The sequence below is a fragment of the Leiobunum rupestre genome, chromosome 7 (genome assembly GCF_980474605.1).
Source record: "Leiobunum rupestre chromosome 7, qqLeiRupe1.1.hap1, whole genome shotgun sequence".
Taxonomy (NCBI): Eukaryota; Metazoa; Arthropoda; class Arachnida; order Opiliones; family Sclerosomatidae; genus Leiobunum; species Leiobunum rupestre.
This window is the reverse complement of record NC_143390.1, coordinates 61,455,153-61,599,331: the sequence shown is the minus strand read 5'-3', so window position 1 is coordinate 61,599,331 and position 144,179 is coordinate 61,455,153.

The window sequence follows — 144,179 nt, the reverse complement described above, 5'->3', positions numbered from 1 at the left end:
TATCTTTAATTGTCGTTACTTATGTTTATATGCTTACGCCAAAGACGCCAGATATGGAATGCGCGGTATTTTATTTGTTAAGTTTATGTTGACCAATTTTTATGTCAATATTATCAGGTTAATTTTATTTTAATCGTCGAGTTTTAAATTAAGCACTAGTTAGTTGGATATAGAACAAATTTATTTACAATTGTTTTCAACAACTTTAGAGAAATTAATAAGGGATAACGTCTCCCCTTACTCTCAAACAATCTCGTAACCTTCGTCACGGCAGTCACCCATTCTTTTCTATATAGATAAAAAAAATCGCGACTAAAATGGCGACCATGGCCAAAGCTACGGAGTGCAATTACTCTATATTAAAACAAAAAAGTGTGTGCGCGTTTATTTCAAGCAACTAGAAATCGTGCGCACGGACCCTGTCAATAACAGGCATTTTCCACGCTTCGCTTTGGAGCGACTCGAAATTCAACAGATCGAAAAATAAACAGCTTCAATGTCTGCTTACGAAAGACAGATCAGGTTTGGATCGTCATGCAAAGCTCTCTAGACCTCGCGTTCGGACGATAAATGATCGTTTATTTCTTTTCTCTGTTCAGTTCTGGATTTTATTCGCAGCCACTGTTCGATTTATTATGAAAAATGTAAAATTTTACTTTGATACATTTTACACAAGTGGAGGGAATAAAATAAATTGATATTTCTGGTACAAACGCTATAAATCACTGCGCAAATGGTTTACCAATATGCTGTCGCGCTGATCCACGAGAGGGAAAAAAACCCAAGTCTTTCTATTTTGGCTTTCCCATAATAGTTAAGTCATTTTCTTTCGCTTAACGTATCCCTCAATATATTATTTTTTCAGCGTTTTGAAATGCTGTGAAATTTAGGCGTGTGTGGTGAAAAGAACAATTTTGTCTTTGATACAAAACCGATTCCCTGCCTTAAGTTTGAAAGCCAATAACTCGTCTCCTATTGGTCTTAGAGACCTAGATTTAAAAATTCGTAAATATAAATTGACCTTCCCGAATCCATTATTATCATTTTCAGTGGCGTAACTCTTATTTTAAAAGTTGTCCAAAATGATATTCGAGAATTCCGGTTAAGTGTTATATTTCTCGACCGAACTGATGATCGTATCTGAAAGAGGATAGAAAAATATTAAGAATAAAATTGGTGTCATCTTTCTATCAGTAAAACGTTTTGAGAAATTAAAAATAAAGTGCCAAAATTCCAACAGGCAAAGACTTATTTAACAGGATGTACCCCCTGGACATAGATTGGTTTAGCAAAAAATTATGAAACGGCTCTAGGTTAGCATTGCGGAATATGAAACTTTAACTAAACTCCAGATACTTATCCTACGATGCCTAATATGTGTACTTTAACCTATATGCAAAGGTGATTGAGGAAACAAGGGTAAACGTTTTCTTGTCGGAATCTTTTTTAAATAAGGTATGAGTGACACAACATTTCGAAATTAACATTAACGGAAATATCGATATTTCAGACCAACTGAAACCTCGTTTTTTGCTGACAAACTTCTGTAATTATAAAAGGCAGAAAAGAATCATTAGCAATTTTTTCGAACTCTTAATGACAATTTTATTACAACTCTTCTCCTTTATAAACTTTTGTTTCCGAAACTTTTCATACATTATTTACAAGGCAACACTAACACTAATTATTGGATAAACAGAGATAAACGAACAATTTAGAGCTACTCTGACGGGTATGTAATATATAGCGGGTAAGGTAAGAATATTAAGGCTGGAACAAATGACTTTAAATCAAAAGATTGCATATGCTGATTTGAGAAAAGTTAAATGCAGCTTTCACATTCATTTCAATAAAAAATTATCTTCGGGTGAAAACAGAGCCCTTACGTTTCGGTCGGAATTTAACTATTTTAAAATTTTTCAGCAGAAGATGTTTGACAAATTATCAACGATAATTTGTTAAAAACCTCCTAAAAAATGTTATTAAAATGGGTTTCGTCAATACCATATTGATGTCCTTAGAATATGAGGCAATCAAAATGAACGAGTAATAAGAAATATTTGCGCTATAAAAGTTTTCCCCTGAAAAAATTGGTTTCTACCAAAGTAGTTATAATAAAATAAATTTAAATTATAACTTAAAAATAACATTAATGCACAAAGTGTTTTGGAACTGAAGCGGAGTTAAAATTACGTAAAGGAAAAACTGGTAGTTGAAACCCGAAACGGTTAATGCGGCGAACAAGTGACGCGGCCAAAATATTTTCTTTGGCAGTTAAAGCTCCTTTCAAAATGGTTTACGGTTCTTTTTCAGTTAGTTAGAAATTCGGATTTAAATGTTACTTTTGTTTCGGAGCATTTTTATCGAAGCGCTGTTCTTATAAAAGGGTTTTTAATCAATTTCCATAAACGCTATTTCAATGTACACTCTGTTTGAAAAGTCTTCGACAGCTGAAATTTTTGCCCTCTTTTAAATTCTGCTAGAAAACTATAATAGATAGTTCGATGAAACCAATTGCAACTTTTATTTATTTTCCAATATCTTTCGTTATTTATCGGTTTCGTCCGCCAAAAATTAATAGTTTGGCGGGAACCGTCAAAACTCATTTTTGACAACTGTTTAAATATTGGTTCTACGGCACTGACTCGCGCGTTTTTGAATTCACAATGGTTGATTCATATTTAGAAAGTGGAAAAATTATCCCTCTACAACCAACGGTTGAGAAGTTATAGCGTTTCAAAACTTACCTCGAAACTAGGAAACACCTAAAATGCATCAAGCGATTATAAATAACGCAACTTCGACGACAATTTGGAAACGCGGTAGCTTCTCAACCGTTGGTTGTAGAGGGATAATTTTTCCACTTTCTAAATATGAATCGACCATTGTGAATTCAAAAACGCGCGAGTCAGTGCCGTAGAACCAATATTTAAACAGTTGTCAAAAATGAGTTTTGACGGTTCCCGCCAAACTATTAATTTTTGGCGGACGAAACCGATAAATAACGAAAGATATTGGAAAATAAATAAAAGTTGCAATTGGTTTCATCGAACTATCTATTATAGTTTTCTAGCAGAATTAAAAAGAGGGCAAAAATTTCAGCTGTCGAAGACTTTTCAAACAGAGTGTACCAATTGAGGCGAAGAAATAAAGTCTGAATTTAATTGCGATCGCGATTTCAAATCTGTCTTTTAAAAATTGGTTGTTATGTTAAAGCGTATATTAAACGAGCTGGCACATAATTTACTTTTAAATTATTTAATAAATAATGGTAAAATTCGTTTTTTATGCATATTTAATTAAAATCAATGATATATACAATGATAAGTCTAATCGGTTTCGAAATGCTAATAATTTCATCATAAGAGATTAGCATATTGGACTTACCACAAACTCCTTAGTTTTTGAACTTTCAAATAATGCACCAATACTGGCTACTGCATTTCCGTTTGGATATATATTACTTCCCCGAATATCCACAAAGGAAAAGTCTTAAATTGGAAAGATGTAGGGTTTCCTTACAAATGACGGAACAAAACAAGCTGGGCTTATATATCCGCTCGAATATGCATTCCTCTTGTCCCACAAGAATATGGCAACAATCTTTCAACGGCAGCAAACAATCGAAACGATTAATTAACGATTTAATTAGAAAAACAGCTACGCGGTGCAATAAGGCTAACCTGTAAAGACGATTTGAATAAAAAATTTTCGAACCTCCACTTGGAAAAAGGCAGAATAGCAATGGCGGTCTGTCTTGCAAAGTCTGTATATTGGCAGATACTTTAGCGTTATATCATTCCGTATATTTATTTCTGATGTAAAAGAAAGAGCTTGAAATACTTTTAAATATCCTATATTGTAAACGTACTGGTTCGAAATCGAATGACAGTGGTTTTTTTTTCATGAAAAACCAATCGGCTCGAATTTCTTAAATGCATTATGCTGGTTTAAATTGAGTGACGCTGGAAATTAATGTTATCATTACACCTTTGTGCTATTTCAATATGAAATGGAAGGGATGATATTCTGTGGCTAAGGTTATGCTGTCGTAAAAAGGGGACGACATAATAAGTGACGCCGAGAAATATCAGTCATTACACTTTTTAACACGAAACTTCGGTCGATTTACAGAAGTGGGTGTGCAAAGTAAAAAAGTGGATAATGAGTATTTTAACGTTGCCATTGGAGAAGCTAGAGCGTCGCGTTTGGATAAGGGTCGAAAACAAATGTTGTCATTATACTTATCGAGACATGTGTCAGATATAGTTAATTAATATATTTGGACTTAAGGAAGATTAGAAATGGGTGTCGGCAAAGCGTTTTAATTAACATTAGAATCTGGACTTTCATCTTATATGTATTCTTTTGTTATATAAAAGATAATGCTTTGAGGTAATTATTTAATATATATAATTAAGACCATTAACTATCAACCCTACAGTACTGACTTACCGTTTTTTTTAAATAGGTCTGTATATGTTTATATTTATTTCCATACCTTCTTAGCCTAGTTTAAAGATTTATTTTATCATTATAATTCACGGTAGTTAACAAATTTGTTGTTTTAAATCAGATTTTGAGTATTTAAAAGGGCTTCGGATATCGGTTGACGGTTAAATATTAATATTTTGTCTTCTATTTTCAACACAATTGGTATTTATATCAAAACTGTTAACGATAAAACGTTTATGAAAATTGCGATGACCATTATAAAAAATTATTTCATCTCGGAATTTCAAGCAGTCACTCTTTACATAAACAAATATTTCCACAAAAGTTTAAGTGACATCATAGCGGAAATAGTTTGCACTTGTATGTTTCCTCTTGTGGATGTTAATAGGGTGCCACCCGCGGAAATACCTCTTTCTGCTGGAAAATTCCTGGTCATCTTGGCAACTGAAAGCTAATTAATTTCATTGCCCGGTAATAAATATTTTTACTGTACAACGTAACATTGCTTGTCACGCTTCGGAAAAATAATTTAATCTGAGTTAGTGAGAAAACTACGATAACTTCACCCAACTGAGACACTACGCGCGTGTCCGAAAGAACACGACGCTGGCTAAAGCTTTGGGGAGATAAACATGGTATTTCGTTCTGAAGCTTTGAAATGCAGTATCCTGTATATACCGTGGTCATGTGACCATGTGTGCCAGCCAATATTAGTAAAGCAAACTTCCGCATTAAGCCCCAACCCTATTTTCGAATAGTTTATTGTAGAAATATAAGGAAAGAGTGACAGCCAGACCTGTGGTAGTGAAAGAAGAACTTTTTTACGGTAGTTAAACAAAAAATTAAGTTGTTTAATTTGATGCTTAGAGTAATTAAGGAAGTTGACTGGTGAAAGATATAACACGTGTCAAATGGAACGAATAGTTTTTTTGTGTGTAAATATTTTCTAGATTGCTGCTTAAAAGGAATATAACCCTAAATAAATATTTTTGGAAACCCCTTTAATTTGTCAAATTCCCCCGTACAGTAACGCCAAACATTTCTAAAGGCAAAGGCAAGAGCAGCCAGATCTGCAAACGTAGGTGTTCCACACCAAATACCTGAGGTTATATTCCCTTTAATACGCTCAAAGAACTGAAAATGAAGCTAAGATGATATCTTCATACAAGTTTTGTATATATCAAAGTAAAACCTTTACTTGTAAAACGATGTACACATTCAAAAACACTTATTCTTTGGTTGGTGAAAACAACCATTAACGAACGCTCACCAATTTATCATATGATGCGGAGGGAGGTACAGAACTATAGGGAGCCTCGCTTATTATTATTATTATAATAGAGAGTATGTAGTTAATTTACCAATGCTCTTTACTATGGATAAACATTTCCACTCACAATGATGGCCATTGCACCAGATACGAAATCCCATTTACAAAAATTATATTATACATTCTACGATACGAGGGTATATAAATCTGAAGTGTGTATGTCCCACGTTAGACCGTTGCTTAAGTATTTACCAATATACACCTTCGAAATTCGTTAATTTTGAGTGGTCTACAGTCATCTTTTAAAAATTTGAGAAACTTGGAACCGTGGACTATTTGAGCCGGCCGGTTAGGGAAAAACATTAATACCCTAAGTGTTCTGACTGTTTCCAACGACGTAAGGTGGGGCATTTGAAGTTTGGACTGTCAAAAGCTAAACAGACCTGCTTTCGAAGAAAGTATTGATAACTTTCAAAATAACTGCCATTAAAAAGAAAGTCCATCTATAATGTAGGGCCCATGGCTGTAAAATATAAAAAAATATTTTATTGTTCGTTCGCCCCAACTACGTTCTTAGAGGGAAGATATCATTCTTAGAAAAGATCCCTTTCAGTTCAGTTAATCAAATTTCCCCGCGTCCAAGGGCGACAAACATGTCTTGACCCCGGAACAATGGTCCTGGTGCTTTAGTACCCGGATTTCTGTAGGCCAGGACAGATAATATAAAAATGTGCCGTGTACGGGGAATTTTAGATAAAAGCTGGATTTTTGAGTAAAAATAGAAGTTACCGTAATAAACAATATACTGAAAGACCCAAGCTGAAGGACGCTTGCGTTCCAAGATGGCGGCCATTGAAGATGGCCTACGCGCGATTTACTTTATTGCCTATAACTTCGGTTCTAATTTTAGGAATATTTCGTACTATATATTAATTGAAAGCTACTGTTATTTAATTTATTTCATACATAATGTTATTAGCTAACTGAAGCCGTTTTTGAAATCCCACGCATTTGAAATTGACCCACCCACTTTTCTTTTGACAATTACGATTATTTTTCCCAACCCACTTAAAAACTAAAATATTCGTGTCTATTAACAAATTTAACTTAAAGTATCTTTCATTCGATATATATATAATTAAGTTCTGTTTTAAAGGTGACGTGTAATGTGCAATATTTTCTCTCCACGGCTAAAGTGATTTTGATTCCAATTTAGGGATTTTTATTACCAGGAATTTATTAAACCAAGTTAAAAAACTGAGCTGACGTTGGGTTTAGCCTTCTGTGGCCATTATGCCGAACACAATAATATAAGGAAATTGTCAAATTGGCCCAGAAACATTTCATTTAACTTTAAGGAAATATTCTTGAAGTTTGAGATTAAATAAATATTTCACCCTGAGCCAAAAATCAATTTTTCTTGAAATATAATTCCAAGTCGTTAAATTAATAAGCTTTCATATAAAGAGACGGTCAAATTGGTCCAGAAATATTTCATTTATCTTGAAGCGGTAGGAAATATGCTTGAAGTAGTTTGTTGAGGGTATTATTATCAAATACCATTCTTGTATTGCCATATTGCACCACTAGGGTTAAGTCATCCTTTAAATAGCATTAACATAAGCATTGTTTAAATACTGGACAATACCTGTCAGCCAAAGATTGATGTCCCTGTGTTTAGTATCAAAACCACATACTATAATGATAACTAGCCATACTAAAAAGCCAATCCTAATAAATTTGAGAAATAATTGGTCGTCAAAACTCGGATTTTTGTTGAAATCATTTGCAGTTACACTTTCTGTTATAATATCCCGCGTATTGACTTAGTTATTGTCAATAATGGTTAAACGTTGAAGGTCGTATTTAATAGCGTCATGGGTGGGATTAATTAACAGGTGTTTTAAATTGGAAATAACATAGGAATCTGAAGGATTTTAAGAATTGATTGATAGGTTAAGAAAAAATGTACACAGTTAATTTATTTGACATATTTTAATCAATTTTATCAATATGAGCTAAAGTATATCATAGTGAGTTAAAATTTAAAAATATACGAGAGAATGAATAAAATGCCTGTTATAAACTAAATATTCTGAGATTTTTTTTACCTTACATTAAATATTGATCAATGCATTAAGAAAAGTTGTTCGAAATGGTCTTACTGGCGTGTTGGCGAGCTGGGACCCGTCTTCGGAAAGATTCGCTAACACGACGAAAGATTGCCGGCTTCTTTCGGATTGTGTTGCAGGCGTTAATTATGAATTGACGAAGGTCATAAAAGTCACGAATAGTTTCACAGCGATTAAAAATGCGTGGTCATAGGCCGTCAATGTTGCGAACTTCAGTCTTGTGTACTAATTTTTCAAGATGTCCCCAAAACTTAAAGTTGGGTAGAATAAGAAATTATTTTTCTTGGAGTAACAAGGAGTACAAACATCTTATGTGATAAGTGAATAAAATTTTTTAACAGCAAAGCTTATTAAATAATGAAAAGGTGATTTAAATTAACAAGAAACACAGTAAAAAATTAATATCTTGGTTTCGTGGTTTCTCAGAGGTTACGCGTACTGTTACCTTACATTAAATATTGATCAATGCATTAAGAAAAGTTGTTCGAAATGGCCTTAATGGCCTGTAGGCGAGCTGGGACGCGTCTTCGGAAAGATTCGCTAAAATGACGAACGATTGCCGGCTTGTTTCGGATTGTGTTGCAGGCGTCAATTATGAATTGACGAAGGTCATAAGAGTCACGAACATCAGTTTTGAATACCAAGGTCAAAGCATAGCAGGTTAATGATACGAAATGCGAATTCAATTACTAAACGTGTAGTTTAAAAACCATTTTGTAGGGTGACTGATTGATGAGATTATTAATTACACGAGCCAACATCATTCAGTGTACTAGCATACGGTTGAGCTAAATATGTTCGAAAACACCTCACAAAGTGTTGAGAGACTTAGTAAACGACCTGGAAAAGTCAGGGAAATTAAAATGTTTCCAATTGGTCAGGGAAAAGTCAGTGAATTTGAAAATGATTTAAAATGGTCAGGGAATAGTCAGGGAAACCGACCGTGTCTTTCGGTGTGTCTGTGGGTCTGTTCGGGCTGCGGTAGCTTTCACATTTACGTAGAAAAGTGTAATTGCTGCGTTCGCAGTTTCTTGGAATTAGGGAAAAGATTTTTCCAAAAGGGCCGTCTTTTCGTCTTTAGTGTAGTATCATTTTCTTTTGCGAGTTGCGAGTGTATATGTGAAGAATATTTGACTTATTGCTGAGGGTTAAGGTAAACGTCTCAACGTCCAAATGGCAGTGTTTCCACCAAATGTTCACGGTATACGTCTTATTATCTATTTGCGATAGTATCGGGCGGGATTTTTTAATACATTTTCTATTGGTGTGGATATTTGGATATTTACGATTCCTAATGCAGTCATTATATGATATTGGAAATTGGACGACATTAGTGTTTAATGCGGTATGTGTCACAACGTCAACAGGAAGCCTACGAGTCGTCCACTACCAGATGTCCAATATAACTATTCTACGGTATATTCATCAAGGGCGAGTGATGAAATAAAATGAGCGTCAAAGATGCGGCAAGAATTTTGTTAGCGAGAAAAATTTAAATATATATTTAACTTATTAATTACCATGGTATAGTGTACAAAAAAACAATGAAACTGGAGAAGATCACACGGTACAAATTATTTGGAGACGTTTCGAGCCATGGCCCTTTTTCAATCCACTTTTTTAAGCCTATTAATATAAATAAAAAAAAACCCGAGATTTTAAAGCATGTCGCATGTGTAGCAAAAAGAAAAAGAACGTGAAACAAAACAGATACCAAATGGAATAAATACTATAAAACAAATATAATTTTAAACATTAAGTAGACCTTAGTTTGTTATTTCTGGACAGCCTCTATCAATCCTGTGTCTTTAAAGAATTCGGAAGAATTCATAGAAAAATTGAAACTAATAAATTTTTCTCCTGATACTGACATTTTGGGCTGTTTCAATATTGTTGACATGTATAACAATATTCCAGAAGACGAAGCTCTTCTAATGATCCCACGTTACATTCTAGAACAACCCTGAGCATTAATACAATGATTAAACTTAGTGAACTATGTTAAATAACACCATGTTTTCTTTTAATAATCAATTCTATAAGCAAAAAGAAGGCCTAGCGATGGGAAATCCTTCATCCCCGATCATTGCCAATTTATTTGTTGAGAATTTGGAAGACATTATTTTTAAAATGTTGGTTACTTTTTATGAACGATATTTTCTTTGTGTGGTCAGGCAATAGACAAAATTAAAACGCTTTTCACCAATCTATTGGTAATATTAATTTGAAAATTAAATTTACTTTAGAATTAGAAAACTCTGGTCTATTATCGTTTTTAGATATACATATTGAGAAAAAACAAAATGGCTTATGTTTCACGATGTACCAAAAACCAACTCATTCAAAAACGTTTCTAAATTTAATTCCAATCATCCTCACCAGGTGAAATCATCAGGGATAAAGGGTCTAAAAAGCCACATTGAGAAAATATCTGATAATCCCATTTTAGATAAACAAATTATAACTAATCAATTAATAAGCTCGGACTATTCACAAAATTGGGTGATTTCTATTCTGAACCTAAAATATAGTTCAAAATTTAAAACCAGTTGATTCTGAAAAATCTTTAACATTGGTTCTCCCATACATGAATAACACGACGGAAAAAATTAAAACTATTTTTAAAACCATTTGGTATAAACCTAGTTCCGAAAACCACTCTCACATTAGGAACACAACTTTCAAAATTAAAACTAAAAATTTCTGAAGTAAATTTACGAGGTGTAATTTATGAAATTCTATGCTCGTGTTCTAATGTTTACATTGGGGAAACCAAACGTTCAATTACCGATAGAATCAAAGAACATAAAATTTGTGTAAATAACATAAAATTTGACAAATGGTATTGCTAAGCATATTTGGGAAAATGACTCTCAGTCAATAAAATGTGATGATTTCAAAATTCTAAAGAGAGAATCAAATTGGTGTAAGAGAAAATTCTCAGAAGGCATATTTATTCGAAAAATGGTTACTTTAAATTTAGATTGAGGCTGTTCAGAAATAACTAACTGGGGTCTACTTAATGTTTAAAATTATATTTTTATTTTAGTATTTATTCCATTTGGTATCTGTTTTGTTTCACGTTCTTTCTTTTTTGTCACACATGCGCCTCACGCGACATGCTATAAAATCTCGTGTTTTTTTATTTATATTAATAGGCTTACAAAAGTGGACTGAAAAAGGGCCACGGCTCGAAACGTCTCCAAATAATTTGTACCGTGTGATCTCCTCCAGTTTCATTGTTTTTTGTATACTATACCATGGTAATCGTATAAGTTAAAAATTTTATTTACCATGGTTTAAAATATTAATTTAATAGTTGTTTAAAGCATGAAGTATCAGTCATGCTTTAAACAACTATTAAATTAATACCATGGTAATTAATAAATTAAATATATATTTGACTTTTCAGCGCTTACGAAATTCTTGCCGCATCTTTGACGCTCATTTTATTTCAACACTCGCCCTTGATGAATATACCATAGAATAGTTATATTGGACATCTGGTAGTAGACGACTAGTAGGCTTCCTGTTGACGTTGTGACACATACCGCATTAAACACAAAAGCCGTCCAATTTCCAATATCATATAATGACTGCATTAGGAATCGTAAATATCCAAATATCCACACCAATAGAAAATGTATTAAAAAATCCCGCCCGATACTATCGCAAATTGATAATAAGACGTATACCGTGAACATTTGGTGGAAACACTGCCATTTGGACGTTGAGACGTTTACCTTAACCCTCAGCAATAAGTCAAATATTCTTCACATATACACTCGCAAAAGAAAATGATACTTCACCAAAGACGGCCCTTTTGGAAAAATCTTTTGGGGACATCTAGTACATAAGACTGAAGTCCGCAACATTGACGACCTATGACCACGCATTTTTAATCGCTGTGAAACTATTCGCGACCAAAACGGGTCTAGATGATGCAACGCTAACCCGCCGTATGAGGGGTCTAATTACGTCAAGCGTCTGCTTAAGTTTCTAGCTTCCGCAGTGCAGTAGATTTGACATCTGACGAGTTATTCCGCCCACCGCTTTTCGGGAGCGCAAGCATAGTTTTCGGTTGCGAATTCTAATACGTCTCGTATCTTTGAACGGGTTCAAGAATGATTTGCGTGTGCCCTAGGTGATCATTATGTATATTTTTGTAAGGCTGGGCATTTTTAGCCTTTCGAGACGAATATCGAATTACCAATAAATTTCTAATCGAATACCGATACGAATAGTAGTGTTTGAACCAAATACCGAATAGTTAGGCTTAATTCAAATAATAGGCTCGAATATTCGTGGAATAATATGCCGAATATTGACCCAAATATTTGTCGAATAACAAATCTAACAGTCTAAATATTTAAAAAATTATTATATCTAAATGGTAGAATTGTATCAGTTTAAAGTACCATTGAGCATCCCTAAATAAAATAAAATATATTTTATTTTAAAATATCACTAGATTGCACAATCTTTGGTACTACAATATTAAATATTAAAAACAAGTTGGCAAGCTAAAATACACCTCTCCTCGGAATAGTTTTTAATTTTGAGTGAAGCGTAACTGTATCCGAGGTTCTGCGGTAGAACGCTCACCTGTCGTTCAAGAGGGCTTGGGTTCGAATCCCGGCCGATTACAAAATTTTACTACACCCGATGACAAAAAAAAGGCGCTTTTGGAAAAACCTTTTCCCTGATTCTAAGAAACCGGGAACGCAGTGATAACGCTTTACCCCGAAAATGCGAACACCGGCCTGACAGAGAGACACGGTGGTTGTATAACCCCTCCTAGGGCACAAAGTCCCCACGGAATGGTAATAACATCACATTTTAAGGTACTTTTTGGAATTTTAAAAAATATCAGGTACATTTTACCTTCTGAAACGAACTTTTTACAAATTTTGATAATGTTATTGTAAGTTTTATCTTAAGTAGATTTTTATGAATGAAGAGGAGTTGTTCAAAATGACAAGATGACAAGCTTTTTCGCTTAGATGTTAAGATGTTTCCCCCAGCTGAAAAGAGTATTTCACTACTCGCCGAAGAACAAGGTGCAGCTGGGTAGTTATTAGCTAAACAAGCTAGTATTGGGAACCTGTTTTCATTGTGTCGCCACCAATCATAAACATTGGCATGTCTCTCTATAATAGGCTCCTCAAGATAAACAGCTATTTCATCAGCTGATCATACCTAGCTTCGTTTGGGGTAGCATTCCTTTCTTTCAATACATCACACTAACTACTTAGTTTTGGAACTTCAACTGAAGTACTTGGTTGAGACTCTGCCTCCAATGAGTTTTGTGGTTCATTTTGTTGGTCTTCATGTCTTCTTTGCACATGTATATACTTCTTTTTTAAGAATAGAAGCGGCCATAGTAGTCCGGTCTGGAATGTTAAAAAATAGCTTTCGTGTTTTTGGCGTGTGAAAAGCGAAAACTCAATGGGAATTTATTCTATACGGGTTGCTTTTATAGAGGTTTGCATTTTGTTTTGCCAGTGGTGTTTTTATGGGGGTCAAAATATAATTTTCACCCCTTCATACGTAATTATCAATATATCTCTGGAATGGAACTTCGTAGAATAATTTTAAAAATCCCTTTTTATAGGTAATTAACCATGGTAAAATTGTACACAAGCAGGGTTGGGAAAGGGGGGAAATAAAAATAAAACTTAGTTTAATATAAAAATATTAACAAAAATGTTCGTTTTTTAAGCTAAATAATGAGAGAGTTAGTAGAAAATATGGAGGCCCTGTTTGTCCGCCACGCCCTCTCTTTCTCTCTTCGAGAACTATTTTTGTATGAAGTTGTTTGTAGATTGGTAAATATTCCTTTATTATTATATATTCCTTTCTTCAAATCCGAACCTTTTTTGTTTAGAAGTTCAAAGTTTCCAAGGTTTTTCACCGCCCCTCGCAAATTGAAAAGTCCATTTTGGTTGCCATTCGCTAAGGTCGAAGATTAACAGAGAAATAAACCAGTGGGCCCGGCAGTCCCTAATAATAGTTTCACACGAGCAAAGCTTTACGAACACAATGAATAGTAGTATAATTTGATTAAAGTATGAAGAAAAACTATTCCGTTTACACACCACCTCCGTGAGGTTGGAATCTTGGCCCTTTTTTAATTAGCGAAGAAGGTGTCCCCCTTAGGCATAATCATACTTAACCGGTAACGGAAACATGAACCAATGAAAAAACTGGTCGAAAAAACCCGCTCGAAATATTTTTGTGGGAAATATGGGAACCACTCGAAAAATGTTTTTGGGATACAAAACAATCAGAAGCGATTCCGCCACGTTTAGAGATGTACTTATGAAATACGATGCCACCCCCTCCCTGCAAACCTGGGGCTCTGGGGAGGTGATTTTTCCCAAATTGCACAGAATGGCTGGGCTCCGAAGATTCGCCAACAATAGAAAGGAGCACTCGGTGGGAGAGCCATCATATCTAACCCTCCCCCACCCTAATGGAAGCGGGAGGGAAGCGCTATTACGGAAACCGTGTACGAACAAAAACGCCAGAGACGGAAACGCCAAAAGATAGCCGAATCCCGATTGCCCGGCTTGCTAGGTTGTTGGTGGTCAAACGCGCGTGAATTTTAAGGATGCAAATCTGGTATAACTATAGGAGAATATGGCTAGCTTTCTACGGCCTTTCCCTCTCTGGTTTAAAACGCGAGCCTAGGAGGATTCTACCGTGGCGTAAGAGAACGACGTTGTTGCGGACGGTGAGAATCCTACCGTGGCGTAAGAAAACGGTGTGTTTGCGAATGGTGGTTGCGGCGGGGACTGTAGCGGATACCGTAGTTTTACTCTAGCCTATACTAGGCTCGTGTTAAACTAACAAGTCCGCCCAGGCCGTAAGATTAGTTCCACATCAGTGACTTCGAGTGGGCAAACCCATACACCCTTAGTAGACACACGTTGGCAAACTAATACAAAAACTGTTGAGGCTTAGTGATTCCTTATCATTTGATATATAAATTGCCATCCGAAGGATACGCGGGTGAGGCCATGCGATTTCCTATTGTTAGATATATTAAAATACCATCCTTAGTTGAATGATTAAAACTTGACCGCCATCCACCCTCGGGATACGCGGGTGGGCAAAGCAATTCAGGCCATGTGATTTCCTATCGTTTGATATATAATTAACCATCCTATGTTAAAGAGTGGACACCGCCCACCTGGGCGGGCAAACCAATACAAAAGCTGTTGAGGCCATGTAATTTCCTATCGTTAGATAGACGGAAAGTATCAAAGGTGAAATAGGTAAGCAAAGCACGACGAACATAATTCTTTTAAATTATGGGAATTAATGGAAATATGATTGAAAGAAATTCTTAAACTGTGATTCAAATGCGTTTATTTTAGGAAATTTATATCAAACATTTGGGTAGTTTAGGCACCAAAAGTCATGTTAATTCGGAAATTCATAAAAAATACCCATTAATGTAATTTTGAGAACAGAAATTAATATAATATGTCATTCTCGAATTTTATATTATCTCGGTGACTCAATTGATATTATCTTAAAGCGGATATTTAACATGGATTATTAACAACTGCATGAAACTTATTATTGCAAGAATGTATTTATGTACAAAGAATATGGCAAGACGGAGATTCTGTCCCCATGGCCACATACTTAATTGTAGCTTAAGGGCCTGTTGCAAAAGCCCTAGCCAAAGTGCTAGACCATTGAATTTAACATGTGCGATTCTAGCAAAGCAGACTTTTGCAACAAGCCCTTAGTTTGACGGCTTTGGATTTTTGGTCTCACTCTTTCACGTAGACGCGAGCGTAGACGATTCCAATCTTTTACTTTTTTGTTTTATCAAATGATACCAACTTTTTAGGTCACTCTCCCTTTAAGGGGGTTGGTCGGAGGGGGCGGAAATTAACGGCATTGCGTGCGCGTCAAATAGTTCAATCGAATGAGACCAACTTTTTTTCGATCACTCTCCCTTTAATAAGAAAGTGCCACACTTATTTATTACTTCTGACCATACACGGGTTCGATAATAAAGTGCCACACTTATTTATTACTTCTGACCATACATGGTCTCGTTAAGAAAGTGCCACACTTATTTATTACTTCTGACCCTACACGGTTTCGATAAGAAAAGGCCACACTTATTTTTTACTTCTGACCATACACGGTTTCGATAAGGAAGTGCCACACTTATTTTTTACTTCTGACCATTGCGACCGCTACGAGGGGACTGATTTCCAGTTTTCTCCGCTACATCTCTTTCAGAGAGATTACCCGTAGAACTCTCTGCAATCAGAGAGCATATAATATTATATGCTTTCTGCTGCAATGTCGAACGGTTCTGTCCCGCCTTTACGGGCACTACTTGCTAACAATCTACTTTTGAGTAAACGCAAAATTTCGAAGCGCCCCATGGAAGAAATGCGCCCCCCTATATGGCTGGCACGAAATAAAAAGTGTTCAAGCATAACTTGGTTGGTAAAGGCGTCGGTTTTGAGATTACGCGGCCAGAAGCTATCTCGGTTCGAATCCCGGTGTCGCCAATAATATAAATTATTTTTCGCAGCTCCATCTACCGTGTCGTCGCTTTTCCACGACAAGCAAACAACAACAACAAACACTTAACGACAATCCGTCCATAGCAATAGTCCCACTTCGATATATATATATATATATATATATATATATATATATATATATATATATATATATATATATATCTATATCTCTCGATGTGGAAATAAAAACCGATTACGTACTAGAGGTCTGTTACTATAAAGCAAAATACAGACCTCCTCGTTTTTCGAATGCTATAGAGTTTAACAATGGCGAAGTATTTCAACGAATTATCGGCTACGAACGTAGTTGATTATAATTTGTGTTTTATTTGCCAAGATAAGAAAAACTTATGTGCGTTTTTCAATGGATCGCAGACTTCTGCCAAGGCTAGTAAATATAACGCGGAACTAGAATGGTCTTAGTTATAGCTTTGAGTGGGCACCCTCTCATCTTTAGCGGACAAAAGTGTTATCAAACTTTGACTAACAAGGCAATAATTCTAAGGGTCAAGAAAATATTTGAAAGTGTCAAACAAAAAGGCGACGTGACTACCGTAGTTAATCGCCCGAAAGCTGAGTTTAGTTATTTTTATTATCAACTTTTTAAGCTGTTTTTTAAACATAAGATCATGTTATTTTATAAATTAACAATAAGACTGGCGAGCAGTTCAGTCGGAGAAAAACTTTAAAAGTCTACGAAACAATCCAGCCGTCAGATAGGCTTCAACAGAAACTGGTGTGATTTGGGCCAGGTTAATCCAAATGAAACTACAGAAATCCTCCATAAAGTAACAAGCGCTAATATGGGTACGCAGCTTCGCCAAATTGCGGAACAGAACACTGTCGAGGAGGTTAAAGTTAGGCTACTTCCTTTAATAACTTCTGAAGATAGTTTGGCTGCAGTCGCTTACGACATGAAGTACCATCTTTCATGTGTAAAAAGGAGAAGCGTCGTACCAAAAAAAGGTGACGAAAAGCATCGAGATTTTAATGCTAAACAGTTTGACGCAGACTTGGAAAAACTTGATATAGTATGTGAAGAGATTGGCGAATTTATCGAAACACCATTAAATATGAACGACTTACAAACGAGAAATCTCAAAATTTTTAAAGATACCTATTAAAGACAGTAAAATGTATAAGACTTACCTTAAGAATCTCATTTTGGAAAACATCCCTGAGGTTCACTTCAACAAAGCAACTACAAAACGACTCCCGGAACAAATTGTGTCTAAAAAGTAAAGGATAAATTTGTCGAAAGCACTCTTCACCTAATAACTGAGGACAGCATTAAGGCTGTGATAAAGGTTATTAAACTGCTAAGAAAAGATATTGCAAAAAGCGCAGTTTTGAAGTACAAAGGAGATTTTTTCAGGCTTTCAACCACCAATGTTGGTCGAACTTATATGTAGAAACACTATAATCGGGACTCGTCGTACTGAGAACGAAAGGAAAGAGATTCGCTTCAATGTTAATTCTCTCATTCACTATTCGTGAGCTCTTATAGAACTGATTGACAATTGACCTACGAAGGTATAACCGTTGACTTCCAAATAGCTCGTGTAACACCTCTAACAGTAGGCTTATCATTAGACGTTTACCAGCACATTAGATCGATAACAGTGATATGCAAGCTGGATAAAGTTGGCTTAGGAATAAACTATAACAAGGTTCTGGAGCTAGAAAACGATATATATCACGCTGTCCAGAATAAAATGGGAGCTAGAAATGACGTCTACTATCCGTGTTGGCTTGTGGAAAATAATTTTGTTTGGTTCGCTATCGACAATATTGGCTTTTTAGAAAATATTCCTTCTGATAAAGACTCATTGCATGGTATGGCTGTTGCTTGTTTCCAAGCTAACTATCCGGAAAGTCAACCTATTCTTCATACTCTGGAAGTTGTTCGTGGCTCCAAACCTTTAACTACTATTTCAAACAACGAGCATCGGGAAAGGTACTTAATTTGTATAACCCCGTACCGTTATTTAATATATACTACGTAACACCAGCTACAGTACGGCCTAGAACAAAGTTCACTAAGCGAGCCCTCGCTTAGAGCGGTGCTTATGTAGGGGGACTAGTGAAAATGGGGGTCTGGCGGTAGCCGTCGCTTATAAGCCGCGCTAGTCGCTTAAGCGAATTCGTCTCTCCTCTCTGTCTCGCTTAGGCGGCTCTAACCCCCTTTATTCCTAAAGGGGGACTGGAAGAAAAATGAGATCACCTAGTTTCCTCTCTTAGTGAGAGATGGCAGTCGCGTCGATCCGTAAGTTTTATGCCGAACGGAATTCGCTGGACAAGTGCTTTTTAAATAAAATACATTTAAAATGTAAAATTTCATTTCGCGTTATTTATTTAAAAAAAAACACTATTATTGATAATTTCAATTCCAGTATACAAAAATAATTTTAAAGTCAATGGGTTATACGTTTGGTTCAGGACATTATAGATGGCGCCAAATACCAAAAGCAAAATTTCTTAAAAGCTAGAGAGTGGAAAAATTTAAAATTAAAGTAATAAAACTTTATTACTAAACAGATAATTTTAAATTTTCGAACACAGTTTTTGAAACAGTTGTCTAATATAGCGACTATAAATCTTGTCTGGTTTCAAGGAGCCCCTCGTGATTAGTGTGGTTGGCTTCACATAGAATTTTTAGAAAAATTTAATTCGAACCAAGTATTTCATATTATGATTGTCAGTTTAATTTTTGTTATATGTTAACTTATTTTACTTTAACACGGAACTGAAACCTCAGTTCACCCTTAAAATGTGTGGCCCCCTATACCTATATTTTAAGGCTTTTGATCGCGCTGCTTATGAACTGCGTTATATTAGTCTGTTAAGCTACTAAAACTTCAGGACGTGACGTAAAAATATAAAATTATTGAACAAATGTTTCGTTGTGGTTTGAAAACGTTAGATATTAATCATAAATAACTAATACAATGTTAGTTATGCAATTTTTTTATTAAATCAATCTAATTTTTAAAAATACTTTTGAAGCATGCAAAAGCTTCGATAGCGCCTGGCTTTGGTTTGGAACCGGCACATTTCGACATTCGGGAAAAAGGGTGAGGAAATTTTCTATGAAAAATAAAAGCAATATCATCGGCGCTCTTCCCAATCCCAAATCTTCTTAAATGAAAGCAAAAAGCAAAACATTTAAATTTTCATTTAGTTTTTTTTTAAAGAATCATATTCGTCTTGTAAAAAATAGTTAAGGTTTTATAAATGTGTCACATCACAGGACATCATTCATGCTTTATCCTATAAATAAATAATTATCGCCCAAAATGGCCACCATTGCCAAAGCTACGGAGTGTCTTTACTCTATTTAATAGCTTTGGGTGGGAAGGGGCAAACAAGGAAAGAGGAAAAAAAGTTCGGAAAAGAATGTCATTGTTTTTTTCAACAGCGGGAGCTGCAAAGGGGGTTCAATTGTTGGTTCGGCTTCCAATATTCGAAACGAGATTTTATCTCCAGCTTTTCTTTCTTCCATTCTCCGCAGGATGCCGGCCGTACAACTGACTACTATGAAGACACTTAACTTTAAATAATTATTAATAATTGTGTTTTCAAACATTTAATACATACTATTAGAATATCTTACAATTCATGGTTAATTTAATAAATTATCCCCCAAACTGTGCATATAAATCCCGCTGAGGCAATAATAGTGCATACCGATTGAGATATCAATCGCCTTTGTACCACTAACGTACCGCAAGCAATCGTGTGTACGGCAGATGGTAAAAAAAAACAATTTAGTGGCACACTTATTCTTAACTTCTGGGCATAACAAATATTTAGGGTCACACTTATTTTTTACGCGCCTGTTCATACGTTATTTTAGGCAGGCTTTCAATGGAATGCGAATATAGTTTCAGCGCGTAAAGAATTCAGGTATGACGCGAAATGGCTAATTAACTCACTTAAAATTAACTTTTTTCAACGCGACTGCAACCTAAGCTGGAATGTAACAAAACTTGTGGTATTTGATCAAATCTTACTTACCTTCTTCCTGTCGTACGACGTGCGTAAAAAGGGCGTTAAACGTGCGTAAAACGCTGAGTGTTACACTTATTGTTACTTCTGGGCATACGCTGAAAACTCGTAGCAAACGGCCTTGAAAAATGCGAGAGGGAAACTGGCGTTTAGAACTCAATAGACACGCGGATTTACAATGTCGGAAGTTGCGGGGTCCGTATACGCTGTCTAAAAAACCTTACTTAGAATTAAAATTAAGGAACGTAATTGCAAATCTAGGTTATATGGAAACCTTAGCTATTCAAAAATGTAACTCTCATGGAAATCGAACTTAAATTAAGGAACGTTATGTAGACTTTTAGGCGAAAATATAAAACCGCGAAAATTGAAGTCCCGTAAATTAACCCGGAAACTACACTTGAATTTAATATTTACTGATATAACCGAAGTTGTAGTTCAAATGAATCCTAACCTAACCAATAATATTTTTTTACCGTTATCGGACTTAATTTTAAATAAAATATCTACCACACAAAGTGAAACCACCAAAAATAGTAAATTGGGCATTTGCCCAACTTCTCGGGCTCCGATCCCAAACTTACGAAAATCCCGTCGAGGCTATAAAAGTGTCCATCGATTGAGACAGCCTTTGTACTACTAACGTAGCACGAGCAATCGTGTGTACGGCAGCGGCGGCTACACAGTAGGTGATCGTAATACGCACAAATCCCTAAGGATAGTGTGTAAAAACTAAAAAAAACATTAAAAATACACAAAACGAACTAGGTTAGAGGTAAAAAATATAATATTTGTTTATTGTTATTGAAACAAATGGTTAATCTTTACAATGTGAAGTGGATTTTTTTGAAAGTGAATTATTGTTGTTTAAAAAAATAAATCAAATGTTATAACAAGAATAGAAAATTCATATGTAGATCAATTCTTGTTATAACTGTAGATTTCTTACATTATACTTATAATAAAAATAAATATATAACTATTATTATTTGCATTCTTATTATAAAAATAATATTACAATAATTATAATTATTGGTATATTAATTATTATTATATTTATGTAATTACAATTATAATTATATATACACATGTAATTATAATTATATATACACATGCAATTGTATTTTGACAAAGACCTATAAAATATCATTTAAATGCGTATTATAAATTTATTAATGTGTTTGAATATAAAAATTCTTATAAAAATATGCATAGTGAATAAACATATTTTAAAAAGAATGAAAGTTTAGTCCAACAGATTCAAAAATAGAATATGCATTTATATATATTTATAGATCTTTATCGTATTTAAGATTATAATATTATGCAGAAAAGTAGTCACCAAGATTTTTAAACGTTATTATTTGACCCATCGGAAATAGTATTAGCCACATTATCATTTGTCAAGATATTAGCTCGTGAATTTTTGTTTTTCAAAGAGTCTTCGGCAGTTCTACAGCACCTATCTAATACAACAACACATTTTTGCCATTCTTTTTTAAAGATGTGACTTTCCACTTCGAACGCTGTTGGAAAATGAAGAAATGCAAGCTTTTTTACGATATCTAATTTTTCCGCGTTTAACTGCCTTTTACGGTGACCATCGTTTCTTGAAACGCCGGAGCAATTTCTTCCGATCATTTCTTCTTGATTAAAGAAATGTTTGAAAATTTCTCGACTGAACCCTTCCCGACTTTTATTATGCAAATGTGCAACACTTATTGCATTTTTATCCGTTTCGGAGAATGAATCTAAATACGTGTTTAATTCTGAATTTGTGTTTTGAGTTACATCATTCTCCGAAACGGAATTATTAAATAAGTTTCCAACAGCGTTCGAAGTTCTTTCGAAACCACTATCAATTCTCCTTATAGGAGTGCTGCACGAAACTCTGCTTCGACGAGGCGTTGCAGACCTAGCTGGGGAGGTCATTTGAGAGCGGCGCGGTGTTGCGAAGTCGTTTACCGTACACGTACACGTACACGTTCGAGCATTTGCTGTTTGGTTTTGAATTGTTTCTTTTATTTCTTTTAATTCACTTAAAACTAATTTAGAATTTTGGTTGTTTTCGTTTAACGCGGCCAGTATCTCTTTAAGAATACTTATTTTTTCCGTGTCCCGGCCCTCATTTCTATTTGTTTGTTTGTCCACTTTGTTCAGCACTTCAAAAAATTTTTTTTTCATTTCATCATTTTTCATACACATTGCCAGGTCTTCAGCCTTTGTGCTATGTAGAGGATTTTCAACGTTTAAATCAACGTTAACAGCGCTATTGTACGTTGACGGTTGGTAAACGATTCCTTCGGGCTGAGCATCTTCCGCTAGAGTTCTAGTTTTTTTTCGTTTTTTATTAGCCACTTGTAAATTTACTTCATTATTTGATGGGTATTTTCGACGCTCTAGCACTTTTTTATCTATTTTCGGAATGTAATTTTTAATTTTAAATGATTTTTTAGAAATGTTTTTAATTTTATCTTTTTCAGTTATAGTAGGCGCTTTTTTAGAGGTTTGAATTTCAGTGGGTTTTAAATTATTTTCTAAATTAATTTTTTTAATATCTTCGTAAAGCACATCAAAGTTTGGAGATCCTTCAACTCTCAGAAGACCCTTCGCAAAATCGTTGTAAACCACAACCGCTTCTCGGTTTTCAGCATTTGCTTCATATACAATATTATCGTTTTTTTTAACTTGTTTTATATCACTTCGTTTTAAAGATGTATTTCTCGGAATTACTCTTTCGTTTTCAATTAATCGGCAGTCATCTGGAAATTACATTTAAAATTTTAACCATAAATCCCATATCTAAAAATCACACTTTTAACTAGATACTAATATTTGAACAATTAATTTACATTTTATAATATATACAATGCGAACGTCTGACCTATTTCGTTTGGCTAAATCTAAGGAAACCGATTAGACGATCTCATTGTAAATGTCAATTGTAAATAAAATATTTAAATTAAACCAAATTTTCATTCAATCATTTTTATTTAAATAACACATTGACCTGTCGGAAATTTAAACCACTTTTAAATTAGCAACTAAGCCCTTACGGTTAAATTAATTATTATAATTATTATAATAATAAAACAATTAATCAAAAGCAATGAACTAGAATAATATTCAACAATTATTTTAATTGCGGAACGTAAATTAATTATTTCAAATGGTAACTTCAAAAATATTAAAACGTACTTTTGTGGTAATTTCCGTCCCAAGACTTCGAAAGGTTAATGAAATGCAATTTCAATTGATCGCCCAACAATTCCAAAATTTGGGCTTTAAAAAAGGTGCCCTCTTTTCTGTCTAAGTACTCTATATAAGCGTTTACTTTAAACATTTTTTTAACTATAACTAAAATATTAGATCTTTTCCGCACAACTGGTTACGGTTCTAAAATGTCGAAGTTGACCAAATAAAGAGTGACCGGTTCAACTCTCTGCAAAGACTAACAGAAGACCAGTTAACAATTTGGAAACAGACGAGAAGTTACGCCATTAGAGGCGACACGGCATCACGGCTGATGGCCGGGAAAATTTCGACCAGCGTCTCTTATCGTATGCAAGTTGACTAAAAATAGAAAATTGTGCTCTTACGCTAGCGACCTTGAGTTCTAAGAATTTTTCCGCTACTAGGCCAAACCTTCTTCTATTTATATACATGTTAAAGGCCGGTTTTTGGGCAAGGATTTCGTTACAGACAGAAAATGATTTTTACGAAGGACCTCGCTGGGGTGAGGTGGATACGAAGCGACTTTCTTTTTGCTTCCCAGCCATTTCAAACCCCGAAAACTTGGAGAGGGACCCGAGACGAGACCCAAAGCGATACGGAAAGGACAAAGGAGGGGTTCTTTATTGATATCTAAGTGGCCTAACAATGAGAAGAAGCTAGAGTTCGACAGAACCGTATTAGTCTCCGTCCCAAAATAGACGATTCCTTTTGCCCGACGCACTTTCTCTTTGAAACATATTTGCGAAATAGCCTAGAAAATAAAAAAAATGACGCGATTCTGTGAAACAGGGGTAGTCATTGAATCAATTAGACGTCATTCAAAACTAGTTCTAATTTTAATTGTAATACGGCAACTCAAACGTGTATCAAAATAGATACACGGTAAAATAATGGCGGAATTCAAATTATGACGAAATTAGATCCAAATAGAAATAGTCAGTTTTAGATTGAATACTCACTTTGATAATTAACCAAATATAGCTTTAATGAAATTAATTAAATATGGCTATAATGAAATTAACTAAATATAGTTAAAAATTATATTGGTAAAAAGTATTTCTAGAAACTAAAATAAATTATGTATTTGGTAAATTATACTAAAAGGAAAATTTTATGTACCGTAGTTCACATTTTATTTAATATCTCAATTAGTATTGGTTTTTTAATTTTATTGAATATCTCAATTGGTATTGGTTTTTTAATTTGATTTGAAATATATGTTTCATTCAATGTTTTGTTTTTTAACCTTAAAGGAAAAGTCCAGGTTGGGTAAAACTTGGGTCTATTTGCAAGATCATGTTTAAATAAGGGGTTTTCCTCCGAGCTCTTCGGTTTCCCGTTCCATAAAAACTTGTTGAGGTTAACGGTAATAGTGAGTGTACGGTGCTGTTCACTCGCGTGGTTTGCAGGGCTTGATATCACCCTCCTACGCATTGTAACCCGGCGACCTTTAAAAATCGCTCGATGATTTAGGCCTAAGGTGGTGCCCATGGGTATTAGCCTAGCTGATTATTATTTATTTATTATTTATAAACTCAAAAATATCAGTCGTAAAATTGTATATTTTTTAATGACGAGCCAAATTTGCCCGCCTAGCGATCTGCCATTTTGTTTCGCGGTGACGTTTTAGGACTGTAATCACGCGCTGTTCGCGCTATCACAGCGCTCTGTTCCCTGCGCGAGCTTGCTCGGCGTGCGGTTTGTCTGAGGGAAGACGAAAGAAAATGGCAGCTCGCTTGGCTGGTAAATTTGGCTCGTTTAAAAATTAATTTCTCGTCATTAAAAAAGATACAATTTTACGACTGATATTTTCTGAATATATTTAAACATGATCTTTCAAATAGACCCAAGTTTTACCCAACCTGGACTTTTCCTTTAAGTATTTATTTTGTGAAAAATATAAATATTTGATCAATTTTGGAGCACAACAAAATTGAATAAATCTTAAAAGTTAAAAAAATAGTTTCGGCCTTAATATTTGTGATACCATCAACTTTATTTTAAATATTTTTCTTGAATATAAATAGGCTTTTAGCTAAAATATTTAATGAATTTCCATTTGACCCTTTTCCTGAAGCAAATATCACGTAATGCCCCTCCCCCTCCCCCTTCCATTGAGCTCTTATAACAAAAACTATAACACCCTTGGTTGAAATCCGCCAAAATCCGCCACTATCGAGCAACAACCTTTGTCGATTTCAGAAATAATTACCATTTTTATTTGTTTTTATTTATACATTTATAATATTATTATTAATCCCACTTGTGTCCCAAGTATAGAATTTCTCCAAAACCATACAAACGGGCAAAATATATATTTTATTGTTACCCCGCCGTTTTCCTAGCGCGATAGCATGGATCTCTCCAGAGCCCAATATTGTCCCAAAATCCCCAACAAAATTTTGTACTTCGTTTTTCGTATTATTTTCGATCCAAATAAAAGTAAATGCTCTTTCGGATTATTTCAAGAGAATTTATAGAACTAGGCGAAATTGCAGACTTACTTTTGGTATCACGTACGCGGAAGGAAAAGGAAAGATGTGTATTTCGCTATACTTTTGAGGAATTTCAACCCTTTGGCGAGAAACACACTTGAGGGGGACGATTGCCCATTATTAGGTTCCGCGACCCTAGAAAGCGCTCCAGGGGTCCCCCTCGCTTGGATTCACACCACTGAGGAAAACGTTTACGGCCAGGTCTTCTCTCCCAACCCTACAGATTTTACCCCTCTTTGGATGGAACTTAACGGCCGAGAAAAAAACGAGGGCTCTGACACTCGTCTAAAAAACGTACGAAATTTGAAATATTTTCGTCCTGATTTGAAAATTTATCAAAAATATCAAATTTTTTCATGTGATTTTCAAATTTTAATGAGATTAAATCAAGATTTGAAAATTTTCATGAAATTTTATCGTGACGCGAAAATTCGAATCAATATTGATCCTGATCTCAAAAATGAAAAAAAAAAATTAATTTTGAGAAATTTCAAAACATTTCCAAAATTTGTCAGGAAATTCGAGATTAAAAAATTTTCGAATCTTACGCTTGTACGAAATTTTAAGGAAAGTCGGACCCCTCAGAAAAAACGCCGTTTATTTGCTTTAAAAGAAACTAGCCTAAGCCTAGTGGTTCCAACTAATTCTTAGATAGAAGTTTGCAATAAATATACTAGTTCATCTATCAGATTATAATCTGAATTTACGGTCAGATATTTTCAGAATTTCGAAATCGGATTGAAATGCGAACTAGATATTTTCTACCCATGCAGCGTGTTGTGTTAACTGATTCTGTCCCAATGACATTTAGTTGAGAAGAGCTGTAATTATTCTCTTATAGTGAGCTGTTTATCGAAAATAATTTTTCAACGGAGCTAACGAAAATTTTGTTTCGTTAACTCCCAATGAAAAGAATAAAATCTCGCCCCAGTTCAGATCGCTTAATTTGGATAATGATTTTCTTAAGTTTTTTAAGAAATATAACCTAAGCTGGTAGCCGTTGTAAGCTCTATACTAACCAATTTTATATTAAAAGTTCCATTTGCTGAGTGCTAAACTAATATTTATTGCATTTCGATTTTGACATATAGTTATGTATTATTTAATAACAATTTATAAAATACACCGACGATTAAATTTGGAAGGCTAAGTAGGTTTTTAACTTTTTAATTATAAACAATAGAAATTAGAGAATAAATAACGCGCGATGTATAAGAAAGTAAAATTATATAAATCCAGATAGGCATATGGACATTCCAAACCTTGACTATAATATAAAAACCGCTTTTTGCTATTTATTTCCTTATGAAGAAAATGTTTGCGGTGTTAAATGGGCCGGACTATAGTATATTGAAAGGAGACCCGACTGCTGGTAAAGATAGGAAATTAAGATCCTTGGTTAATCAAACAGTAAATCATTTGTTTTTAAAATTACATAAAGATAATAAACCGTTACAGATAATTGTGGGCTCTCAAAATAGCGTTTTGTACAATGTGGCCAAAATGATTCTTGAGGTGATTAATCCAATTGTTGGGAATAATGAATTCAGTACCAAGAATTCTTATGATTTAGTCGAAACATTATGAAGAATAAAAGTGGAAGATAATTATGAATTAGGTAGTTTAGATATTATAAATTTATATACCAGGATCCCGATTAATAAAGCGTTAAAAATATTAGAATGTAAATTAAAACATGAAAAAATTTTAAAGCACAGACGAATTTAAGTGTGGATACAATTATAGAACTCTGTCGCTTATGTTTAGAAAATTCTTTATTCAGGTTTGAAAATAAGTATTATAAACAATTGAATGGGTTAGCAATGGGCAGTCCCTTATCGCCGGTAATAGCCAATTTATTTTTAGAAAATTTAGAGGAAGATATTTTAACGGATCCGCAGCTTAAACTTAACGAAAAAATATGTTTTTGGAAAAGATTTATGGACGATATATTAATTGTGAAGGACCAAAATTATAATAATGACACGCTTTTGGGACTAATGAATAATTTGGACGATGACATTAAATTTACCTATGAGACAGAAAATGATAAGAAGTTACCGTTCTTAGATATTTTATTAATTAGGGAAGGTGACAAACTAAAAAGTAGAATGTACCAAAAACCAACTCATGCACAATCTTTTATAAATTTTAAATCGTCACATCCCAATAGTGTAAAGGTAGGAATAGTTAAATCGTTAAATATCGGATATTCGTATAGAAGATAAAGCGCTGTATAAAACACAATTATTGAATTGTAATTATCCTAAAAAACTGGTAGAAGACATTTTTGCGACAAATCTTGTAAAAAATTATAAAAACTACACGGTATCGAGAAATGATAAAATATTAGTGTTACCTTATGTAAAATCAATAACCGAAAAAACCAACCGCCAATTAAAACCATTAGGAATAAAACTCCTTAGCTCTAACCAAGGTTCATTGGGTTCGCTCTTAATTAAAAATAATCCGGATAAAAATTTGATGAAATGACTGGAATTGTATATGAGATCGGTTGCAAATGCGGAAAAAAATATATAGGTGAATCGAAGCGATATTTAAATGTAAGGATAAAAGAGCGTAAGAATTGTGTAAAAGAGGGCAATAGGGAGAACGGGATAGCCGAACACATGTGGAGTTCTGGCGGCGACGGACACGCCATCAAATGGGAAGAAGCGAAAGTGTTGGAAAAAGAAAATAATTGGTTCAGACGGACCTTCAAAGAAAGCATTTTTATTGCTGACAGAGGGGTATGAACCTAAACGGGGGAAAGGTGAAAGTGAGTAATTGGGGCAGTTTTAAAAGGTTTTTAGGCCATAAAAACGGAAGAGCGCGTTCAACAAAAATAACTGTACGCTGATTTTGCTATCTGTTTGTATTTGGAACTTTTCGCCATTTCTATCTGGGTTGAAAAGGAGCGAGTGGGCTCGAAAAGCTTCCCCAATATTCTTTTTACTTACTATTTACTAGTTTAAATTAACCACGGTTAAATTTTGCGTTTATGAGAACCCCTACTGTCCCTTACCTGTCTTGGCCTGTAGACGAATTTAATCAAGAGAGATTCATTGCGTTTGTTGGATCATTGAAGAGTGGTTGAATTTCCTTTTGTAAATGGTGCGTCACTCGGAGTTTGAGAAAAGAACTATAGCTAGTTCTTTTTTAAAGAAACAATCCCCGAGTTTTATAGTGACTTTACTCAGAAAAGGACGCGCATTACGAGGAGTTCAGAAATTTTTAAAAAAATATAAAAAATATCGAACCTTCGAGACTTTGCCGGGAGGAGGACGTAAGCCGTTAACTCCACGCAAAGTTGCTCTTATTGGAGATAGAATGAGAAACTACCCTACAACTACTGCTAAACAAATTTGCAAAGAAAAAGAACTAGATTGCAAAGTTGCACTTTCCACAGTGAAGCGGAAAAGAAATCAGATGGGATGGAAAGTGCAAAGAGGACACAAATATGCCCAAATGGTTCGTGAAGCCAATAAACCGAAAAGGCTTTTGTTTGCGTACAATTTATTGACCAGCGGAAAACAAGAAACTTTCGACAACGTTATATTTTCGGACGAAAGTACTTTACATCTGCATTCAACTACCAGGTTGCGTGTACCGTTCAAATTTAAAAACGAAGCTGTACGATATTTGATCAAGCCGAAGCACTCTTATCGGGTGAGTACCCAAAATTCTAGTATTTTAAATACGACCTTAAATCGGGCTGAAGTATAATAATAACAGTAAACGCATGTTCTTCAAATAGAGTAAATAATAATTTGGAACAGTTTCATCAGCTTTTTAAAGAAATAATTTTATCTTTTTTGACGTAAATATTTGATATTTATTTTTCATTCCTGTAGGTACACATTTGGGCAGCTATTTCTCGAAGAGGTCCTTCTATTATATCTATATTTTCTGGAATTATGAATAGCGAGAGATACCAGAAAATATTAGAAAAGACCCTCATTCCATTCATTCAGGAGGTTTTCCCAGGTGGCCATCGCTTTTGGCAAGATAATGACCCCAAACACATGTCCAAAAGCACCAAAGCGTTCATGCTGGAAAAAAGAATTGATCATTGGCCAACTCCACCCGAATCCCCAGTAAAAATATTTTTTTTCGTTATAAAGATAGCTAAAGGAGACAGTGGCGTAGGAAAGGGGCGGAATATTGGTTTGAAACGAGCGCCAAAAGACTGTCGATGAGGGGGTGCCAAATTCAACATTTAAGTTGTATCAACTTTAATCCAAAAAGTGTATACGTGTTTGAAAGAGGAGAATTAATGGTATACAGGGTGTTTCAAAAGGTTATGCAAAACGTTTAAGGAGTGTTGGGGGGTGACTTGAGAAGTATGCCCGCTTTTTTCCCATTTTCCTACGATGAGTTAAAAGAGCGCCAGAGAGCTTCGAAGTGTCGCCTACTACCCCTGGAAAAACGCTGCAAAAAGCGCAAAACCAAGGTGCACGTAACCTACATGTAACTTACCTGCCTAACAAATACCCTGGTGGTACACCAACGAGTATGGATACAGTCGAGATGAGAGACGTTATTTTCACGTATCTATCAACCTCGCGGGCGTGTATACGTGTGGTTATACGCGTGTGGCAGCCTACTTCCATATGCTAGAGCGCCAAACTTTGAAACTCTCTGGTGTTCTTTTAACTCATCGTATGAAAATGGAAGGAAAAAACAGGCATACTTTTCAACTCACCCCCTACAACTCCTTAAAATATTTGCATAACTATTTGAAACAACTTGTATATCAGGTGGCGTCAGAACAAATGGTTAGGCAGGTGGAATTGCACCTACCCAACAAATGCAATTGTCACCTTTTCCTTTTTGCGATTTCGAAACTGCGGACGGGCAAATTTTAGAAATAAAGTAAACTACTTAACTTGGAAAAAATTATAAACAAATTATACGTGTAGTTTGTATAGATGTACTCTATTTTGTTTTAAATTAGTATCTTAGATACACAAAAATTCCAGCATGACAAAATATGAAATTGGTAAAATATTAGACAATTTTTATCGGTTTTCAGAGCAATGGGGCTGACCACCTCTCCCTTTGACTTGGAGTGGAGTATGCCCCTCCAAAAATTGTAAAACGTTCCTACTCCTTTAATCATATTAAATAACGTGTCGGTTTATAATTTAAAACAAGTTTCTGTAATTTTAGGATTTAAACCCAATTGAAAATTTATGGGCTGAGTTGAAAAGCTATATCCAGAATGAGGTGCGGGCCAGAAATAAAGAAGAATTACTTCAAGGAATCAAAGACTTTTTCGATCAACTAACTCCCCAAAAGTGCAATAGATATATAAATCACATATATAAGGTGTTACCTCAGGTAATATTGTCTGAGGGTGGTCCTACTGGCTTTTGAAATAAGTAAAGGATCCGGCAAAAATATTCCTGTTTTATTAGCTTTAAATTATTTTTAAATCAAGTTTCACCGTAGAATAAATATTTTATGAAAGATAATTTCCGAATAAGTAATTTCATAAATCAAATTAGGTTTCCTTTTATAAGTAATCGTTACTATCTTGAATTAGGTCATCACTGATACTAAACTTTCGTAGTCTATAAAAATAAATTAGAAATTGTAAATATGAAGAAAAATAAATTATAATTTAGATGAAAATATTGGAAATCGACTATTAAACAATTACAACATTTTATTGTGTAATAATTGATTTAAAATATTTTAACCGTTATTTTACACACACGAAATCGCTTAAGTCCCTCCGGGCTAAGTTGTATTAGAAGAAAAACCACTCAATAAAAATAAATAAATAATACATTTTTCAATTAAAGTGTCTGTAATTTTATTAATAATAAAATAAGATACGTTTTGGTATATTGCTATAAGGTGGGTACAGAGTTGAGTAGGTTGATATTTCACTAGACCTTTTGGTATAGGTCAATAGTAATACAAAAAGATATCAAATGTTTGAAATCGCGAAAATGTAGGAAATTCTACCACTATTTGACAGTTGGATTTAAAAATTAACTTTCACTCTTTCTCATGGCCAATAAAAAAGATTAAAGAGTAACTTACACTTTTTAAACTATTATATAGAAAATGTAGACTAAGTTGTGTTCCCCCATCCCTCTTTTAACGTTTTTGCTAACAGCGGGGCGCACGCTTTCACGGGGAGTCTCGACCCATCCCTCCTATTTACTCAATGGAAATACGCCTCCCACAATGAGGAGATGAAGGCTGTAATATTATTATTTGAAAGCTGTATAAAAACGAATGTGCACTATTAACTTAGAAAAAGTGTTTCTAATAACATTACAGCTGCGATGAGACACGATTTGATTAAAGTCATAAGGTGTATTAAATAACTTTAATAACCTTTAAATTAAATTGTTAAATAAATTTATTCTATAATCTTAATCTGTTATTCTATCTATGGCTTAGTAGACGAGAAACGTTGATTAATTTGCAGATATTGATAAAATTCCCTTTATATGTAAATATTATTTTTTTTAATTGTAATTAAAAATTATAAAATAATTAAAAAATTGCTATCTATTAAAAATATTTATTTCTTATACAACAAAAAATTTTTAAAAGTAGTTGATAGGACTTTAAAGTTATTTTTAAAGGGTTAAAATTTCACGTAACATGTGCGTAATTTTATATACTAAGGGTAGTATAGTACCCACAATTCCTTAGTGGATGTTCTTGAAGAAGTAGGTTTGCAGCTACTCGTTACATAACCAATTCAAGTGGTTGGCACTCAAAAAACTGATTCGTATATGGCGACATCTAGTTAGTCTCAAACCAAACACAAATATTTATTTATTTTAAATAGTTATAAGCAGATTATATACAAATAAATAATTTTAAAAGTACTTTTTAACATAAATAACGCAAAAGGAAATTTAAAATTTTAAATGTATTTTAATTAAAAAAGCACTTGTCCAGCGAATTCCGTTCGGCATAAAACTTACGGATCGACGCGACTGCCATCTCTCACTAAGAGAGGAAACTAGGTGATCTCTTTTTTCTTCCAGTCCCCCTTTAGGAATAAAGGGGGTTAGAGCCGCCTAAGCGAGACAGAGAGGAGAGACGAATTCGCTTAAGCGACTAGCACGGCTTATAAGCGACGGCTACCGCCAGACCCCCATTTTCACTAGTCCCCCTACATAAGCGCCGCTCTAAGCGAGGGCTCGCTTAGTGAACTTTGTTCTAGGCCGTACTGTAGCTGTAAAAGCCCAAACACGAGACTACGTTTTGGAAAAGCCTTTATTGAAATCAGAGGTTTTAGGTCTTCGCCATCCGAATGATATCGCCTGGGTATTAGCTTCAACCCTTCAGAAAACCGAAGGCGTTAACGAAATTAAAATCGCTGGAACTTGCGCAGCGTTTAATTCACGCTTATCAAATCCTTTGCAGAAATGCTATATTTCCCTTTTGACGCCCTTAATCAGGTTTCCCCCGATCGATTACGAGACTTTGTATAAAGCCATGAGAATGGCACAGAAAATATGTATAGCGATTTTAGGCACTGGTCATAAAACTGTAATTACGTTTGACCTTCAGTTATACGACATGGCAATGAAGGTCTGGATGGAGCGAGCTGATATAAAGGAGGAATTTTTCTTTCGACCCAGGCAGCTTGCATCTGTGTTTTGTACACTCGTAGCTCTGAGAAAGTACATAGAGGGCAGCGGTATAGATAAAGCTTAGGTGGAAGCTGGCCATTACTCGGCGTCAACGATCACTAAAATTCTGGGCGTAAAGCAAATGTATAGATCCTTAGAAGCACTCACTGTAACTTTCTGGCCTTGCACAAGCTTCTTTTACATCGCTTCCGTCAAGTATTTCTATTGAAGAAAATCAATTCGATTTTTTTTAACTCCGCTATAAATGGAGTAGAATTAAAAACCATGGTTATAAAAGCGTCAAATCTCTTAACAGACTCAGATCTTGCGAAGAAAGTGCGCGAGTACGAGGGTACAACTGACAGAATAGGAAGTTCATTCTTAATTATTTGAATCAATTTTCCGCGAGCTTGAGTTATATCAGAGCAACTAGAAATGGAAACCTCGAATCGCAATTGCAGTGTACACAAAACCTCATAAAGTACTTTTTCGCGAACGATCATATGAATTACGCTCGACTGCTTCCATTGTACTTGCAAAATATGCAAGAAATTTAAAACGAAAGTGACCTTTGAAACGAACTAAAGAAAGGGTCTTTTTGTGTAACAAAAAACTCTATACCTTTCACTTCGATAGCACCCGACCACGGAATAGAGCACGAAAACAAAACATAAAAGGATTCTGGCGGAAAAATAGGCATTACTCAAAATACAGAGGCGCTAGACCGTTTTTTCACTATCGCATCCCAACTCTCTTCCATTGTAGAAGATTTTGAGAAATTGCTGGGACTTCATACGTTAGAGACGACAAACACCAACCACGAACTTATTGGAAAGAAAGCGTCTCGGCTAGCAACTAATGTTCAAAGTGTCCACGGCGTAATCGTTGACCATGGAAATCAATTGGAAAATTGTTATGACCGGTGCAATATTTTGACCAATGAAGTTATAGGCGACAAAAAATTTCAGATGATATTCTAAATCGAGATTACATTGGTCAAGAGTTGTATGAAAAATATGTCACAGGGCGTTTCATTGACCGGACAATTTCAATTTGGGCTCCAATGAAGAAAATAAAATTGGGAGTATTTAAGAATTGCAATTCAGTGAAGAACGTTAAGATTGGTGAAAAAGTAATGAAATTCTCCCAAGAAAGAAGCCTTCAAAGATTCACGGTTATTTCGAGAACAAGACCAGAATTAGGGATGTATCGGTAGTTATGAGTTTTCAAGTGATGGAAGTTTACTTTTAGCAGCCGACAAATCAAAGGTGATGCATTATTTAGAAAGTTTAGCCTTAAAGGATATAGTGAAAAATATGGAGACAACAGATAATGAGTCAAAAAATATATTATACGCGGGCTACGAAAATAACAATGAGAAAACAAAAAGCGTGGTTATTATTGATTGCTAGGCTATAGTTCAATCACCTAAAAAATCAAATTTGATCCCAACCTGTTCGGAACTAGCAATTTGCGTGCTACTTGATTCGTATTCGAGAACCTTACAACGTAATTAGACTGGTATTTGATCGATACTTAGAAAACTCGACGAAACAAAGTCTACGAAAAAAGCGATCTGGAATAAATTGCACATACTATCGTTTTCGAGATAACACGCTTATACGCAATATTTCTTTGAAGGAACTGAAAAAACCAAATCTCAGCTAACGGAGTATTTTAGCGAATTCTTACTGAAACAGTGTGTCGGAATCCAATAAACTTAAAAGTTTGGTCGTAACCTATGAATGGCAAACAAAAAGCAACCAGCCTGTTGATGCGTGTCTGAAGTCTCAATCTCAAGAGGAAGCAGACAATTATTCTTCTTCACGCCTTAAATATTCCCAAGACATCAACAGTGGTTGTTGAGTCACCAGATACCGACGTACTGTTGCGGTTGATTTATCTTTAACCATCTCTTCCTCCCCAAACATATTTCGCCAAGGGAGAAGTAGTTAGCAAAGGGATTGAATAGAGCAGCTGCACTGTAAGGCGTTCATTCTTTTACGGGCTGCGATGTTACAACAAAATTTCTGGGGAAAACTAAAGACCATTGTTTAAAAGTATTTTTATCGTGCGACAGTAAAATTTTGGACTCGTTCAAATCTCTCGGTGACATCCTGACTAATATAACGACGAAAGAAGATCAACTTCATCATTATGTGTGTAAATTATATGAAGCTAAAACTTTTAAATCTTTGGAGGAGCACAGATGGTTCCAATATTTATCTGAAGGCATGGAAGGCGAAAATCTAGCTCCAACTAGGGATGCCTTGAAACTCCACATTTTACGATCTCATTTTATTGTATTAGTGTGGAAAAGCTCTGGAGTTTACCATCCTAAACTTCCAAATATCGAAAATTTCGGATGGGAAAGAAGTGATATTAAGCACGTTCCTATTTTAAATATTTATCGACCAGCTCCAAGTGCTTTTATGGAAATAGTAAAATGTGGTTGTAAAAAAGGGTGCAAAATTAGACTATCGTGTTTAGAAGCATGTAAGTGTTCAAACAAAGAGTGTACCAATGCACCAAAGCTGAACTACTCCTATATCGACGACAACGATTCTTCGGGTATGGTGGTACACTACCTAATTTAACAAAATTATAAATAATGTAAAAAAATATTTTCAGACAATGAATGAAGGAGCTTTCTTGGTGGAAAATGTTTGTTTTCTATAATAAAAATTTTGAAATATAATTTTGTCTATTTTTTTTAAATTTTCGTTTAATATTAAGATTTGCATTTAAAAAATACCCCCTTTCCCCCAATTACCAACCTTGAATATGTATAATTTTCGTTGGTCAACTACCTATAAAATGGTATTTCTTAAATTAATCTACGATGTTCCTTTCGACAAATATGAAGGTATATACGTAGAAGGGGTTAAAAAACCACTTAAAAAATGCAAACCCTTGAAAACGTAAAAGGGACGCACATACAACAAATTCCCGTTGAGTTTTCACTTTTTACACTCCAAAAACACGAAAATACAAATCAGACTAGAACACTTTTGAACCTAGGGTTGACCATCAAAGATATTTTAAATATTGAGGAACTCTTATAGTTTGGAAAACGTGCCTTCAATTTCACAGCAAAACACTTGTCGTACTGGTGAGATGTATTCAATTTTTCCAATATCTTCTCCAGACAGTAAAAAGCAGGGAATACCATTGATAGTGTAGGGTACTTGTCACCTGAAAGCTCCCGAGTTGCTTCTTCAAAGGGTCAAGCACATATATAAGGGGGGGTTTAGGGGGTTCAACCCCCCCCCCTTAGGACTCGATTCCTTTCTTACGAAAGGAGCGCAACATTTAATGTATTAAAAAACTTCGTTTGATACACGTGCAGAAATGTCTAGCCAGTTCTTAAAATATGCATTATTGCTAACGAAAAGTTTCGCGCTCGCTGCGCTCGCCACTTATTCTGGTTGTGTTATAGCGCGTCCCCCCCTTAGACTTTCTATATCTACGTGCTTGCAAAGGGTGATCGAATCGAAACCGGCTTTTTTACAGCGCTTCACTCTGAAGAGGTTAAATTATCAATTATCATACAATCAAAAATAAAATAAAAACAGTTTGTTTAGTCGCATTATGATTATTTTGCACTAATCTGAGAAATCTAAATCATTTTTATAGGAAGCGTTCTACACTCAGTCTAAACATTTGCTGTTCAACATAGCGGTATATTGTTTTATGTACACTCTGTTAAATAAGTCTTCGGCCGTTGAAATTTTGGCACTTATTTGCGATTATCTAATAATAATAATAATAATAATAATAATCAGCTAGGCTAATACCCAAGGCACCACCTTAGGCCTAAGTCAAAAACTATGAAAGATAGCAAGTTGAAACCAATTTTATTTTTAATATTTTACTAATATCTTTCATTCGCGTGTAGCATTTCCCGCGTGTAGCATTTCCATATCCACCGGAAACGACAAATATCGTTTTTGACAACTTTTTTAATAATGATGTTACGCCCCTGAAAGCTGCATTTTTGGATTCACAAGGGTCGATTCATATTTAGAAAGTGTCATTGTTATCCGGCTACGTCGAACGGCTGCTAAGATATGGCCTATCGAACATTCGGGTCTCATTCGGAAAATTCTAAAATGATTAATTAATCAATATTATTAATCCGGCATATAACCACACCGTTCCAACAACTCGTTAAATCAATATAAATGCTTATTGTGTTACCCGCAATGAAACGACGAAAGTTGTTTTTTTCCTCAACAATAAGATGTTATTTCTCGGTCGCCTCGAGCATTTTCGAATTTTCCGAATGAGACCCGAATGTTCGATAGGCCATATCTTAGCAGCCGTTCGACGTAGCCGGATAACAATGACACTTTCTAAATATGACCTTTGTGAATCCAAAATTGCAGCTGTCAGGGGCGTAACATCATTATTAAAAAAGTTGTCAAAAACGATATTTGTCGTTTCCGGCGGATATGGAAATGCTACACGCGAATCAAGACATAGGTATGAAAGATATTAGTAAAATATTAAAAATAAAATGGGTTTCAACTTGCTATCTTTCATAGTTTTTGAGATAATCGCAAATAAGTGCCAAAATCCCAACGGCCGAAGACTTATTTAACAGAGTGTACGTCCACACCATACGGACGTCCAAACTTCCTATTCTACGCTGGTATACAAGATCTGTGTGCATCGCCTAGGACTAAAAAAATGAACATCTAAAGTGCATTTTCGTCAGCTAAAAAATAATAAAAAAAAACAATCGATAAAGTGTTACCGTGACCTGCCGCAAGCCAAAACGTAACTGAATTTTATCACATCGCTATTAGGGTTCGCAGAGGCAACGTCCATTTTATCAATCTTTGTATTTTTTATAGGTCAGTATATCTTGATTTATATAAATTTATTATCTCTGCGAACTCTGAAATTTCTATTATATGGGTAAAAATAAGAGAGAGCTATCTAGTGGTGACGAACGTTTTACCCCTCTAAAAAATAATCTTGTTCTTTCTCCGACTGGGTCACACTCGGAGGATCAGTCTGATATAATCATGGTCTAAGATTGACGGAACTAATAACTAAGTAGACGCTATTGAGACTTCACTAAATGCCATGAAAGACTTAGTAAAAGAACCCCTTAAAGAAAAAGTTACCGATGAGGTAGATAAAAGAGCCACAGCCGCGGCTGAAGCTAATAGAATGGAAATTGATAATTTACAAGTAGCATTTAGGAGAAATAACCTCATAATAAGAGGTCAAACAGACGTAGAAACCGTTCGCAATTGCTTGGAATTAGGGAACGAAGTCGAAAGATTGGCAAATCCACCGTGTGACGGTGAGCGTTAACGGATAAATTTGCGGTTGGGTTGGGTTTGGTTGTTGCTTTTCGTTAACGCTCACCGTCGCGACAGTTTTAACTCAGTTTGATTGGAAATTTTTTGTAACGGTCATGTGTTGGGTGTTTTGTATGTATGCGCGTTTTCTCTCCAACTTCTTCTTATTCTTGACTTTTGGGACGGATCGAGTGCTGAGTGTTATGGCAACCTCTCAACATCCAATGGCTGGGCTTCCACCAATTGTTAACGATATTCGTCTTGGTGTCAATTTGCGATCGTATCGAGCGGGATTTGAACCCAAAACCTCCTGTATGACAGGCGGACGTTCTACCACCGAACCACCGATACTTATTACGCTTCTTCGGAAATTCAATCGCAATAACGTAGTAAACGCAGACGGAGTTTTAATCGAAATAACGATGGAAAAGTCACACGATGGATAAACCGGAGCTATTTGTTAATTTTTTAAAACCGTTTTTATATTGGACGAAGAAATTGATTCAAATATTTTTGGAAAATGTGATTTAAATGTAAAAACCAATAAATGATGTATACAACCATAACGGGGCTTTTTCTTTTTTTCTTACGGAATACTCATGAGATATGTGTCATTAATAAAGATTAACCAAAATCATTAAAAACCATACATAATTTATTTACAACTTTTGTTGACGTCACATCATCTATATTCGTGTGAAAAAGGAATCAACTTCTAATGGAATTTATTCGAAATGTTAATTCACTGCACGATTTCTTATTTTACGTGAGATTTTTTACTTATTAATGGGGATAACTTTCGAGGACGGGTACGTTTGTGTCAGGGTGCTTTAAAGGTTGTGCTTAAAACCCTTCAGGTTCACTTTCCCCCCCTTACTTACTTTATTTTTTTCTGTTTTATTTACTTTTGTCATTACATTTTCCCCCGCACTCTTGACCCTCTATATTGACCGTTATTGTTAAGTATTCTTTAAGCCCCATATGTCAAATTTATTAGAATTCCGGCTCTATTTAATAAAACTAATCACAGTGTTAAATATAAATTAAAATGAATAATAAATTAAAAACTTAAATAACTTTTGAACCATACATACAAATTAAATATAGTTTATAAATCTGATAGACCTCAATGAACCCCCACTATAAAATATAAAATTAAGAGAATTAATTAAACAGGGTACGTAATATATATTATAAACTAAATCCCTGCCTTCAGAAATGGTAAAATTCAAAGCCCTTGGCATCTGGAGATAATTAGTGTCTTTTTCCTCGTTTATTACCGTGTTACAATACTCTCGGCGCCGACCCCACCCGCATTTTTCTCAAAACTTTGCCGAACTAAACCAGTAATACTCCCTCAACTCACAGCGATCCCATGGAACCTTTGTCATGTTAGCGGGCCTTTAGCCCACTATCAGGTAACCCGAATCTAACAAAAAGCGCTCGTTTTCCAAGGCCAGGTCGTAGGTCATAGGTCAAAAGTATGCCTGGTCATTTTCGCTTGACAACAAAATAAATATAACCTCGTGATTTCCTGGCATTTTCTCCCCCACAAACACTGAGACCCCCGCAATCAAGCAGAACCAACCCCAAGGGACCTTTCGCGGGTCAGACAACGTCATATATCCCATGACAGTACACGAGTCTTGGGTGCACTAATGACCCGAATAAAATGGGAGGTCACCAATTGCTTTTCATTTTCAACTCCGCCCTAAGATCCCTCGAACAAAACCAAGAGACAGAGCCCCAAAAGGACAGAACTAGACAGAACTTGACAGAACTGAGGAGAACTGGACAGAAGTCTTCTCAAGACTGAAGTTGGCCTCTCTGGCAAGAGAAGGACCATGTCGAAATACATATAGAATAATGCGCGATGAAGTCGCGCTTAGATATTAATTAACCCTCAATGCAGCCCTCATGACCGAAACATTAACCCTCACTGACTGCCTAGATGACTAACATCCAGGGCATGCCGACCGGAAGAGTATAAGCCGAGCAGTAATGCCCTCACCACCCTCGAATCACCTGTTGATCACCCAAAATCTAGACGTTCCGAGGGAAGAAAACCAGATGACCGAGACCGATTCCCTAGCCTAGCCGGACATTTCAGAACGAAAAACGAAGTACCTACGCCCCCGTCAGCTTGTGAAGTAAAAGAATATAGGAAGAAAACCGCAATCCGCCAAACCGAAGAAGAGTAAATAAAGAGAAATAAAGAGAAAGTGTGAACAAAGAAAACGTGTAAATAAGCAGCCCCTAAAGACGTCCCGTTCTGTGAAGTGCGTGTGTCGGGCATCTTACGTAAACCGAGGAACGAGAAAATTTATTTCGCTTCGTTTAATTATACAGTTCGGAATATATTTTTTAGTTCGCATTGTGCCCTCGTTGTCGCCATTTTTGTTTAGTTTTATTGTGAGTTAACATTGCTATTATGTAATTGTCGAATCTCTAATTGTAGTAGTTTAATTGTATTGTTTATTATTTTGTAAATGTATATTTGTTTCTGCTCCCGCCAACCTTTGAGTCCAAAATGCCTGAGAATAGGGATACTGGAACTGATCCCATAGAAAATAGTAAGCGATAGTTTCATTAAGTAATATATGGTCAAAGAGTGAATATTTTCCTGTTTTAATTGCCCCTCTCATGTTGGAAAAAGCTAAAAGAGCCATAGTAGAGATGGCCTAACCATCACTAGAAGCAAACTAAAATTATCCCCTCAATCCCCCCGCAATTTGTTCATGTCTGTATTTAGTGTTTTATAAAATTCAGTGCCAAATAAAGATTTGTTATTGGTTAATGACAAAGGGTTTCAATTCAGAATTCGAATCTCCCCCATTTTTCTTCTTTTCCCCGTATATAACCCCCTCTCTCGGATTTAATTCACGCCACGAAAGGCCATGACTCGCATTTTGTCTCCATCTTACCCCGCCTTGGTGAATTAATATCTTTTTAGAAAGGGTTAGGAATACTTCTGTCAGTCAACGATCACATGACGAAGTCCTTAAAATTCCTTAAAAACCTTATAAACTATTCCTTAAAGGTATCCCTCACTCACAACAGAGAAAGGCATAGGCTAGTGTTTTTTATTTTTACTTTTCATCGTTCTGTGGAGACGCTATCGCCATTTATCTACGATATAATACCAAGATTGTATTAATTTTTTTAAAATGTATTATTATTTATTATTTATTGCAATAATCTGCAACAAACATAAAATAATAATAAGAATAAATTTAAAAAAATTTATGTTAAATGTGTAGGGAAGAAAATAAATATTAATATGGATACCTTTATGTTAAAAATTGGAGGAGCAGTGGAGTGTGATTTGAAAGGCGGAATGACGTCATTCTGTTGTTCACAGGAATATTTTTTAATACTTTAAATGAATTTGACATATCAACAATAAAAATAATATATGTCCCTTTAAGGCTGCACATTTAACGAGCTCTAAACTGTTTTTTTTTTAGTTCGAAAAACCTGTTTTTGTTATAATTTATTTATATTTAGGGAGAACGTTTATGTTGCGACACTCGGCGGGAACGTTGAGGCCCTTTCCCCCGCGGTAGAATGAGGGAAACACAAAACGTCACCCGCTTTCGATTCTACCGCGTCGGGTGACGTAAAATTTACGGAACTAATGAAATAAAGGGATGAAAGGATTTATTATAGGGGAGGAGTGTTCCGGGGGCCACAACGGGTGGAATAAAAGAGTCGCGAAAAATGATCGACATAATCATTCTCCCTGACTATAAATAAATACATTCTTGATAATACCCTTAAAACATTTTATCATAACTTAAAATGTTTCGAAATACTTTAAAAACGGTTTTATGTGGGAATGCATTAATTTATGGGTAATTTAACTTACGTAAGGTCTTCTGATAATCTGGGTCTGTTGTTGCATTTGTCGATGCTTTTACTTCCGCTGGATTGTTTCCTTCGTGTTGATTTTTTTTAAGAAGAAGTTTCGTTCTATATGGCCAGGTTTCCGAAAGAAGTAGCATAACCTTCCACCTCTTCTTCCATGTTTTATTACGTTAACGGTTGATTTTTCTATATAAAAGTTGCCCATGCTTCTATGGCCGTCTTTTTGGACGTTATAACTTAAACTTACGTAAGCTTTAAACTAATATAGTTTTCGGCTAAATCGTAGAAATATGTTTGGGTGTTGAAAGGTGGAAAGTAATCAAAGGTCATATAGAAAATTAAATTTTTAGATTATCAAATATTTTGTTTAGCGTTTGTTTTCTCGAGGTCGTTTTTGTCATTAATAACATTTAGCGAACGGTCAAAAAGTTTTAAAGGCGTCGTTGAGTATAATTTTTCTTTTAGTTAGAAACAAAATTTTTCTGACGTTTGTTATCTGTCTTTGAGATTAAAAATTTTTGTTGTGGGTCTCATTTCGATGAGATTTTATAGTGAACTAAAGGTTTTTAACGCCCAGTGGCAAAACGTGTTTACCCCCCCCCCCCCCCTTGGCTTACCTTTGACTGTACTAAATTTCCGCTATTTCTGGACCATCCGTTTGATATTCATATACTCGATTTCTCTCCCCCTTGACGAATTTCTGGCTACGTTACACCTCGTTAAGGAATGAAATGGTAAAAGTTGGTGTCATTAGCAAACACATGTTACAATTTTTTCTGTTAAAAGAAAAAGATTAGCTGTACTCCATCTAGTAGCCCTTTTATTTTGTAGAACAGTAGTTCAAAGGTTGAGGTTTTTAAAGGAATTTTTGTTTCGTCTCTTTCAATTTCGGTTGATCATAGTAAGTAACCGTACTTCTAGAGTTTAGGTTTGTTCCGAGCTTTACCACCGTTGTAACATTTTTCTTGGCCAGTAAAACGTAAATAAATACTCGTTTTTTGGTTAAAGTTGTGTTTCAAATTAAAGTGGGAAATATTTTTACAGCACACAAAATGTGTTAGATCGTCGCAACTTTAATAAAATTTAGAACATAATATTGTAAGTGTAGTGTGTAATAGGTAGTTAGAATGTCATGGTTTAATTGTATTAAAATGTCGTCGTATACGATTATCTTGGATATATTAAAAGTATCGTGTATAGTTTTAAATTTATCGGTGCTTCGAAATCTATACCAATGACGTAACGTTCCTTTTTTTGGCTTGGAGGTTTATATCTACAATTTTTTGTGCGATTTTTTAACATATAGTTTTCTAGATAGGGCCACGGTTACAGCTATAAGTCGGTAGAAAACGATTTCTGATGTTAAAAGGCTACTTTTTAGGAAGAGTTTTAAATTGTAAAATATTTTAATTTCCTTGTGCAATTTTACAGCCATGTCTAGTAGCAAGTCCAAATTTGATGCAGTAAACAATCCCTGGGTTATTTACAGAAGATAGTCTTAATCAAATCGAGCAATTGGCCGTTTCCTATGGCATCTCTTTTGTTTAAAAAGGCTCCTTGCTTTTCCAATCAAATTAATGTTATAGCGGCTTTTGGCTTTTTAAATGAAGTTCCGACTAACATGATTTTCGACGCTCTAAAGTTCAACGGCGCTCGACAACCATATGCAAATCCATTACGGACATTGCTCCAGCTTTAACAACTGTGGGAGGAATGTCCTGACACTTGTACCTTAGTTGGTAGTTATTGTTTTAAAGAAAACGCGTATTGTTTCGTAAATGGCACCAGGTGAGCATTTGTTATTTACTTCGGCCTCAATTTTTTGTGAAAGTTATGACCGTCGTTATAGAGCCGTCATTACATAATTGGAGGTCCCTTGGCGAGACTCCTAATAACCCCAGTTAGCCCACCCAAGTTTTTACCTTCTGTGCGAAGTCCATTGTCGCTCTTAAAGGGGAATATAACTTCGGGTATTTAGTGTGGAAGACCAACGTTTGCAGTTTTTTTTGCTTCTGCCTTTGGCTCTATAAATGTGTGGCTCCATTGTGCAGGGAAATTTGAAAAATTGCAGTGGTTTTCCATAAAAAGTGCTTCGCAGATTATATCCCCTTTAATCTACAACTATTGGCTCAAATAGTTTTACTTGCCGTACTAAAGGACACTAAAGAAAAAGCTTAAATTATAAATTAAAAAAATACTAACAACCAAAAGTTTTATTCATTTTTTATTTACCCTGGGTGTGCACGCGACTAAATATGAAGTTTTGGATTATCATGTAATGCTAAGAACATTTGTTTTTAGTTTAAAATTTCTTTTATATTTCAAAAATGTAAAAATGGGGCTCTCCAGAATTTTGGGGGCGTGGACGTATATTTTTCAATAAGCGTAATTTCACGTATTGAGTGAACCTTCGTCGTTGTTCGTACATTTTCGGTCGCAAAAACATTTTCCGGTTGATGTCAAAAAAGGAGAAGTGTCATGTTTAACGTATTACGATAAGTAACATTACAAACGTAAATACGACACTTTTTATTGATAGTCTGTATCGGCAATGTCCATAAAAATCTTTACAGCTTAAGGACTGGCAGCTCTTCGTGAGTTGAAGAGGATCAAATTTTAAACTTTATTTTGGTTTCTGAAGGTAATTCTGTTCTAATGTTAGACCGAAACGCGTTTTAGTTCGTATATTATGCCGTAAAGATCTGTTTTCGACGAATATCTGGTTTGATTATGCAATCATCCCGCGACAGACTATCACTAATTGACATCGTTCATTGTCATACTTATGTCTATTATGTTAGTTTGGTATTATGTTAATTATGTTTATAGGGATATCGCTTATTTGTTCTTTCTATAAATTCGGAAATTAACAAAATTTGGAAAACTGCAACGTATTACTATGTCACCACGTAGGGTCAGGTAAGTTATTAGACAACTTAGACTAGTTGGGAAAATTTGTAGAAGGTTCACGCTTTCCGCGATAAAATAACCCTCCTACTTCTATAATTTTCTATCAATTGCTTCGTTTTTCTCATCTTATATCCATATTTTAGGATGACTCCCACTCAATTTGATTATATGAAATATTTTTTTGAAGTAAATGGCCTTCAATCGTCTAGCTCTTCGCAAAAAAGGTACTACCTTCTTGTAATTTTAAACATAGCTATATTGAGGTTTCATTCTTTTGTAAGGAATGGGAAAGGGTTTCACATGGACTGAGTGATTAGAGGGCTTAAGTACTAAGTTTTATTGGCCCGGAAACGCTCGACACTGTTCTGAATGTACCGACCTTCTTAAGGCGCCCATGGTACCAACAGTTATTGTAATGTGGTAGCCTACGCATTGTTATTTCATATCGTCTGGATAATGTGAAGTTAAATTGATGATACGTTGTTTTCGGTTTCCCAAAGTTATGAGATTGCAAAATATACACGAAAACCTATTTTTTAAATTTTCCAAACTTAGTTTTTTTAATTTGTTTTTCAGATGTTGTTGATATTTCAATAGACAACGAAGGAATGGATAGTGAAGATGACAATGTTTTAACGCGATCGTTGGTTGATTTTGAAGACAAAGATGTCATCGAAAGTATTTTATCAGAAATAGTGTAAGACATTGTTTATTAACGGTAACGCGACGAAATTTAGTTGACGATTAACCCACTGGGCGCGCAGAACTAAAATGCTCAAAAGTATGAACTACTGTGCAAGAGGAGATATTCTACCAATTAGTGTGTTTCCATCTCCAATGTCACTTTTATTGCCTTTATAATAATTTTCCTTAATATGGTGTTTTAAAACTAATAGACCAATAGAACTGCTAATAGGACAACTATTGGTACTGGAGCCATCTATTAATATCAGATGATCGTGTGCTAGAGCATTTGGAAGGGGTATTTGTTTTTTAATTTTAGGCCGTATTACCTTATGACGTCATTGCCGTTAACTCCCATTTCAGCAAGGTGGTATCTCCCTATTATCACGCGTTATTTACGGATGTTATAATTTTACATGTAACGTTTTATTAACGAATGTTAGTCTTCATATATTATATTTTCATTACATTATATTATTCTCTTTAGGGATAAAGTGCACAATGAAACAGAAGGTTTGTCCCAAGACATTTTCGAATAATAAAAATACTAATAAACGTTTTGATATTTTATCTGAATGGTTTTATTTCTTAATTTAACTTGAGTTGAATTAACTTGTTACCTGGTTATTTTGTTTAAAAAAAATTGTAGCCGTTGTATCAGGTTTGACTAAGCGTAGTTATAGTACTGTGAGACGACGCGTGGGGAATCAATTAAATTCCCTCCGAGGAGAGGTAATATTACGGTCTTGACCGACTTGTTTTATACTAAAATTGAAGTACCGATGACTATCCACCCATCACAGACCAAAAAATGGAAATTCTGAAAAACAATACTAAACTCAGAGGTACGAATATATACCTGGAACACGATTACACGAGATCTCAAAACCTTGCAAGATAAAGCTTTATCAACGGATAAATGTAAACGCAATCTCCATTGGAGGTGAAAATTTTAAATTCGATTTTAGTTTGGGCAAAGTCATTCCCAAGTAAAAATTATAAATTTGTTTTTCTGCTGAATCTTGTATAATAAAAATGTTTAACCTTATCTATAATAATATTCGCAGCACTCGCTGCAATTTTCCTACACTTTTCGCCACGTGTAAAATACTCTTTCCCCAAGATGTTGAAGTTTTTTCTATTGTCGAAACATGGTACGCTCCAAAATACTCGGATTACTATAATAACTATACATTTGTGTTAAATGGACGCTTTGATCGTACAGGCGGGGGGGGGGGGGGTGTTTGATTCTATATAAAAAACTCACTCAGTTTTCAAGTAATTGAAAGTGGTTGTGTAATGCGAGAAGGGTGCGAATCCTATTCTATAATAGATAATGCATATTTGTCAATGATATACAGAGCGGAGGGTTATATCACAAATTTTCTGACCAATATAGACTTAATAATGAGCTCACTAGGAGGACCTACAAATAGGAAACTAATATCGGGTGATTTTAATATTTATCGTTTAGAAGACAGTAACTTTACAAGGTAGTTGAAAGATTACTTCCTTACACTTGGTCTAACCCAATTTATTACTAGCCCAACACGAGTTACTACAGAGACGAGTACTAAAAACAGAAGAATGGGAACTTTGTTGAATCGCCTTCTAATCAATATGGTTTTAGGAGGCGGAATACAGTTTTCTACCCCTAGCTTGGCTCATTTTAAAATTATAGATTAGGAGGCTCCACAACGACCTAAAGCATGAGTACGTGTTTTTTTAGTATGTCTATGGGCTCTTGATAATATATTGGGTTTTAAAAATAAGCACTACATAATATCAAAATTTGTTTCTTTAAACACTACTAACTATCTTCCCAAATACCTGTCCCTTCTTGACCGCAGTGAATTTATACACGGTAAGCTATATCACCCTTTTTCTCCGCGCAGCGGAGCTTTTTCCCATAACATCTGGCCCTTTTTCAATACTATCAGCGTACACTATCGATCTATTAAGTTATTACTTCTATTTAATTTCTGTTTTTTTTTATAATCAATGGCATATTTGCATTTGATAACACGACTTTAACATTTAAAATGATATCTTCGGGGTCCGAGAATTAAAAATTGTATCATGGATGGGTTAAAAAAAAATCATTTTCCAAAAGGCAACGTGGCCGAAGATTTTATCAAAAAATAACATAAAACTTAATAAATAAATATCCGTTATACGTGATTAAAAAAATAATATTACGAGCAAAATAAAAGCAGGTCGTCATATGTTTAAAGTTAAAGCTGCTAACAACGAACGTCACTATTCGCCTTTTTCAATGGAAATCGAAGATACACATTACGAAGAGTAAGTTTTCTTCCTAGTAAAAATTCTCTATGGAATATTTAGAAGATTGAACTCAGTGTCTATCAAGTTCTAAGAAAATTTCAGTAAATCTATAGGTATTATCATAAGATAATGATCACTCTTAGTAGTCAAATGGCTATGATGCCTATGACAGATACGTTTGTCGATATTGACCTTTACTATCTCCACGCTATGTATCAATGTAGCGTTAACATACACTTGAGCTGCCAAATCACACGTTTCTTTAATCCCGCTAAATTGAACTGCCCCAAGTGAGATACATTTCGGTTACCCCCCCCCCCCTGACAGATACAAGAACCGTCTCCCCCTCCACCCCACTAAGACTCGCCTACTAATATTTGCCAATCTCAACCGCACAGCTGCGCTGGCTCCACGATTTTTTTAAAATTTTAAATTTTTACGGGAATTGACGAGACAGGATTGACGTCACGTTTTCTAGACAGAGATACCACCTTCAAAGTGTTTTTTTATCTACTAAGAAGTATCATTGACTTATGGTATTATTGAATTGTGTAGCAATTCTACACTTTTTCTATAGGAACCTTTCTATTGCCCATTGAAAAACCTAAGACCTAGAGACACCTAAGAATTCTGAAAATATGTATTTATTTATCTTTTTACTTATAGAATCCAATTTGTTATCAATAAAATAAGCCGAATAGAATCCAGCTTGTCTGAACATTAAAAAATTGAAATGATCTGACAGATAAAATATTTAGAAAAATCATTTACGTATGTTCAAATTAACCACTTCACTAACCCACAACAAAAAATTACTGCTTAATAGCCAAACTTTCGGTTTTCGACTGCTTAACTACAATGTTGGTTGCGAAGCCTAGCTTAGTTAACAGACGAAAATCCAGTACGCGGTTTTTTAGCAGACAATTTTTGTTTGGAGGATAAAAAACAATCCCAAAAAAGTGGTTAATACCGACGGGACTATAATAGATTTCATTGCGTTGTGTATTAGATTTGGCATTGAATAAGAAGTGGAATGGCAAGAAATCATTAAGGGAAATTTGGAGTATGACATAAAAGAGGCGGAAAAAAAGGAAGCAGAGGAGGCAGAGGATTAACTGTTCGAGGTATGGTAGGCGGAAAGAGCTGAAGAAACTGGTTATATTTACGCTAAAGAACGACACCAAGTTAAAGAGAAAGCGAAAAAAACGATACTGGAGCACATATAGAAACACAAGCCCTTTACGACCGGGAGGAATGATCTCTTAGTGGCATAAAACTTAAGTTGGGAAATAAAATAATAATATAGCTTAAGTTAATGGTATTAATTCTTACCACTTAAGAAACTGCTATATACGAAGAACTAAATAATCCGAAGTTATTAGATAGCGCTCAATAGCTTCTTCGCGTCGGTTTTCCCCGAATTTAGGTATTGGGCACATAAATTGCAGAAAAAACTTTCCCGAAACATAGAAGCCACCGCAATCTCATTTTCCAAATTTGAACAATCGAAATATTCGCTTTTATCTAACTGTAGAAAATCAAATTCTGGAAAATCATTTTTGAATTCCCAAGCAGCTATTAAGAGCATGAACCCTGTATTACCATCTACATTTTGTTTCTGAAAACCTTTCGCTACTGATCTCAACTTGCTTTTTTTGAACAGTTTTTCACAACTGTCACACTGTGTGTCATGGAATTCTAACAAACTGATAAAATTCAACCAACTGACTCCCAAATTTGATTAATAATTCACCTTCATTGGACACAAGCGTTTCAAATGCAGCTAAATTCCCATTATTGTCACTAATATACACTTTTGGTGCTTTATAGCCCACGGCACTTCTTTCGTACGCTTGCACAAATATCCTGTAGCATATTTATATCTCCATTCTCAATAACGTATCAAATTATTTCGTACATATCGCATTGAGATTTTGCCTTGAAAATTAATTTTAACATAGTGCATAAGCTAACAAAATGCGGAGCTAATTCCATCAGAATCCTCAGATTGCTAGGACACTTTGAGGAATTTATACAAGAAAGTGAATGCCCTTTTCTGATTTTGTAGAAAGCAGAACATTTATCAATAGTTCTAAACATTATTTACAAGTCAGTCTCTTTCCAATTTGCCATTGTTTTAAAAATTAAAACAGCTCGTTCAATAGACCTAGACCTAATATTGCAAAGAGCGCCACATTTCCAATAAATACCGTTTTTTTCTTTTTCTTTTTAGTTAAAATTTCAGTAAGGGGTAGTTAATTGTTAACTCTCCCTTTTATATCAACGACCAACGGTGATCAATCAGAAACATCAAGGTAAGGTTGATTTGCTTGAAATTGAAGCCTTCCTGGCCAATAATTGGCACAAAATTTGTATTTCAATGAACTCAGGGTGAAGTCAGAAAAAAATCCATCATCAAAATATACCTTAAGAATTCTAGCCACCAACAAAGTTTGTTGAATTTTCAATGAAAAATTTTGAGTTTTTTTACGTAATTTAGCATTAGAAATACTACATAATAAAAAAATTTTTTTACTTCTCCCTTTCTGTGCATTGTTTTTATAATATGTTTTTTGTTTTTATAGTACAATCTTTTTTTTTGCCTAATTAAATCAGCATTTTTTCGATAATAAACTGACTGTCCGCTTTTTAAGGAAATTTCTTTCACGACAAAGGTCGCCAGGTTTACTTAATTTTATACAGCTCTTAACCGATGATATATAGGCTCTTTCCATGAGCGCACCCAGAGCGACCTTTCGGTGTCGACGCATCTGAACGGTCATATCGCGGCCTGTTTCCATTGTCGAATCCAACCCCCACTGATGAGTAGATCGCTCCATTTGTAGTGCTACTAACTGGCACGTTGAAGCATTTATCCTAATATCTTCTTTCTAGCACATGCGGTGGATTAAGTCAAACTCGACTTTCACCCAAACTAATTTGACTTACGCTTACGCCACAATTTTATACGTTCATATAAATGTAAATTTGACGGTGAAATTAGTGAAGCAGTTTGGATATATAATTCAGATTGTACCTGATCATGTGAGAAAAAGATAACGGATTGATATGTTCAGATTAGAAGCACTAGATTTACCAGTTGTTTTTCAATTCGGAAATTGGCTAAGAGGCACACCGAGTATAGAAGGAATAAGGAGAGAAACACCCAAAATGTAGGGAGAACGATGCGATGACCGTTTCCAAGAAACAAAAAGGAGCGATATTTTCTCCCCGGAACACCTCTTTTGTCGTGCCAAGAAGGTCGACCACTTTTATCGCACTTACCCGTTTCCATGACCGTTCAGATGCGTCGACACCGAAAGGTCGCTCTGGGTGCGCTGATGGAAAGAGCCTCATACTATGAGAAAAATGTGCAAGTACAGAGTTTGGTTATTTTCTAACAGGGTTTTACGACATTTGAAGTCTTATCGACACTCAAAATTTCAGAATATTTCCTTTTTTACCAATATTCGAATTAAACAACCCAAGTCATTATTTATAGTATCAGCATAAAATTCTGAATATTGCGAAACACCAAATTTGGGATCATATAATAAACCACCGAGGTCGTCATTTTTTGCTAGACCACCACAGAGGTCTTTTGAGACACCAATATTAGGGTCTTCTATTTCGAGACCACCATTTGCACAAACAATTTCGACACCACCACTAGGGTCATCAGTTTCGAAGCCACCAATTTGGCCAACATTTTTGACACCATTACTAGGGTCATATATTTCGTCACCACTACTAGGGTCATCTATTTCGACACTACTACTAGGGTCATCTATTTCGACACTACTACTAGGGTCATCTATTTCAACACTACTACTAGAGCTAACATTTTCTGCACCAAAACAACGGCCGCAATTGCCGAAATCACTAGTTGGGCAAATATTTTCCTGAACGCTTATAGGGTCATTTTAAAGCCATTACTAGGGTCTTTATTTTTAAAATGGACACCACTAAGGAAACAAGCACTTAACATATTATTTGAAACATGACTGCATGGATCATTCTTGGTATCATTTAAAATAGAGTGCTTTGTAGTGGTGTACATGCTCTCAACCTCAACCAAAACTTCACTGTCCGAAACATTATCAAAGGTCGACTTTTTGCAAAATTTTACCTTCATTTCTGAGCTTTTCTTCTTTATAACGAGCTTTACGTTGAAGCCTTTGTAAACGTTTCTTCGACATATACGGCATTTCCCTTATTTCTAATAATCGTAAATCTAATAGAATTTAAATCTACGATACCATGAACCAATAAGGGAAAATTCTTGATTTTAATTTTACCGAGCTAGCTTTAGAGCACTTTTTTTTTCAGACGAAAAAATGTCCGAATTAAAAAAAAAACAAACAAAATATCTACTTAATAATATCGGGTATACAAGGGCATACCGACACGAAATTAACGAACAGAATAATGCTGATAATAATGTCGCTTCAACAATACGCGAGAAAACCGAAAACTGTTTTAAAATTCACAATTTCTTAATCATACGACCTTTACTCAAATCACGTTCAAAAAACCATTCGAATAACTCAACATAAAGAAGATAGAAAACATACGAAACGGAAAAAAAACTTGAATGCATATGTAATCATTAAAACTGTTAAAAAAGGGATATTTTCCTCACACCTAAAAAATCTTATATAAATTCATATGGCACGCCATACAGGTCAAAATTAAAAAAATAAAATAAAAAATAATGAGTAATAATAAAAAAATTACGTCTTCAAAATAAAAATAATTCGGAAAAATAAAATAAAAATATTGAGTTAAATATATTAAAGCAAGTCTCGGCTCTAGAGAAACCTCTTCGGGTGCTTTCCCACAATACACTTAAGGCACAGTATAGTATCGCCCCCTAGTGTAGCGGAAGATCAACTATATTATTATTTGAGGATTACAACGTGATTAGCTAAAGACGTAACCATCGTCCAGGGGATGGTTCCTAATGGTCATCACGGTTTCCAACGTGATGAATGTATAACGATGACGTCTTAATTGATTTAATGCTGTATTACAGCGACTTACAGATGGTAACTTAAATACTTGTTTTTGTTGGTGGGGGGGGGGTAGTCAACTTCATGGCTTAAGGGTTTAGCTTATCGAATGTTAACGTCTACCCATAGTAGTTGATGATTATGTTTTTCGGTTGAAGAAATAAAAAATACCATGGTAAGCTCAAAACTTTAATTATGAATTTAGATACAACAGTTCAAATAATATAAACTACTTTTTATAAAATATGAACAATATATAGAGAATATTAAACTACCTTTGTGTAATAATATGAAACAACCTATGGAGTTCTAAATCAGAAATTATTTCTAATGTTCTTCTGTAAAGTTCAATACCATGATTCCCATCATCGGCGAGGTGGGGTGGCGGAGTGGTTAGCACTTTCGCCTCGCAGCAAGAGGAGCCGGGTTCGATCCCAGCTTGTGGCACTGGGTGAAAACTCGGAACAACTCCTTCTGCGTTGAGTTTGAAAGTTCTCTCCCCACTGGTTTAAGGGGTTTTCCCCCGAGTTCTTCGGTTTCCCCTTCCATAAAAACTTGTCTAGGTTAACGGTAATAGTTAGTGTAGGGAGCTGTTGGCTCGATCACGTGGCATGCAGGGCTTGCCACCACCCTCCTACGCATTGTAACCCGGCCACCTGAATTAATGGCTTCAAAAGTCGCATGATGACTTAGGCCTAAGGTGTTGCCTTGGGTATTAGACTAGCTGATTATTATTATCTATTTGGGTTCGTAAAATCATAATTTCTTGCTGTGATAATACAAATCGCGTTTCCGGAACAATTACATTATTTTCCGTTTCCATTTCACTTGGTATTTCGTTATCTTCTACGCCGTAGATATTAGGATTAATATTATATTATTCATCTTCATGTCTGCTTCGGATATCATCTAATCTATTTAAAGACCAAATTTGAATTGGAGATGATCCTTCTGTTCTCAAAATGTGGTAATTCCACTGATCGCGAAATGTGTTACAAGAACGTTGAATACGGGGTCCAAATACAAAATGCAGACAATATATATGCATTTCATTAGTTTGATCTAATAATCCCTCCTCTTCCATATGACCAAATATTGCCCGAAAATTGGACGTTACAACACGGTTTACTTCTGCCCAAAGCCGCTCAATTCTTGTGTTATGAACACTAAGGCCAGTTATAAAACTGCCTCTATTAAGTCCACGGCAATCTATCATATACCTCGCCACGTTTACATTTTCGACTCCCATGTCGCCTCGAACTCGAGAAGGGATTCCGTAATTTTCACAACCATTTTGGAAAAACTCTAACACTGTGTCGGCCCTATTATTATTTGCGCATTGAAGATATACCAGTAAACGACTATATCCATCAACAAGTCCATGGCATACAAAGCGGAAACTTATTAGTTTATGATTACTGTCAATGTGCCTAAAAAGAAAAAAAAATATTCAGTTATTGTAATTTTTTTATTTGGGTCACTGAACCACTGACGTTTGGTCGTCGAATGAAAAATGAAATTAAGAAAGAATAAAGAAATGTTATGGTTTTGTGACTTCTGTTACTGCTACTGGTTCGAAAAATTTCCGTCAACATTTAAATTAATACGAACCCAGGGTCTGAACGCAGCTTTAGCTACAACGTTTATATGTATAAGAACATTAGTTAATAATTCCTATAAGTGAGAATGAGCCATAAATCTAATGTATTCGGGGTTTCTTCCATAACGTCTCAAAAAAACCCTTAAATATTAATTGTCATGTGCCTGTGCGTGACACGCTTTTTCTACGGCTCGATAATAACAATTGAGCCTGGCAGTACCAAATAATAGTCTCACACGAGCTGTGTCATTTACTTCATTTTATGTACTTTTGACGTTAAGAAAGTGCCACTTATAACAATTCTTACCGCCGTACGTCTTTCTCCTAGGTACGTACGATTTTTCAAAACTAGTACTTTAATTTACGTACTTATGGCGTTATTACTCATTTTATGTACTTATGGCGTTATTACTTCATTTAATGTACTTATGGCGCTAAGAAAACGCCAGTTATAACAACTCTTATCGTCGTACATCTTTCTCGTACGATACATTATTAAAAATTATCGTCGACTTTCCTCTATTTATGGCTGGCTACAGGCGAAGTTCTGTCTCTCTTACTTCAGAAGACCCCTTGTTTTTTTTTGCCACCCTCTCGCATGGCATAAAGAGAAAGAGAGGATCCTAGTCACTAGGGGGTGCTATTTTAGGTATGTTTAAAGCAAAAAAGGGCACCCCAGCAAAAACAAACACGTCCTATGGACATCCGATAGACGTCACACTCGGATCTTGCTTTCGTCCGTAGGACATCCCAAAATCCGGGGTTGACGTCGGTTGGACGTTAAAGGACGTCCAAATGTCCGGTTTGTCTATAGCCGTAGTACGTTCCGGGGACGAGTTTTCGGACGTCCAACGGCGATTACGGCGGTCGTCCCCTGGATGTCTTTCTATAAAACCTAGAGATGTCTTTAGGCCTTTAATTTGGTTCAATCATGGCTCAATAGGGATGAAACTAGGACGTTCATTGGATATCGTATTCTGAACAAATAATTTAAAAAGCCAAACTTTATATTAAAATTTTATTCAAAACATTAAAATACAAGATAATGGAAAAAATCCAGCAACAAGTGTACAATTTGATTGTAATAACACGAACTCTGCAAGTATTAGCAGTTAACATATAAATTACAAAACTTATATAGTTATTTAATTTTTATATAACAAAATAAATTTCGAACTAAACTATTAAAAAATTAAATATACAAATGTAAAAAAAACAATAAAATTAATTTTTCAATCAGTAGCAACATAAAACTAAACCATTTAATACTATTCCTTAAAAAAAATTAAGATTATCGGATGAAAAATGTACTCTAGAAATTACTGTTTCTCGAAGCTTAATTTTAATATCTATCCAAATCTTACTTTTGGAATTACAATTTAACTATATAAAATATCACAGTATAAAATAAAGCTTTAGGCGAACCGTTCAGTGAGAGTAATGAATAATAAACTTAAAAAGTTAAATTGAAACATTTACAGGTCCAAAATGAATAGACTTTGATCAAACATATTTTCTTCCTACCTCTGTAAAAGACACATTAAAAAAATCGAGTTGAAATCATTAAAAAAATCAAACAGTTTTTTAATAAAATACTTACTCTTATGATATATTATCAGCAATACTAGAGATTACTATGTTATAATCTTTAACGTTTGTGTAGAACGCATTATGGACTTTATGGTGACCGATTCCAAACTATCGAGTAATGGCGTCGTACAAAAGAAACTACAAACTGGGATACCAGATATTTTAAAAGGACTTTAGCTCGGCTAACTTAGATCAGCTTTTTCGCAGTAATTGGCTGTGATTGTAGAAATAATTCATCAAATGAAAATAATGGAAATAAAAATTAAGAAAATAATAATATAGAAAAATATAAAAATTAAGAACAGATGAAATTAATTAAGTAGTTTTGATTAAACACGTAATTTCATTAATTCACGTTAAATAAACTCGTAAATTTAAATAATAATATTCTTAATAAAATTAATTTTTTGTGGTTCATTAATCATTATCAGCTCAAACACAAATACAGGTGAAAAAAATTAAAATTAATTGCTGATAAACGCGCCTCTAGATAGCATTGATGGACGAAACATTTCGGACGAATAGTGGAGATCCATGCGACGTCGATTGGGCTGAATATCGGATGCCGCGAAATTGGTTCTACGAGGACTAAAATGGGACGTCCGTTATTCGTCCCGTAGGACGAATTTATGACGGGACCAAGCTGGGCCCTATGGACCATGCTGGGACGTCCCAGGGACGATTTGTGTTTGCTGGGACCATTCAAGAGATTTGCCTGGGCACAAAAAACCCTCGCTTTGCCCCTGACAAACCTAGTTGACTAAGTCTACAGAAAATGTCTGCCTTACAATTCTCGTAGCGGGCGATTTTTAAAAACCGTTATTTAAAATATCGTAATCTCGACGGCGAATCGCCGGGCGATTTCAGTCTCGCCCGCTATGTTTTTAAACGCGGTGGCGACTGCAACAAAAATTCAATAGGAAAACCCAGTATTTATAACCCTCGGAAACCATATTATCAAACCAACCTGCCAATCCTCAATTGACAATATTTTATTATAGTGTGGGGTGTTTGAAAAAAGGAAAAAAGGTAGATTGTGTTTTTTAAATAACAAAAAAAATAATTTAAAATTTCTAATTTCTGACGCGCTGCATTACTTCCAGCCTTAATAGCTTATACATAAAATTTCACGGCCACTGGTTAAAGGCCTTACAAGTCGCAAGATGACTTAGGCCGGTAGTGGCGACTTGGGTATTAGCCTAGCTTATTATTATTATTATTTTTACATTTCCAACCTATTAAAATATTTAAAACCATATTGGGGAAAACGTGACCTTAGACCGACAGTTCTGGTTTCATTTAAATACTTCTGTTACAAGAAAACGTAGGAAGAATTTTGGGTATCCACTTGCGTAATTCGGAATAAACATCAGGTAAAATAGGATTTTCCGGCCCTAAAACTAATTTTTTATTAGTGTATGGTAAAACTTAAGACTGCAAATTTGTTTCAACCCACTAAATTCTTTAAGGACTACCGAATCCTACCAACGTAAGTACTGGAGTCCTAGGGGGAAGCTAACTTCGTCACTACGGGGCGCAGCATTAAAATTTTGGTGTTACGTTTTTCGTTATTACCTCTTCGAAACACTGCGACATGGTGCAGGGCCGTGCCTAGGTGTTCAGCGCATGGCCGCCGAGAGCGGGCACGGGCCCCAGTAAAACCATATTTCCGGGGCCCCAAAAGACACCTCATTTTTGGAAATAACTATCATTGACGAGAGAAGCGTAATAGAAGGGATCGAACGCGGGCCCCAGTAATTTGTACCGGCTTTTCCCCTCTCTTGTCAGGCCTGGTTCAGCGGCCCAGGGCGAAGCGGCCTTTTTCTATGGGCGAACATATTTTAGCGGCCCTTTTATATGTACTTTTCAATGATAAAAATTTAGCGTCCCTGGGCGGTTTCCAAGCTCGCCACCCGCTAAGCACGGCCCTAATATGTCGAGAATAAAAGCGTTGAAAAGAGCCGACATGGGACAGAAGATTGTAGCCGGTAAGGTTTTCAAGACTGAAAATAGGCTTGCAGTTTTATAATATAGATAGAAAAACAAATTACCATAACGCATTAGCTCCACGAACGTTGTATACCCTTCTTCTAATTGGATGCCGTTGTCTGAATGCTCTTCCGACAGGGTCTAATACCGATAACCTTTCGCGGATTCGCCACCTTTGTACGTTTACTAAACTCATGCTTTTGAGGCCGCCTATCACACATGTTTCCCAAACATTATGCGATTGTCTCAGGAGTAAAATCCTCTCGTCTAATACGTCGTTAGTTACGTATTCCATAGGCGCAATGATTAGATGCTGTCGGTGACGATATAACGTGCTGACACTCACTCCCAATACCCGTGCGGTTTGCCTCCAATTTAAGCACAACTCATTTCTACAATATATAACTTGATCCTCCCTAATAAAATAACGGGGTCTTTCTACATTTTCAGTTCTTACTACTGGACAGACATAAGGGTCGTATGTAGTGTCTATTTGTCTATCCAATACACTTTGGTATTGCTCGTAATAACCCATTAACCCGTTGTGAATAGTTCTAAGTAAATGGCTTATTCGCGGAGTTAGTTCATCTTCAGGACTTGAAGTTACCGCTTGCAAGATAGCGCGTATAATTGTTACATGAGATTGCGTTCTTCGGTGGTATAATTCAATTAAATTTAAATCTTCACTATGCTGATATCTTTCTAAGCCATCTATAAAAATGTTTAATTCTCTAACATACTCGGCTACATCATAAGAAGCACATTTCTTATCAGAAAAAATCTCGGTTAGAAAGAGAACTAATAAAATCTTTACTCGAATTTTCATGATCATTATTTAAAACCGACTTCAGTCTATACTTGAATTAAAGGATTTAGTAAAATATGCAAAATGAAATATTTTAGATTTAAAATGCAGCAACGAAATTTACCGAAAACGACAAAAAAGGATGCGATTCCCTAAAGAATTTAGCCGTGAAGGTCATTTAAACTTTGTAGAACTGTCTGGGGGTAGAACCTCGTCAAAGAAAATACCTCTCAAGGCCTCGTTTCTATATAGCTACCCTCTCTTTTATTCGAATGGGATCGCCCAGCGGCCCGTGAGAAACAAACGAAAATTATTTTCTCACGTTACGAGAGTTGTAGGTTCGAAGCAGTTTGGAATTTGTCTTTTAGTCTCCACCTCTTCCACACCTGTAGTTGTGATTTTTTGCGTACAGATAATTTGTAAATATATGTCGATATCCACTGTTTTTTGAAGATGGAACCCTACCAAGTTCGTAGTGTTAACCCGGTTGCTTTACGTGAAGCTTTAAATGAAGTTATGAGTAGCGAGATATTTTTAAATGCTGTAGCTCAAAGAATGGAACCAGTTTATCAACAACCGAACTATTCCCAAGTTACTCTAGATAATTCTAACTTTATCCCGCATAATATACAACATTGCACATAAGCTTCGCCCTCATCTTTACCACCGAGCCCCTACTTGGCGATGGGAGCAAGGAATATCTCATCATCAACCGTTTCTTCTTTTCAACAAGAAAGAAGAATGAACTCTGCGACTTCAATTCCAATCGAATCCAATCAATGCATTGACTTAACACTTCAGCAAGCCATAATTGTGAAACAAAGTATTTCGGTAACCGTGAAGAAGAAATGCGGCGAACATTCCGTAAGAAAATTAAGAAATCTCGATTCGATCGTAACGAAAGACATCAAGCTCTCAAGCCAGCATTACATAACAAGATTAGGGGGTAAGACTTAATATTTACTTTAGACAGATTAAGAAGACCTAACCTTCAGGTTAGCGGCCAATTTGAAACTCGTTCAAGTAGTATTTATTTCTCAAACGTTTTTAAATTTTACGTCTAAAAAATAGTGTTCGTACGAGGATCCCGACCCCGAAAGTCTCGAATCCCTGACTTTTTTCCCCGACCCCGGCTGTCGCCAAATAAGCCGGGGATTTCTATTTTTTCGGGGTTATGTTTTCGTAATGTATTTTCAAATTTCGGGCCGATGCACCCCGCTAAAATCGTAAAACTATAAAATATATAGGTAACTTCTCTCCTTTTTTCCGTGGGCGACAATAGAATGATCCGAATGACCTTCGGCCGATGCCGCTGACGTAGTTCGCTTGACTCCGACTTGAGTCGCTATTTTAAATTTTAATTTCTAAACCAGTAAAATTGGGGTATTTTCCATCCCCGACCCCGACGCCGACCCTAACTTGTTTTTCGCGGGGTTAGACCAACCCCGACTTTCTTTTGACCACGTATACGAAGTTACGAACACTATTGAAAAAGCAGACGATATTTTGTTGGAATTTCCATAGCGCATTTTTATGTTTATCGTGTGGACCACGCTGGCGTTCACGTTGCAGTATACGTTAAGTCGTCTTCATATGTCTAATAGCCTAAACAGAATTAACTATACATTATTTGACGTCATTTATATATAATTATAGTGAGCCACGACGAAAGTCCAGGCCTTTCCCAAAAGGCGTCCTAATGTTATTAAGGTTCCAGATTCCAAAGAAAGACAGCTGCTGCTGTCTAAAGGATTCGTCGTCAGTTCGATGTCCTTTAACAAAGAATGGACAGAGGAGGAGGTGTTTGCTGAAATTTCGGAAATGTTTTCAAATGTTGTACCCAATGATACCAAGTAAGTTCTTCTTTAAAATTTAGTTTATGTTGTTAAATTACCTAGATTGTAAATTATGGATTTATTATAACTAATCCACCGTACAAGAGAACACTGCATGTGGTAGTGTGGGTGACAGTGGCGTAGACAATGGGGGGGTTCCTTATCAACTCCCCCTGTGGCCTACCAATGACCATATTCTTTCTATATTTGCTTTAATTTATGCCCTCCCTTTTTCTTTTATAACTTTGTTAAAATGCTTTAATTTCTCAGTAAATTTGAAAAACAATACTGTCAGAAGGGCATGAACAGAAAGGCGCGTATTCAGCATTGAGCTGTATGAAACGGCCTGTTAACATATCGCGATGAAAAAACAAATTGCGATTAACCAATAAAATGCAAGCACACTGACTTCTGCTCGAGAGATTAGAAAATAAATATACTTCGCGTTTTATGTACAGGGTGGTTAAGATATACTTCGCGATTTATTTACAGGGTGGTTAAGATATTCTTCGCGATTTATGTACAGGGTAGTTAGGGTGTACAGGGTGATTGAATTTTGAATGCCATTTTACTTTAACGTACGATATAATTTAGAACTTGTTGGGGGCTGTGTGTACTTTCATGTCCGTGACATCTTGTTTATATTGCAGGTGGGTAATGGTACCTTTTTGGTATGCGGGTTCCCAGCTCTAGTTTAACCCTCCAAAAACGCGAGACGTTTATAATTTTTGGTAATATTGTTAAAAATGGAATGTAAGAAGAAGTAAATAGTATTGTTATAGTTCTGACGCTGATCGAAGAAGGACCGAGGTTTGAAAGTTTTTAATTATTTTATTTTATTAACCGCTATGAACCACAATTCTTTTTTTAATTTTAAGGTAGAACAATTTAACCATAGATCGGAATTTTAATATATCTTGAAGAACCCTATTCCGGCTTTCTAAAAAAAATTACCTAAATAGTCGGGTGATGTTACATTTATAGACAGCTTCGACATTAGTGTACTTTTTAAATAAGAAATCGGAGTTCCTAAAAGAAAACTTCGAATCGGTGGCTAATAGTTTCTTAAAAGAAAATATTTCATTTATAATGTTAGAAATGACTAGATTGATGGTTTTACTTTAATTTATATTTGTTAAAGATGTTAAAAAATAACAACAACACGTAAAGGCACTAAATCACTAAAAACAATCAGGTCTTGGCCCATTTTGTTTTATTGCGGCGGCCAATGTTTTGGTAAAAAATCACTGATAACCTAAATGGACTCTACTATCTAAGATAGTCGCCAGGATTGTTTTTGCAAAACCGCGGAACGTTTTGGAACAATCCGCAGAAAATAAGAGAAGCAAGCGAAACCCCCTCCACACATAAAAATGCAGAAAAACACCAGCTACGCATAACCAGCGAAAAGACGCTTTTACTGTGGACGAAAAAAATACGTGAAAAGGGGCTTGTTTCCCGCAATACTGGCAACTCTGACTATCGTGTTTACGTAACGTTACTACCAGGGTACGAACAAAACTCTAAAAGATCCGTATCTATGCTGGCGCCATCTATTTCAAGAAATCAAAACAATTTGTTTTAGTTTTTTATATGGATCGTAATATAGTGCCTTTAAAACGATAATTTTAAAATTATCAAAAAATCTAAGAGTTTAAGTTAAACTTTTGATTATTTTAAAAAATATATACTTTTTTTAGTGTTTTTGTTATTTTTGTAACACCTATAACGCGCGAGAAAAATTAACATTAGGACGCGCTCATAAAAAGTCATAAGTGAGTTGGTGGAAGCCCAAGTTTTAAACTGTCAAATCCACGAATCATAACTGGGTAAAAGCATGTTTCAAGTAAATATCAGAGTTAGATCCCCCCCCCCCGAAGGGTTTATTATTGACTTCTGATAGTAGTGTATAGCGTAGTGGGGGATTCATAATCATCTAACGCACACTTTTTGTTTATGAATTCTCCTTTAATAACATTAGCGTCATACGGATTTTTTTTGCGTTCGATGTTGAGGAATTTTCCTTTAGTAGTAATAAAGTGTGTAATTTGCCATTTAATCTCATTATTCTTTTTCAGGTTTGAGATTATGGTCAACAATGGCTCTCATCTTGGTCCTCCGAATATTCCTCGAGGCGATTCTTTCACCGGCGAAGTATTGAACAGTATTTTTAAGAACAAATCTACAATATACATTCGCCCTTTATCTCAACTTCAGGACCCTTTTAAACGTTCATCGAAAGCTAAGCCGATTGCAATATTGGATATGAGTAGCGATGAAGAATCTTTGCCTGACATTACCGATGCTATAGAGTCAAAAAGTTTCGAAATTTCGAAAGCAAAGATTTAAACGATTTGCCAGTAAAGTCACCCATAAAAGCTCCACCAGAAAACATTCTACGAAGAATATAAATGCTTGTTAAAGGACGGAATAACGCTAAATTCGGAAGATGATGACGAGCCGCCAAATCTCAATGATTCCTTTTATGGAGAAGACCCCATTCCCGAATTTGAAGTAAAAGACCTGAAAGACATCGTGAAAGAAATCGCCATAAATGAGTTACAACCTGAAAAAAACCGATATCTCGATTCAACGTAAAGCGCACAAATGTTTTAAATGGTGCCTTACGTGGGCTAAGAAAGGCCACATTTAAACCGGAAAATCCTATAAAGGTAACGTTTGTTTGTAGCAGCTTCCGCGAAGAAGCTATTGACGAAGGCGGCCCCAAACGGGAGTTTTTTACTTTACTGGTTAAAGAATTAGTTTGCAGTACCATTTTCATTGGATCAGATTTTAACAAATACATTAACGTAAACACGTCTGTCACTTCTGAAAATTTGCGCTATTACGCTGGGGTAGCGTTTTCCTTGTCACTCATTCATGATGGTCCGGGACCCAAATGTTTATCAGAAATAACATACGCATCCCTGGTAACATCGGACATTAACAAGCTTACTCCAACGATCGAAGACGTGACCGACTATGAGCTGAAAGACCTACTCTATAAGTTAAAGAACTGCCAAAATCTCGATGCCTTGAAACTCGTCGCTAATGATTTAAAAACATATATTCAAATGATGGGTTACTACAAAATAATTACATCTTTGGAGCAGAAAGAAGAATTGTTGAAGAATTTGTTAACCTTCGTTGTTTTAAAGCAAAACAGCGTCGGAAGAGTAAATTTCATCAATGGGTTGAAAACTCTTAAACTCCATGATAGTATGATTCAGCATCCAAGGTCGTTCAAAAGTGCAGTTTGTTATGAGGAAGAACCTCTTACGGCCGACAAGTTTTTAATCTTGTTTGGAGACATACGATATTCCGAAATTGACAGTAACAGGTTTGATGTGGAAACGACCATAAAGAGTTATTTTAATGACTTCATCGTCATGTGCGATGAAGGTTTAACGAAATGCACACTTAAAGACGTCTTCCGGTTCATCACTGGTCTCGAGGAAATTCCACCCCTGGGTTTGAACCCGCCTCCAAGTATTGAATTCGTACATTCGACATCAGGTAGAAATTTAATAACTGCGCACACATGTTCTAACACCTTGAGTTTGCCTGTCGAATTCAATTCTTTTGATGAATTCAAAGAAAGAGTTGAATTTTCAATTCAAAACACTCAAGGATTTGGTCAGATCTAACAGTAAATAAGAAATCTGTATTTTTCATGCCTAAATGTTAAGTATTTATCTTACTGAATTTTTCGAATGTTTAACTATTTCGTATTTCTGTCAAAATAACCACACTTGACTGTTAAAGTATATAAAAAAACTTTTTTTTTATTCAATGACGGTGCATGGGACAAAATAGTTATCTCACGCAAATGTAACCAACTAATTTTCTTAAATAAACATTTCATCTGATTTTGTCCAGGAGTCTAAGTCTGCTCCAACCACAATACCACCCTCTTCTAGCTCTTAAATGGCAACACAAACCTGCAATCTGCAATACAGGCATAGTATTTTCTACAATAATGCAAACCACACAAGATCATCTATCCCCTTAATCGTGATCACTATCTTTTTAAGACTCACGGTTACTATCTCTTTAAGAATGGTGGCCACTATCCCTTTAAAATTTATGGTCACTACCTCTTTAAGAATCGGCGTCATTATCCCTTTAAGATTCGTAATCAAAGCCCCTTTAAGCCTGGTTTTCACTTGGCGTAAAATCACCTACGGAACGGAAAAACTCGGCGGTACTTTTTTCGGCGTATCGCTTTCCGTCAGCAACAAGGCTATCGGCACCAAGTGCAAGAGCGGCAAGACCGACGGAAATTCCTTCCGGCGTCAACGGAAAATATCGCTCATTTTCCGTTGACACCCAGCGATTTTGCTCAAAAACTTCCAAGTGAAAACTAGGCTTAAGAGTCTCGGTCGCTACCCTTAAGAATAGTCGTTTCGCCCCCACCACAAGCCCAACAGTAGGGCACAATCGCAGCACCGTATAATTTTAAAGCCAAAATTGGAACAATTAGAGGCCAGTGCCGGATTTAGGTGTTCGTAGGCACCAGAGCCGTTAAAGGGGGAAATCCCTAGAGCCCGACGGCAAAGGCTCTACGAGGGACTGATAGGGGGCCGGCAGACGTAGGGGCCCAGTGAGAAAACGCAACAGGGGGGGGGGGCGCAAATCACAGACCTAGAAATATAACTTTTGGTGTCATTGGAGGAGTGCAAATAAGATACCTAGAAAAATAATTCAAACACCTAGAAAACATTTTAGGGCTTAAGGTGGTGCAAATCAGAAGGCATAGAAAAATGATTTCAGGGCTTGAGGGACGGGTGCAAATCACAAACCCGCGAGTATTACTTTTGCCACAGGCCCCAAAAAAGATCGGCAGGGCCTGGCACTTAGCTCTAGATAGCTACCACCTTAGGTCTTAAAGCTCTCGTTCAATGTTTCGATCCGTAGGCCTAAAAAGCTCGTTCGTAGGCCCTAGGCACAGTGCCTGATGGGAAATCCGGCACTGTTAGGGGCGACAAAAAATCAAGTGTAATATTCCCTTTAACATGTTAAAAGGTAGTGTTGTAAGTCGGAAAATTTTCCGGAAAATGACCGAGGCCTTTTTTCCGGAAAATTTTCCGTATTTTTCCGAAAAAAATAAAAAAAAGTTTTCATTCCATGATTAGTCTAATATATTGTTTGCAAATTGAAATAAAGCGATATTTTCGCCTCATTTTTTCGAATCTGAAAGTAAAACTAAACCTCTAGACTAGTTTTAACTGATTAACAATGTAACGCTATTAATGTTTTGTAGTATGTTTACTGATATTAGACATTTTATATCGATAAAAAGTTAAAAACATTAAAAACCCTTAAAAGGTAATTTATGTTTCCAATTTTTATTTTTCCGATTTGCGGAAAATTTTCCGCATTTTATTTTTCCGGAAAATTAACATCCCTATTAAAAGGTATCATCATTATCTAAAAGTTGATTCACAAGGGGTGGTATAAGGTGTATAATAATTTCAAATCCAAAACTGGTTTCAACGTTCGAATTCACCTTATACGCTGGTTGACGTTTTTAGAAACATAAGTATGATCAGCAAAGGTAAGTCTTTCATCGAGGTAAGCTCCTAAGTAAGCTTCCGAATAAGTATCAAATTCCGCGAGAAATCACGTTGAAAACCTATATAACGATGGTTACGACTTTAGCCTTGATAGACCTGTCGACTATACAAGCGACTCCAGAATAATCCTCAAATTCAGCGAGTAATCACGTTGGAAACCGTGATGACAATTAGGAACGATCCCCTGGACGATGGTCACGTCTTTAGCTTTGATATGCCTCTCGACTATACAAGCGCTCCCGAATAGTCCTTAAATTCCGCGAGTAATCACGTTGGAAACCGTGATGACAATTAGGAACCATCCCCTGGACGATGGTCACGTCTTCAGCTTTGATATGGCTCTCGACTATACAAGCGCTCCCGAATAGTCCTTAAATTCCGTGAGTAATCACGTTGGAAACCTATATAACGATGGTTACGCCTTTAGCTTTGATAGACCTGTCGACTATACAAGCGACTCCAGAATAATCCTCAAATTCCGCAAGTAATCACGTTGGAAACCGTGATGACAATTAGGAACGATCCACTGGACGATGGTCACGTCTTTAGCTTTGATATGCCTCTCGGCTATACAAGCGACTCCCGAATAGTCCTTAAATTCCACGAGTAATCACGTTGGAAACCGTGATGACAATAAGGAACCATCCCCTGGAGGATGGTCACGTCTTTAGCTTTGATATGCCTCTCGACTATACAAGCGCTCCCGAATAGTCCTTAAATTCCGCGAGTAATCACGTTGGAAACCGTGATGACAATTAGGAACGATCCCCTGGACGATGGTCACGTCTTTAGCTTTGATATGCCTCTCGACTATACAAGCGCTCCCGAATAGTCCTGAAATTCCGCGAGTAATCACGTTGGAAACCGTGATGACAATTAGGAACGATCCCCTGGACGATGGTCACGTCTTTAGCTTTGATATGCCTCTCGACTATACAAGCGCTCCCGAATAGTCCTTAAATTCCGCGAGTAATCACGTTGGAAACCGTGATGACAATTAGGAACCATCCCCTGGACGAAGGTCACGTCTTCAGCTTTGATATGCCTCTCGACTATACAAGCGCTCCCGAATAGTCCTTAAATTCCGCGAGTAATCACGTTGGAAACCGTGATGACAATTAGGAACCATCCCCTGGACGATGGTCACGTCTTCAGCTTTGATATGCCTCTCGGCTATACAAGCGCTCCCGAATAGTCCTTAAATTCCGCGAGTAATCACGTTGGAAACCGTGATGACAATTAGGAACCATCCCCTGGACGATGGTCACGTCTTCAGCTTTGATATGCCTCTCGGCTATACAAGCGACTCCCGAATAGTCCTTAAATTCCACGAGTAATCACGTTGGAAACCGTGATGACAATTAGGAACCATCCCCTGGACGATGGTCACGTCTTCAGCTTTGATATGCCTCTCGGCTATACAAGCGCTCCCGAATAGTCCTTAAATTCCGCGAGTAATCACGTTGGAAACCGTGATGACAATTAGGAACCATCCCCTGGACGATGGTCACGTCTTCAGCTTTGATATGCCTCTCGGCTATACAAGCGCTCCCAAATAGTCCTTAAATTCCGCGAGTAATCACGTTGGAAACCGTGATGACAATTAGGAACCATCCCCTGGACGATGGTCACGTCTTCAGCTTTGATATGCCTCTCGGCTATACAAGCGACTCCCTAATAGTCCTTAAATTCCACGAGTAATCACGTTGGAAACCGTGATGACAATTAGGAACCATCCCCTGGACGATGGTCACGTCTTCAGCTTTGATATGCCTCTCGGCTATACAAGCGCTCCCGAATAGTCCTTAAATTCCGCGAGTAATCACGTTGGAAACCGTGATGACAATTAGGAACCATCCCCTGGACGATGGTCACGTCTTCAGCTTTGATATGCCTCTCGACTATACAAGCGCTCCCGAATAGTCCTTAAATTCCGCGAGTAATCACGTTGGAAACCATGATGACAATTAGGAACCATCCCCTGGACGATGGTCACGTCTTCAGCTTTGATATGCCTCTCGGCTATACAAGCGACTCCCGAATAGTCCTTAAATTCCACGAGTAATCACGTTGGAAACCGTGATGACAATAAGGAACCATCCCCTGGACGATGGTCACGTCTTTAGCTTTGATATGCCTCTCGACTATACAAGCGCTCCCGAATAGTCCTTAAATTCCGCGAGTAATCACGTTGGAAACCGTGATGACAATTAGGAACCATCCCCTGGACGATGGTCACGTCTTTAGCTTTGATATGCCTCTCGGCTATACAAGCGACTCCCGAATAGTCCTTAAATTCCGCGAGTAATCACGTTGGAAACCGTGATGACAATTAGGAACCATCCCCTGGACGATCGTCACGTCTTTAGCTTTGATATGCCTCTCGGCTATACAAGCGACTCCCAAATAGTCCTCAAATTCCGCGTATAATCACGTTGGAAACCGTGATGACAATTATGAACCATCCCCTGGACGATGGTTACGTCTTTAGCTAATCACGTTGTAATCCTCAGATAGTAATATAGTTGCTCTTCCGCTACACTAGGGGGCGATACTATACTGTGCCTTAAGTGTATTGTGGGAAAGCACCCGAAGAGGTTTCTCTAGAGCCGAGTGCTTTAATATTTTTAACTCAATATTTTTATTTTATTTTTCCGAAAACTTTTTATTTTATTTTTCCGAAAACTTTTTATTTTATTTTTCCGAAATTTGTTTGTTTCATTTTTAAGTATTTTTTTTTAAATTTTTACCGATGTCGTTTCATAGCCCCATAAAATTAATTTTAGTTAAAAATAAAAATAAAATGATACTTTTTTATATTTCGTTGAAAAATCAATATTTTTTTATATTTTTAATTTTGACCTGGATGGCGTGCCATAAATTCAGTCTTATCATTTATCAACGTGAATAAACCAAAGTAGAAATCCTTTTTTAATTTGGAGTATTGCGCGTATAAATACTTATGTAACATCAACGAAAATAGAAGGGTAAAGTCGAATGGTGTGGCGTCGGTCCAAATTGCGCTTATCGTTTTCAATTTAAATCAGATTTCACGAAGTTTTCTTTTTTTAATGCTGTTTGTCTCCAATAAAACAGACAACACGAAAAATTTTACATTTACTATCATTGAAATAATTGTCACAACAAACTCGTATAATCAATATTTCCGTCCCTTCGAAATTTGCACCGTAATCGTAAGTACACATTTTAACCTTTATCCTTTTATTGGTATTTTACAGCACAAACATCATTAATTTTTCACCGTAATGGATAGCGAACAATCCTCGTTGGGTAGTTCAGTGTCAAGCATTCAACCCTCATCGAGCGGATCGAGCAATCAACCATCAGGAAGAGTGCCCAAAAGTCAAATATCTACTAAATGATCCCGAAGTCAACCCTCTGCTATGAACGTACCAAGTTTTCAAAGCTTAACAAGTGCAACAAGTACGCAATCTTACTGGAGCGAACGAAATACTCGCGAGTCTAATAACGGGTCAACCATTTCATCATCTGCATCCGGGTCAACTACCTTGTCATTTACATCCGGGTCAAATACGCAATCCTCACATAGCGCATCAGGTCAACAGGTGCCCCAAACAAATCGCCAACTTCGCGGTCCGGTTCTTGGAATATATCCATGACTGAAGAGATAGTTCGACCAAATTCGGACAACGGCGGTCTTTAGTCATTGGTTCGAAACGCCGACCCTTACGAAGACGAAATGGATATTGATGAGAAACTAGAAAATGCATTATTATCTCATGGCATGGAATATTTCCGTGATTATAAAACTCAAGTATGTAACCTTTTTGTGTATATATATATATATATATATATATATATATATATATATATATATATATATATATATATATATATATATTTATTAATATCAAAAAACTAATTTTGTCATTAAGCAACCGTCCAAAATAAATCAGAAACCAACTGGAAACGTAGTTTCTGAAAATGGCCTTGTCGCAGGCCAACCGTCGGGCGTTGCGGTTGCTTAACCTGGCGCCGCTTTTCAACCATTGGGCGTTGCGGTCGCTCAACCTGGTGCTGCCTTTCAACCATCAGTCGTTGCGGTCGCTAAACCTCAGCAGCCAAGCCTCACCGACTCAATTTTTATACCAATTATTAAACCCCGTTTAAAACAATCAAAAAATTATACGTCCGGTATCCGGAAACAGGAAAATAATTTATATAAAATTGAGCAGGATTGTAGCAAAATATTACACATAATTACCCAAGCATTAAAGAACCAACAGGTAAAAACAAAAGTTTATAACATTTTACATAAGTTTGTTTGAGCTATTAATAGTAACCGGTAACGCCAAGCACCATGAACTACCACAGATTGAGTTCGATTTAAAAGATAAGAGTGTATCCAGTTTAACGCATCAGTAGAAAATGAAAGTCAACGGAGGGTAGAAAGGAGAGTGGTATGATCAACCGAGTCAAAGGCTTTGGCGATATCCAGGAATACCACTCCAACCAATTTTCCCCGTGAGAGAGCATCTAGGATTTGTTCAACTAGATTAACAATACAGGTAATGGTAAAATGCTTTGGTCGAAATCCAGACTGCAGGCGGTACAGTAGGACAGAATCAAGAAGAAAAGATAAGACTGGCTTATGAGCAAGTCGTTCGGGTATTTTAGAGACGGATTGAAGAACAGCAAGTTAACGATAGTTGCTAGAGTCTGACTTGCATCCTTTAACTTTATATAAAGGACAGATTTTAGCATCTTTCCAATCAGTCGGAAAATATTCAGTTTTGAAGCTAAGGTTTATGAGTTCCGTTAGAGGATCAACTAAAAGTGCACCCTTAAGTATCTTCCCTGGTATTCCATCAGGACCAGTTGCCTTATTGGTCGATAAAACTCCAATTCCAAAAAAGTATTCTGGGAGAGGATTTCAGTAAAATGGAATGCATTTTCAACGTCCGGACCATAGGGAATCATTGCCGGATTAACCGGTGACATGGGACGCTAACTGGAATTGCAAGAGTTTACGCGATAGAGTAGTGGCACTCCGTAGCTTAGGCCATGGCCGCCATTTTGGGTGCAATTTTTTTATCCGTCGTTAAAAGCATCGGTGACGTCATATGACCGATTTCAAAGTCGTTTTTTACACCAAATTTTTCAAATTTCTAACGAACTAGTTAAAAATCATTCGGTTCCTAAGAAATGTTTCTATAAAATAAAACGAATAGAACGTAGACGTATCATAGGTAGACTTGACGTCACAAGACTGAGCTTTATCAGAATAATCTAGGCACGGGCGATTGATATTCACGCGTAAATTTGTAAAGTAAAAAGCAATGGCGTAAGAGCCAAATTTTAACAGGAAGGACACGATACTTCACAGAGAGGCCTATTATTTCAAGAATATGAATATTCATCAGGTTAAGCGACTGAAGCTAAAGAAACCGTGAGCCGGAAATGTGTAGACGTAGCTTTATCGCGAACATTCTACACTCTTACGAGCTCCCGCTATACCTTTTCTAGGCGCATGAAACCTGTTAATCCAATTGAAATGGGATCTACCGGGATGTCGATTAGCGACAAAGAAATGGCCGCGAATAGAAACGAATGGAATTTTTAATATGTTATTTTTATATTTATTAATGATTTTTAAATAAATTAATTTAATCGGAATAAACACGTTATATATTTACAATTATTAAAAAATGATAAGGTTCTGGCGAACAAATAAATTTGTAGCTTCTGAAAATATTAGTTATATTGGAAAATGTTATTATTTTTGCTAATGATGAAAATAATTTCAAATATTAAGGAATTTACGCCCCAACTAGGCAGCGATAAGGTCTAGAAGTCTATGCATAGCCTTATTACACTCACACTTAACGCGGTAGGCATTCTTTCCGCTAGTTTCCAAACGGGTGAAAACTCACTATTACTTTATACTTACGCGCTTTGATTAAGTTAATTAACATCATTTCGTGTCGCATAAATTGAAAAGCTAAGACAAATCAATTTAAGGTTTTCACCTATTCTGCTAAACGTTTAAGGAATGCACATATACTTGAATAAGACTAACTAAACGCCAAATATAATAACAAACTTAAATAAGTCACTATGAGTTAATCAATCTTTTACCGAAACGCCCACAAAAAATGTGAATTATCTATTTTGTAAACAACTAATAAAACTTTATTTAAATTATGAAATATTAATTGTTTATTATAAAACCTTTTATTGTTCCTTTATTAATTTGAATCTGCAAATTAACATTTAAAATATAAGTATCTAAAACTAAAACAATTTTTTAAATCGAATTATTTTGCCGCGAAAGTAGCTTCGATTTTGTATAGAGAAGTATTGATTTTTCTATTCCGTCATTCTCGCGCGCCATCCAACGGGGCGCGAAGTAACTACCCTCTCTCTCGTATCCTCCCACCACCCCAAGCCTGCCCGACGCCGAGTCCGAATCGTACGCGGGGTCCCCATCTCGGAACGGCACCCGGCCAAATATCGATCGCGCCGAGTCTCTTCGGTTTCTCGGACTCGGGAAGGTTTCCCCCGACCCGCGCACCCCGCCGGGTCCCGTGCCGAGACCGGTTCGATTCTGTTCGTACTGTATTTATCAAAATAAATAATACCACAGCCACTAGCTTATGCCATTTTCTCTTTAAGTTGTTCGTAAAATTGGAAAAAAGGTTTTAGAACTTGTGTATGAAATTTAATTAAAGTAACCCGATAGGTTTACTGTTTATTCTTACCCTCGACTCCTGCCTTCCACTCCATCCCCGTTTGGCTGTTTATCTCGTACCCTCTCGTGTAGGATTGGGCTATATACGATCGCTAAGACCCGATTTTACACTTCAAATTTGCAAAAAGGTCGCATTTCCACACTTTTGTATACAGTACGGTCTAGAGAACCAACTACTTATCGTAGGTAAAATCGGAAAAGACCATTCGATTCCTGACATTTCAATCCTCGCCCTTTTCTTTATATCAAATCAATTTCAGTTAATTTTAATTAGTAAATCATTGAATACAAATTCAGTTAATAATTTCTTCACTTTAAAAACAACCGACTCGAGAGAGACGGAGCTTTTACGGATGGAGTAAGGGGAACACGCGGGGGTGGAATACTTGTCTAAGAGGGAAAAAGGCCGATGATTGGCCCTTTAGCTTTTAGCACGCCGGTCGCAGATATAACGCTTATTTTTAGAAATGACAAGGAATCGGTAAAGTAGGACTCTTGATTGAGCTTATATTGGTAGTTAGACTATAGTAAATGTATTATTTATTGATTGAGCTTATATTGGTAGTTAGACTATAGTAAATGTATTATTTTAAATATTTTGAAAACGACTACCGCAAACTGCGTAAATTTCTTAGTATACTTTTATGCTTAGACTATACTAAAGATCAATGTTAATCCAAATCTGATAATAATAAAAACAAAGTTGAATTATGATTATTTCAATACGTTTCTTCGAATTAAACAATTACTTAACAAATTGTCGACATTAATGTGAAAAAGGGACATATATTATACAAAAACAGTTCTTTGAACTGAAAAAACGGCGTTTATTCTTTTAAATATTAGGGCTAAGAAGGGACAGATATTAACAATTAAATATTACGGCTAAGAAGGGTAAGATATTAACAATTTATATTCTATAAATATTAATTTAATTCGAGTTTTCAATCCTTTCTATCAGTATTTTTGTGAAAATTTAGTTATCAGGCTAGCTGATAAATAAATATTTAACAAAAATACTGATAGAAAGGATTGAAAAACTCGTATTAAATTAATATTCTGATAATATAAATTGTTAATATTTGTCCCTTCTTATCCGTAATATTTAAAAGAATAAACGCCGTTTTTCCAGTTCAAAGAACTGTTTTTGTATAATATTTTATATTTCAGAACTGACTATACCAAAAACAAGTTTCAAGGTACAATTTGCATTATCATCCCGACAAAGGGCACGAATTTTAAAGTTGAATGTTTCTCAGGCATTAGAGAGAGATGTAACGTGTAGTAGAAATATTGATAGTGCGCTAAATTTAGAAGTTTTTGAGACTAACAAATTAATATCTAGTGGAAGTGAACCGTTTAACAGATAGTCAATTAGAAGTTGAAGAGCAGGTGAATCTATTTAATAAATCTTATCCTATCAAAATTTACAATGAGAAATTGCCCGACCAACACTATTTTATTCAAAAAGAGACAATACCAATAAGCTCTAAGGAACAAAATATTCCTGAGAGCAATAGAGTAAAAGAACCTGATTTTCAAAACAGTTTAGCTAACTGGGCAGTTGAACATCGAATTAGCAAGACTGCTGTTACAAAATTACTAACTCTCCTTAAAACGCACAAGTGCCATAGTGATTCACCCATGGACTCCAGGTCAGTTTTGCGTACTCCAAGAATTTCTACTGTTCAAACTATCCCGCTTGGTGAATTTTGTCTTTGAATCTGGTTTGAAACACGTATTGAACTCAAATCAAAAACAAATTGGCGACAGCAAAGAATTAAATATTCTAATTAACATTGATGGATTACCTATATCGAATAGCTCGAGAAACCAATTTTGGCCAATTTTAGGTATGGCTCCTAAAATTAAAAATAGTAATAGGTTTTTAATGGACCTGGTAAGCCAGAATCTTCTAATTTATTCTTGAGCAGTTTCGTGAATGAAACAAATCAGTTGTATGAAAGTGGTATTGTAGGCGCTTCAAATGACGATACTATTGCAATTGGCGTATCAGCATTTGTTTGTGATACAACTGCGCGATGCTTCATTTGCCAAATGAAAGGCCAATCTGGTTACTTTGGCTGTGATAGGTGTAAAATAAAAGGAGAATACTTTGAAGGAAGAAGGATTTGTTTTCCAGGAGTTGGATTTGAGTAAAGAACTAATGAAGATTTAAGATCGAATTGTCAAAAAGGTCACCCCATCGGTGATACTATTCTACAAGAAATATATCTCGATATGGCGATAGGCTTCCCACTTGACTATATGCATTTAGTTTGTCAGGGTGTAATGACAAACTTTTAATGACTTGGATAAATGGGAAAAACTCGAAATTTAAACTAAGTATGGTTGGTTATACCAAGCCAGTTGGCTATCAAGCCGCCTTAAAATGTGGCCTACCAAGAATTTTATTGGAAAGGCTCAGAAGATGGCCGACCCGCGATTTACTTTATTGCATATAACTTTGGTTTTAATTTTTAAAATATTTCGTAGTATTTATTTATCGAAAGCTACGGTTATTCAATTTATTTCATACATCATGTTATTTGCTATCTGAAGCCCTTGTGAAATTCACCAACCCACTTTTCTTTTGACAATTTTGATTATTTTTCAAAACCCACATAAAAATAAAATATAACTAAAAATTATCTTCCATTCGAGGTATTGTGGAAGAAAATCCAACTAACAGGATGTTGTCAGAATTTATAGCCCGCTGTACCGGTAAAATCAAGAAACCACACCAGCGGAGGCCTATCATCAGAATGCCCTACGCCAGCGTCCACAAGCCCGGACAGGTGACAAAACCAGCATGGGTAGCAGAACCCCACTACTGATGGTCGCACCCTCGACGCAAGCCGCTCAACCCAGCAGAAGGTGCAACAATGGGACGACCAGCCCGCCACTTCGCACACAGCAGTGGGATAGAGAACGGATGCTCTAGCAACTCCGGCCGACACCCCACCTACAAAGGCAGGGAGCCAAGCCCTTTGGAGAGAGCGCCTAAAGGGGAACGGCAGGCACGCAACAGCCCGCATAACCCGGCACAGCTGGCACCGGAGATCCCGGTGTGATCCAAAAGGCTGGGAGATGGGTCCGCCGCGCCCTCATACGGAGGCCCGCAGCCCAATCCGCCGAGGCGGCCAGTTTGCCCGGCCCCTCTCCATTAGCCTGGGCCGAAGCCCAGTATCCAGCCCACACCTGACCGAAGTCGGAGGTTGGAGATAGGACCCTTTGGACGGAGCTAACATCTCCCAGTGCGCCACCGCCCTTACGGGTTACAAGAGCCGGACCCCGACTCCCCGGTAAAGCCACCAGTTATTGCACACACCGACCCCTCGGAGGTTGGAGATAGGACCCTTTGGACGGAGCTAACATCTCCCAGTGCGCCACCGCCCTTACGGGTTACAAGAGCCGGACCCCGACTCCCCGGTAAAGCCACCAGTTATTGCACACACCGACCCCTTGAGGGGCCAACTAACAGGATGGAAGATATTTCAAAATTTCGAAAACAAGTTAGTAGAGAGTAACTAAATATGAACATGTAAATCCAAGGTGGCCGCCAAGATGGCCGCCATCACACCCCCCCCCCAAAACACCCCCAAAATATTTTCCAAAAACCAATTTTTGTCCTTGGAAAAAAACATTTTTGTTTTCAATCTCAAATTTCACCTTGAAGATGATCTTTGACCTCGACGCCTAACACCTGTACACCACCCCTAAGCCTCGGCCTATCACCCCAACAAGTTGGGACACGATCGGACAAGGTCGGCCCGAGATATCGGCGGTAATATGTGACCCCACCAAATACTTATGTTAATTCACTTTTGATATCGTTTTTTTGCCATTTAAAATGCTAATTAGTTATTTGCGAGATGGGGAAACGAATTCGCGACCTTCGCTTTATATAAGTTTTCATTTTTCGCAAATATTTTAGTTTTATTATTTTAAAACAATGTTAGTTTTAGTAAAAGTAAAAACACAATTAGTTATTATATTATTTAATAACTATGATATTTCAAACAATATATTTTTTAAACACTTAACAACATATGAAACACTACAAATAAAACTAAAACATAATCTAACAAATTAAATTAATAAATAATAAAGAATTAAAGAAGGGTGTATAAATAATTTGAAGGCTAAAAAATATAAAAAACACAATGTTAAAAATATTTTAAGTGTATAATTAAAAAAATTATAATTACATCAATTCGTAGAAGGTATTTTTCCTCTTCGGTACAAAACGACATGTCGGGTTGGAAATTCGGGCTACAATTTATAAATATAAATAAATTAATCAATTAAAAATGAATATATCTAAAAAATATTTACCACAAAAATTCTTTAACTTTTGTTGCTCTACCATCGCACGAATAAAAACACTGGTTTTGGTCTTAATCGCTTCGGAAGTATATAGTTCGAGAATGTCTGAATTAATTAAAACAGATCGAACGGTATGTTGTACAGTGTCAACATGTTGAATTTGATCTAACACATGAAGTTCAGACTCAAACTTTTTTAAATTCTTGTGATTCCACCACGAAATTTGACGAGTATTACAAAAGATTATACATTCTTACTACTCGAAGAGGGAGAAATTTTAAAGATCGCGGCAAAGAAAGTACAGGCTTTAGATATAATTCGAAAGTACAGGCTGTAGATGTAATTCACCAGTCATCTTGATTCTAGATTTCTCCTGGTAAAAATCCTTTACATTTATATTTAATAATTTAAGCCTGATCTATTTAAGTAATTGTTTGTTTTTATTTAAATAATAGGCTTATTCACTTTCAATTATTTAAATATTTTGCAATTTTTATTAAACTATTAGTTATTTAAATAAATATTGAAATATAGCCGAGCTTATTTTATTCATGGAAAAAAATTAATCGACTGCCGAGCACTAACTTTTGCAACTCGAAAGACTATAATTTTACCCAAACGGATGTCTGGTTAATTTTTAATAGTAAAATAATATATTCTCAAGATGGAAAAACATTTTTAAATTACATTATCAATAAGAATTCCAAAACCATTTATTTAAAATAAATAAAAAATAATTAACTTTTTTAAATTAAAAATAGCAACATTGTAGATAGAATTTTCTCTGACTATACACAGTAAACGAACGGGTATTTATTGGCGGCTAAATTAAAACAACATTAAGTTTATTAATTTGAATTATTTTCAAAATTAAACATTACTTACTTTGATTTATAAGTTTATTTTTCAGCTGAACAGCGTTACCAGAAGCACGCTCTATGAAATTCTGCCGCATTGTGAACTATAAAAAATATCTATATATCTTTAAATTCATAAATTAAAAAATTACCTCTAGGATAGAACAGGTTCAATTGCATTAGCCTTGTAGAAGTAATTTGATACCCACCCTTAATTATCGTCACGTGTAAACGTTATCAACTACAGTTACAGCCTTGTAAAACTAGTTTGGATTTTTCAACAATTGACTAATTATATCAATTAAACGCAAAAATGTTTATTAACATCTGGTATCATTGATTCTACTCTATTTTTTCCCAACTTTCGCATCTCCGCGCCAGATTGAATTAATCAATAAAATTATAAACGCAGATCACGTTTTGCCAGGAGACATTCCACAGAGCCCCGTTATAAAGAGAAAAAAAACTGGTTACTCTAACAAACGTTGTATATATTTAATGTGAATTAAAAAACGGTTTTTTTCAAAAAATTAAATTTTATTTTGTATTGCTCTGTTGTTTATGTAACTTTTCTCTATATAATACAAGAAATATTTATAAAAAAAAGATTTATTTCATTTTATACACAGTGTTTTTTTTTTAGATTGAGGATAAATACATACCGAACTATATTCGGATTCTATACAATCTGTATCTCTCGAACGTCTTCTATTTCCTCTTACACCACATATTATACAAATTAAATGTTGAGGAAAGATTAATAATGCATCCGATGGAATTCTCATTGATAAACAATTGCCTTGTCTAAAAACAACAGGTCGGTAGTAAAATCGACATTGTTTATTCCAACAATAATATAGGAGTCCACCATAGGTTTCTAACGACTCAGTATATCCAAAACAATAAGGACAACAAATAAAACCATCTTTTTGTACTTTAACAGAACCTCTTTCTAACAAATTTTTGCAAGAACTCTCGTCCACTGTATAAAATGAAGAAATAATTAAAAAAATATATAATTAAAGAATATTAAAATTGCTAAATAACATACTTTTATCTCCAAAATTGAAGAAAAACTGTATTTCTTAATATTCAACTCGCTCGTTTACACGGCGAATATATATCTAATGATTAAAGGTAAATTTTTTTATACAAATGCTGTATGTGTAGATATTAGTATTATCATAAATTAAAAACCCCGAAGATGTCAAGGTAAAATCTTTTTTCATAATATAGTATATTTAAAATCACCTTTAGAAATGATTAATCAAATAATTATGTCTCAAAAATAACTTATATTTTGTAATTATTTTCATCCTTATTAAACGTTAATTATAATACAAATTTATCGTAAATACATGTACTTTTTATATATTAAAAGGGGTGTTCGTATTGTTGGAATGTGCTTTCCCGCATCAATACACAAACCTGCTAACCTTGAGGAATTTAATATTTTTCAAAATTTAAGTTATTTGTTGAGTTGTATAATATCACTGTAAAAAAACTAATTGCTAGTAATTTTTTTATTATATCACAGTTGAAATGGGAAAACGCAAGATGTCTCAAAAATCACCCCCTTTAAAAGTTAAAAAAATGAAGTCATTTATGGGGAAACCAGAAGTTAAATGCAAATCTCCTACTGAGAACCCTTGCTATTATGTACCGGCATATCGTAAACACGCGTTTAATTTTATAGATAGTTTAAACTTTAGTGTTAGATGCTGGATTTGTACAAAACAATGTACAAACAAGTTAATTTTTAAACAACACTTGATGGATCATTTATCAACCAGCTATATAAATCAAGTCATTCGTGATGAATGCGATTTAAATCAACGGGAATACACACCTGAAAAAGAAATATTAGACGATCAAATTATTGATTATTTGAACGAGTTTAACGTAAAAAATCAAGAATGGTACGATGATTTAGTAATCGACGGTAAGATTCAACCTTCGAACTCAAATGTTGAACCAACTAGTAAAGAAGAAGAAAGTATAGATTCGAATATTCTTAACATGGCTGAAGAAACGTTGAATTCTTTAATGGAGTCTAACCTTGTGCTTACAAACGATTTGAAAATGCCGAGCGATAATCAGCTGGAAGCACTTATTTATTTTGAAGAATATTGTAAAAATAATGAAATTTTAATCCCCAACAATGCGGAAACTTCTATTGAAGTATTGAAAAATCTTGAAAAAACTTGTAAAATGATTTAAAACATGTAAATAAATCTTTTTTCTATAAAATACACTGTTATTATTTTCCTACCTAAGATTTCTTTCAAACAAAATTCAATAACAATTTACTTTTGAAGATACAATTTTTTATAATATTTAATAATATTTATTTTGCCAAAGACAAAATTTGTAGGCGACCACAGAAAGTCTATATGTAACGGATACCATCCTAGTACAAACCACTTAATTAGATTAAAAAAAATAAAATTTTACTCGAATAAAATCATTTTTTGCGAAGAATTACAAAATAAATTATACAATTCATAAAGAAATTCCAAAATCTGTACAAAATAAACCATACAATAAAGATATTATTAGGAATAAGAAAAAAATAATGTTTGTAAAAAACTAGAAATATTATAACGATATAATTAAAAATAATTATAATTACATTATTTCGTAGAAGTTTTTCTTCTTAACTAAAAAATGAGGTATTATGTTTTAGGCTAAAATTTGTAATAGTTAATTACTATAATTATAAGAATATATTGTAAAATATAAACCTAAAAAATTATTTAATTTTATACTCTCTCTCTAGTTCTTATACATTAAATATCTATAGATCCATTTATTGAAATTTATGCACAGTGTTTTGAGATCAAGGATGATTACATACCGAGCTTAATTCGACTTCTACACAAGTTGTATTTTTTATATACTACATATCTTAATATATCTATTTACTTATAACTGTTTTAACCAAAAATATCTTGCTATTAACTAATTGAAGATAAATTCTCAAGTTTTTATTTATTTTCTGAGATAAATATAAATATATAAATTAGTAAAGAATTTAAATTATAATGCTGAGAGTTAAAAATATTGATCAAATTTGTGTCAAGGTACAGTTTTTTAATACTGTCACATATTTAAAAAACATTTCTAGAAATGATTAATCAAATAGCTATGTCTCAAAAATAATTAATTTATTATAATTATACATAATAGGTGTAACCTTCTAACTTAATATCAAACGTAAATTATAATACATCATTCTCGTAAATACATATCCTTTTAAACATATTAAAAGGGTGATTTCAAATTTAAAACAAAAATGAACTATACTTATTTTTTAAATTATAAACCTAACCTTGGATATATTATACATTAAGTATAGTTAAATGTTAATTATCTTTTTTAGACATGCGTATTCTTTTGTATAAAAATAGGGCGTTGTCAGATTAAAAAAATGACGGTTAATTGTATTACACATACAGTCACATTCTGTATAAAAAGGTGACATTTCCATGGTAGGAAAGCACACTAACTGACAAATTTGTTTCGTTCCGGGGACGTAGTTCAAATAAGACAAGTGTTTGAACATTTTTCTTACATAAAAGTGAGCTAGATTTAAATGGATATAAAATTTGTGAAAATATCAAAGAATGCTTTCGATCCAGTTCGCGCAACCAAATTTTCAGCAGGCTTAGATTTAAAATCTGCATATGATTATATATTGGTTTCTGGAGCCTGATTGTTAAAAGAAACAGATTTAAAAAATTTTACTTCCCGAAAACACCTATGGTCGTATTGGTAAATTTTTTCATAATGTTGTAAAAATTTAAGAAATCAGTTCTTAATTTACCATGTTTAAAAAGCTCCTCGCAGTGGTTTGGCCCTTCATTACGGAATTGATGTTTTAGCCGGAGTTATTGACATAGACTATACTGGACCAATTGGTATTGTTTTAATCAATCATGGGAAAGTTGATTATAACATTTTAAGAGGTGATAAAATAGCGCAATTGATTTGTGAGAGAATATTTTATCCATCAGTAGTAGAGTGTGAAGTATGTTTAACCAAGACTTTACCTAAAGTTTTGACATAATATACTATTTCTTGTTATTAAACAGAAATTTAAAGAAACGGAAAGAGGATGTCATGGGTTCGTTTCAACCAACTAACACAACTTAATGTTTATAATTTAATTTATGTAAAATAATTAAATAAATATTTAACCAACAGTTAAAAAATGTTTTATTTAATTTTTATATAAACAAATATTGGTATATATGATTATATATAGAATTTGTTAAAATAGAGTTAATATAATTTTATTACAAGAAAACAACAATGTATAAATACAATTCCGATTAAAAAATTAACTGGGTATATATGACCAATTCTTTCTAAATCAGATCATCCCTTCTATGATTGTTTGATGAATATAATTATTGATAAAATAAGTCTCTCCAAGTTTAGTAATAAAAACTCAATAACGCATAATTTTTATTAACAATTGATAGCATCGACCTCAAACTAAATTTATATTGCCACACAAAATTATTTAAAAGCTTTAAAAATTATAAATGTGAAGCATGAAATATTTCACTGAGTTTGTAAAAAACTGGGATCAGTTTGAATTTTCTGAAATAAGTTGACAACAAAGATAAATCTAAGCGTAAATTAAACTTAAAATTAGGTAAATGAATATTGTAAGGTACCAGAATTCACGTACGTCTTATTATCTGGAATTTTTAGGCATCTTAACTACTATAAGCGTATTAAAACTTGCATTCGTGAACGTTTCTCTTCGTGTATTGAATAAACGTAACAAATTAAGAATAAATCGTTCTTATCGTATCTTAGTCTGTTTATTGTATTTGTACGTTTTCTGGTTCAATAGGCTACAATAAGTTTTGAAGATGACATATGGAGTTATTTATCTCCCGTCTTTTAATGTAAACAACCTATATTATGTGTAAACTATGAAATACATTTATAATTACAGTATTATAATTTCTAGAAGGCTGTATTTTTAATTTGAATGGTTTCTTTATTAAACAAACAGTCAATGGTTTTTATTGTCGCTTGCTTATGCTTCATTTTAATTATATTTATAATTAATTTAATTGGGTACAAATATTAAATAATGGAAAATTTCCTTACAAAAATGTATGTAGGTATATTGCATTTTTAATACATACATCCATCTATTATTATTTTACATTTTAGCGTATACGTCACAAGATTGGTTTAAAGACTTAGTTATTGGCAACAGCAAATATAATATATATAACTTAGATTAGTCAAATTATCATTTTCACAAGCTCGTTGGTATTTTATAACGACAAAACGATTGTTAGGTTTCATGGAAAACGAAATAATGGGCGGGAAGAATAGAACTGGCAGGTGTTTTCGGTAATGATATAAGTGTGATGATTAAAAGAAGAATTTTATTTAAAACCGGCACTCTATGAACAAATACCAAAAATTTTGATATTTATGGATTTTGCCTATTTCATTACTTTTGACACATAACAGAATAAAATCTGTTGACGACAGTCGAAAAAAATGAGTGCTGAACAAAATAAGGAATTGTGTAAGGAGAATGAATTGTTGTCACTACAGCATACAATTATAGAATTGAAAAAACAGAAACGAAAACTTCAAGCGGAATATATAGCAGAGAGAATACTCCTTGAAAGTTTGTTACCTTTCATACGAAAGGAACCTATCTAACGAATATTTGCAAAGGATTTCGGAAGAAAAAAGATTATTGAGTTAAGATGAATTATCCACCTGGGGCTTTTTTCGCCCTTTCTACGGTTTAATTGTTGAAAGACGGAAAGATTGTGATGTACCATTAATAGTTCGCGGTAATCAGATTCATTTGTGTCCATTTATTCTTGCCAAATTGGAAATGTAAAATAATATCACAAAAAAAGTTTTAAAAAAAATTTATTTATAATTTTTATTTCAAGGTGTAACGATAAAATATTTTTGTGTTACCTGTTTAAAATCGGGTTGTTAATGTAGTTTATATTACGTGGTCTGTTAGAAAAAACAAACCACATCGCTTTCTATACAAACTATTTTCGCTTTGATTTTTGTTGGCGAATAATGACTTTTAAAGAAAATAAGGAACCGTTTAAGGACTATGAACTGATTAAACATTTAAATAAAGAATTGAAAATCTAAATCGAAGACTTGAAATGGATTTAATTGCACAAAGAATGATATATTCTCAAAAAGAGCATAATTCTCACGAAATGCTTTTGGAAGGAGCCCCAAAAACTGGGTTCTTAAAGGCGATAGACGATTTAGTGGTTTTTATTGAAAGCGTGTTAAATGTTATTAACGATAGTTCCTTTGTGTCAACAAAAAATGTTGTAAAATATTAATAAAAGTTTTAAATTTTAAATCAGAGTTTTTATTTTAGAGTGTGATAGCTAGAAGTATGTAAGATAATTTAAAAACAAATTATAACAATTTTTTACAAACATATTTAATTTCAGGTTCAGAGTTGAAAATTATTTTATAACATTGTATTATTCATTTTTGACTTTTATGTTAAAAATAAAGTTTTGTAAAAAAAGTTATATTATCAATTTTATTCAAATAAGCAACACATTGGCGGTATAAGTTAGTGTTTTTAGATGTAAACTAGATTAATTGTTAAAGAACTAAAACCCAAAAATTAACATATCAACCTCACAGACTGTAAAACGTAGCAGACAGTAAAAGCGAGTCTTAAAATGTATTATAAATCAAACAAATTAACGATGTTTCGTGTAATTGATTTCTTACTATTTTGTATGATCGCTTAAATGTATCGGCTGCATTTTTTAAATTTTAATTAATTTACTTATGTATCGTCTTTAAAAATGTTAAGTTATATTTTAATAGTTATATTTATAATATGTTGTATGGATGAATACAGGAGGATTATAAATCGCTATTTGACTTGGCCATCTACCGCACATTTAAAACCGTTTTTACTTGGTAGCGTTATAAATTTACATAATACTGTTACATACTAAACGCTCAGATAAAACAACCCTCATCGAGGTGGAGTTTCCCCAACTGTCTTAGCCGGCGGGCTATCTTAGCGTGAGGGAAAACGTTACGCGCACCAACTCCAGGGTATACCGGGAGAAAAAGCCTTACGATAAGGAAGAACGGTGAGAAACGCGCCGCGCTCTATTAAAACATTCCTGCACGTTTTATTCGATCTAGCTAGAACTAAATTTACTGTGTTTTATAGCCGTTACGTGGAATTTCTAATTAACTCGGCAAAAATTGTGTATTTTGATCACAAAAAAGTGGATTTTTGGTACTATTTCTCTTGAAGAATTTATTAAATACACAATGATTTTTAAAAAGGGTACGTTAAAACTTGTATTTTTAAAATAACTTATATTGTTTTAAAATGGTTTTTGTTGTTGTAGTATCTTTAAAATTTAGGTCGGACAGTCGACTAGTTGTAACAGTATCAATTTTTCGGAAAGAGCCCGGAATTTACATTTCCAATTTGAACCAAAGCACTATCATTTCCTTGCAAACATGGGACGCCCTCACAAAATCATGGTCTTCAATTATTGAAAATCTAAGCTCTACATCAATAAAAAAAGTTAACCTGCCAACTCCGATCGTTGATCCTTATTCCGATTGTACTTTCCATCACAGTTTTGAAGTGTCTTCCGATGGTGGAAAATTTATGTGGTCATTATTACCTTTTACGCAAAAGTATCTTGAATACGAAATGAACTATTCAACCAGTTTTTCACTTAGTAGAGTGCAAGTGATAGCTTTAGACGAATTTAAACTGCGTATAGATGAACAGTTAAATCTGTTAAGAAATAGCATGTTTGCTGTAAACCAAATGTTTTCTGTATTGGTTGATAATTTTTCGAAATTTCAAGAGTTTTATAAACCACTGGAAAAGCGAGAAGCACTCTGTGATTACGTAGAAATCTACGCTGCCTTTCGTATTTCACAGGATTATCAAGTGGAAGAAGATTTTTTGGATCAATTTATAGGTTATTGCCCATTTGACGTAAGGGAATTAATGGAGCACTGTTTAAATGACGTACAATATTTAAAAAGTGTTTTAGTTTGTGAATAAATAATGTATTCTCTGTCATCACATTTAAATAAATATTTATTAAAACAAAATTTCATAAATTTACTACTTAACAAATTTTATATTTTCGCAATAGTTTCAAGCTTTATAAAACAGTCTTACACGAATTGAGCACACTGTCACGAAAAACATTTCAAACTACCAATTTTGCATAGTTTTTAGTCATTTACACCGTTCTCGAGGAAAACAAGTTAGACGAATGATAATGTCGCACAAAATTAACAATCTCGATTTTTTAAATGTATTTTTGTCTGTAAAAAAGTACAAAACTCCTTGCCTCAGCCAAAATGTTTAGTAAATATTAAATAAGCCAGCTTGATAAGGTTTAAAAAATAATTTTTTCAAAGGAATTTCAAAAGTTTACAAATTTCTAAATAATTTCAATTTTTCATTATGTTGATAGCGTTGTGTAAAAAAATCGTTAAATTTTTCCTTGGATATTAATCCTGTAGAAATTGCATTCGGGTGCTTTCAGTAATATCATCCGATGGAGTAACTTTTCAATAAATCTTTGCACATAAGGATTGAAATTATTTGTATAATTGTATATTTGATTGTCAGTTTTGCCGTTTATATAATTTACCAATTTCTTTGATGTTTGACGTTATGTGACCTATCAAAACACTTGCTTGTAACTTGTATGGTGGTTCGTAAGGTTTATATATTCCACACACATTTTTCTTTAAAGTTTGTAACATTGGTTTTTTAACTTTGAAACATTTTTACTGTTTCATTTTCGGAGTTTTTCGGTAGTTAACTTTTCTTTTAGACACAATTATAAGTATTGAAAACATGTTCAAAAAATAAAAGTCTTTCAAACTCATACTACCTTTTTTATTATTCAACGTAATATTTTTAGTCTAAATTACAAACAATTTAATATTTATTTTATCTTTTGTTTTAATTTAAATGTTAACTTAATAATATTTTTTATAGTACTCGATCGACCGATATTTTGGTAAAAAATTAATTATAAAATGCTACAAAATGGTTTAGATTTCTTTCGATCTAGACTGTTAATTAAATTATTAATTAAACAATAGACCAAAACCTTCTCGTTTGAGCTAGAATAGGGTTTTTGATTTGAACGATACTCGCACGGTATATTACCACAGTTCTGCTTTAAAACAAATTTACATCTCGGGTAATATTTTGCATGTTCTTCGAAAGGAATATCGTTCTTTTTCCAGCATAGCAGCTTTCCATTGCAGGAGAAACATTTCACACAATCTTTGAAATCTGTGTAGTAAAAACCAGCTTGTACCAAATCTCTTACGTCTATGTGATCGATCGGGAAATTTTTAAACGATTGTATTCGTACCAATTCAGATCGCATTGGGCTTAAATTCCAAGGATTGTTCGTTATGCGTAGCACGGGAACATTTTCTGTAGATTCAACCTGAACAAATTTGCAATTCGGATACCGCTGTATATGAATTAGTAAAGGATGATCACCCTTTCTACAACTGCCAACTCGTTTACATTTAAAAAGGGTTGCCTTAAAATTTGATTTGAAACTCTTTATCCTTTTACTTTCAAAATGCATTTTTTACGTATTTTACTGACTGTCAGTCATCGGAAAAGATTCGTTGATAAATGCTGGATGATTATAAAAATCAAGAAAAAGTTGCTGTTGTCACTCGTATCACATGATGGTTAAATGTGACTGGCGTCTTCTAGCGGTATTTCCCAAAACTAAAGTTTTACAAAGATTTGTAATATTATAGGGCTGTTTAAATCAGCTACCTGTTTTTGAACTAGTTCTTAATTATGCCATTTGTTTTCAAAACACCTGCCGCCAAATACCTCATGTTCCGATAAAATCCGTAGTTATTCTTCAATAATTCGGTCTATTTGTTCGTTGCAAGCACCCATCTATTTACAAAAACATTACATAAATTTACCCAATATTTATTTTAATTAGATAATAAATGTATCGATATTATTCCCATTAATAATAATAATCACCTAAGTTAATACCTGAGGCACCACCCAATGGTAAATGAACTTACACTTTGTAAATTGAACTTAGTCAAAATTAAAAAACTAAACAAAATGATATTAATTACGCAATATCATTGGAATTTACCAAAAATTATTCAAATAAAAAATAACATTTGAATTTCTTAAAATTTATATAAATGTAGACAATGTTGTTTCTACTAAATTTATTTATTTCAATTAACCCAAGATACAAGAATTTACCAAAATGTATTCGAAAGTTTTCAATTTATTATCAAGTCAATCATAATAATTTCAGTTAATCCAATAATATAAGAACTTACCCAATTTAATTTGATTTAGCCGAAATGTATTCAAATTTACCCATTTCATATGAAATTGCCCATGGGTTTTTTCTTCAAATTACCTATAATATAGAATTTATCGCAACAAAAGATACATTAATTTGCGCTATTTTGCGAAACGGTGCACAATTTCTTTCAAAAGAAATAGGATCGATTTTCTCTGATGATAAAAATGTTGTCATTATTCCATGTTATTTAATAGAACCAGTAAATCTTGAAAGATAAAGACTTTATTCTAAAATAATTTAATATTATCTCACCTGGAATGACTCTAAAATTTAATAATCACATAATTTGCAACATGTTCTTAAATATCAAACTGATGGACTGTTACTTTTAAATTGACAATTGCATACTACATTAAAACTAAAATTATGGAAATGTTTCCTAATGCGATATTCTACTATAATCTTCATAAATACCGCAAAAATAATATAATTTATAATATGTCAAATCTGTTATAATATATTTTACATTTTAAAATTCAAAGCCCATTTGATATTATATTGAAAATGGTCTTTAAGCTTGGTCTATTTATCTAATAATGTTCTTTTGGCATGTAAATATTTTACCTAGGACACCATTATTAATATGTTAAATTTGCTATGATCAACTTTAAAGGATTAGTTGTATAGTATGTGGTAAATCCAACTATCGGAATAAATAAATTAAACTTATTGTAATAATTGTAACATGCAATACACATTAATCAAGGCGATGGTCAATAAATCCTATTGAATCACAGAGAAGTGAATTGTGAACGTTCAATAACAGACCGTAAAAATAATACCTAATACCAAGGTGAACAAGCTCGGCAACATGATAACACCCCAATTTTACCAGAGGTTCTATTGACTACATTTTCATCACTTTTACCCACAGGTAAAACGACTAGAAGTTAATTACCTATCCATTAATAGTGTGGGCCCCCGGCTAGAATGTGTTTTGCGATTCATATACTCTTCTCTCGGTTAAGTGGAACTTATTCTTGCCTTGTTTGAAATATTTTACTAATTCAAGCATTCAAAGTTTTAAATAACACTAAACATCGCGATAACGACATTAATTCTTATAAGATTTAATCATACGGTTATTGCACAATACAACCAAACATGCTTTTGTAGAAAATATACTAAACATTTCGTATAAGTGTAAATTTTCTTGTCTTATGTGTACATTTAACAGTTTTGTAGGACTATGACGGAAATATTTGTCAAAAAAAATAGATTTTTAAATAAAATTATAATTTTTCCAAATGTGGATCTTGGTATTGGAAAGGATATCTACAATTTCCACGTAAATTGTAGATTTTCTTTATTATAGAACTAGAACGTCGTAAAGATCTTGTATTCGGAACGAAAAATGGTTGTAATGTAGTATATGTTAAAACGTTGAGCCACCAATTGCTAATGTTGTTTAAATCTTCAATGTTTGTAATATAAATTAAAATAGTTGGTGGAAAGTTACCGTGCCATATAAAGAAAAATGATATTGGGTTTATAAGCGATTGTTCAATGATTTTTATACATTAAAAACAACAAAATCATAATCAATTCAAATTGAAATATTCAACAAAGGCTATTTTATTTAGAACATCAACCTAACATTTGTCTCAAAATATCAAACTTATTTTTTTAAATTTAAATCTCAACTACTTGACAACAGATACAAATATTATTTACGGATAAAGGAATTTATAACAGTGTTATTTAAATTGTTATAAACTAATTAATTTTTCTTTTAATAGAGCTCAAACTTATTTTTAATGAATCTTTTGATTATTTTTTCTATTAAATTATTATTCTTATTTTTGTTTTTGGTTTAATTTAATTTTATTTTTTAATTAACTCAATATTAATTTAGTATATTTGTTTGTGCTGTCTTGTTTACCAAAATATATAAACATCCCTTTTTATCTGCAAAGTTCGTTTTGGTCAATATAAATTATAATTATTATTGAATATCTTCAATGAAAGTAAATGGTTGTTTTGAATTTTTTTAACAAATATTAAAAATACAATTTCAATTAATTAATTAAAATATTTTTATAAATAGAATTCCTAACATATTTAACATTAGTTGAAAATGTAAAATTCGCTCTGCAAACATAAAAACCGAATATTTAAATTTTAATAACAGACAGATGAAATCAGAAGCGCATTGTGAATTTAACAGAATTAATAATGACACGTTAATTAAGGTTTAAAATTAAAAAAATAATCGATTTAAATATCATCTTTTCAAGGAACATGTTTCTGCAATTAATATTTCTATTTTGAATTCCACAGTTAATGTAAAATTAAAAAACGTGTACTTAACAGTTGAAATGTCTTTGTGATTGGGAATACGATAACTGATCTGTTTTTAAAACTGAAATCCATAAATCAAACGGTTTTATGATACATGTTGTAGAACATGTCGTATAATTAGTAAATAATAATTTAAGCTAAATTGTTCATAATCTGATACCTTGGATTGAAAACAGAATATAATTTGTGTTAATTAATGTTTGGTTTTTATCTTTTTATTAGAATAACAAAATCTAAGACCGTTGCGCCCGTACGTTAGAAAAAGCACACAAGTTCAACAAGTGACGTTGCCTGAGAAAATTCACTTTATTCTAGTGAGACATTCCAAATCTGGCTATTTTTTAATAATGATTCTTATATTAAATTATAATAAAAGCTTTTACAGATAATTGATTTATTGAAACTACGCTGACAATATAAAAATACAAAAATGATACTTTTTTTTTATTTTTAGGTTTTTAATAATTAAATTTAAAAACATGTTGATAATATTCAAAACCAAATCCATTCCATTATTAGCAATGACGCTGTTGTTCAAATGTAATGTGTAGGGATAATTCAGCATAAAAACCGCTCTTTTAACTACGTAAACACATTACAACAGCATAAAATCAAATAATTTGTTAGTTAATATTTATTATTATATTCATTTAATTATACTAATTAACAATTACAAGTTTTAGCCCGAATTTCAAACCTGATACCTAATTTCGTAGTAAAGAAATATCTTCTACGAATTAAGGTAAATATAACTATATTTAATTGTATCCTTATAATATTTATAATTTTTTTTAATGTTCTATTTTTACAACCTTTAATTTTTTTCATATTACTAATTATATCTTAATTAAATAGGCTATTTTGTACATATTTTGAGATTGTCTTATTTTTAAAATGCTTATTAATTGTATAAATTAATTTGTAATTGTTTAAAAAATAATTTTATTGGTGTAAAAAAATAATCTTATTTATTTATTACACTATCCTGTAGCCAATACATTTATTTTTTTGCGAAAAAGTATTGTTATTACTATTATTATTAAGTATTAAAAAGATTGTATCTTCAAAAAGTAAATTGTCAATAAGCTTTGTTTTTAAAACCATTCATTTTTATTTACGATTTTTTTCAAATTAGAGGATTTATTAATTTATATTTTATTAATATCTAGCTGTTTGTAAAAACCAGTTTTTTCTTCTCACTGGCTTTGTGGAATGTCTACTGGCGAAACGTGATCTGCGTTTATAATTTTATTGTTTTACCGCCGAGATGTGTTACAATGTAGGTGACAAGATAAGGGTAAAATCGATTTGTATAAACATTTTTGTTTGAAAGTGTGATATCGTTAGTAAATTGTTGAAAAATCCAAACTAGTTTTAAAAGGTTGTAATGAGTGGATAAACTCTACACGTGACAATAATTAAGGGGTGGTTATCAAATCAGTTTTACAAGGCTAATGCAATAGAATGTTGAACTAGTTCTATCCTAGAGGTAATTATAATTTATGAATTTAAAGATATCGCTAGCAATCCGGCAGAATTTCATAGATCGTGTCTTGTACGATGGCTTTGCGTGTTTCTAGTAACGCTGTTCAGCAGAAAAATAAACTTATAAATCAAAGTAAGTCATATTTAATTTAAAAATAATTAAAATAATTAAACTTAATTTTGTTTTAATTTAGTCACCGTTAAACACCCGTTCGTTCACTGTGTATAGTCAGAGAAAATTCTATTTACAATGTTGCTATTTTTAATTTAAAAAAGTTAATTATTTTTTATTTATTTTAAATAAATGGTTTTTGGAATTCTTATTGATTATGTAATTTAAAATGTTTTTCCAACTTTAGAATATATTATTTTACTAATAAAAATTAACCAGACATCCGTTTGGGTAAAATTATAGTCTTTTGGGTTGCAAAAGTTAGTGCTCGGCAGTCGATTAATTTTTATCCATGAATAAAATAAGCTCGGCTATATTTCAATATTTAATAAAATAACCAATAGTTGAATAAAAATTGCAAAATGTTTAAATAATTGAAAGTGAATAAGCCTATTATTTAAATAAAAACAAACAATTATTTAAATAAATACCTTTTTTATTCAAATAAATGCATGGTTGCGTAAAAAACATACTTAAATAAGTTAAAATGATATTGTTTTTCCCATCTTTTTTTTAAATAAATCGGAAAATTTGTGGATAATGAATACACATTTGTGAACACTAGCAAAAGTTTCAATAAAAACAACATTGTATGTTCAAAAATGTAAGAATTATTTTTATATTGGTAAAGTAATACGTTTTATTGTAGGTGGATAACATTATGCTTTTGAATTGCTAAATAAAATGAATTTTTTCATAATACATAAGTGACTATATCTCTGGCAGATATCGCCCGATTAAGTTCATTGTAATGTTTTAAAAATGTTTATTGATTGTTTATGTAATTAATTTAAAGATCATCTTCAAGGTGAAATTTAGGGTGAAAATTAAAATATGTTTTTCGATTTTTCCAAGGTCAAAAATTGGTTTAAAAAAAAAATTTGGGGTTGTTTTGGCGGCCATCTTGGATTTACATGTTCAAATTTAGTTATTCTTTACTTATGATACCTCGGGAACTATTTGTGATATAAGCTATTGTGATAACAACGACTGCGAGTTTGAAGGTGTAAAACCTTTTTCATCTACCCCCAAAATAAAATGGTACTACCAATATATCTAATTAGGTTTGGTTACTTTGTTTATAACTTATTATTTTATATAGTAAAAATACTCCTCCGAAGGCAAAGAAATTAGATTGAAGAAAGATCCAATGCCAGTCAGTTGTTGTGACATTTTCAACCAGAGTGATTTTGAAGATGTGGAAACCTTGCCCTCTACAGCCAATTTTCAATGGTAATACCAATATTTATTTTTTCCATCTAGTTTGGGTTGTTTTGTTAACATCAAATTATCTTATTTTGTGAAAATATTCCTCAAATGACAAATAAAAATCAATTGAAATTGGCCAAAAAGCAAACGACAGAAACGCCAATTGCTAAGGAGAACCTAGCCAGTGTAAAAGACCCATCATCAAAAAAATCAAAGGAAAAGATATTTGACAAAGGGAAGTATGAAGTTATGTTTCAAAATGTATTAAAATTTGCCATCGGAGCTAATTTTTTTTGTACAATCCATTGAACCAAGCCATCAAGAAGCTTTCTCAAGGAATTCAAGTAACATCGCCAGATCAAAATGAACCATTTATTATTCACAGTAAAGTGCTTTGTGGCACTTGTGATGCATCAGTTATAGTTAATGCATTAAACAAAGTTCAATTTAATAGAGTCAATGGCTGTTGTACATGCAGCCAAAGAGGTGAAACCTTTATTAGTACAGAAACGTCCCATACATATACCCATCCCAACATACCCATGATTAAACTTTAGCTTTAAGGATAATAATAATAATTATTATCAGCTAGGCTAATACCCAAGGCACCACCTAAGGCCTAAGTCATTAAGCGACTTTTAAAGCCTTTAATTAAGGTGGCCGGTTACAATGCGTAGGCGGGTGGTGGCAAGCCCTCATGCCACTCGAGCCAACAGCTCCCTACACTTACTATTACCGTTAACCTCAACAAGTTTTTATGGAAGGGGAAACCGAAGAGCTCGGGGGAAAACCCCTTAAACCAGAGGGGAAAGAACTTACAAACTCAACGCAGAAGGAGTTCGTCTTAGTTTTCACCCAGTGCCACAAGCTGGGATCGAACCCGGCTCCTCTTGCTGCGAGGCGTAAATGCTAACCACTCCGCCACCCCACCTAATCGTAGCAAACACTTCCGCTTGGCCTCTCTTTGGTGTTAAAGGCCCCACAGTTTTAAGTAAAATAGTCCCTGATACCGTTAAATGCACAACAGTAGACGCTATGCATGCTGTATTCTTAGGAATAATGAAGAAACTTCTTTATCTCTGCCAGTTTTCAGCTCTTCCATACTTACTTAATAACATTAGGGCATTAATTGATGAAAGACTACTCTCCATTCGCCCACCATCACGTGTTGAAAGTCTGCCACGTGCAACCCTAGATTTAGCTTATTAGAAAGCTTGGGAATATAAGTATTTTTTATTGAATTATTATGTTCCAATATAGCACGATATATGGCCTCAAGTTATTTTTCAACACCACTTACTTTTGCCATACGCAAGGTTTATTCTATGGAAGTTTGGTGCAACTTTTATTGTAAAGAAAAATACATTTTGACGTGCGCTAGTGTAAACCAAGCTTTAGACGTAGAAGAAGAAGAAAAAGTGTTCATTGTGAATAAAAAAGGTACAAAAAATTTCTAGTTGAGTATTTGGTAAATATTTTCATCTTACTTCACCAAAATTCATTGGAACCGATGCTTTTAAAAACATAATCAAATGGTAAAAGTAACTGTTTGTTGTTATTACACCCGAAGGGAATAATTTATTAGTGTTATAATTTATTTAACATGGGTATTTTTAGATATATTAATCTAGTAAGTTAATAAGTTTTTAATATTCACTGGCATTGCCAGTGTATTGGTTTCTGATAAACTCTCACCAAGCCTATCACAATGAGTATACGTGAGTTATTTTTTACCGTAAATAAACGCTGAAATCTATACTCATCTTATTCAAATGCTTGAGCTCGATATCGTATTACTTTTTGAAGTTATAAATCACGATTATTTTCAATTTCCTGTGCTAAATCTCAAATTTCATGTCTCGAAAATATCGCCATCTTTAAAAAAAAAATTGTCGCCCGTGGCTCTAACTACAACCTTTTTTTGTCGTTAGAATTAACGACAATTTTAGGTTTCTTCTGACGACAATTTTCTTAACGAGAGCCTAAGAATTGCATTTTTTTCTCGATAGCGACAATTTTCAAAGTTAACGAGGATTTTCTCCCGCCAACTTCCTTACTGATAATCTCAGAATCGAGCCCCTGGTTCGAGTAATTTTCCAACTTTCTTTGAAAATAAGCCTTGTTAATCGAATCATAATTTCGACGATTTTAATTAATTGCTCGGTGAAATACGTTTTACCGCTCTGACTCGGTCCGCACAACTGTGATAAAATGGAATCATACCGACCCGTGTCTAAAAATACAGGGTGTCCTTGTTTGATCGGCCCAGGCGGTTTTCTCTAAAACTATAGATGCTAGAAATGTGAAATTATCAGGATATACTCTCTCGGGTAGGACCCTCTTCTTTTGGAATTTTCAGAAAAATCTTTAAACTTTTTACCCTTTTAAAATTTTTATGTGTTAAACGATAGGTGCTAGACGAATATATTCCATCGACAATTTGTAGAGCGTACTCGAAAACATTTAATGTAATTGGTTTGGTCAATAACGTCAATTTTTCCATGAATTAATACGTCATGGAAGAAACCAGTTGGTACTACCCAAAAAGGTTTACGTCTCATGAAAAAGAAAGAGAAGCCTATCTTATTTGAAATGATCGTATGTTTGTAAAGATTATAAAGGACTGTTTTTAAGCCAAATCATTTTAAATAATTTTTTAGAGAAAATACAATTTACATAGTAGAATTCCAGAATTAACTCGGTCTTATTTTAAAAGAGGTTCGATAACTTCACCGTCCGCTGCAATACAAATCCGTGTGCAATGAAGCATATTTTGAAACGAAGCACGGACCCTCTCGGGAGTTACGAATTGGAACACTGCGATGATTCTCTGCAGTTAGTCTTCTTTATTAGTGACAGGCGATTAATACACTTCCTCCTTGACGTATTTAAGGGGGGGGGGTTTGGGGGTTCCTAATACAAATCAGTGAAACTTCCGTCAGCTTGGTGGAGCGTGGCACGAAATGGGTGATAGTTATGACGGTCAAGGACACTCCAAACGTAGTACTTTGACAAATCCAAATCAGAGTAGGCCATTCTTATGCTTGCTTGAGGGTAGGCGACAAAGTAGGTGATGACTGTGTCTTCCATGTTGATGTTGTCATGGCCAGGTCCACGGAATCTGCGATTCACGTTGCCTTCGTTTTCAAAGTCACGGACAGCACGGATAACCGTGTGGTGAATTGGACGACTGTCAAAATGGCTGTCTCACTGGCCGAACGTTGTTTCGCAAGGCGCACTTTTGTCCAGGGCTGGTTGTTTTAGGTGGCCGCTGTAGTGCTTAAGGCGGAGCAGCGGGGTACAAATACATATACTTATGTCAGAATACAAAGGCCCTTAATGGGTCAGAGTGTGCAATAACTGGTGGCTTTACCGGGTAGTCGGGGTCCGGCTCTTGTAACCCATAAGGGCGGTGGCGCACTGGGAGATGTTAGCTCTGGTCAAATGTTCCTATCTCCACCTCCAACTTCGGTCAGGTAGGGGCTAGTTACTGAGCTTCGGCTCAGGCTAACGGAGAGGGTCCGTGCAAACTGGCCGCCTCGGCGGATTGGGTAGCCAGCTGTGGGTTGGCGGGCCTCCGTATGAGGGCACGGTGGTCCTCTTTCCCGGCCTTTTGGACTCACACCGGGATCTCCGATGCCAGCTGTGCCGTGTTACTTGGACTGCTGTGTGCTCGTCGTTCCCCTTTAGGAGCTCTCTACAAAGGGTTGGACTCCTTACCTTCGTAGGTAGGGTGTCGGCTGGAGTTGCTATAGCATCCACTCTTAATCCCACTGCTGTGTGCGAAGTGGGGATTGGTCCACCCGTTGCTGCACATTCTGCTGGGTTGAGTGGGTTGCGTCAAAGGTGCGACCATCAGTAGTGGGGTACTGCTACCCATGCGGGATTTGTCACCTGTCCGGGCTTGGGGACTATGATCCCGGTGGTATGGTCTCTGTTACTAGGTACACCGGGCTATAAATTCTGACACACTGTCAGAATACAAAATTTGAAATAATCGACTAACTTTACGTGCATTTCGTTGACCATCTCTGTCGTATAATTCGACCATCCTGGACCGCTGTTCACAGGTATATAACGAGGCGTCTTTTTACTTTACTGGAGTACGTTCAGAGAATGATTTTAAAACGAAGCTGTCTCTTAAATACTAAAATGGAGCCACACTTTAAGGTACAGAGTAGTGCAAAATAAAAACACGTGATAAATTCAGTTGGCATAAATTAGACGGTGTCATGGACTTCTTGCAACATTCTTGCCCCAAATAAGACGTGTGAATTCTGGAATTGTATTTTCTCTAAAAAATAATTTAAAATTATTTGGCTTAAAAAAGTCCCTTTTTTATGATTACAAATATACGATCATTTCAAATTAGATAGGTTTCTCTAACTTTCTTTTTCACGAGACGTAAACCTTTTTGGGTAGTTCCAACTTGCTTTTTGTCTTGACATATTATCTCAATGAAAAATTGTCCGTTTTTGACCAAACCTATTGCGTTATAGGTTTTCGAGTACGATCTAAAACGTGTGTATTGAAAATTTTCGTCTACCACCTATCAATCAAAAATAAAACTTTAAAGGTGAAAAATTTCACAATTTTTCCGAAATTTCCAAAAGAAAAGGGTCCTCCCCGAGAGAGTATGAAGTGTTTATTAAGCTTTACTTTTGAAAGTTAATGGCAAATTTTTAGGTGCACTATGCAATTTTAATTTAAAGACGATATTTGAAAAGGTCATAACTGTTAACTTTTGTAAAATAATTTCACTTAAATACAAATACCCAGATAATAGTATTATTTGTAGATTTTGCCCAATTCATTTGTTCAGATGCTCAGTTTTAGCTATGTAATTGGGTAGTTTTAACTTCCCAAATATTAGGGTTAAATGAAATTATGAACCATAAAATTGGGAAAAAGTCGCAATTGACTCATACTTTTGGGTAAATAAACTAAACCTTACTTATAGGTTAAATAAAAAATAACTTATAATTTTGGGTCATTACATACGTGACCCATTTTTGGGTTATAAAATTCTACCCAACCAGTTGGGTAGTTTTTCAACCAAATTTTGGGTTTTGCAAGTTGACTCAAGTTCTTGTATAGGTGCAATATTCACCCAGAATTGGGGTAAAAATTTACCCAATTTGGCTAATTTTTAACCTTATGTTTTTGAGTGTAAATTCGCTTTCTATAGACGCTAAATTTTCAGGTTATAGAAAAATAGACCTTGTTCAAAATGCGGCGGAAATGCGCAATTTTTTCTATTTTAATTTAGTTACAATTGTTTTTTTTGTTTATTGAATAGTTCAGTAAAATATCAAATATATTTTTCGCTTGGGGAAGAACCAGATATGGTTATAAATATTTAATAATTATTAAATTACTTTTTTATATTTCATTAATTATATAGTAAAGAAAAATTTATTGCATGAGCAGCCACCAAAATGAAAATTAGGTTCAAGGAAGCCCAAATATTAAGATTTGATGTCTTATATATACTTTTAATAAGGATTATAGGGTAATCATTGAAGTTCTAAAAAGTAATACATTTCTTATCTAAAAACGTTTGATATTCGCGACTGATTTAAACGTAATTTATTCTGTTTTCTAAGTCCACTTGTTTGTGTGATGAAGGCGTTCTTTCTTCTTTCGCGGTGACTATGAATGAGCTTTTGAATAACTTTTTTCACGGATTTTACACCGTAGATATGGGAAAATGCAATGAGGACATATTCGTAGAAAATGGGAATTGAGAGGCCCATGAAAATAACCAAGTATCCACCGACGTAACCAATCACTTCCAATGTCTAAGAAAACAAGTTGCCGAAAGGCAAAATACAAGTCCAGCGCTAGTTATTTGTGGAATGTCAGTGCAATTTGTAGGCGGGAAAATGTTTGATGCAGTGTTGCCAATGTGCGGGAAATTTTCCTTTTTGCGGGAATTTTCGTCGTTAAATTATCGGGGAGGGGAAAAGGGAATTTTTCTCTAAATACTCATATTTTGCGGGAATTTTGAGGCGAATAGAGACGAGATAGAAAACGTGAAGGCACCATGCGATAGTCTCGTCATCCGCAGTAGATTCCGGTTTTTGTATCCCCTCAAGGTCAAATCTGAAAGTCCCTGCTCCGGCATTGCGGCTCTCAAAGCACAAGTATATAGCTTAAGCCTCCTTTTTATCGTCTTTTATTTAATAAGTTTAGTCACATATATGTAATTTTTTAAAATATTTTTATAATTTCATTAAAAAAGTTAAATATTTGGTCGCTCCCGAAATATTGTGCCTGTTTTCCGAGGAGTTTTCACGAATGTAAGGGGGTTGTGGTTATTGAGGGAATTTTTGACCCAAAAAGGGAAATTTTTACGTTCTGAGAGGTAAATCTTACTTTCAAAACTTGGCAACACTGGACTAATCTAGGTTGAGGGATGAAAAAATTCTGATTTTCACTACCAAATAGCTACCTTATATTTCTAGTATCAGAATTATACAATATATCCTTTACGAGAGAAGTATTCATCTCTTTAAACTGCTAATGGTATTTACTGAAGTGAAACACGTACCCGAGCAGGCTCACGCGTCGATTTTTCAAAAGAATTTTCAAATGAAAAATTAGTGGGCGGCAAAATACACCATAACTATTACATCGATAAAATATGATTTATAAATTACGTAAATATTGCTACGCAATGTTATGATTTATATTGCCTTGGGCAAACAGACTATCATTAATAAAATTAATTTCAGACAATGAAAATTTAAATTCAATAAATAAAACATTAAATAACATTTCTGTAAAATACACATGCTGTATAATGCATTATATTTACACGGTTATACAATGTAAAATGTACAAATACATATATGGCTGGTAAATGAGTAGGTACACTGCTGCCAAATGTTACGGCTGCAAAATATGTTACGTAAACTGCTACAAAATATGTTGCGTATGCTGAAAAACAATTTTAGTTACATACGTATGCTGTTGTATAATGTATCTCAATTTACTAAAATTAAGATTTCCATTAGATACCGTACATAGGTACGCTGTTGTACAATGTATATCAATACTAAATTTCAGATTTCCATTAGGTACCGTAAAAATGTACAGTTACATTTTACTACATCGTACGTTTGTATCTCAATACTAAATTTTAGATTTCCATTAGATACTGTACAAACTTAGTTACATACGTACGCTATTGTACCATGTATCTTAATACAAAATTTCAGATTCCCATTTGATACGTGTACAAACGTACAGTTACATACATATGCTGTTGTACAATGTATAACAATACTATATTTTAGATTTAGATTAGATGCATTTCATATACATACCTGGTAGGTCCAAACGGTCCAGTTCATTTAATACAAACTCATTAAGCACCACCATAAGCCTATGATTAGATAGGGTTATTCTAATTTATATCAGATATTCTAATATTTACCAAATTAGTTGAGGATTGCAGATCTAATATACCTGTAAAAGAATTATTAATTATAATTATTTATTATAAATATTATTGAAATTAACGTACCACAGAACAAGGACAGAACTCGAATGTAGTTTTCGAGACGAAAGGAATGTGCTTACTTCTTTCATAACCTCGTAGACATTCTCATATAGCTAACGGCCGCGTTGTACCTCTGACAATGGTTCCAGGTAATCCATTTTTCACCCCAAGCCGAATGGAATGTACCGGCTTCTTTTAATAACTTGGGAGAGATTCAAGGCTAGCTTGAGCCACTTTGTAGCTTTGACAATGGTTTCAGGTAATACGTTTTTTCTCCGTTTTTACTATCAAAGCATAAGTCCGGCACCACCAATAGATGGCGCGCGCCGGACCAAAAACGGAAAGTTACTGGCCACTCAAGAGCCATAAGTACAACAAATTCTATTCGTAATAGAACTACGCTACTCCCCAAGGCAACACTTTAGGCCCAAGTCATCTAGCAATTTTTAATGCCTTTAAAGCAGTGTTTCCCCGTTTTCGGGGAAAAATGACTAAAAGCGCTGCAACATATTCGAAAGCGGGAAAAACGGAATAAAGCGGGGAAAATCACTCGGCACGGGAAATTTCGCGGGAAAAGTTAACGATAGAGAAAACTATATAGTGCATGCTTATTTCTAGACCTTTTTTTAATCGTACATATTTCTAGACCTTTTCGGAACTCGCTAGATTTACTGCGCAAGGTTGTTCACTACGTACTCGAATCAGCTATTGTTACTAATTATAATCGTCTGCTACGGCCCGTCTGGGTCGTTACCCCAAGGATCGTATCCTTGGTTACCCGTATCCTTGCCGTTACGAACTTACGGGCCATTTCATTTATTCATTTCGAAGCAGGGCTGCCAGTTGGGCGGTTTTCCAGTCCAATTGGGCTACTATCGAAAAAATACCATGAACCAATTTTCACTCAGCTTCCAAAACTAGTGAGATTCTTTTTGTGCTTGCCTTATTCTAATGCAGTAACAGAGCGGCTGTTTAGTGTTTAAAATCTATTAAAACGGAAAAAAGGAACTTGATAAGGGAATTATACCATTTGTGCAGTGTTTCTTTCAGAAAATTTTCTTCGGGGGGTTTCCCAGACATCCGGGGGTGCCGGTATCCAGTGGCGAGCCCCTCCCCCCGGAGAGATGCCTGAAAGAAACACTGCATTTGTGGCCTCCTTAAACTTAAATATGGAATGAAAATCTTCATCATTTAGTCCACATTTGGGAAAAAATAATAATTTCTGCGGCGCACGCGATTTTAACATAAGTGCCGTCGATTAGAATTTAGCGGGAAAAACGGTTTTCGAAAACGGGAAAAATTAATTTATCCGCTCCAAAAAAATTGACAGATAAAGTCGCCCGTGTGGAAACACTACCTTTAAGTCAAGAGGCCAGGTTACTATGTGGAGACAAGCCCATCGTGCCAAGGGGACCAACATGCTAAGTCCTTAAAGAGATAGTGTCAGAATTTTCTACGTATATGTTTTTTTCATCAACTATTTAAAAATATATTAAAGAAAAATATAGTTATAAAACATTTGGTATAAATATAAATATTCACGATTAATTTCAAATTTTAAAATAGAAAGATAACGGAACTTTTTTTTATCACAAACTGTCTACGTCATAGATAGGTTGATGTTTATTGGTTGCTACTAGAGCAAGCTGATGGAGATATAATTTTTAGGGGTTTACAGGAGGAAATTTTAGTCCCATAGCTTTCTTTTGATCCGAGTTTCCCGCTTTCGCACACTTTACGACCCTCATTCTATGGAAAGTAATGGAAATATAAGCCACTTTTGTTGTTATTATTACTGCAGGAAGGAACTGCACAATACACTGTGGCGCCCACGGTCTTCGGTGCTTTCGGTGGCACCTTTCCGTAGAATATAAATATTGTTATAATGAATACGTATAAGAAATAATGATATAATTTATAAACAATACCTTGCTATCGTTTTTTTCTTCAATTTCTACTTTGAAAATAATATTTTACACGTAGCCGGCTCGTGAAGTCGTGATTCGAGAATCTCGAACCGCGTGGTCCGCGAGAAGAAAGTCAAAAAACGTGCTCACAAATCCTCTACGCGATAGTAGAAAATACTACTGGTAATTCCCCGCCGCTCGAGCGCGCCGAAATCGACCAAATTTATGAGGTCAACAATCTGTAAAGCTTTGACGCGGCTATTGAAATATCATTATTTTACATTAAAATTTTAACTAAATACTAATTGAAAGTGCTAATATGTATATATATTCGGATTCAGGACTTAAAAACTATCATAATGTGTAAGCCAAAGAACAAAATTTTAAATTAATCTGAGTTGGCACTATCTCTCTAAATAATAGTCTATTTCAACAATGGAAACATAAATCGTGGCGTGGCTAAGGACAGATAAAAACTAAACCGAAACAATTGTACTGCGGCAAATTGATTAAAATTTGTGGCGAATAATTTCTAAAAATAGTTCACTTTGTTTTGTCGCAACTCTTAATTATTGCTGTTAAGATTTGTAAATTTGTTTATATTTGGTATTTACATAAAAAACGACGTCGAAAGAGAACAGAAGAAAAAGGTTCATTTATTTAGACTATGTTCAAATAAAACAGCGATTAAGCAAATGCTTAGAAAAATTAAACAGATAATTCTTTTATATATCACAGCACTGATAAGGTGTTTTTGCCTAAATTTATCGGCCTTACTATATAGATCTATTTTTAAAACAACGGAATATTGTTACCTTACTTTTTTATTGTGATCACGGAGTCAATCGGAATAAAGTTACCATGTAAAATATATTTTCTGTTTTTTTTTTAACGAACTAGAATTATTTTGTTTCTTTAAAAAAGGATACGTGGATATAGACTGATAATAATTAAGTAATCTAACATAATTTGAAAATCTACATGGATTTTTTTAAAAGAAATCGCTTTTATTTCTGCGTTAATCTCAGGATCAATATTTGTTACCTAAAGATATTTGTTACCTATAGATTTTTGTCAAGTTCATAATCCCTCTAATCTGTTTTCATTCGACCTTTTTTGTAACTATTCACTAGCCGACAAACCGAATGAAAAGCAAAGCCCTTAAAACCGGTCAGAACAATGTAAAGAGCATTTACTATTTATAAAGTGTGAAAATTTAACGAACACTTTTTAATTTTAAGCCACACACCTAAGCAAACATTGCACAACTAAAGTACAATCGCCCCTGCTTTTTTCGAACTATCGCTAACTCTACATTTTGGGCATTTGTTTTTCGAAACAAACTTAAAATCTCTAATGTAGATGATGCCATTTAATCAAGTACAGTTTTTTAAATTTGCAAAATAAAACTTGGACATTCTCTTCAGCGCCCTCAGCGCGGCCAACGTTAGGCAGACACAATTATTCCGTTTCTGTTGATGATGAAGGAATAAGCAGCTTCGGTACCTCAAATATATATAGGCTAACGGGGTTAAGCCAAATTCATGGTGAATCAGTGGCTTGGTTAAAAGGGGATTTAAGTAAAAAAATTGGTCTTGACACCACCTTAGATCTGCCAACATGAAACCCTGTTCATTCATACTTGCGGTGGCATAGTTATTTCTTACTTAAAATCGATGTATTGTATGTATTTCTTTGCAATACTTTATGTTTAAAAACGTACGCATAATAGAATTAATTACCGTTAACTTGGGCGTGTGAACGTATTTAATTTCTCTGATTGGAAGCAGGTTCAATATGATTTTAGTCCTCTTATTCTGCTGAATTCTTTGTAAATCATGAAAATATTATTAGCTGATGATAGTGTTACACGCCGTTGTCATTGATAAAACATAATAAGTCAAGAGTTTCACTTCGTTTTAAATGTAATATAATTACATCACTTTGGACTTGAAACAAATATTTTCTCAGAGTCCTTCATAAATATTAACCATACACTCTGAATCTAAAAACATGCGTTGCCAATTTCCATTATGGAATTCATTTTTATGTTAAAATTAGTCTGATGCAAAAATGAATTCATATTTTTTGGAAACGATTAGTAAAAACTAATTAAAAACCAAACCAATGTAAACAGTGTCGGAGGGTGAAATTGTTTTTTAATTTGCTTTGTAATTAACTCTTATATTATGGGAATTAATTAATCTGCTATGTAATTATAAGGTTGAGCAAGGACTAATTTGATAAACCCTACAGTAATTATTGCAAAAATATCCAGTTATTAATTTTACACCAGAAATGCACGGTTTTATACCAAATTTCAAACGCATTGTTCAGAAACTATGTGGAAAATACCAACGTCTTCTTATCATCGAACGCAGATTTAAGGTTCCAATATTTCAACCCACATACTAAATTTCAAAAATATTGGTGCGTGGAACCTATTTGCTATAAATTCCTATTATTGAATTGAACTAAAATATGCCCACTTTTGTTTCAATAAGTTAATCACAAATAGTTCAGCTCAAAAGCGATAAATTAGCTGCTATAATGTTAAATTTGTTAACGTTAATATCTTTAATTAGAAATCAGAATTAACAGATAAGGAAATATGACAATGTACTGTCTTAAACCTACTTAGGTTCATTCTTATGACAAAGTGATTATTGACTTAACTGTGCCTACACAAAAATGTTTTATTTTAAATAATTTATTCGAATGTTTTGTCGCATCAATTAGTGATAATAATAACACTTGATTACATTCTAGACTCCCAATCGTAATATGAAAAATAATCAGCTAGCTAGGCTAATACCCAAGGCACCAGTTTAGGCCTAAGTCATTAAGCGACGTTTAAAGCCATTAATTCGATTGTAAATAACTTGTCATAGAAGGCGCTTTGATGCCACAGCTGTAGGCAAGTGGACCTAGAAATTTCAATTGTAAAACATTTATTTTCGAAACCTCGTTCTTCATTCTTCGCGCACAAATTTAAATGAAATATGAAACATGCGAATACCTACTCTATTTCTTCCTGTGATAAGTTTCGTTCAGTCCCCAGAGAGAAAACACGCTAATAAACAATCTATACGAGTGAACTCAAAAATAAATATTTTTTGTTACTGAATGATTTTTCAGGCTAATATCAAAATATCAATAAAGAATTTGTGTAAATCCTGAAAAAAAGCGTCAATGCTTTTATAAAGGTCCCCTGCCTTACGGTGAAATTCTTCTTAAAGATTTCTAGTAAGAAAATAATGTTATGGGACACCCCTATGTAAAGATAGATTGGCAAAACTTTGAATTTAAAATATGTAATCATAATTTAATATTTTAAAGCAATTACGACCATAAATCTAAGTCACCTGGCGCCAAATACCCGATTAGTGGTTCCTTTCTTTTTTCATTAAGTCGATGAAGTTACCATTATCAAACCTTTCTATAGACATTTCTATAAAGTCACGTGAAAAGGTATTTAGAATATCTATAGAAAGGTTTAAGATTTTTCTATAGATTCCATAAAATGGTTTCCTTTAGGTCGTAAAGAACAGTTTGAATAAGCAAATAGGGATATTTTTTCAAGTAATATTTTCTGAAGGTCTTCTTAAGATTATTAAAGAAAATCATGAGAATTTGTTAATTATTTTTTAAATTTAACACTAATACTTAGGAGAAATTTCATACCGAGGTTTCTACCAGTTTTTCTATAGAACACTCTGAAGAGGAAAGAACCCCATTCAACCTCTAAAGAGCTCTAACTGATTTGAAAGATATTTGATAGGAAGATTTTCCGTAAAGCGAACGAGAAACGTTGATTTGACTTTAATGTTTTAATCCCTGTAACCGCTATACTTACAGGTGAGTATTTTATTAACACACTCCTCTCATTTCAAGTAATGGATTTCACTGTTCATGCTTTTAATATATAAAAGTCTCAATTAATTAATATTTCCTGGCTTTCAATTTGACATTTAGTGATGAATCTCGTGAGCGGTATGCTAGGAGATACACACCCGTAGACAGAAAACATCCAGTTCTTGATCAAACATTTCCAAATGCAAATCTATTAAGTAATGGACCGACTTGATATTATTGCTCTTGCCAAGTTAATATTTTGATGACGGAAACGCTTTTTATTTAAATAATTTAAACAATCATTTTGATTAAAATTGAGATAAAGTTTGTTAATAATGAAGTAATTTTTTGGCCAAAGTGACTCGCCATGGGCAACTAGTGTATCGTTTTAAAATAGATATATGTTCGTTGAAACGAATCAAATTGATATCTCATATCAGAGATAACTTTATCTATCGCTGAGCACTGATTCGCTTTGGGAATTAATTTTTCTCAGCACAAGTATTTTAAAATAGGAAAAGATAACTACGTTTCGAAGTAATTGTGTAAATTGTATGTTTTTTTAATTTTGGTAATTAATTAAATAAAATTTTAGTTTTATTTTCCTATTAAAAATAAGCCGTCAATTGTAATAGAAAAGTTAATAGCTTATGTTAAACTCGGTAACCTTGATTTCTTGTTATAATTGGCAGAGGACGTTAAGTTATTGTAAGTGTTGGAAAGCTAATGGATAGCTGTGACAGGGCTTATGCCGTTAAGTTTTTCTAGTATAACTGTAAATAGCAAATAATGAAAATAGCTCATTATTGAGTATTGGAAACAGCTTCGGTACATCCCGGGGATTTTTACAATTACCGTTAATCTTAAAAAAATAATTCTTGTGATACTGATAATCCTAGTGATTTTAGAGCATTTCATTTAATTGAAGTCCCCGTGATAAAGCTTCGCTATATGTAGGTTCCAAAACAAAAACATCCATTCATTGCATAACATTTAAAAAAAAGTATGCACTTAACAGATCTGCTTTTGGTCGTCTCTTTTAAAGGGTCATCTGCAAAGAAGAAATAATCTGTATCAGCCAAGGTTTCTAGTGTCATATCCGCGTTGTTTCTTCTGTAGGGTTTGCATTGAGTGATATGTGGTTGTTCCATCAACTCTATAGTTGTCAAAAAGAGAAAGTGTTGCAACATTTAAAATTAACATAAACACGATTCAATTATAAAAAGTAATTATGTCATAACATGTGTGCATTACGTTTAGGCGAAAAATAAGTTATAAATCTACGGAGAGCAGCATATATCTAATGTTATTTATATGGAATATGTGCCTTTGCTGGTCACCAGCTTTTTTTTCAAAAAAGGTTTTGACCCAAAAATATGCTTGGGTTAAAAACATCCAAAACTAACTTTCTAGGACTATTATACCTGGGAAATATGATTTAAAAGTACTTAAAAATTTCTACGGATATAATTTTATATTTAACTTCCTTAGATGGAAATTTTTAAACTTGGATGTGGTAAACACAGCTGTGTTACGTTTGAATATAAAAACCGTTGTAAATTGCCTTGAGCCTATAAACATAAATATTTCGTTTCATTAGCTCAGCTAGAAGCCTCTCTCGTAAGATTTATATTATATTCTTCTAGAAATGGTTAATTTGGGATATTTTTCATGGAAACTGATGAATTTATGTTTGACTTTAATTAGGCGTTTAAGTTTGAACAAAAATCTACTTCTTACAATGGTATTTTAAAAATGTTTGTTTGTTAATATTGATTTAAAAGCACATTTAAAACTATCATTAGAAATGACGGAAAACCTATAATTGACTTTTAGCAGTAACTGTAGTAAAATAATGAAAATAATCTGACAAAAATAAGTGATTTGAAAACGAACTAGGAAAGCGTTAGTTCGACCAAATTAAACATTTAATTTTTGCAATTATTTTCTGTGAGGAAGATAAATGCTTAGTTTTTAATTTCTATTAAATCAGCTAGGCTATTGACCTAGGCACGACCATAATCATTAACTATCGAGCAGCTTGTCATGATTTCATTCAGGTGGCAGGGTCGTATTTCGTGAGTGGTCGTGGTTAACCTTTCATGCTTCGAGAACCAACAGCTCACTTACAGTTCTCGCACATCTTACACAATCACCATTATAAAACTGCTGTAGGTGGTTGTACTGCTATTTTCTGTTAAGATCAACAAATGTTGAGCACGTTGAATTAATTCATGCTTGCTCTTTTTTTGATGGCAACATTTGTTTTGCGAACCGCAAACTATTTTACAAATAAGAAAAGGTTACGACAGAAATATTTTATAATCAAACTAAGTTGACATTAAACCCTGTCGAAGAGGTAAAAACGACCAACAACGTTATGTAGTTCAATGGACATTATATCTTAATACACGGTGATTCCCCACAACTGGACCCCGATACGAGTAATATTTTTTCTGAAACTCCCAGATTTTGCTACCCTCGTGATAATAACCTGCGTTTTGTCCTCATTTCCTGCTCATTGCCGGACCAAGATTATCCCATGACTGATGAGAGTACTAAAGAATGCAATCGTCCTCAGTACAACGTTTGTGTCGTCTGACCTTACCGTCCGTGGACCTAGACATAATTTCACCATCAAGGGGTTTCTCAGCTGCACGACTGCCAATCTAATTTACGCTCTCAGCTGCAAGGTTTGCGATATTATTTACATTGGTAAGATTCAGAGAACCACTCAACGGCATTAGAAAGTCTCCAGCTAAGAACTACATGACCGATCTCTTTAACAACAAGCATACCATCATTGACGTCTCCATTCGCGTCTTGCGTGCAACTAATTTTCTCACAAAGCAGTGGCGTAGTGAAGTAAATCGTCTAATTTTTAATTTGGGTACTGTATTTCCCACCTGTTTAAATGAGAAGTTGGTAGTTAGTTTTTCCTGTTAATTGTTTCGCGTGCGGTCATCCCGCTGCCGTGTTTTCCCCACTAATACTCGACATTGTTACGTTTTCGTCTCTTTCAATCGGCAGTGGATTTTTGATCGCTGGTTTGGAGTTTTGTTTGCCAGCCTTTGATATTTGCCTTCCTTCTTCAGTTTTTCCCCGTTCCATTTTTTTCATCAAACTTGTTGTGAACATCCTCCTTTTTAGTTCCACATCGAGATATATATATATATCGAAGTGGGACTATTGCTATGGATCGATTGTCGTTAAGTGTTTGTCATGGAAAAGCAACGACACGGTAGATGGAGCTGCGAAAAATAAATTTTATAAACAGGCGCGTGCCAACCACGGGGGCAGCGGGGGCGACTTGCCCCCGCTAATTTTCCCCAGGAATATATTGGGCTGAGTGTGTGTTCACTCAGGATATTTATTTGCCTTTAGTGTTCCGTGCGAGGATGGACACTTAGGATGTCGCATGTTTAGTCAGTCTGAGAGTTTGACTAAACATGCGAAACCTTGCTTTTTTCAATGATATTACTAACCAAGGAGTATGTTACTCGGACTTCTACTGTAGTACATGACGTCTGCCGGTTTGGAAAATGCTAGCCTTCTCAAAGTTACAGGTGACGTCACCTGGTTGAACGGCCAATAGTATTTGTTTTCGTACACGAGACCCTCTTTGTCGCGTCCTTTTATTAACCACCTTATACTTATCCAAAAATAATAGCCGGTTATTGCTTCAAGTAAAAATATTGAATATAACAGTTTTCCAGATCAACAAATCGAGAAAGATTTCAGGTAAATTGTGCTTTTTCTAGTTTTATCTGTGAAAATAATGGTTTAAAACATTAACTGAAAAACACCTTAGAGGCGAAGCCTAAGCCGCTAAGCGGAATCGGTACGACTGTAAAATTATTAATATTTTGGGGTGAGGTAGGTTACACGAAGAGTCTAAAACGAATATTTCTGTTAAGTCAATGCTCACAGCCACGCAAATGGCTTGTTTTAGTCTTCTTTGAAAACTTTTATTTCAATTTCGTCGTGTAGCTTAATTTTAATGTTAAAAATAAGTTGCAATTCTAACATTAACATACTCGGTGTTCGCTGCTTTCGAACTTAAGTACTTTCATCCGATTTTAAGGAACTGATTATTCGCGAGGGTCTATATATGATATATCGGGAACGTCTGCAACATTTTGAAATTTCCGCTCACCTTTTTTTTAGAAAGAAATCAGTGGTGTCTAAAGATCTAAATTTTCGGAAAAGGCAAATTTCGTTGGATATTTGGTTAGGTGAAAACCGCAAGATTAACAAAATGACTACCCAAGAGGAAGGAAAAACAAATTAAGAAAACTTTGGTGTTTCGACCTTGACTCATTCTATTGACTCCGATTCCAACTCCTTTAATGCTAAAAAGGGCGACTGTCAAGCTAATACTAAATCAACCCCTAAGACAGGGTTCCGCGTGATGTTAGTAATAATGATCGAAGTAAAACAACGTCGAGTTTTTCGTTTCCAAAGGATGAAAAGGGAAGGTCTTTAGTATATTTTTGGTTCGAGCAATTTCCTTGGCTTAATTATGATACATCGGAACATTTAGTTTTGTGCAAGACTTGCATTGAATTAATGAAAGCCCTCGGTAATTCCAGTCATAGTTTTGAATCAGCTTTTACTCACATGGGATTTAAAAACTGGAAAAAGGGAATGGAGCGATGTCGAATGCACGAAAAAAGCGAACTACACAATGTTTCCAGCACATTTGTCTTGGAAAGTGCTAAAAATATTCTAGATGTTAATCTAATAAATAAACAGCACCTTACTCAACAAATACAGTTTTAGTCATCATTTTCGATACTTCGATCGCATAATAATTTCTATTTTTGAATGGTTCTTTTCAAAACTACTAAACTTGTGGGAACGGTGGAGAGAGCCAGCAAGTTAGCGGACCGCCTTATTGTGTAAGGCGATTTTAATGTTCCGGCTATTGATTGGCCTTCCTTCACTACTACCAAAGGTGTACGTTCTATTGAGGCTCGTCTTCTCAATACTGTATCAAGTTGTAAATTGCGCCAACATATTACTAGTCCTACCGGCCACCGTGGTAATAATGTCCCCGCCCTCCTAGATTTAATTCTCACGTTTGATGGGGATATTCCCCGTAATGTCTCTCGCCTCCCCCCTTTCGGTAATAGCGACCACGACAGCATTTCCTTTTCCCCCGATTGTGTATGCTTTGGCCCCTAACCACGTCCGGCTCCTCCGCGGTACGCCTATGGTCGCGGCGACTATGATCTTTACCGCGCGGCCTTGCAAACTAAGGACTGGTCTAGTATCCGGCAGGTTCCCTCTCTCGATTTCATGGTCAATTGGTTTTTACGCCTTGTTTTTAAAGCGCGACAGGAAAGTGTCCCCCTAATAACTGTCCGACCCTCACGTCACTCGGAGCTCCCTAAGGAACCATGGTGGACGTCAGATACTGAGTCTTTCATTTGGGCCAAGCGATCCGGGCATTTCGTGCTTCCCCTACTATAGCACTTCGCCATGAGCTTGCTACTCGCCGTCATGCTCTTACCAAGCATATTCGTGCGTCAAAATTCAAATACGAAGCTCGTCTCGTTGATGAGATTCCCAGCAATCCAAAGGCCTTATATTCTCGCGTCTCTCGTTCCCTTAAACCAAAAAAAGGCTATGTTTCTAGTCGAGACTCTCGAAGGCTATTCACTCCTTGAGCCTGAAGCAATAGTTGAGGCGCTTAATGACTTCTTTAAATCCGTTTTTACACCTGAACCCCACTTGGACGCCGTCTACCTCGGAGATTGATTTTTCTCTATCTGACTTAGGTGTCACTTATAACTCTGTTCTTACCGAGAGGTTTCAACGCGTGACATTAGGGGATGTCATTTCCTCCTGGTGCCCCGTTAATAGTGGTGTTCCTCAGGGTTCGGTGTTGGGACCTACATTGTTCGTCATATATATCAATTATCTCCCGTTAGCTATTCGGGAATCTTTTATTAGGCTGTTTGCTGATGACTCCAAACTTGGACGCGAAATCAAATTATCCCACAATTGTCTATTGTTGCAAAGTGACTTAAACGCTTTTGACTCCTGGGCCTCAACAAATGGGATAAGTTTTAACCCTGATAAATCCACGGTCCTCCGTGGTGGTCCTAACAATCCCCTTTTCCACTCTCGGTTGGGTGGTCGGGTCATCAAGGCCAGCGAAATTGTTCGTGACCTTGGCGTCATGTTGGATGGAAAAATGTTGGGCACCACTCACAGTCGGGTGGCTTCTGCCCGCGGCTTACGTGCCCTGTATGTTTTAAAATGTTCGTTTTCCTATTTCTCTATCAATTCCTTTAAGGTGTTATATCAATCTTATGTCCGTCCACATCTCGATTATTGCTCGAGTATTTGGTCCCCTCATCTAGTAAAGGATATTGAGAGGCTTGAGAGAGTGCAACGTAAGGCGACCAAGATGGTCTCTGGCCTTCGTTCTCTGTCTTACCCTGAACGTGTCGCGCGCTTTGGTCTTTTGTCCCTTTCGAATAGGCGTCTGAGAAATGATTTGGTTGAGGCCTTCAAACTAATTTATGAGTTGTATGACGTCCCGGCCACCTCCTTCTTTACCATTCGCTGGACGAATAGGAAAGCTCCTACGATATGTAAGGAGCGTAATGCTTGTACCTCGCGCCGTGTCTTCTTCACACAGCGAGTAGTTAACTCATGGAATGCCCTCCCTTCCCCATTTAAGATTAAATCCTCGTATCAACAAATTAAAATGGCTTGTTTTTGTCTTCAAACTCATTTTACATCTAAAAGGACATTAATTACCTTTTTCCACTTGTTATTAAAGTTTATCAGCTTACGGATAAAAAACAATTGATAGTTTAATTAAAACAAATTGGTTCAAGGAAGAATACTGTTTGCCATATTTAAGGCTGTGTGCGGTGTTTTGGGGTAGTTTTTTTGGGAGCCCATATCTCTGAAACGAAGCACCTTAGGACCCCTGTTTATTGGTCATTTTTTACTCATAGAGACCCATAGAATGCATATAGAAAGTTTCGGTACTCTTATCCGTAACACCCTGTATACAAGAAAGATATTTACCACCCGTAAAACTTGTCAAGCCGACTCATAAAGGCAGAACTAGAGGATTTAATCTTAATTGGGGAAGGGAGGGCATTCCATGAGTTTACTACTCGCTGTGTGAAGAGACCCATGGAATGCATATAGAAAGTTTCGGTACTCTTATCCCCTGTATAGTTGTATAAAACGAAAAATAAATTATTTATATTTTACTTTCCTAACTGTACCTTTAGCCATATCCATCGCCATTATTTCATTCTTATTTTTGTGTAACTTTCATGGTATTTTATATTATCTCCATTCCCTACGTGTAAACTTTCTTTTCCTGTTTAATAAACTTTATTATTATAACTTTTTAAATTAAATACGTGCTTAATAACCAAAATATGATACGTTAAAAATACAATAATTTAGAACAAAACGTTTCAACAGTACGGTATCACTCCATATAGCATAAAGCTAAAGGAAAATAACTTCTAAATTGAAACGCTGTTGCAATTTAAGTTAAGTTGTCGCAATTTCCGTTCCTTTTTCCGGGTTATTTTACGTATATTTACGGCGTTTTAGGGTCAAGTTAACCTCAAACTTCGCCTCCCCCCGTCCCCCACCCAGTGGATTTCCACGAAGGGTGACACGGGTGTGGCGGGAAGTTTGAATTACAGTGTGGAGCTACACAACGTTTCCCCATGGCCAGTTTCAGGTCTGCCAGGTAAACAGGGGGCACAATTTAGACCCCCCTTAAGGAAACCGTGTATGCTCAGAAGTAACAAATAAGTGTGGCACTTTCTTATCGAAACCGTGTATGGTCAGAAGTAACAAATAAGTGTGGCACTTTCTTATCGAAACCGTGTATGGTCAGAAGTAACAAATAAGTGTGGCACTTTCTTATCGAAACCGTGTATGGTCAGAAGTAATAAGTAAGGGTGGCACTTTCTTATCGAAACCGTGTATGGTCAGAAGTAATAAATATGTGTGGCACAAAATAATATTATCGCCTTCTTAGCGAACTTGTATGATTTGTGTAGTTGGTCCAGAGATTTGGTCTTATTCGATAGAACTCTTTGACGCGCACGCAGTGCCGCTAATTTCCGCCCCCTCCGAACAACCCCCATAAAGGGAAAGTGACCGAAAAAAAACAAGTTGGTCTCATTCGATAGAGCTCTTTGACACGCACGCAGTGCCGTTAATTCCCGACCCCTCTGACCGACCCCCTTAAAGGGAGAGTTATCGAAAAAACCAAATTTTCTATAGAACAATAAAAGTAAAAGATTGAAATCGTCTACGCTCGCGTCTACTTAAAAGAGTGAGACCAAAAAATCCAAAGAAGTCGAACTTAGGGCGTGTTGCAAAAGTCTGCTTTGCTAGAATCAAACATGTTAAATTCAATGGGCTAGCACTTTGCCTAGCACTTTAGCAATAGGCCTTTAAGCTGAAAAGTATGCGACCATGGGGACGGAATCTCCGTCTTGCCATATTTGTAGTACATAAATGCATTCTTGCAATAATATGATTTATGCAGTTGTTAATAATCCATATTAAATATCTGTTCTAAGAAAATACTAATTTAATCACCGAGATAATATAAAATCACATGGCCTGAACAGCTTTGGTATTGGTTTGCCCAGCCGGGTATCCTGAGGGTGGGCGGTGGCCACTCTTAAACATAGGATGGTAAGTTATATATAAAAAAGATAGGAAATCATATGGCCTCAACAGCTTTTGTATTGGTTTGCCCACCCGGGTATCCTGAGGGTGGGCGGTGGCCACTCTTAAACATAGGATGGTAAATTATATATAAAAAGATAGGAAATCACATGGCCTCAACAGATTTTGTATTGGTTCGCCCACCCGCGTATCCTGACGGTGGGCGGTGGCCACTCTTTAACATAGGATGGTAAATGATATATCAAACGACAGGAAATCACATGGCCTCAACAGCTTTCAAATTGGTTTGCCCACCCGCGTATCCTGAGGGTGGGCGGTGGCCACTCTTAAACATAGGATGGTAAATTATATATCAAAAGATAGGAAACCACATGGCCTCAACAGCTTTTGTATTGGTTTGCCCACCCGCGTATCCTGAGGGTGGGCGGCACCCACTCTTTAACTTAAGTTGGCAATTTATACATCAAACGATAAGAAATCACGTAGCCTCAACAGTTTTTGTATTAGTTTGCCTACCTGTGTCTACTAAGGGTGTATGGGTTTGCCCACTCGAATACACTGATGTGGAACTAATATTACGGCATGGGCCGACTTTTTAGCAGGTTTATTTGGTGTTTGTCGCGTAATTTAAGTCGCGTGTTATTATTTTTATTTTTAAAACATTCCGTTAGGCCTTCAAGACGAAGTTACAAGTTGAGACTATCTGTCGAAGTAACGCGTATCGGTTTAATTTAATAAATAAATAAATATATTTTTGTTTACCCAAACGTTGATCTTTTTTAATGGTATCTCGAAACCAACGGTGGTTCTCGTTTTTATGCCTAAACTAAGTTGAACCACGATGCAAAAATTTTTTCTGTAGTTTTGTAGATCTAGGGAGAAAGCCATGGTGAAGGGAAAATAAGTATGATATTTGGATATACTTAATGTACATACTTATATATACTAATATACTGTGTTATCACGGTTCTGATAAAGAATGTAAAATAATATTTCGTCTATTGTGACGGTTTAAGTGACCTTGATATTATAGATATATATAACCGTACCGAATTATTAGGATCACTCTCTAGCTCACTCCGTTATCTGTGTACAGTTGTTTTTACCTTACTTTTATGTTATGAAATAAATTATGAGTTTAACTGTTGAACCAATTTGTGTATCTCAATTGAGCTTACAGTAACATTACATGGTGTCAGAAGTAGTCCAGGAGTTCCAGTAGTCGGCGTATAGTCATTGTCTATGCCCAAGTCAAAGTCAGAGTCGGAGTACAATAAGCAAGCGACAAAGGTCCGTTCTTCCTCTACTAGCAGCGCGATGGCTACTTCTACTACAGGAGCCCTATATCAAGTGTCCACTCCAGAACCATTCAACTTCGTCAGTCCTTCTGAATGGAGTACTTGGAAACGTCGTTTTGAAAGGTTTCGTTTGCCTTCGGGACTGAAGAAACAATCAGGAGAGGAGCAGGTGAACGCACTTTTGTATATAATGGGTGACAAATCTGAAGATATTTATGAAGCCTTCAAGCTCAACGCGGATGAACGTCTGGTGTACGACCAGGTTATGGAACAATTCGACGACTACTTTGTCGGCAAGCGGAATATTCCATATGAGCGTGCAAAGTTTAACAATCGTACTCAAGCTGAAGGGGAAGGCGTTGAAGCCTTTGTAACGGAATTGCATGTTTTAGCACGTCACTGCGAGTTTGGCGAGTTGACTGACGATTTGGTCAGAGATAGATTTGTCGTCGGCATCAGGGACAAAGCCTTGTCTCGACAACTACAGCTGGATACAGATCTAACGCTTGAAAAAGCGGTAAATAAAGCTCAACAGGTTGAAGCAGTCAAACGACAACAACATGATTTGGGTACTAATGGGTCAGGTCCAGCAAGGTTTGAAAAACTGCAAGCCACGCCACATCAGCAGTCAAATGCTCCACGACGGAGACAAAGGAGACGTCGTCCGGGAGAAGAGAAATCCCAGAGGCAGCAGACGCCACAAGCCTGTACAAGATGTGGAGGTAGCCAGAGCCATGGTCTGAAACAGTGTCCAGCGTTCAATGCTACGTGCCATAGGTGCCATAAGAAGGGACACTACGAGAAGCAATGCCGTACCAAGTCCACGAACCTTCAGGAGGTAACCGGCGCTAACAATCTGTCGGCAGGAAAGTCAGATGCCTTTCTGGGGGCTGTGTCAGATGGCGTAGAACCCAACCGATGGATGGTCGTCGTCACTGTAAATGGGGAGAAGGTGCAGTTTAAAGTAGACACTGGAGCAGAAGTAAATGCGATCCCGGAATCGGTAATCAAAGGATTAAGGACCCAGTTGCAGCCATCTGACAGAAGATTGTATGGTCCAGGACAGATGCAACTACAGTGTTTGGGCTGTTGTTTGGTGAAACTGGCGTATGGCAAAGTAGAGATAGAGGACAGAGTTTACGTCGTAAAGCATCTAACGAGTCCTCTCTTAGGACTGAAAGCCAGCAGGGATCTGATGATAGTCCAAAGCAGCCGTATTGACCAGCTGTCAACTGTCGTACCACAGAGGGAGTTCAAAGAGTTGTTCGACGGCTTGGGAAAAATTCCTAAGGAATATCGAATCAAGCTAAAGACCGGAGCGGTGCCGTATGCCCTAGCTAGCCCAAGAAGAGTGGCGATTCCTTTAATGGGGAAACTCAAGGCAGAGCTCGAGAAAATGATCCAGCAAGGTGTCATAAAGTCTGTCGATGAGCCAACGGATTGGTGCGCACCAATGGTGATAGTACGAAAACCGTCGGGAGACATCAGAGTCTGCGTTGACCTCACAGAACTCAACAAGCAGATTGCAAAAGAACAGGTACAGATGCCAGCAGTTGATCATTTGTTGGGACAGTTGGCGGATGCAAAGGTATTCAGCAAACTTGACTGCAACTCCGGGTACTGGCAAGTACCACTCCACGAAGACTCAATGAAGCTAACTACATTTATAACGCCGTTTGGAAGATTTTATTTCACCAGACTACCTTTTGGTCTCAGTTCATCGGCGGAACATTACCAAAAACGTATTGGCGAATGCATCGAAGGGATAGACAAAGCTGTCAATCTCCAGGACGATATCCTCGTTTGGGGAACCGATGTTGACGAGCACGATGGAAATTTAAGACGAACTCTGGCAGCGTTGGCAAGTAGCGGAATCACTCTAAATGAAATTAAATATCAATTCGGCAAAGAATCGTTAAAGTTTTTGGGTCATTCTATTAGTTCTACTGGAATTCGGCCGGATATGGACAAGGTTAAGGCGATCACGGAGATGAAGCCGCCGTCTAATGTCTCCGAGGTGAGAAGGCTTATGGGTATGATAAATTATTTGGCAAAATTTATTCCGAAGATGGCGGAGAACCTACAGCCGCTTAACAGCCTTTTGAGCAAGAAGAACTCGTGGATTTGGGGTCCACGGCAGAAGGAGGCTTTCCAGTTTGTAATCAGGACATTGTCAAGCGAGCCTGTTTTGGGTATATATAATCCATCCAGGGAGGCAACAGTGTCGGCTGATGCCTCAAACTATGGTATTGGAGCATTACTTCAACAGAAGCAGCCTGATGGGTCTCTCAAAGTCATTGCCTATGCTTCTAAATCTCTCACTGAAGCTGAAAAGAGGTATGCCCAGATCGAAAAGGAAGCATTAGGTCTCACATGGGCATGCGAGCGGTTTAAAGATTTTGTCACTGGCATCAAGATCAGCTTGGAGACAGACCACAAGCCGTTACTAGCAGTTTTGCAAACCAAGCAACTAGATGACTTGTCCCCAAGGTTACAAAGGCTTCGGATCCGGCTGATGCGCTATACTTACTCCGTTCGTTTTATTCCGGGGAAGTTTTTGGTACCAGCTGATACCCTGTCTCGCAGTCCCCTTGAGGAGACTGATAAGGAGCTCCACGATGAAGTTGCTGCCCATGTTCAGTTGGTAATGTCAGCCTTACCGGCGACGGATGAAAAGTTGGCGGACATTCTTAGGGACCAGCTGGAGGATGCGACGTGCAAGCAGTTGACGAGATATATCCAGAATGGCTGGCCGGAGAAGGGGAAAGTCAAAGCTGAATGCCACGAGTATTTCCCGGTGAGAAACGAGCTGTCTCTTCAAGCAGGTTTTATCATGTATAATAGCCGATTGGTTATACCACACGTCAAACGCCGAGAGATCATACAACGCCTACACGAAGGCCATCTAGGCATTGTGAAATGTAGAGAACGGGCCAGACAATCGGTATGGTGGCCTGGGATTTCCAAGGAGATAGAGGAGCTGATCAGAAAATGCGAGAAGTGCGTTAAAGAAGCGTCGAATCGTCATGAACCTTTGATACCGACAGAGTTGGCAGATGGTCGCGATGGATATCCTGTACTGCGAATCTAAATGGTTTCTCCTGATATCCGACTACTACTCTAGGTATCCAGAATTGATCCAGCTCAAAGATCAGACGACCAACACCATTATCGAAGCGTCAAAATCTATCTTTGCAAGATATGGTATCCCTGAGATTGTTAGATCGGATAATGGGTCACAGCTGGCGGCGACGAGGTCAGATGCGTTCAGGAGATTTTCAGAAGAGTATGGTTTTAAGTCCGTAACCAGTAGCCCGAAATTTTCCCAGAGTAACGGGTTTATAGAAGCTGCGGTCAAGATCGTCAAGGGTCGACTAAAAAAGTCTGAAGATCTCTACTTGGGACTGTTGGCCTATCGTGCAACTCCTCTAGCAAACGGATACAGTCCAGCGGAGCTTCTGATGAACAGACGACTACGTACAACCGTTCCAGTCAGTCCATCCAGTCTACTTCCAGCCATACCAGCACGAGAGCTTGTAATTAAACAAGAAGCGCAGTCTAAATTGGCTCAGAAAACAAACTACGATAGACGCCATGGCGTTCGTGACCTGCCAGGCTTGAAGAACGGGGATCGGGTGTGGATTCGGGACAAAAGAGTTGACGGCCGAGTAATCCGGAGAGCTGAGCGCACGAGATCCTACGTGGTTGCTACGACGAATGGGGAGCTACAACGCAACGATGCAGATCCGCCGACACTAACAACTGAGTCATCTGGTCAGTTGAGGTCAAGTCCAGTTCAACAGAAGTCTACACCGATAACCACTAGATCCGGCAGAGTTGTTGTTCCTCCGAAACGTTTGAACCTATGAACTTAACTTTGAAGAAGTAATTATAAAAGTCGGGGAGGATGTGTTATCACGGTTCTGATAAAGAATGTAAAATAATATTTCGTCTATTGTGACGGTTTAAGTGACCTTGATATTATAGATATATATAACCGTACCGAATTATTAGGATCACTCTCTAGCTCACTCCGTTATCTGTGTACAGTTGTTTTTACCTTACTTTTATGTTATGAAATAAATTATGAGTTTAACTGTTGAACCAATTTGTGTATCTCAATTGAGCTTACAGTAACATTACATATACTAATTAATGTATTATTAACATTATATTAAAATTTCTAGTATATATTTATAACAGGCTATTTTAATATTTAATATTTTAAAAGACAGTAATGTTTCTCCACTCAGGTAATTCTAACGCCACTTGAATTCTTCCAACTAGTCAACGAAAATGTTAAAGGTATTAAGTTCTTTATGTTTCTGAAGATGACCTAAATCATTTCAACGAAGTGCCAAATAAAAGACAATCTCAATGACAACACTTTTGCAGGTACCCGGAGCCACCACAGATTTGTTGCAATTTCCAAAGACCAAATCAAAATGCATCGAATTTCTTCTGAGAAGTATCAAATAAAATGAAATTTTCATTTTTAAATTTTAAACTTAGTATTCAAGAGAGATGTTGGCCACGTCTAAAAAGACTTTTGGGCCTTGCAACTGACAGTGAACATTTTTATTGTATCTCAAAAGGAAAAAAAGTACATTTTAATCAACAAGACACGTTAAAACCTAGCTTTTTTAGAATTCCGATACAAAGAGCTTGATAAATTTTTCAAATACAATTTTAAACCTATATATTGAACAAGGTTACACTGAAATTCAGTCCCTAGCACGTTTTTATCTTAGAGCCTTTTCTAAAACCTCATTTCCATCTTAATTAAAACGGATAAATACTAACACAATCCATATAGATAATGTAACTTATAAATATGATTATCAACTACCTAAAATTGTTCAGCGTTAGTAAAATTATAACAAAATTTAATAAATGGATGTTTCACCCTATCTTTATTGTCTATGCTTAATATAATTTACCACAATATAAGAAGCGTGAACGATAATTTTCCTAATTTACTATAAAATTGTTTGACAAATTTAAATAAAGTGGTTCATATCTATGCGTTAGTTGAAACATGGTTTGATAATCAGAATTCTGATCACCTTGACTGTTACACTTTTTATGGCCAAGGCCGATGTGGTCTATGGGGTCGGTTTTTAGGTAAAAGATGTGTTTACCGTAGAATTAGTTGGCAAAGCCCTAATTAATAACGATACAGTACATATCTATACCATCAAAGAAATAATTTATATATCAGTGTTATATATAGACTTCCCGATTCATTTATTAATATGTTCGAGAAATCAATATGGGAATTAGGTAATGCTAATAGCAAAAAACTTATTCTGGGACATTTTAATATAAATCTTTTAAAAGACTATACCAACGCAAATAAACTTATTGATCTAACCACGTCCTTCAATCTTATTTAAGAATTTCCGGTTCCTTAGTCGATCTTTGTTTTTCTAATTCATGCAATATTAAAAACCTCGTAACCGAAGACTGGGGCATAACAGATCATCTGGTTATAAACTTAAATATTCAGACAACGGTCCCAGTGAAACGAAAAATTCAAACTAGAAGCTTTTCATAAAAAACATCAGTAAATTTAACAACTATTTAAAAATACCCACTGGCATTATACTACACAACTGATATAGATACAGCGTTTGGTACATTTTTTTGTAAATTTCTACAATTGTATAACGTATCGTTTCCTAAAGTTAGTGTGTCCTAAAAAAATCACATTGTTGGTGTTCTGAAGAAACTAACAAAGCAATTAAATTAAACAGTAAACACTATAAAATACTTCGGGGAAACCCTTAAATCGAAAAGGAGATAAGATACAATAAACTTTGGATAAATTAAACAATATGATAAGAAACGCGAGAATTAACTATATTATCAGAATCGCTTAACTCTAAATTACTTTCGAAAACAATCAATAAGATTCTGGGAAGATACAAAAAGCCCAAACAATGTACTACCCGGAACAAATCAATGATTATTTCTGTAAACCTAAGTATTTAAATACTTAAATGAATTATACAACTATTTGAAATTATGTTTAAAGTAATCCAAACTCTTTATTTCTCCTGGATTTAAATGAATTTGAAATAACCTCTATTATAAAAAAATAAAAACTGACTCTACACCATGGTTCGATAAAATTGCACCGAAGCTTAATAAACAAGTAGCCCATAATATTAAAGCCCCATTACTATACCTAATTAACTTGTCATTTAAAAATAAACAATATCTGACCATCCTAAAAAATGCAGTAATCATTTCTCTCCATAAAAAGGGGATATTAATGATCCCTCAAACTATAGACCTATCTCGCTACTGTCCATTTTTTCAAAATAATTTGATAAACGTTTCTTTGTTCATCTAAATAGCTTTGTTAAAAAATATAATTTAATATCTGACGAGCAATATGGATTTCGCGATAACTGTGGCGTAGATTTCGCATTAGCCAAGGTACATAGTGAAGTTATTGTTGTTGTTATGCAAAAACAAATAATAAAGTAGCAATCTTTAACGACTGGTTTAAATCTAATCTCCTTGAAATCAACAAAGTGAAAACCGTATATATGATTATAACTTCTCGAAATAAGCCTATGGGAAGCAATGTACACAATAATATGGATGGAGTTAACCTGAAGCGAGTGTCAATGACAAAATATCTAGGTTTGTGGATAGACAAACACCTAACGTGGACCACTCACATAAACTACGTAAAGAAAATCTCGTTTAACATTTTTCTTTTAAGAAGAAATGTATACTTATTTAATAATAGAATCGTTCTGCAATTCTATTTACCATTTGTCTACACGCATATCGCCTGTATTTCTATCTGGGTGAATACATCAATTACCAATATAAACCAATGAACGGTACTGCAAAAAAGCAGTACGAATTATAGACAAAACCCCATATCTGGCGCACACTGCACCTATCTATAAAATCTAAATCTTTTGACGATCAGAGAAATAAACTATAACAGCATGATATTGTTTATTTACAAATCATTGAAGAACCCTACTTTTAATGTATTCCATTTAAATTTAACCCAACCCATGGCTTAAGGAGTCAAAGGCTTCAAATCAACACACCATCTCGTACGCTTTTGAAATTGAATTTTATTTTCATTAATGGAAAAAATCTTTTTAAATCTTGGGGTATAACTTAGGGCTGTGTGAGTACTCAAAAATGGCGAGTATTCGGTTTTGAGTCCGAGTCGGGTACTCGGACTCGGGACTCGAAAATCATATTTCCAGTACTCGATCGGGTACCCAAATCCTTCGCAAAGGCTTAAAAATTACTTGATTGGACTCGATAATATTAAAAAATACCGGCGAGTCCACTATTTCCCATGAAGGTGAGCCTCATTTCTAGGCGCTTGCTTTGCTTCCAAATATTCCGCAAACGGCGCGACAATAGTTTTCTTCCACACGGCCAACTTCGATGCGCGATCAAAGTTACGCACGATCGTAGTTGGCAGTAGTTTCCCTCAAGATTCTTGACTTTTAAAGTTTCTTTTATTTTCTACAGTAAAGTAGCGTCGAGGCGTGGTGGCCGTTGGTTAATTTTTAGATTGAAGTTACTTTAAAGTTGTAACTTTTTAGTTATAAGTTTTTTTCAGTTATTTAATAAAAATAATTTCCAAAAAAATGTGTAAACGTAAAAAAGAAAAGGCATTTCAAGAGGAAATGTTACCACCAGAAGAAGACAATGGAATCACAAATTTCTTGCGAATTTTCAAAGGACTCTGATGGCAGTTTTTCCGAGGACAAACTAACGGAAGCTTTTTCGATAAATCGAAGCCCAAATAACCCAACTCAAAATTAAAATCAATTATATGGAACTATTTTGATCGACGACCTGATGGATCTAGTGCAGAATGTTAAACAGGTTATGTTTTCATAAATTGAAAAGCAGGAAATACATCCTGCATGAGAAAACATTTACAATTTTAACATGCGACAGAATTTTCAGCTTTAAAAGATATAAAAAGATCTCAGATCAAAGGCGTCAAACGACAATGGAAGATTATACCAAGCCTACATTATACTCGCCCAAACATCATCAGGCAATTGCAATCACTCAGAGTATTATTCGAATGATTCCGCACGGTTTTCAACCATTTTCAGTCGTGGAAGACCCAGGCTTGGTGGATGTTATCTATAAATGTGACCCCAAGTATAAAAAACCTTCAAGAACGACATTTTCTAGGAATATTGTTCCTGATATCTACTTTAAGATGGTGAAAGACATAAAGCTTGAAATTAACAATGCAATTAAACTCAAAGTGGAGTCCTTGTCTTTCACATCTGATTTTGGTCATCAATGTCAATGGATGCGCATCTTAGTCTAACGTGCCATTTTACAACAAGTGCCTTTCAGCTAAACGAGCTTACATTGGCATGTTTGCCATTCGATGAAAGTCACTCTGCTGAGAATATTCATTTAGCAATACATGCTTACCTGCAGACCTTAATAAAAGTAGATGACTTGGAAAACATTCCTGTTTATATGGTGACTGACAACGCGCCAAACATGAAAAAAGGTATTATGGAATCCGTTTGGACGCACGTCCCTTGTTTCTGTCATTCATTGCAATTGGTTGTCGAAGGTGTTATAGACAAAACATGCGTTGAAGGATCAAGTACTATAGGTTCTCTCTAAACTAAATGTAGAGCCATTGTAGGACATTTTAAAAACAGCCTTAACGAAGACAAGCTCTTGGATCAAGCCCAAGTTGATCTTCCAGGTATTCAATAAAAACGCCAACAAGGAAAAAGAACATATAACAAGTAAAAAACTAAGCTTTATTAAGATAAATTAGCGGTACTTCGGCCAATAGACCGAGGCGAAGAAAGTTAAGAATTAAGAACTGAAGAGAAGACTAACCGGTTAGTCTACTCTTAAGTAATATATCGCCTCGAAGGCCTATCGGCCGAAGTACCTTAATACAGCTCATTTTTTTCCCAGTTATATGGTGCTCGTTTTATTTTTACTTGTTCCCGTTTTCGTGAACTCTCTCATGACCATTCCCGTTTTTTTTTGGCTCCTAGGTATTCATCAATCCCAAGCAAAAAAGGTTATTCAAGATTGTAAAACAAGATGGAATTCACAGTACTTCATGCTATAAAGAATCAATGAATGGGTAATACTGAAAACAATTTTAGAGACCTTGCAGCCTTTTGAAATTGGCAAATTTCCACTAGAGATCTGGAAGCGAAATTCTATCCCACAATCAATCTTGTGTATCCAGCATTACATTTTATAGAATCCGAACTTTTAAAACTGAGTTCAATGTCACAAATGCTAGAACACAACATAGCATCCATCTTCTTGGCTATTTTAAAAACTCGATTTTCCGGCTATAAGAAGGAGAATCTATATCTAATATCAATGCTACTTGATCCACGTCTCAAGAATGTACTCCTAAAAGCTGAGGAAAAACGAGTAGGTTCAACATGATTGAAAATCCAGTTTGATCCAAACACAGATGCTGCGTGTAATGTCAGGAAGATATCAGGAAGTGAAGAAAGGTAAAAAGTCCCAAGTTGGGTATTCGGAAAAACATTATGAAAAAGAGTGAGAAGAGTCATCATAATCGACATCATAACTTAAGTTCAAGTGACCAAGTAAACATTAATTTGGAAGAAGCTGTTGAGCCAGAAGATGTAAATATCTTTAGTTATTGGAAAGAAAAAATTATAAATTCCCCTTTTAGCCAGTCTTGCCCTAAAATATCTGTCAATACCAGCATCATCAGCAGCCAGCGAAAGAATGTTTTCGGGAACTGGAAACATCATAACGTCAAGAAGATCTACACTCCTACCAGAACATGTTCAAAAGCTTACCTTTTTACCAGAAAACTTTAATCGACAACTTATTGATAACACTTTTTGACTGTCTAAAGAAACTCTTAAGTTAAGAGTATACTTGTTAGTTATTTTATTTTATTATTAAATTTAATTAATAATCTATTAGTTACTTATTAAATTTATAATCAATCGTTTTTAACATCAAAGTTTACAACATTAAACTTTATAATTTAATTTTGAAATATCAAAATGTAATATAAAACCTCCTTCTTAAAGGCCTAGGTTGGCTTCTGCCTGTCGCCCATTAAATTTACCGGGAATACAACCAGGGTATTTGCTTTCCGGGCAAGTTATTTTAAGGGGGATAGGCCTAGTTAAGTTCTAAATTTTAGGTTTATCTTTTCTGGTCAATATTTGTTTGTTTTTGAAAAAAAGGCGAATTATATTATTTAGTAGTCAATATTTATCACAAAACTAACAAATCTCTGATAATAAAATTTATTTTTTAATTCCAATTGGCTATGGGTAGTATAAATTTATGTTAAGGACATAAACAATAATCATTTAATTTTTTTCTGATTTCAAATGGTTATTTGCACGTTACTCCCTGACGAATATAAATTTTAAAAATTGCCCGACAATTCATTTTAACAAAGCTTAACTGGTAGATATAACGTATAAACTAGTGTATTTATAAACGAAATTTGTATTATAATCTTGGCCAGTAGGAAAGATAACATTGCTGTTTTCACTTGTTGTAACTGGTATTTTATGTAATTAACTTCTACAAATATTTCTGTAAATAGTACAGTCGTTCTAGCGAAAAAAGGGGGTGTACCCGGAACTCTTTGCAACATAAATTATTTTTGGATTTTTAGGTAGATATAGTATAGTTAGTTAACACATAAATTATTTACGTGCTTAACTTTATGCAAATTTTTGTTACGCGCGAAAAACGATTCGCTGTTTTCCCTCTTTTTAGGCATATCTGGGATTGCGGTTTTTCAACTATTGCGGTGAATCTACTTGCCGTATTGACGAAATATTTTGAACTGACATAGAATACAGTATGTTGGACATGCGTGACATGAAACACGCGTAAGAATATAACGATGATGTCATAGATTCAAGATGGCGGACCACAAAAGTACCAATTTCATGTTTTTTTTCGCTAAATTTCATGTTTACTGTTACACGGCGATACGTATATAAAACTAAATATTTTTTAACAAAAAAAATTGAAACTACAATGATTATTAGTTTGGAACCTTTTTTATTTTTATTTAATTTTTTTACAAACCAATTAAAAAGTCTTCACTTTCTACCGCGTCACATTTGGTACTGTTAGAACAATCAACACCAGAACAGTTTTTACAAATTTTTTAACATTCCATTCCGAATTTTCTACAAGAACATCTTAATCCACATGGTTCTTCAACAGTAACCTTGCACGAGCACCTTGTCATATTTAATAATTTTTCAGGAGCTGGCCCAATATCTGGGGCAATAGGTAGCAGTTCTTCGTTGTTTTTTGTCCAACCCCACAAAACGGGGTCAAGCACTCCTTCATTCAGCGTTACCCACGTGACACATTGCCATTGCACACGTAATAAATGAAAAATGGCGGCGTTTTCTGTGGGCGGCAACCGAGCCATGTCCAACTCGTTTTTCGCAGTTGCAATTTTCTTCATGTAAATTTCGTAACGTAAGGTATTCAAACTTTGTGTTTCGTGATTACCACCGAAAATCAAAATTAAAGCTTTCAGACCGAGGTTTTTCAATTTTTCCAAGTCGCTGCTTTCGTATCCGAACGTGGATATAAAAGCGTCTAACAGGTCGGAGTTAGCAAGTAGTTTTAAAACCGCGGATTTACTTCTTCCGTATAAAGCGCTAGTTGAATCGCACCCGGTCAAAGCATGGGCAAATAAAAGTTATTTGCACGATTTATCCCCTACTTCTTTTTTCATGCATTTAATATCACGAACGTTATCATGATTTATAAACGATTGTAAAAATATGTTTTCCATGGTGTGGTAAAGAAGGATAACCAAAATATCTGTGTCATCGGCCGTTTTTACAATAACCGTATCAGCGTCAGAAGGAGCGTGTATGACCGTATGGCCACTGTTTTTCAGATGGTTACCAAGATAGTGTAGAAATCTTTCTTTGTTGATTTTGTTGGACAACAAGGGTGCTTTACTAATTTGTAACTGAGAATTATCGTTAAAAATAACAGAAACAGAGGACTGTTTCGATCTTCTCTTATGTTCCATATCTTTTGTATTGGACTATACCCATCGAAAACTACTGTGACATTGCCGAAATACTTTTTTACGTAACTATCGTAGTTTAAATATCTCTTCGAAACGACAGCATTTGGGCCCTGGTACTTTATGAAGTAGAGCACCGCCATCCAGAATGTAATTAGTACATTCATTTGTCTCCGAATTTTGAGTTCCAGCAATATTATCCAATGTCTTTGCCAAAGTAGACTTGTCGGCTTTGCGCATAAATTGACTTGATGGGTCAAATAATGAAGTAGGCAAAGTACTTAATTCGAACTTAAAGCTCTCCTTACATTCATTAACATTAGTGTCAACGGACAAACACACTATCATGCGTTGCGTCATTAGACGGGGGTCAACATGGTGAGTTACCCCACCTACGACAATTCCTTTTTTTAAGAACTTTCATTGTGATAGCTTGGTTGGACTTAGATAGCACGACATCTTTAAACGATTTCCCTGTTAGACCATCTTGAATTTTCTTGCCTATTAATTCGGACCCTTCAACGTTGACATTATTTTGACTGTCGGTAATTCCAGTTATTACGTTGCAAAGTCCATTTATCGAGGGTTCGAAAGGGTTGTGACATAAAAAAAATTCAAAACTTTGAAAAAGTCTTTAAAGTCTCTCGATATCCTAGAAACTGACAAATCAACATGCTGCTCAGATCCACCGCGTGAAACACCAGTAAGATTGCTTAAAGCAAAAGAAAGTTCGCTACAGGCAGGGTGGCTCATAATCCAAGTCGCTCGTTGACTTTCAGTCATTCCGCCACCATGTGTCAATCCCGACTTACTTTTCGAATTTTTCATCAAAGTTTGTTCTATGAACATATCAGTCCAAACACCGGCCCACATTTTATTTTGTCTTCTTAGTGTAAAGTGTCCTTCTTCAAAAATTCTGTATAAGTCGGGTTGCACTGTTTTAAGTTGTCTCATTTGCTGTAGGTATAATCTAGCACACTTAGCGTAGTTATTATGACCGGAACTTGTGAAAAACGGTAACATGAGTTCGACCGAATCGAGGTGCATTTTAAAGTTGGCAGTTCGTTCCGCCCAAATAAACTGTTTCGCAATGTCTATCATGCGCAAATACATGAGCCATAATTTCGCCGTCCTGCTTTGAACGTTTAAAACAGTTTCCTTTTCTTCAATTAACTTTGTAAGCTCGATAGAGATAAGTGGGTTTGTATACCGATAAGGGGCCCCCTGCGGGTGGGGGAAACGGGGGTGAAACGGGCCCCTGTAGGGGCCCCATTTTGCGGCAATATCCTGCGGGGGTCAAAAGGTTAGCTGATTTACGAGGTTGATTTACGATGTTACCCTGGGTCAATAGGTTATCTAAGGCGGTGTGGACACGATGCAAACAGCCGTTAAATAGGGGTGAAACGGGCCCCTGTAGGGGCCCCATTTTGCGTACATTTTCGGCAGGTCAAAAGGTTAGCTGATTTACGATGTTAGCTGATTTACGATGTTACCCTGGGTCAATAGGTTATCTGCCCCTATGGTGGTGTGGACACGATGTTATGCAAACAACCTGCCCGTCATAGTTAATATCTGGCGTGGTAACCCATTTTAGGTCAAAAGGTTAGCTGATTTACGAGGTTGATTTACGATGTTATAACCCATAAAACCCAGGTGTTAACCCATTTTAGGTCAATAGGTTATCTGCCCCTATTCGGCTGGGCGGTGTGGACTGACACGATGTTATGCAAACAGCCGTTAAATAGTTTCCGTCATAGTTAATGTCGGGCACAATTCGAGTTGGTTTTCGCCGACAAACACTTTCGGGGCCATAAGGGTTGCGTAAAATAGCGGACGGTCATCGGTAAAAGTGTTTTTGGAAAAAAGAGCAGAGTGTATACAAATTATACGGTTTTATTTATATATTTTTCGAGTACAGGCTGTATAATACGATTTACATTGAAAATACGTCTTTGGAAATGTATTTTATTTATATCATGGTAATTACGTCGATCTTCGTAGGGTATATACCAAAGTTCACTCAAAGGGTTGAAACGAACCATCTGAAATTAGCGTTTTACGAGCATTTTCATTAAATGTTCTACCTCGAGGCGTTTGATGGTAAGAGTTACGATTCCGTCGTCGCCGTGTCCCTCGGGGATGGTTGTGGGTCCGCCGGAGATGTATTTCTCGGATGGCGGGATATCTTGGCCCTCCAAAGCGGCGGGTGACGGACAGTTGGGATAAAATTTGTCGTGTTCCGCTTGGGGTACGTCGCCGGTTTCCTAACTGTCCGTGGCAGCGGTAGCATTCGACTATGCCGTCCAAGTCTACGGCGAAAAGACCTGCGTGGGTCAAGTCTTCCTTGTTCACGTGTACGTTGTCCCATTGCTTGAACGTTTCTAGCCGACCGGTTACGGTGCTGAGATCCTCGTGACTAGCCATCCCGATTCTCATTGAGCTACGGAATAATATTTCTGGGTCTAAGCCACCAAAATGACGTAATCTATAAAAATGACGTAATTTAAAAATGACTCACTAAAGATGACGTAATCTACACCATGAACCGTAAAGATTACGTAGATGCGTTGTGGTTTTCATAAGCCAGCCGCTATGGGAAAGAGGAAGATGTCTCCGCTTAGGGTACCAAAGAAATGCTGGATATGCTCGGAAATATTCCGGTCCGTGAGAGGTTTCAAACAACATTTAATGACACATTTATCGCGTAATACAATGAAAGAAGATTTGGATCTGGCGTGTGATTGTGATGCGAGTGAATCGCTCCATTACACGGAGGCCGAGGAAATGTCAGATGATAAAATTATCGATTATCTTAACGAACTTATTGGGACATGTAAAAAGCGCGGTGCCACAATGGAATCAACCGAACCAACTACATCTAACCTGCCAGCCGAATTAATAATGCCGACTGAAAAGGAAATGGGTGCTCTGATTTATTTTCAAGAATATTGTAAAACTAATCAAATTCATAATATTAAAACCGCTGTAAAGAAAATGTGAATAAACGTTTTTATATTGAATACATTATTTTTAAAGGTGACCGTATAAAGTAAATTTTACATTGGTAAATTGAGGCTCCGTAAACTTGGCCCCTCCAAACCCCATAATCAAAATTTACTTAATCCATCATTTTGCTCTCATTTTGCTCTATTACGCTCCGTGTCGTAACCATTTTGCTCCGTCTCCATTAATTACTTATTAACATTTTAATTGGGGGGGCTAAGTTTACAATAGGCCCCCTCACTTATGATAAAACAACGATTATATAGATAATTAAATTGGCTTTGTTTTGCTCCATTATGCTCCACAAAAATCAAATTTTGCTCCACATTGCTAATCGAGATAACTAATTTCTAATTGGGGGGGCTAAGTTAACGCTTTCCCCCCCAGTTCACCGATCTCTTTTAAACATAGAATATTATTTTTCGCTCTAATGCTCTAACGATTGCACTTAGTTAGAACTTTTGCTCCATATGCAATAGGGAGTTAATTGCATTTTAATTCGGGGGCCAAGTTAACATTTGGCCCCCCCACCTGTTCCGATTAATATCAAAATGTGAATTCTGTAACTTCTCATCTTGCTCCGACGACCGCTTAATTCCAAAACATTTGCTCCATTTTAATACTGAAGTTATTCAAATTTTAATTGGCGGGGCCAAAGTCACGGTCGCCCCCCCCAAATCTCTTCGCAATTCGAAACGCAAATAGCCATTATTTCTTCATTATTTTGCTCCACAGTATTTTATAAAAAATTTCATTTGCTCCACAATTAATCCGGAGATATAAACCATTTAATTTTTCAAAAATTACGTTCGACCCAAATTTATTGGTAATTATTAATTAAAAAATTTACTTTGCTTCGTAATATTTCGCCGAAAATTTAAATTAGATTGAATTCATATGGAAAGTGTTTATTATGGGTGGGGTCTCTGTAGAGGCTAACGGTTAATTTGAACCAACCAATAAAAATAATAAAGTGTTAAAGAATAATCTCTTAATTTATATATACGATAACGATAAATTAATTTTTCTATAAAATTACTTAATTTGATAGTTATTTTTGGTAAAGTCAGGTAATTTTTTCAGAGTAAATTAATCGATATTACTTAATATTTTCGAACCTATAAAATCACCTAATGTGATAGTTATTTTTGGTAAAGTCACTTAATGTTTTCAGAGTAAATTATTGGATATTACTTATTATTTTCGAACTTTTAATTGTTAATATGTTCCCTAATAATTTTATCAAAAACGTTTTAAACGACTTGCTTCATTTTACAATGTAATAACAGTTCATCTATAAAAACGTTATAAAAAAAGGTTAAAACAAGACTTTTTTCACTGACAAATAACTTAAAATTCTAATGAAATTGAAAGCGTTTAATTTTAAACTCCATTCTTAATTCTGATTAATTTAATATTAATTGCATTCTACAATGTTCAACAGTTTATCTATAAAAATGATACGAACGTGTTAAAAGAAGTGCATAAAAGATTAGTTTTTTTTTTACAATTCTAGGTAAATTTAAAGCGTTTATTATAAAATCCTTTCTTAATTCTGTGTAATTTAATTTTTAATTGGTGGGATCCGAATCACGTTCTGCCTAACCTATAAGCCACTTCGTGATGAAAAACTCAACTGCACATTAATTTGCTACGAAATATTCCGACGAGATATTCTAAGATATTAGGCAAAAACTCATTAACTGGAGGGGCCAGAATCACGGTCAGCCCCCACAAACTACATCGCGAAGAGAAACTAAAATACCCATTATGTTAATCTCATTTTGCTCCGCAATATTCCGAGAAGATATCAAATTGCTCCATACTTAATTCTAAGATATTAGGAAAAAAAACTCATTAACTGGAGGGGCCAGAATCACGGTCAGCCCCCACAAACTACATCGCGAAGAGAAACTAAAATACCCATTATGTTAATCTCATTTTGCTCCGCAATATTCCGAGAAGATATCAAATTGCTCCATACTTAATTCTAAGATATTAGGAAAAAAACTCATTAACTGGAGGGGCCAGAATCACGGTCAGCCCCCACAAACTACATCGCGAAGAGAAACTAAAATACCCATTATGTTAATCTCATTTTACTCCGCAATATTCCGAGAAGATATCAAATTGCTCCATACTTAATTCTAAGATATTAGGAAAAAAACTCATTAACTGGAGGGGCCAGAATCACGGTCAGCCCCCACAAACTACATCGCGAAGAGAAACTAAAATACCCATTATGTTAATCTCATTTTGCTCCGCAATATTCCGAGAAGATATCAAATTGCTCCATACTTAATTCTAAGATATTAGGAAAAAAACTCATTAACTGGAGGGGCCAGAATCACGGTCAGCCCCCACAAACTACATCGCGAAGAGAAACTAAAATACCCATTATGTTAATCTCATTTTGCTCCGCAATATTCCGAGAAGATATCAAATTGCTCCATACTTAATTCTAAGATATTAGGAAAAAAACTCATTAACTGGAGGGGCCAGAATCACGGTCAGCCCCCACAAACTACATCGCGAAGAGAAACTAAAATACCCATTATGTTAATCTCATTTTGCTCCGCAATATTCCGAGAAGATATCAAATTGCTCCATACTTAATTCTAAGATATTAGGAAAAAAACTCATTAACTGGAGGGGCCAGAATCACGGTCAGCCCCCACAAACTACATCGCGAAGAGAAACTAAAATACCCATTATATTAATCTCATTTCGCTCCGCAATATTCCGATAAGATATCAAATTGCTCCATACTTAATTCTAAGATATTATTCTAAAACTCATCAATTAACTGGCGGGGCTAAAATCACGATTAGCCCCCACAAACTACATCGCGATGAAAACTAAAATCCCTACTACGTTGGCCTCGTTTTGCTGTAATAATACGCTAAAATTTAAATTTGCTCCATAATTAATTCGGAGCTATTAACAATTTAGTTGGCGGGGCCAAAATCATCTCCCCCTAATTTATTTGCACCTGAAAACTTAAATATCTGTGATATGTTGGCAAAAAATAGATCAAAACATTTCGAAATAAAGGACATCGCACTTTTTCTATGGAAAATGGCTTTCTACGGATTTTGTTGAAATTGAGATATGCTTTAAAACTTAGTCAACGGTTCAAAATTGTCCATGGCCACTTTTCCCTAGGTCTCATGGTTTGTCCAGAATTAAAGGTCAAAGTTCGTAGAATTTTAGTTTAGTCTATTTATAAAAATATATCTTTTATACCTAATATACTATTCCCTTGTGGTCTTCGGCGTACCATTGATACAGTAATAGAGTAGTTAACGTTTTTACCTCTTGAAATGATAAATACATTTTTGGTTTTAAAGTTTAGTATTATCAACTTTTCCAATCACATGTAATAAACTAAAAAATAGAACTAACTAAAATGGAACCCACATTTTGGAGTCGATCGGTTGGACAATGTCTCAGCTCGTGCGTCGAAAATAATGTTTCCATTAGGAAACCTACCACGTGAGCAGCGAATTGCCACTCCCGACTGGCCTTCTCTGGTTGATCGTCGATCCTTCCTCGATCTTGTTAACCTCTATACAATTCTAACTGACCCCGTTCAGCCTTTTTTCGTTTTTAAGAATACTATAACTTATTGAATGACGATTAGTAAAACGTCTAAAAGAATAATATTGTAAGTTTGATAAAAAAAAACTTTTTTTAATTACAAATAAAGGATTAGAATCGCCAAACAAATTTAACTGGTAATTTTTTTATTTCTTTGAACTAGAGAATATATTTGACATAAGATATATTAATTAAAGACCGACTACATAAATATTCGATTTACTCTACCTTTCACTGGAAGTATGCTGACTGCAATACACGTGTGCCTTTCTGTCAGCTTACTTTTAGTGAAAGACAGAGTAACCCGATATTTATGTAGCCGGCCTTTAAGTTTTAGTATATACTAATCGTTGTTGCTTTGAGCGAGAGTGTAAAAAAGAAAAATAATCCAACGGTTACCTGGCCTAAGTGCGTACGCAACATAATGGCCTAAGCCCTTTGGATTATTTTCTCCGCGGAAAACAACAGTGCCACGCAATTTGAATGCTTTTTCCTTAATTTTGAGGGTGTTTGGGATTTCGGACAAACGAACGATCATCCTGGTTTCACTTAGCATGTTCGTTCCTGTAGCGGCAAACTCAAAAAATAAACCGAATTCGCAATTATCAATATTTTGGTCCGTGCATTTCAAAGCGTCACATCCTTTTAACGAACATTGGGTGTACTGGGGAAATACGCTGAAATGCTCGGCTATAATTTCTTGAAGATTGTGCACGTTGTCTGGAACACACTCCAAAGAAATTAATGGCCGGTTAAAAGTAGCATGTGCTCTTCTACAATCTGCGGAACAGCACATGCTAGTTTCAGTGCAAGAAATAAGTTCTCTAAAAAGTATTGAAATTAGTTCTGCTACAGATATTTGGCAGTTAACTTCTTCCATATCTTCTCCTGGAATGTTTCTCCGTTGTGAAATTTCTCTTAATAGGGTCATTCTTTCTTCGTATACCCTTTGATTAATCTTTTTCTGCTTCATGAAGAAATTTACAAACTTCATAGTTGGCAAATCAGATTTTTCCATAAACGATTTCCAGTGTTTGTCATCGCAATAAACTGTGGCCAACAACTGGGCGAAGCTATCGAAAGCACATGTATTTAATAAACATATCCTAGATTTTCCGAATTTTATTGCTATTTTTTAAAACATTTATTGCCAAAGACTTGAGGTTAACTAAATCTGTCTCCTTGAAGTCTGGACAAGGAGATAAATACGACTTTCCAGGTCTTTTAGGCTTTGTAACTCCTTGGGCTCTCCAATTTTCAAAGGAATTGTTATCCTGAGTACACTGAATTTCGTTGGCCGACTTTTCCAGGCAGTCGCGGCAAATCAACGGTCCGTCGTCCGGCCCTTCTTTATTCAAAAGATTCGAACATGGTGGAAATGGGTGAACCTTGATCTATAGATATTATATAATTTTTTTAATAACAATGGTAAACAATGGTAAAAAAATAACCAACTTCATTTTCACTCGAATTGCCGTTTTGACAATTTAACTTTTATATTAAAGGAAAAAAGTGTAATTTCGGGAAAGGGAGACAACTAATTGGCGAAATGTTTCTTACTGCCACAGTAGCTCATATTTTCAAAATGGTGTTAACTAAATCGCGTTACGTGTTCCCTTCTTCCCAACACCATTTTTGTTGCCGTTTAATTTTAAAAGTTCAAAGTGTAACAAATACAGGGTGTTACGGGAGACAATGTCATAAATTATCGGGCGAATTCTTTTGGTCCTACTGAATTAAAAATGTATGATGAACATGCGCCCTAAAGCGTTTCGTTTCCAAGTTATGGGCCCTCGGAAATCTGCCGTCAAAACACCAAAAACCACCTTAAAAGTGAAGTCCCGTATCTGCTTTGTTCCCAATTGTTTTCAGTTATTATCCACATGCTTTTTTATGAGATTAGATAAATTAGTATCAAAAGTGCATTATCTACATAATAAAACTCTATGACCCTTTCTTCGTAATTTTTTCCCAACTTTCATTCGCGATCTAACGTGACATCGCCATAGATAACACCGAAGGTACACCTAGCGCTTCGCCTTAATACTAATTCATTGAGTATATTTTAGAAATCGGATCTATCGTGACATCGCCGAAGGTACACACCGAAGGTATTCCTAGCACTTCGCCTTAATACTAGGTCATTGAGATTTTTTCCCCAACTTTCATTCGCGATCTAACGTCACATCGCCGAAGGTACACCTAGCGATTCGCCTTAATACTAGGTCATTGAGTATATTTTAGAAATCGGATCGGGGATATCTGTTGCCCTTGTAAAGTGTGGCGTGTTTGGCCCAACCGAGGGGCTAACCACTCTTAGAAAGTCTGTACACCGGACTACGCTTAGATTAGCACTGCCAAAGGCAGGGACTTCAAAGATTACGCGTAGTCCCATTAGTACAGTCAAAGGTACGGCTCTGTACACCGATTACGCGGAGTGATCAGCCCCTCGGGCCCAACCCGCAATACACTCGATATAATATTATCTCTTTCCGCCGCGAATTTTGGTGGGGGGAGGGGCGAAGGGGTAGGAGCGCTTGGTACATGGTTCCAGCTTTAGGTTAGTCAGTAAGGAAGCCGACGGGGCGGCAAAGAGAAAGACAGCGCAGGACAGAGGGAAACCGTTGCTGGCTTTCGTTTCGTTACTGAGGTGCCCGAGTATAGGGCAAAGGTCGCCGAGACCCTCAAGGTACTTTTAGCTGCGTTTTTTGTGTTCAGAGGTTACTTTGCTAGTGGTGGAGTGGGGGGGGGGAGGGGCGAGGCCATAATATTTTCATAACGTCTTAAGGCCTCTAGGAAGAGGGGGCAAGTCCATAATATTATCAAAACGTCTTTAGGCCTCTAGGGGGGGCCGAGCCCATAATATTTTCAAAACCTATATGGGTCTCTAGGCGGGAGGCTAACTGAAGGGCCCACGACTACAAAATTTGCCCCAGGGCCCCAAAAAACTGGGCAAGGCTCTGGCGGTACACATCATTTAAATAGGTTCATGGCACTCTTTATGAGAGTACACGGTTCCTAATGGCCTACTGGGTTTCTTATGGTGGTATACGGTTATTTTTATAGGGATGCATGGGTTTTAATGGGTGTACGGGGTTTTACGAATCACCCTTACCACCCTTCAAAAACCTCAATCACTTAACGACGGGGACTATCGGAGGCGAACTGCTTTTTGTCAATGGCTTTTGGATAGAGTAGCAGTAGCGTAGCGAGGGTTTGTGTGGCCCGGGACAAATATCTTGAATGGCGCAAAAAATTACTTGAACTGCAACTTCGTTCGATGACAAAATGGTCGTCAAATGTATTTGGCACCCCCTAATGAGTGGCTTCAGGGGCGGATGCCCCTTACTACGCTACTGTAGAGTAGCAGTAGTTCCTCGAGTTTCCGAAATTTGTGTTATCAGTTGACGAGGCTTATTTTTCCCATAACGGAATAATAAATCTGCATAACAGTCGCCAGTGGAGTTAGAACACGCCCAGAGCAATTTATCGTAAATGTCTGGTGTGGCATTATGGACGACCATTTAGTTGGAATAGCTTAAATGGTGAGGCGTATTTGCGTTTTTTGAGAAACATCTTACCCGAGTTAGTGGACAACATTCCATTAGCAACGGGAAAAGTTGATAATACTAAACTTTAAAACCAAAAATGTATTTATAATTTCAAGAGGTAAAAACCTTAACTACTCTATTACTGTATCAATGGTACGCCGAAGACCACAAGGGAATAGTATATTAGGTATAAAAGATATATTTTTATAAATAGACTAAACTAAAATTCTACAAACTTTGACCTTTAATTCTGGACAAACCATGAGACCTAGGGAAAAGTGGCCATGGACAATTTTGAACCTTTGACTAAGTTTTAAAGCATATCTCAATTTCAACAAAATCCGTAGAAAGCCATTTTCCATAGAAAAAGTGCGATGTCCTTTATATCGAAATGTTTTGAACTATTTTTTGCCAACATATCACAGATATTTAAGTTTTCAGGTGCAAATAAGTTAGGGGGAGATGATTTTGGCCCCGCCAACTAAATTGTTAATAGCTCCGAATTAATTATGGAGCAAATTTAAATTTTAGCGTATTATTACAGCAAAACGAGGCCAACGTAGTAGGGATTTTAGTTTTCATCGCGATGTAGTTTGTGGGGCTAATCGTGATTCTAGCCCCGCCAGTTAATTGATGAGTTTTAGAATAATATCTTAGAATTAAGTATGGAGCAATTTGATATCTTCTCGGAATATTGCGGAGCAAAATGAGATTAACATAATGGGTATTTTAGTTTCTCTTCGCGATGTAGTTTGTGGGGGCTGACCGTGATTCTGGCCCCTCCAGTTAATGAGTTTTTTTCCTAATATCTTAGAATTAAGTATGGAGCAATTTGATATCTTCTCGGAATATTGCGGAGCAAAATGAGATTAACATAATGGGTATTTAGTTTCTCTTCGCGATGTAGTTTGTGGGGGCTGACCGTGATTCTGGCCCCTCCAGTTAATGAGTTTTTTTCCTAATATCTTAGAATTAAGTATGGAGCAATTTGATATCTTCTCGGAATATTGCGGAGCAAAATGAGATTAACATAATGTGTATTTTAGTTTCTCTTCGCGATGTAGTTTGTGGGGGCTGACCGTGATTCTGGCCCCTCCAGTAAATGAGTTTTTTTCCTAATATCTTAGAATTAAGTATGGAGCCATTTGATATCTTCTCGGAATATTGCGGAGCAAAATGAGATTAACATAATGGGTATTTTAGTTTCTCTTCGCGATGTAGTTTGTGGGGGCTGACCGTGATTCTGGCCCCTCCAGTTAATGAGTTTTTGCCTAATATCTTAGAATATCTCGTCGGAATATTTCGTAGCAAATTAATGTGCAGTTGAGTTTTTCATCACGAAGTGGCTTATGGGTTAGGCAGAACGTGATTCGGATCCCACCAATTAAAAATTAAATTCTACAGAATTAAGAAAGGATTTTATAATAAACGCTTTAAATTTACCTAGAATTGTAAAAAAAACTAATCTTTTATGCACTTCTTTTAACACGTTCGTATCATTTTTATAGATAAACTGTTGAACATTGTAGAATGCAATTAATATTAAATTAATCAGAATTAAGAATGGAGTTTAAAATTAAACGCTTTCAATTTCATTAGAATTTTAAGTTATTTGTCAGTGAAAAAAGTCTTGTTTTAACCTTTTTTTATAACGTTTTTATAGATGAACTGTTATTACATTGTAAAATGAAGCAATTCGTTTAAAACGTTTTTGATAAAATTATTAGGGAACATATTTACAATTAAAAGTTCGAAAATAATAAGTAATATCCAATAATTTACTCTGAAAACATTAAGTGACTTTACCAAAAATAACTATCACATTAGGTGATTTTATAGGTTCGAAAATATTAAGTAATATCGATTAATTTACTCTGAAAAAATTACCTGACTTTACCAAAAATAACTATCAAATTAAGTAATTTTATAGAAAAATTAATTTATCGTTATCGTATATATAAATTAAGAGATTATTCTTTAACACTTTATTATTTTTATTGGTTGGTTCAAATTAACCGTTAGCCTCTACAGAGACCCCACCCATAATAAACACTTTCCAGATGAATTCAATCTAATTTAAATTTTCGGCGAAATATTACGAAGCAAAGTAGATTTTTTAATTAATAATTACCAATAAATTTGGGTCGAACGTAATTTTTGAAAAATTAAATGGTTTATATCTCCGGATTAATTGTGGAGCAAATGAAATTTTTTATAAAATACTGTGGAGCAAAATAATGCCGAAATAATGGCTATTTGCGTTTCGAATTGCGAAGAGATTTGGGGGGGGGGGCGACCGTGACTTTGGCCCCGCCAATTAAAATTTGAATAACTTCAGTTTTAAAATGGAGCAAATGTTTTGGAATTAAGCGGTCGTCGGAGCATGATGAGAAGTTACAGAATTCACATTTTGATATTAATCGGAACAGGTGGGGGGGCCAAATGTTAACTTGGCCCCCGAATTAAAATGCAATTAACTCCCTATTGCATATGGAGCAAAAGTTATAACTAAGTGCAATCGTTAGAGCATTAGAGCGAAAAATTATATTCTATGTTTAAAAGAGATCGGTGAACTGGGGGGGAAAGCGTTAACTTAGCCCCCCCAATTAGAAATTAGTTATCTCGATTAGCAATGTGGAGCAAAATTTTATTTTTGTGGAGCATAATGGAGCAAAACAAAGCCAATTTAATTATCTATTTAATCGTTGTTTTATCATAAGTGAGGGGGCCTATTGTAAACTTAGCCCCCCCAATTAAAATGTTAATAAGTAATTAATGGAGACGGAGCAAAATGGTTACGACACGGAGCGTAATAGAGCAAAATGAGAGCAAAATGATGGATTAAGTAAATTTTGATTATGAGGTTTGGAGGGGCCAAGTTTACGGAGCCGTAAATTGACACTTAAAATTCTAAAATACGTTTATAATATTTTTCCAACGTGGGCGAATGAATGGACACAATGAACTATTAATTACGTAATCTAAAAAATGACGCGAGCAATGAGAAATAACGAGTCGGATTTATAAGATAATAAAAAATATTTATTTTCACAAAAAAAAATTATAAGATGATATATTACAAAAATTATTTTTCTTTGACGAGTCAGAAAAAATATTATAGTGTGATACAAAAAAAAATTAAAATGGACATCGTATTTGGCTGTCTATTTCAGCGCGGTTCTGGGTAATCCATTCGGCGAAAAGTAGACTTCGTTCCAAAGAACACGGTTGTCGGGTGTTTAGAGACAATTCACTGGTGGGGGGAGTCAAATTCGACAACGGCCATTCTCGCCATGCCACCGACACGATACTGAGGGTTTAGTTATGAATAAAACGGGGTATAGTCGCGCGACGGGAATTTATACTCCGTTTATGATGACGTAACAGGTTGTTAAATTTTCTCGTGGCCATTATATCATTTTTGACGTATCTTCGTGAAAAACCCTTAAAGAAGCTTTGGTGACTTCTACGTTTTGATCGGTGACGTATATAAATCACGCAATAATGTCCGCAAATGACGCTCGTTGTCGATTGAAGTCGCCGCTTGGTGGGCGTGATTTTTCTCGAATTTTGTTTTAATTTATCAAGGTAAATCGCGACCCAATGACTGCCCGGTTCATCGTGGGGGTCCAGATTTACAACCAGTGACGCTGGAAAACTATTAATCTTATCGGGTAGACAATCCGAGGCGAATACGCCCATAAAATTGCGCGTACTTCTCAAAATGTTTAAAATCTCGGATCCGCGCGTAATTACACGTTTTCAATAGAAACGTTACGATCTTTGTCTACGCTAAAGCTGGCTTGAAATTCGGCGAAAACTACGCAGCTTAACGTTTGCGGCACTGGTTTAGCGAACGAAAGTTCCAAACGCATCTGGCCCTGTCTGGAGGGGTTCCAATAATGACTCTCACCCGCGCTATGGTCGTTTGAAATGTCGAAGACGTAAAAAGC